Source organism: Antedon mediterranea, chromosome 6 (genome assembly GCF_964355755.1).
Source record: "Antedon mediterranea chromosome 6, ecAntMedi1.1, whole genome shotgun sequence".
In the NCBI taxonomy this organism is placed as follows: domain Eukaryota; kingdom Metazoa; phylum Echinodermata; class Crinoidea; order Comatulida; family Antedonidae; genus Antedon; species Antedon mediterranea.
The window spans coordinates 20,685,979-20,797,216 of record NC_092675.1 but is presented as its reverse complement, the minus strand read 5'-3'; the positions used below and the strand labels follow the sequence as shown (position 1 = coordinate 20,797,216).

The window sequence follows — 111,238 nt, the reverse complement described above, 5'->3', positions numbered from 1 at the left end:
ATTTTTCTTTTCAAATAAGATTTGAAACCAAGAAAACTCAAAACAAATTAGTAATTTCACATGGCAAATGGCTTATTTACAAACATAATAATGTTTTTATATTTATTGTAAAATGTTTATGTTATGTTCAAATCTTTGTTTCAAAATTGAATACATAAAAGATTAAAAAAATTGAATTCTTTTAAAAGTTGAATTGAGATTGTGTTTATACATTGTATATTTAACCAGTTAGTATTATTTTTTTCAATTTAAAATGGGACCAGAATCATTTATATTTTCTACATTGTGGTTTCCGGTAGTCAATCAACATAATCTAAATCTCAGTGTACTACTTTTTATTATTTATACATTATGTTTTTTATTTTGCCAGTTGAGTGATTTTGGTATACCGAACAAAGTTATTTCTTTTATATTTATATGTTTTGTTGCCACTCTGGTGATGGCTGAACAACAGATTACTGTTGTTGAAGTATATGCCTGGTCATTGGTAAAAATTTGGGTCATTTGTCTCTCTAGAAAAAAAGGTAAAGCAATTTTTTACAAAACCATCCAAAATATGACCTTTTTCAAAATCATAATGAATATGGTGACACTTTGCGTAAAAAATAAAAATGTCGAAACTTGGTCACTCTTTCGACTTGTTTTTCACAAAATCAACAAAAAAATTACAATTTTTTAATTCAATTAATATGCACTAATAGTGCTATATGGGCATAGAATCATCATATGGTGCTATAGAACCACTTTGTATCCAAAAACAAAAATGTCGAAATTCGGTCATATTCCAACAGAATCCCTGTACTATAATAGTAAAGGGATTTTTCACAAAATCACCCAAAATATGACCTTTTTTAAATTAAATTAATATGCACTAATAGTGCTATATGTGCATGTATATTACCACAGAATCATCAAATGGTGCCGTAGAACCACTTTGTACAAAAAAATAAAATTGTCAAAATTCGGTCATTTTCCGGGAAAATCCCTGTACTATAGTACAGGGATTTTTTTTTAAATAACCCAATATATGACCTTTTTTAAATTACATCAGTATGCACTAATAGTACTATATGTGCATGTATATTGCCATAGAACCATCATTTGGTGCCATAGAACCACTTTCTATCAAAAAATGTCGAAATTCGGTCATCCCTGTACAGGGAGTACAGGGATTTTTCACAAAATCACCCAAAATATGACCTTTTTTAAATTCAATAAGTAGGCACTAATAGTGCTATATGGGCATAGAATCATCATATGGTGCCATACTAGAACCACTTTGTATCCAAAAACAAAAATGTCGAAATTTGGTCATATTCCAACAATGCAATAGTAACCATTTATGTCAAAAAAATAAAAGGGTCGAAAATCGGCAATTTTCGAAAATTTTCTTGTACTATAGTATAGGGATTTTTCAGAAAAATTGCCAATTTTCGACCTTTTTATTTTTCAATAAAACTGGTTACTATAGCACAATTAACATGCGCAGAACCCATTAGTCACCTCTGCGCATGTTTATTATGCAATATAGTAACCATTTATGTCAAATATGGTTACTGTAGCACAATTGACTTGCGCAGAACCCATTATTCATCTCTGCGCATGTTTATTATGCAATAGTAACCATTTATGTCAAAAAATAAAAGGGTCGAAAATCGGCAATTTTTCGAAAATTTCATTCATTATTTTTTCTATAAATATATAGGCCTATCAATAGAAGCTAAATGTAATATAGGTAAGAGGACAAAATATAATTATTGCGCAACGTAATAAAATGACTTAGGCAAAAATATTTTGAATATAGTGTGACTTAGGCAGTTTTACAAATGAAAATTGCCTAAGTCACACTGCTGACTTTACTTGGGCAGAAACACAAAAAACGATCTGAGCATGTGCAAATGTATATAAAAGCACTCAGATAATGTAGAGAGGGCAGTATAATGATATAAGCAGTGAGTTAGGCAGAAAAACAAACAAATACAAATTATGACTTAGGCACTTTTGTTATGAGGCTGTCGACGTTACCCTCATTAACAAAAGTGCCTCAAATATTTATTCATTATTTTTTCTATAAATGCTATAGTACAGGGATTTTCAAAAAATTGCCAAATTTCGACCTTTTTATTTTTCGATAAAACTGGTTACTATAGCACAATTAACATGCGCAGAACCCATTAGTCGACTCTGCTCATGTTTATTATGCAATAGTAACCATTTACGTCAAAAAATAAAAGGGTTGAAAATCGGCAATTTTTCGAAAATTTCCCTGTACTATAATACAGGGATTTGTCAAAAAATGGCCAATTTTCGACGTTTTTATTTTTCGATAAAACTGGTTACTATAGCACAATTAACATGCGCAGAACCCATTAGTCGCCTCTGCGCATGTTTATTATGCAATGGTAACCATTTATGTCAAATATGGTTATGATAGCACAATTGACTTGCGCAGAACCCATTATTCGCATGTTTATTATGCAATATAGTAACCATTTATGTCAAATATGGTTATGATAGCACAATTGACATGCGCAGAACCCATTAATCGCCTCTGCGCATGTTTATTATGCAATAGTAACCATTTATGTCAAAAAATAAAAGGGTCGAAAATCGGCAATTTTCTAAAATTTCTTTGTACTATAGTATAGGGATTTTTCAAAAAAATTGCCAATTTTCAACCTTTTTATTTTTCGATAAAACTGGTTACTATAGCACAATTAACATGCGCAGAACCCATTAGTCGCCTCTGCGCATGTTTATTATGCTATAGTAACCATTTATGTCAAAATTGGTTACTGTAGCACAATTGACTTGCGCAGAACCCATTAGTCGCCTCTGTGCATGTTTATTATGCAATATAGTAACCATTTATGTTAAATATGGTTATGATAGCACAATTGACTTGCGCAGAACCCATTAGTCGCCTCTGCGCATGTTTATTATGCAATAGTAACCATTTATGTAAAAAAATAAAAGGGTCGGAAATCGGCAATTTTTCGAAAATTTTCCTGTACTATAGTACAGGGATTTTTCAAAAAAATTGCCAATTTTCGACCTTTTTATTTTTCGATAAAACTGGTTATGATAGCACAATTGACATGCGCAGAACCCATTATTCGTCTCTGCGCATGTTTATTATGCAATAGTAACTATTTATGTCAAAAAATAAAAGGGTCGAAAATCGGCAATTTTCGAAAATTTCCTTGTACTATAGTACAGGGTTTTTTTTTTTTTAAATTGCCAATTTTCGACCTTTTTATTTTTCGATAAAACTGGTTACTATAGCACAATTAACATGCGCAGAACCCATTAGTCGCCTCTGCGCATGTTTATTATGCTATAGTAACCATTTATGTCAAAATTGGTTACTGTAGCACAATTGACTTGCGCAGAACCCATTAGTCGCCTCTGCGCATGTTTATTATGCAATATAGTAACCATTTATGTTAAATATGGTTATGATAGCTCAATTGACTTGCGCAGAACCCATTAGACGCCTCTGAGCATGTTTATTATGCAATAGTAACCATTTATGTAAAAAAATAAAAGGGTCGGAAATCGGCAATTTTTCGAAAATTTTCCTGTACTATAGGGATTTTTCAAAAAAATTGCCAATTTTCGACCTTTTTATTTTTCGATAAAACTGGTTACTATAGCACAATTAACATGCGCAGAACCCATTATTCGTCTCTGCGCATGTTTATTATGCTATATAGTAACCATTTATGTTAAATATGGTTATGATAGCACAATTGACTTGCGCAGAACCCATTAGTCGCCTCTGCGCATGTTTATTATGCAATAGTAACCATTTATGTCAAAAAATAAAAGGGTCGAAAATCGGCAATTTTCGATAATTTCCTTGTACTATAGTACAGGTTTTTTTTTTTTTAAATTGCCAATTTTCGACCTTTTTATTTTTCGATAAAACTGGTTACTATAGCACAATTAACATGCGCAGAACCCATTAGTCGCCTCTGCGCATGTTTATTATGCTATAGTAACCATTTATGTCAAAATTGGTTACTGTAGCACAATTGACTTGCGCAGAACCCATTAGTAGCCTCTGCGCATGTTTATTATGCAATATAGTAACCATTTATGTTAAATATGGTTATGATAGCACAATTGACTTGCGCAGAACCCATTAGACGCCTCTGCGGAAATCGGCAATTTTTCGAAAATTTTCCTGTACTATAGTACAGGGATTTTTCAAAAAAATTGCCAATTTTCGACCTTTTTATTTTTCGATAAAACTGGTTATGATAGCACAATTGACATGCGCAGAACCCATTATTTGTCTCTGCGCATGTTTATTATGCAATAGTAACTATTTATGTCAAAAAATAAAAGGGTCGAAAATCGGCAATTTTCGAAAATTTCCTTGTACTATAGTACAGGGTTTTTTTTTTTTAAATTGCCAATTTTCGACCTTTTTATTTTTCGATAAAACTGGTTACTATAGCACAATTAACATGCGCAGAACCCATTAGTCGCCTCTGCGCATGTTTATTATGCTATAGTAACCATTTATGTCAAAATTGGTTACTGTAGCACAATTGACTTGCGCAGAACCCATTAGTCGCCTCTGCGCATGTTTATTATGCAATATAGTAACCATTTATGTTAAATATGGTTATGATAGCACAATTGACTTGCGCAGAACCCATTAGACGCCTCTGCGCATGTTTATTATGCAATAGTAACCATTTATGTAAAAAAATAAAAGGGTCGGAAATCGGCAATTTTTCGAAAATTTTCGAACAGGGATTTTTCAAAAAAATTGCCAATTTTCGACCTTTTTATTTTTCGATAAAACTGGTTACTATAGCACAATTAACATGCGCAGAACCCATTATTCGTCTCTGCGCATGTTTATTATGCTATATAGTAACCATTTATGTTAAATATGGTTATGATAGCCCAATTGACTGGCGCAGAACCCATTAGTCGCCTCTGCGCATGTTTATTATGCAATAGTAACCATTTATGTCAAAAATTAAAAGGGTCGAAAATCGGCAATTTTCGAAAATTTTCTTGTACTATAGTATAGGGATTTTTCAGAAAAATTGCCAATTTTCGACCTTTTTATTTTTCGATAAAACTGGTTCCTATAGCACAATTAACATGCGCATAACCCATTAGTCGCCTCTGCGCATGTTTATTATGCTATAGTAACCATTTATGTCAAAATTGGTTACTGTAGCACAATTGACTTGCGCAAAACCCATTATTCATCTCTGCGCATGTTTATTATGCAATATAGTAACCATTTATGTTAAATATGGTTATGATAGCACAATTGACTTGCGCAGAACCCATTAGTCGCCTCTGCGCATGTTTATTATGCAATAGTAACCATTTATGTAAAAAAATAAAAGGGTCGGAAATCGGCAATTTTTCGAAAATTTTCCTGTACTATAGTACAGGGATTTTTCAAAAAAATTGCCAATTTTCGACCTTCTTATTTTTCGATAAAACTGGTTATGATAGCACAATTGACATGCGCAGAACCCATTAGTCGCCTCTGCGCATGTTTATTATGCTATAGTAACCATTTATGTCAAAATTGGTTACTGTAGCACAATTGACTTGCGCAGAACCCATTAGTCGCCTCTGCGCATGTTTATTATGCAATATAGTAACCATTTATGTTAAATATGGTTATGATAGCACAATTGACTTGCGCAGAACCCATTAGACGCCTCTGCGCATGTTTATTATGCAATAGTAACCATTTATGTAAAAAAATAAAAGGGTCGGAAATCGGCAATTTTTCGAAAATTTTCCTGTACTATAGGGATTTTTCAAAAAAATTGCCAATTTCCGACCTTTTTATTTTTCGATAAAACTGGTTACTATAGCACAATTAACATGCGCAGAACCCATTATTCGTCTCTGCGCATGTTTATTATGCTATATAGTAACCATTTATGTTAAATATGGTTATGATAGCACAATTGACTTGCGCAGAACCCATTAGTCGCCTCTGCGCATGTTTATTATGCAATAGTAACCATTTATGTCAAAAAATAAAAGGGTCGAAAATCGGCAATTTTCGATAATTTCCTTGTACTATAGTACAGGTTTTTTTTTTTTTAAATTGCCAATTTTCGACCTTTTTATTTTTCGATAAAACTGGTTACTATAGCACAATTAACATGCGCATAACCCATTAGTCGCCTCTGCGCATGTTTATTATGCTATAGTAACCATTTATGTCAAAATTGGTTACTGTAGCACAATTGACTTGCGCAAAACCCATTATTCATCTCTGCGCATGTTTATTATGCAATATAGTAACCATTTATGTTAAATATGGTTATGATAGCACAATTGACTTGCGCAGAACCCATTAGTCGCCTCTGCGCATGTTTATTATGCTATAGTAATTTTCCGGGAAAATCACCCAAAATATGACAATTTTAAAATTCAATTAACATGCATACCGGTAATAGTGCTATATGTGCAAGTATATTGCCATAGAATCATCATATGGTGCCATAGAACCACTTTGTATGGAAAAATAAAAATGTTGAAATTCGGTCATTTTTTACAAAATCACCCAAAATATGACCTTTTTCAAATTCGATTAATATGCACTAATAGTGCTATATGTGCTTGTATATTTCCATAGATTCATCATATGTTGCCATAGGACCACCACTTTGTATAAAAAAAAATTAATTAAAATTTGGTCATTGTGCTTTTTTTAAACAAAATCATCTAAAATACAACCTTTTTAAAAGTCAATTAATATGCACTAATAGATGTGCCACATTGTCATCTCATGGTGTAATATAATCACTTTGTGTAAAAAAACGCTATAATTCAATATTGCTATAATTGTCCATACAAGCTGACTACACAAAAATAAAACAATTGATACCTTTTCAATTAAATATACATTTAACAATTCTTATTATTATTTTGTTGTATACAGGTAGGATAGCCACTTAAATAAACATAGATGGTACTAACATTCGAAGGAGACATGTTAACAGAAATGTATCAGAAGAACAATATAATGTGTTGTTATTTATTCAATGACTCTTTGAAAGAGTATTTTAATTTATAAAATAATGAATTCTAAAATACCAGACAACATACTTTTTATAGGTAAGAATCATTTTAAAAATAGGTCTACTATGATACACTTAAAGTTTTTTTTAAAAGATTTTATATACATTATAACCTGATTGTACTAGTTATATATTTATTGAAATCACCAAATTATAACTGGACAAAAATGAGGTACAATCTAGTTCAATAGATAGCAAACACAAATATTAAATTATTTCTATTCCCTAACATGACTATTGAATTTAATAACTATTTAAAATATAGTATCAGTACATTTTTTTAAATAGCTAAATAATTGATTGCCAGTAGGAAGAGAATATAAGATTTATTAATAGAATCCCATAATCATGTTGAAATTGAGATCTAAGAACACCATATATATTTTAATATCACTATGCATTTGATGTATATAATATTAAATGAACATGGCAACTGCAAACTGTGTAACCATTTATACTCATGGAAAGCATACAGTTTTTGGCAGATTTAGTCTCCAATAAATAAAATGGGAATCTCCAAAAACTACTCGAGTTGATATAATTAATCCTTTCTATACTTCCTTTATCATTGATAACAACATCAGGTTAAACAAATAAGCATTTTTAATAATAAAAGAATAACTTGAAATCATTGTTTTAAAATTATAATTATATTTTACTAAAGAAGATTTTTACGTCGTGATTTCATATTCTGCTGAAAAGCCTTTACGTTGAATGGTATCATCACTACGGAACACTATATGAAGAGTGTTGTGTGTTGATACTATATCATTTGGTACCTGGAAGAGAATATATATACATATTAATTTACAAAATTTTAGATATTTAGATATCCCAGCTTGTGAATTAATAATATCATAAGATATTAGCATCAAATTGATCTCTGTTGCTTGTGCATACGGTTAAGAACTAGTGCTGTTCATAAACATACCACTTCAAAAGTATTAAAAGTCACTATCCACATTTGAACTATACCATAAAAGCCTCAGTTAAGCACAAGATTCTGGGTTCGAATCTCTGTTGGGGTGGCTTTTTCTCACTTATACTTCTCAATATTTATAAATTAATTCATTTTTAGTATATCAATTGATATGCAAAAAATGTAAAATCATCAAAATTAAGGTGAATAGTTTTTACAAAGGATTGCGGGACATGTGCATACTTTAAGTTTATTAACTTACCCTGTGTCCACAATAGCGACCAATTTTAGTGGCTGCATAATCGTCCCCATCAAATACTTCAACATAATCGTAATCACATTCTGTTTCATGCTCAATATCGAGTGTCAAAAACAAAAGCCGTACACGTAGATCAGCCTCATCTGGTGCTATGATTGTCCATGAACAATCCTCCTAAAATGGATAAACATATGGTGTATTCTGTCATTAGTTGTTGTCTAGATTTAGAATCTGCCAAAATGCTATCAATGGATTAAGCGAGTAATTATGCCCAATGTGCCGGAATGTGCACTATGAATTTGCAAGACATAACAAAGTCAGGTCATCAAATTGTGTTATAATATAAACAATTCATAATAAAAGCAGTATGAACATATTTACAAAATTCTCACCTGTGAGTTGTATATACTATCCCCATGTTTAGCATGTGAGTACAACAACTGAGGTGCGTAGGTTGCCTCTAATACGCCACCACAAACTACAAAGGCAAAATACAAATTTTAACAAAATTATCATCAGTTTAAAAACTATTTCTAAACAAAATTAAAATAAGAGAGTAGTTTTAATATTATAGTCAATTTGTAAATGACCCTTCAACTTCCTTTCATAAACAAAATAAAATCTATAAATAAGATTATAAACAAGTTAAAATATATATAAAGCATACCTGTGTCAATTTCTGCTTTAAATCCTTTTCTTGTGACAGAACCATCTGAGAAAAATCTTATAAAAATATTATTACCACTAGCAAGCACAGGATCAGGGATCTGAGTGCCACAGAGACGACCTAACATCTGACCTGAAGACGAAGTGCCATCATACAGTAGCACATAATCATATGCACACTCTTGGTGAGTTTCCACATCAAACTCCTCAAAAGACTGGAATAAGACAAAATAAATAAAAGTGGACATTAATCTTATAAGACACTACTCTTGGCATATTGTACTGTTGTTAGAAGCAAGAAACAAGTTCCTTATAAGCTGTATTTATTTAGATTCTTTTCTTAAGCTCTGTCTACACTATCAAACTTTATGTGACAAACAAATGTGATGTCATATCATTACCATATTTGTGCATAGCACTACCATATTTGGGAACATCACACTTTTTTGTCAAACTAGTTTGACAGTGTAGACAGAGCTTTAGAGTGTCCAAAATAAAAACAAATCAAATGATGGATCACATGACTTACAAGCCTAGCCTTGTGTCCAGCAGTTACTGTGATATGCCAATTACAATCCTTCCTCTTTGGATAGTTATCTGGCCAGTTTGGTGAAGTTATAACACCCTCATAATTTTGAATTTCATGACGACATCCAGCTATTAAAAAACAATGGAAAACATGTTGATATCAAGTTTGCGGTACACCACGTGTATTAGTGAGGACGTCCTGAGGACGATCAAAGCATATTGATCGAAACGTCGAGAAACTCAACAGTTCTTTTCAGAACTAATACACGTGGTGTACCGCAAACTTTATATCAATGGAAAACATGTAATATAATCAAACAAGAAATTAAAAATATAATTACTTGGAAAATGAATTTAAACAAAACAAAGGTATTGGATTAGCATGTGAGAGGTGTTTGTTCAAGATGTGTAATATATTGCTCATGTTCATGATAAAGAAGATGGAAGATCATTTTCTGGTTTGTGCTGATCATGGTCTTGTACTGGGCCCTATGGGAGAACAGTCTTGTCTTGTTCTCTAGAGGCCACCCATTAAAAGAGTTATTAAATCAAAGTCTTACTAACATTCTTTACAATCTTTGTCATTCTGGTGTAGTGTGAATCCATTTCTACATGAACAGGTATAACTACCAAGTGTGTTACTGCAAACATGTTGACAACCTCCATTGTTCTGTTCACATTCATCAATATCTGCAAATAAAACAAATTTTGTTTTTTACCAATAAAAACAGAAATTCTATATTGAGTACCATACACCATTTAATTGTCTTGAATTTGAGATATTGAACAATTTCTACCCCTCTAATATCAAATAGTTCATCCATTGCCTAAGAGTTGTTTTGTGATAGTGCATATATTAAAAGGTTCACTGACGCAGACTTGAATTATTACAGTAGGGAAACTCTTGACATTCGCAAAAGATTAATAGTTGTTTTCAACATGGCAGATATAGTTCAGGAATATTCGTTCCCTCACCAGAACAATCTCTAACAAATTGAACAAATTTTATTACAAACCACTTGCACAAATGATGAAATAGATCTTCCAAGGTACAATATATTCTTTGTAATAATTTAAAGCTATTTTAAGCAGAATGTGTACACTTTATTCAAAAGAGCAGATGGTTATTGAGATTCAGCATTTTATGTAAAGCCAGAATATATATCTACTGTTTTTATAATTTTGTATCTGACTTTGTTGTAATCCTGGAGGATACTTTGGATAACTACAAAATTCTATTCTCAATTTTGTCCAAGTACTCTAACTCACTCTGATGAAGAGCTAGTGTTGGTCGAAAGCCCTGCAAATTTAATGGCTGTTTTACTGTATCGTTTTGATTGATCTTTTTCCTCCTTTTAATTTGCAGAGCTTTGCTTTTGGTTGTGACATTTTGTGACAAAGCATGAGGTATATTGGAAATAATGAAGATGTCAAGAAACAAGAGACATTAATGCAATTTTGCACCAGCACACAGATGTGTGTCTTGGACATCAGGACGAGTGAATAAAAGGGAAGTAACCAAAGGAAGTCTATTAAAAGTAACATTTGTTGAATAAATGCCAAAATACAATACAAATATGCAAACAATAAATGGATAAGATCAAGTAAGAAAGATCGAAAGAAAATCGTGAAAAAAGAAGTGTAGAGAAGATGGTGAATGTTGCCATAAAGAAAAAGAATCAATGAATAGTTTGGGGCACAATGTTGAAACCATTTATTTGTACCTACCTGTTTGCACCGTCATTCCTGATTCGGAATCGACATGTACAGAATAAAAAATAAACGGAAAGAAAACCACAGGAGAAAGTGAGATTGTTTTAGAAGAATAAGTAGTAAAATGTTTACTTGTACTGATATCTGTTTAAAGACTTCAGCCATACCTGCGAAAAAGGTGGCAAAAAATCCTTGTTTAGAGACAGTGCTATCAGAGTGAAACTCTATACGCATATTGTTATGTCGGGATGTAATTGTGCTTGGTTTTTTCTCGCCACAGAACCTGCCATGTAGTGTACCACCTTGTAAACCGCTCCGAACCTCTGTGAAATCATATTTACATTGCTGAAAAATAGATAGGCAAATATTCAACATATAATTAGTGCATACTCTGTTTGTGTATTGCCAAAGGAATACTGTCATTTTGTTAATTCAAGTCCATCCATATGGAAAGCAAATACGTACAAATACAACATGCAACAGATATTTTTTGCATTTTATTTATTAGTTGTGGCACCAGGGTTTCCTCCATATGTGGGTCCTGAATGTTGCTGTAACAGCCTGATAAACCAGTATATTGATAAATGAATACTACATAAATAAGCACAAGAGACATGGAATCAAGGTTTTAGCTCAGGCTTTCTGGAATTGGTTGACAAAAACACTTATGTAAGTTTTAACAATAACAGAATTCAACATTCGGAAGGCAAATTCAGTGCAGTATTTTAGGAACAAATCGGAAAAGACCATATTGCCAAGTACCCTATTAACCTCAACAATTTTAAAATATTACTCTACCTCGTTTCCTTCCAGGTCAAAGGTGTTAAATTCCAATGAGATACGGTGGTTTGCTGGAGCCACTATCTGCCAGACGCAATTCTTTTCTCTTGGGTAATTATCAGGGTAGGAAGGTGTTGTAATATTACCTTCAAGACTTGTTAAAAATCCACCACAAGCAACTACAAAACAATTTGGTTAAAGTAATCTAGGTTTGTTTCTATTTCTACATTACTTTCACAATGAATATTTTCACTTTCCCTCATCTTAAACCAATTCTTACCAATGTTCTCCACAAGATCTTTTTAAACCTATTTCTTTCATTACAACACATGCTAATTTTCAACCAGAAGTCATTGCAAATCAGCATAGAACCAGCATTATTGATCAAAGCCACTTTATCATAATAGAGTAAATTTCATCATCAATAACTTTCTACCATATAAACATCTTCCTTCATCTTCTTACCTTCACAACCTTTTCCATCACTTTTGAGTTCATAGCCTGGTCTGCATTCACATGAGTAACTACCGACAGAGTTTATACAAAGCTGTTGACATCCTCCTTTGTCTGCCCAACTACACTCATCAACCTCTGAAAAATAATAATAAGAAAAGTTATGGTGGTGATGACCTATATGGAATGCTTACTCTGCCCACCCTGAATACGAACTTCTAGGCAACATGTTATTCTTTATCTCTGTTATAGACTCTTTTTTCTAAGGTTCCAAACTACTTTTATTTTGGACTCACTGCATCAGTTTGCAGACAGCATGGTTGATTTTATATTTATCAAACAAATATTCAAAATTCAACAGCTTTTGTTGTACCAAAACACATTTTCCATCAGAAATACATATATATATAAATATAAAATGCCTGTCAGATATCATAATTTTTTTTGTCATGACAAAACGACTTCACTGTGTGTATGTTTGCCTTGAGAATGGATTGTCATTCCTATATCTGTACAGTGAAACAATCCCTATTTACAGTCCTTAGCAATATGCCTAATATAGAACAAAAATAAACACTCACCAGAAAAATAATTAGCTGAAAATCCTGCCTTATTGACTGACCCATCAGATTTAAATATCACCATCAATTTATTAGTGCTGGATTTAATATCATTTGGAATACTGTAACCACAATAAAGACCTATGCTCTCAGCCGTTTCATCATGGCCATCATATACTTCAACATAATCATAGATACAATTGTCATGGCGTTCAATCTGTGAAAGACAACAAAGATTAGAGTTGATAGGATCTTAAGCTCTGTGTACACTATCAAATTAGTTTGACAAAAAAAGTGCCCAAATATGGTAGTGATATGCTTAAATATGGTAATGATATGACATCATCATGTCCATATATAGGCACATAAATCTTTACAATAACACTCCTGTAGTATGAAGCAGAAATAATGTAATACAGTTTTAAAAAAATGTTTTGACTATTTCACTCACCTCAAAAGATTGGAAACGAAGACCAACTTGTTCATCCTCTGGCATCAGTATTTTCCAAACACATTCCTTATTTGGTCTATAATCATCAGGATAGTTAGGACTCTGCAGATTTCCGCTTGATCTCCCAATGATACTCCCTCCACATATTGCTGCGGGGAACACACACAAATGTTTACTAGATTGAATTCAATTATTTGCAATTCGAAAAACTTTATTTTCTGTCCGTGTAGGATCACATGATACCATCTGCAGTTCCAGTTCAAAATTGGTTTACAATATTTACTCTAGGCCTACATACAAACTCATCTATAGCTACATTCACAATGTTTCATTGGAAGACGGCAATGGAAAATTGTATACAGTATTAAGTGTGAATATAGCTTTAGCCAGATGATTTATAATGTTACATGCATCAAATAATGATCAAGGCTGTTATTTATGCTTAGTAACGAATATGTTCCTTGAAAGATGAAATGTTTCATCTTCCATATCATGAATGCACAAATGAAACCATTTGTATGCACAGCAATACAGTGTAACAGTCCAAGTTGGGAAAAACACATCATACCCAAAAAAACATTAGACTAAAACAAAGTGGGCAGATTTAAAAGAATGTATATTCACCTTCATAACTAGCTGAGAAACCTCGGCTGTAGTAGTGCTCTGTGCGAACCTTTATCCACAAACGACTACTAGTTGATATGAGAGGTGCAGGAAGACGAGAACCACAGAAACGACCTAGCAAGAACGAAAAGTTGAAATATTAAATTCAATAGACAGTATTTTCTGTAATAATTCTGTACATGTGTCTCTGTCAATGTGTCACACACAATTCAATTATACAGTCACATTGATCATTGCAATTATACAAGCTCTAACCTCTGTAAAATAATGAATCATTCTGCCATTATGTATGTATGATCAGGGGTGGAATGTTGGGAAGGGTGGAATGTTGGGAAGAGGGGAGGAGGGAAAAACCTCTTCAAAAAAGCCTCCCTGCATACTAATATGAAAACTTTTCAACAAGTTAAATGATAGAAGTTCACTAATAGTCCTACATTTTGATATTCTGAATATTTAATACCATAATCTTTCACCACCTATCAATTATATTTGCGATACAAAAAGTCATATGTCATTGATTTAAGTCTGCTCACACAAGTCACAGGGTGATGACATTGCATTTAAAAGTAAATCGGAATATTCAGAAAAACTTTGTGGTATTTTTGTGAAAAACACTTTAACTACACAAACATTTCCTATTCCATGGGACACTTCCCCTAAAACAAACAAGGCAAATATATGTGTTGTTGGATCCCATAGGTTTTCCTCTTAAATAGGGATTCTATTGTACAATGCTCAAACCTATCCTAATGATGAATATCTGAAGATTCCCTCTATGTAATGTATTGGTAAAAGTATCACAATAATTTAACTAAAATGTATCACTACTTTGTCAACTACTGTTAGTTAATTACAGTAATAAACATTTTACCTAAGAGGTCTGAATACCGCCAATGGCCATCTCGTACTTCTACATAATCGTGCCAACAGTCGTTTGTTTGGATGATGTCAAAACCTGTAAAGGTTAGTCTGATGAGTTCACCAGGGGTCACAGATATTCTCCATTCACAATACTCGTTTTGATTTGCATTTGGCCAGTTAGGAGATGAAAAGTTTCCTGAAGTTTCTTGCAAAGTTCGACCACATTCTGAAAACAAATTATTAAGATCTTTTTTACCAGACATTGGTTAGCTAATACAAAGTAGGCAAGAAAGCTATTGTGTTGTCATATACAGTTATAGAACACTTGTTAGGGGACACCTTTGGGACCCATCATGTGGAAGAACACTGAATAAGGACGGGTTGTAGATATCATTCTGGCTAGCCATGCTTTAGTATTATACTACCGCTATAAAAGGCTTAACTGAATAAACCTTTCATATTTAGGTATGTCACATATGGCCATTTACCTTCCTAGAAACAATAGGTAGGCCCTATAAATTGTTTAGACTGAACAAAAGACAATACTTTAAATTATCATCTGAAATCGTGGAAATTTCACCTTGTATGGCGCCTCTGTGTAATATACTGAATAAAAAAAAATTAAAAAATCATGGAAATTTAAAACTGCTGCAGTATATATTCCTAGTATACAGGATACAGGAACAGAACATTATTGACCCTATAACCCCCCCCCCCCCCCCCCCCAAATCTCTAGCGAGGAATTTGCTTAATGCTTCTTCCTCTATTTGTTGGAAACTCTACTTAATACCATATATCAATACAGTATGTATAGAAATGAGATGCTCGGCTGAGGAAATTAAATTAGGAACCAATCACACAGGATACCATACACTAAGCTTATATGAACATGTTCAGTACTTTGTGTTTATTTAGAATCATAATTAATTCATCAAATTTAGAACTGGAAGTGCCTCAAGATAATAATATTTTAACACTTTAAATAAAAATAATATTTTGATAATTTAAATTAACTTAAGAACAATATTATTTCTAAACTTAAAGATTTTAATCAGATTTTCAAACTTAAAACAAAACAAGGTACTGTATTGATGTTTATGAATAACAAAAGTAATAGTAAAATAAGGTTTTAATCAGATGTTTGGCATTAAGACTTATATAATTTTTTTAAAACTAGGAACAGGAATATGATTGGTTGCTTTAACTCCCCTTCATATATGGCTTGTATGTAATCTATATTCACTATTATTTATTTAACTATTATTATTATTATATATACATATATATATTTTTTTAACTTACTCTGGCACACTTTCATTCAAGAAGTGTGCCACTGTTTCAAAAATGTAGCTTCCAAATAAATTATTATTATATTTATTTATAATAATCATTACTTTTTTTTCAACATTTTCTGCTTTGTTTTTTTTTTATTGTTTACTGAACTGCACTGCTTTTGTAAATGCCACCAATTTAAATTTAGTCAACAGATTAATAAATACTTCACATACGTGGGCAGTTGTATAGCTTGTTAGCCTGTGTGATATCTCCTGGGCTTAGATGCTTTCGTTGACCAATCTCCGGTCGTTCACCTCCTTCTGGATCCTTGCGAGGTAAGATGGTATCCAGCCAGATTCCTCGTGAGAATGTATTACGAGCGTAATGCATTATGCTGTAGTAATCATAAGGCTCACTCAGACTATCTACCTCTTCTGCCGACAGTTTATGAAAATTGTATTCTTGTCCTATCAACAAAAAAATGGTATAAAACTAAATAAAAAGTGTTGAATAAAATAAATCAATCAATAAAGTGAAAGTTAGTACAATGTAATATTAAGTATAGTAGCACTTTAGGATATGGTCTACTTAAAAAATATTTGGTTGAAAATTCAAAGATTTTATTTACACGTAAGTAGGTTAGTTAGTACCAAGAATATGATGTAGTTGAAGAACTTTACAATTTAAAAAAAACAAGTTTTTACAAAAATAATACACTTTTTCATTTAGGGACAGTACAAATTTAAGATAACATCAATTGACTTAATTTCTACTAAAAACATAATCTTGCTAATCTGAACATTACGCATATTCAGTGTATAATCCTAATAGAAAAAGAATCAACATATAATTCATGTTTTGAGTGAAACATTTATCAGGAAAACATTGACCTGAACAAAATGGTTGCCACTATTTTCCCCCCAAAAAAGGGAGTATATATGACAATTACTCCTACCACTCTTTTGGTATTATCCTCAATGTTACTGCTTCCTCCATTCTTTATTTGATATACAGTGTAAAATATATTATTATAAATAAAATACATTGTAAACATGTTTTATTTATAATAATATTATTGCTATAAATAAAAATGCCTGTTTTATTTATATTAATATATTATTATAAATAAAACATGTTTACAATGTATGCATCCTCTTGTACGTAGTGTAAATTATATCATAAATTATTTATTTTATATATCATAAATGTCAATAACCTATGTTAAAAAGAAAACAATTTATGTACAGGTGAAGAAAAACAATAAATTAAAGTGATTGAATGTTAATGACATTTAACGACAACCAATCTACAGTACAGTAGTTGAACATGAAAATGGGAAGTTTGGAAAAGTTTGGCAGCCAGGGACTAAAGCTTGGTTTCCACTTGGAAACATTTGTCAAATTGCTTGTGGCGTGCATACATCCTTGTGTTGGGTTCACATGGGAACCAAGCTTTATACCCCAGGAACAAAATATAGGATGTACATCCAGTATAGGTAGAAACTGGGAGGAAAACTCACACTAAAGCCAGTATGGATTTTTTCTACCATTGTCATATCTGCCAAGTGTTACAAAGATTACTAAGTCGCTATCAAACTCTGGTCTGAAACGCACTTTCAATGACACTTAAACTTAAAGTTTACATCCTGTGTTCAATAAACTGTGGTTAACTTGTTGTTGATTATACATCATGAGTTGTTATGTTTGATAGATTCTTACATCTGGTTTTATCAAGAAAAAGTGTAATAAATGTCTGGCTATATAAACACTAGTGATGAAGGAAAAGAAGAAGCTGCTCTGACCATTCACCTAAGCAAAGTATATGTTTAGAATAATATTTTTTATATAACTGGTGAAAGCTAACAAAACTTGAATAAATAGATACTGTAATTAAAAAGCTATTAAAGGAGGAGTTCCGCAAACCAAATCATAATATCGGCACAGGTTCAAGTCTCTGGTAGTAGAACTTCTCGGATAACAATGAAGGTCCAGTGTACATGGCTCTTGTTCAATCTAAAAAACACAGGGCATCTTCTTGATGAGTATGGGTTACCAGGTATCCTGGTTCAAATTCAGACCCTGTTTATGTTACAAGAATCCTCATATCAGTACACCATTTGTTAATTTTTGTTTAGTGTATATAGTCTGTAAGGTAACACATCATTTAAAATAAGGAGACAGTTTTAACTCGTAATGTTAGGGGTGACTTGGCAACATTATAATTCAGCTGATGTCTCATGACATGTAAGGCCACTCTTTATCATGGTAAAATGCAAACAAATTAATACTTCAGGAATTGAGGGAAAATATTGGTTTCAAGATTCATTTCAATGTAAATGTTTTTTATATGTTTACAAATGACAATAAATTTACTTGATTTGACTTGATTTAAGAAAATTGTATTGACTGTATAAATAAAATAAATATACAGAAATTCATGATACTCGGTAATAATTACATGGTATTTTAACACCAAAAGTTTTTACGACTGTTTTACGCCAAATACAGACACTTTGGTAATCAATATTACAGGTTGTAAAAATGAAAATATTTTTATTTTAAAATTCCGTTGAAAAATAAAAGGCTTTATAAAGGTCAATTTATATCTAAATCTATTGTTGAAAAAATGTGAATTCTTCAACGACCCAGTTGCACCTCTTATTAAATCTTTTCCTGTGCATGTGGTTCAACTTTCCGGAGAGCTTAAATTCTGCTCATGGAAACGCCAAGGCAATCACCTGGGATTTGTATCATTGGAGGATGATACGTACTAGATGCCGACCACCTTATGTGGTGTACAATAAGTCCTGACTCGAAGGATCGTATCTGAGAAATTAATAGCTACTTGTACAGTACGTGGAAAGGGACGAACACACCTGTTAGTAAGTAAAATATTAATAGGTTGCTGAGGACAAAGACTTTTGCAATCAAAAATGTTCTGGTACTGCCAAGAACTTTGAAATTGAAGCACAAAGGAACTGAGTGTAGAGCTTTAAGTATTCATGCAGTTCACCTGCTTTACATAATTTTAAAACAGGTACTACTAGAATCCAATATCTTGGCCAGAGAAAACAGATTTTGATTTTTAGGGCCTGTTTTTATTGAGCAGGAGAATATCTTTTTTCTTAATATCAGAAATGTTGGTTCCCAATTGTCGGTTTCATTGAATCTTATTTCACTGAACAAGACCAGTTTCCGTAGAGCAATTTTAGATGCAACATAAACACGGTTTCAATTTGATCTTTTGATCAAGATGAGGTCAACTCACACTGAAAACAACGGGAACATTTGACGCATTGTGTTGTGGGTAATAGATGAAATCATTTCAAAGAACGCTATCCGACAGAACTGGTTTATTGTACTAAAAATGAAAAGCTGCTACATTACCAAAATCGGTTTCAAAGAAAATGGTTCTTTTGGGATTTTTCAATACAAACAAGCTATAACACCACAAATGAAGTAGTAGGTGTATTCACTTTTTCTGTGGAAATTTACTTTTGAAGTGCTTTACAAAAACAACTTGAAAATCTAACTCTTGAAACCTAACTGTCAGTCAACTTTTAGTGAGCAGACTAAAGCCTTCAATCTATTTTCAGACCTATTCAAGATTTTTAAAATCATTTCTACTTTGTGCAGTCCGTAAGATCTTACCTAACTAGCAATAATATGATGCAGATTATTTTAGGTCAGGTCATACATTATGCTGGTATAACCGAGGGCCTAAATGTACAATTGTGGGTCATAGACACAAAATTTAGGTGTGGGTCTGCGCCAAAAATATACATCTTACAATAAGTCATTCATTTGTATTCTAAGAATCGCAACTGACACTACACAGTTTAGATCAAAAGCTGATTTTTAAATCATCTGGGAGTATTCCGTAACTTAGTAAAATTATCCATACAGGAAACGCTTGTTTTACCTTGTCTATTATGCCAGTGTTTACTAAAGTATTATTATTCATGACTGTGTGTGCAAAATCACGGCAGATTTTTAGAAAGGACATTCAACATTACATTCAAAAACGTATGACACTTATCAGCACATAATTCTGAGTAATAAATACTACATGATTGAGAAAGATGTAAAGTAGTTGTGTAGATAGTAATCTGGAAAATTGTTGGCTTTGTGTGATTCATAATGTATCACGACTAATAGATTGTGATATCGCCTTTGTTAATGCTAGCTCCAAGGATAACATAGAGGAAACTTGTTGAATCCAATTAGCCTCAATTTAAACTACACAGGTCAGACAAGCCTCAAGAAACCTTTATGTTTTAAAATAACTTTTTCTGTTCACTAACACCCACTATAAAGTTCACTTAGTGTTGTTAACAAGCTTAAAAAAACAATTCTGAGAAATTATAAAGGATAATTTACAGATCACTTTAATTTAGTATTAACTAATGTAACTTTATTTAAGAGTGTTTGCTCTGCTAGTAAAAACATGAAAAAATCAAATTATTTCTTTATCAGTATGTTTTTATATCAACATTTGATTTCACGATGCAAACTTTCAAACAAAATAAATATGAAAAAATAATGAAAACCTTAAAATTAAGAAAAATAAAATAATTTTGTTCTTCTGTTGGTGTCTGTTAATCAATCAAGTTAAATGTAACATATTGGTATGACTGCTGAACTAATCTTTGCGTGTTTGCATGATAAAATGGCCTCAGAGATGTCAAACTATCTTTGTAGTTTAAATGAATTAGTATTAAAATATAAATTTGTACATTGTGTACATTATTAGTTATTACATTATTACTCACCTGGCATGATGTTCTGGTTGATAATAGTAACGTGATCATCGCGGTCCGGCCTGGTGTGTTCATGCCAAAAGCCAACAACATGTCCAAGTTCATGGACCACTACCCCAAATTTGTCACAGTTCTTGCCAATTGAGATTGCTTGGACACCGTTACCTCGACGACCAACAAATGAACAGCATCTAAACAGTACACATATACATCAATTTAGTAACACAACATTAGTGAATTAACAATATAAATAAAAAGTTTTTATGTATCAATGAAGTCAATTAAAGTGTGTGGATGGGGCCAAATAAGTTTGAAAACAAACTTTAAGGATGGTTACAAAGAACACCATGTGACAGATGAAAATGATGGTATACACCTAAGAAAAATGCAGAAATGTAAGGAAGATGACAATACATTTAATAACATAGTGAGTTTCCTACAGAGGACATGGACATGTAAAGTACAGGTAGTGTAATTATAGTCTACAGTACATTAAAGGTAAAGTAAAGTACATTACAGGGGCGGATCCAGGAGGGTAGCAAGGGTGCACGGTTCCCCCTTTTGACAGCTAAATTTTAAATTATGAATTTTTGAATTTTTTTTTTAGTATCTTGTTAGCCCAACCCCTGGATCAGCTCATGAATAATTGAAAAAATTTTATTTTACTTTGAAACGATGTATTGGATGAGTCACATTGGCCTGTATGAATAGATAACATTTCACAAGGTTAGTAGGAGGTCTGAGGCATAGAATAAATAACAATATGTTATATTTTCATATGATTTTTATCAGATATAAATTAGTACCAGCAGAGCAGTGAAGGTTACAATGCTGTAGGTCCAATAGACAACACTGTATGCCAGAAACCGCACTCGACTTGGCTTTTCAATTCATTACACACATTCCCATCAGACACTATAACAAATGTTTTGCAGGGCTGTATTCTATAACTGATACATACAAATTACAAATATATTGACCAGATTTGGGAATATCAGGCTCATAGTTTAATCTATGAAATATATTTTACAGATTTTTGTTTGTGTTTGATATTTTAATACTTAATATATGTACCATATACTTACCCACATGGTTTATAGGTGAAGTAAATATAATGCTGATGTTCCCTAGGATCTCGTTCAACAAATGTTATACACGTAAAATTTTCCCAATGTCGCATAGCTTGTTTAAACATTGCTCGTTGAGAGCCTGTGAAGACAAATTCAACATTTATTTTGTGTTATTTGTACTTTGAGATCACTAGAGTAGAATACCTTTATAACTCGGGGTACCCGAGTCTAGGACTCTCTCATCTTCTCCTCTTCCATCCAACACTATTGAGTAAAAAGTACGATTTATAAAGTACTACTCCTCCCTTATACATGTCCTCAAAGCTATAAAGCCAGATTTTTTTATTTCAAACCGGATGCAGCCATATGACATCTCGAAGATGGTACCGTATAGCCATATAAACTATTTGGTAGCGAGGTTATTGATGTGTATGTGACGTCACATCCCGTCATTACAGCTTCTTTTGCTGTACCCCGAGTATCGCACATTCATGCTTGTTGATAAGGTTTCCTCTTAATATAATAGGGGTTCTACAGTATTTAAGTATTTTCTTATTCCGTAGATCTAAGAATTTGAAATAGGGAGGTCTTAAAATGTTCTGAACTGAAACTAATGTACAGTACTATTGTTTTTCAATTTCTTGATTCCACCTATGCTTCAATTCAACTTCAACTAAAACACATCAAGAAATTAGAAGCCAGTCGATTGCGATTACTAGGATCCTCACATACCATACGTATCTTCCATAGATTCCACTAGTCAGATTCCACTAGCCAAATGCCATTTTGCTAGCCCAAACAAAGATACAAATATCACCTCAGCATAGGCTTATGATGGATATATTCAACACAAAATAATGTAAATTGGCTAGTAAATTGTGGTTTGTACTGAGTGGTATTGAGCTATTTAGGCCTACTAAATTGGGTTTTTTATTGAGTAATGTTAACCTGTTCAGGAACATTAGCCATTAATACATGTATATTCCTTACAAGGTTTTAACCTATTGTACTCGAATATCCAATATCCAGGGGAAATTAAATTAAGAAAAAAGGCAAAATACTGTACCTGTGAAATTTCCATCTATCATGTACGGAATGACTGCATGCGGCCATCTTCTATCTTGCCTGGCCGTTACGGCTCGCCGCTTTCTTGAGGTGGGTGGAGGTGGTCTACTAAGTACTACAAATATCAATAATAATCATAATATACTGCAAATAATAACAAAAAAAAAAGGTAATTGGATTCTATTGACAATTGATGCTACTAAAGAATAATAGCGATTTGACAGACTAACTGAACATATAACACAGATTTTTTACTGAAAAGAAACACAGATCTCAGAATCATCTTGTTGAAGGTAAATAACTATACCTGTTTGAGGTGCTATTGTTCCATTTTGTCTACCTTCCTTTTCTTCATTTTCTATCTTTTCTAGTTCTTCAATATATTTTTTTTCTTCTAAGTAATATTTTAGCTGTTCATTATATTCCTCTTGTGAAAGTGCTATATCTCCAATAAAACCAGCTATATGAAAAAAATTATAAATAATAGTAAAATATATGCTTTTCTAAAGAATTATTTGGCATTGTTTAGAGTTCATCCAGACCTGCCATTGAAAAGGAATGTGTATGGGGTATCTTGGAAAAGGGACTATAATACCCTGGCTAATATCAATTCAAGCTTGTCCTCTGTCCTCAACCGTGACAGTCAGTCAGTCAGGCATACTATCTTTGAGAGCCTCTGTGTAAGAACTCCAGAGGGCCTTTCCAAAAAATGGTTGGTAATTGCCCCGTCGTCATTTTGCCTGTCATCATTTAGTCTGTCATGTTACAGTAAAAAACGATTAAGAATTGTATCTGTGATTTCAAAGGTAAATGGAGAGTATGAACAATTATAACAAAAAACTCTAACATGAGGATTGAAAGCAATGCTTCTTTGCGTTAGGGGATCCGAACGAAAACAGTACGATTCATGTCATAAAATCGAAGACCTTCTAATCTGGATCAATTCCACGGAATCACAACCGTTATCAGAATATTTGATCGTTGACCAAATGAACCATTTATAGGACTACATTTGTGGTAAGAGATAGACCAAAATGAAAACAACAAAATGAATGCCAACCATTTTTCTATTCTTTATGTTCGATCAGATTTAAAAGTTTGGCTGATAAGGACCTTCTTATAGAACTTCACAATTGAGACAGAGGCGACGTGATTCAATGTCTTAATGTTTCAGAAAATGGTAGTAGGTCTATTTATAACATTGCCTGATGATTTATCCAAGAAATCTACTTACGGAGATTATAACAACTTTAACAAAAGTTCAAGAAGCTTCAATAACAACAAAGAAGTAGGCCTAAGATGTTGGAATGTTGCGATGTCAACAACTTAAGAGTTAATCTTTGAAAACACCAGGCTTCTTGCACATGTTTAATTGTAATCCTTCAAGGTGTTACAACTAATTGATATTAATCGGATAGTGTTAATAACACTGGTGTTGATAGCATAATTCATTTAATTGACTCGGTGTGTGGCAATTGTTTTCTAGTTAAGATTTACCTGTTCAACACCTGTTCTGAGTAGCAGAGAATCTCCACCTTAGAAAACAAGGTAGGCCTACTTGTAGCCTAATAAAGGCTCTCATCTTTATTAAAGAACAGAACTAACCATAGAAATATATCAGTTTATTGTATAGGAGGGTTTGCACGGATCAGGGATCGATGTAACTGAGTAGTCGCTGAGGATCAGGCATGGGTTTAATTTAAGTGGAACTTCTACATTTTTGGAAACTTCTGCAGTAGATCTAGTACCAGTTGTATTGGTCTCCTTTTCAATGGTTTCTACAACGATGAGGAGAAGCTATTTCCAATATTGAATTCCATACTTATCTCATGCACTCTTTTCAAAAGGCCACTCCAACTTTGGCTCTAAAATGTATTTTTCATGAGTCCGTTTTTTTACTTTGGATTTATGAATTTGTGTAATAATAAATGGAACTAAATGACTATCGAGGACCCTAGATTTTGCAGACCAATGACTTTCTGTAACCCAGTGCACCTACTACAGTTTTCTGCTTATATCAATATAGATAACCAGCTGATGGACATATCGCTAACCTGCACTTGAATCACTTATACCAGATAATCTGTCATTAGAAAATTGTTATATCGAGTATTGTTTTGATTATTATATGATACTATCAATTTCAATATAAACTATTTATTTTAGGTGAATTGGGTCGTCCATGATGCATTTGAACTTTCTTCTCGGTTCAATCATTCTTATTTTTGTATAAATATATTATTTTGAACTAAACTATCAAAAAAAATAAGTAAAATATAGTTTTGGTCTATATAAAAATTATTTTGTAAATAATAAACAGTGCCAATAAGTTCGTCGACAAAGGCCCGTTTATACTAGGATGATAAAGAACGACGATAAAAAGATAGATACATTTTGTCTACCGAAAACAAACAAAAAAACTACAAAACTCTATTCATACTGTCTTCAATAAATAAAAATAATATTTTCAAAAATCTTATCAAATTACGTCATGATCAGTAATAAGAACAATAAAACTAATGATAAAACGATTTTATTGTGTGTAGGCCCTATATATAGTAGAGAAACATATTTACATCGCCGTTATTTATCGTGTGTAAACGGGCCTTTAGGCTATATTATTTTAATTTCAAAATATTCGGATTCAGATGTACTTTTATTACGAATTAAATTTTTGTTGTGAAATTAGTTTTAAAGTAAAATAATTATTATAGATAGACGAAAGCTTCAGTCCTCATAAACGTCGCTAATTTCAGCTGTTTCACCTCCCTCTGAGAATAACCTCCATCACCATGGAGATATTAAAGCATGTGGGTATTATCGCACCTCTGCACAATTCAAGAAAAGTGTCTGAGACAATATACAACAAATAAATCAACAAAAAATGTACTTATACTTATTATAAACAAGTGCCATGAATAGTATAACAATTTTCAATGAAAATCAATACTTTTGTAAGAATGTTTGCAACAAATCCATCATCCACCGCGTCAACATTTCAACAACTTATATCATGAACCCAACATTATTCGTGAAATCAAATATTTTAACACTATAAATTACATCAATCATTCAATTGAAAATGATACCTTAATTTTCTGTACCCAGCTGCCACAGGTATAACCTAATAAACCAAAACATGACCGGTAAAACATACCTTGTCTTGGAATGTTTTGATATTATTTATCAAAACGTGTCTGGTTTGAATTTGTTAACACTCGGGAATTTTGAAATATTCTTTGCATAAAACGTACACTATTTAGATATAATTTGTGGCTGAACTAAACTCTGGTCTTCCTTTCTGGACCCCACACAATATGTCAACTAGATAATAAGTGTTTCTACTTCGAAGAAGCCAAAACAATTTCATACTTGGGTTGAAGCTAATTCCCTGCCGAGATCAAATTGAGACGAAGCCAAAATACCCTTCTTCGTATAGTGCATTGACGTTTTCTACCTCAAAACATATTAGGCTTAATAATTGTACTTAGTTGGTTTTTGCTGGCAATTCAACAAAAACGTTAACTCAAAAAGATTTGGTATATTCTGTCCACTTAATTTAACGTAATTTATATAGTTACAAGTTTACAGTTAAAATACCTATCTAACCAAGAACAGATATTCATTATTAAATATTTTGGACATGTAGGAAATTCCCCTTTATGGTAGGCCTATACTATTTTCATGATTTGAAAATATACATAGGCCTTATTCGAATTATTCTCCGTAAAGCGTGGTTCCCACTAGCGACGCAACACAAGGACGTAACGCAACGCAAGTGAATTGACCAATCACAAGCGATGGCTTATTCGCTTGTGATTGCTAACTATAGACTATAGTCTATAACTTCGTTTGTCATTGGTTAAAACGCTTGCGTTGCGTTTACGTCCTGGCGTTACGTTCTAGTGGGAACCAAGCTTAAATACAATTCAGTAACAATTTGCTTACGGATCATCTGATAAAACGTCTTCAGTCAACACAAGCAACTGAAATGTCATTACCCACTGTGGGGCCCAAATATTCAAGAATAACTTAGTAACAACCTATGCTGTGCCACACAGTCCCATGTCTCTGACGACAAATGTAATTGAGGGGTGAATCACAGTTATAAACCAGAAAGACGTTGTAGGCCTATACAGTACCGTATTATTTGAATACGGCTTTAAAATACTGATTTATAATGTTACCGTTACGTAATGTAACATTACGTACTGTATGTACTTAAAATGTAATACTGTACTGCTGGTCAAATTTTGCTTTCAATTTTAAAAATGAATGAAATAATCTGTTCCTAATATAATCAATTATAAATAAATGTATTACTTAATTAAATCATGGTTGTATGCCCGCCAATTTTCACTTTAACTATAATATTTACAACTTACAAGCCCCCTGAAAATAGTTTTTCATCATGCTACATAGTTAAGTTATAGGCGATTAAAAGTTTAAGAATAACACATTTGTTGACCATTTATATGAAAACAACATAATTTCCTTTGGATTACGGAAAAAATCAATAAAGAAAGGGAAAAATGATAAAAATGTGATAAAACATGATAAAAATAAAATGTGAACAATAAAATATATTACAAAATTTACAATAAAAATAAAATAACACAAAAATAAAATATGACAATAAAACATAATAACAATAAATATGATAAAAATAAAATATAAATAACATATAACAATGCAATAAGATAACAATTAAATGTGATAAGTAAAATATGATAACAGAACATTTTACCTGCTTTACATGGGTCATGATATTCCTCTTCGTCTTGTGTACTGTCTGTGGCAGCACCGTTACATTGAGAACAAATGCTTAAAACGAATATACCTAGTAACACAAATTCCTTAAAAGACAATGAAAATATCCAATAACGCCGAGTAACAGATCGCATTATCCTAAATGTAAATAAGTCACAATCCAAAAGAAGAAAACAAAGGCAATTGCAAGTGTATTTCCAGTTGTGTTATGGAATGGTGGTAGTGTTGCTGACTTGAGTTGGACTGACACACATACAGTATACGCACAGGGGTTTCTAACGGAATTAACCCGATCGAATTCCAAGTCGAACAAATCTCCTGTGGTGATAGGTGGTTTGCTTGATAACTAAAACGATTTAAAATGTTTCGAAAAGGCAAACATAAACCGGTTACCGACTGCTGGTGATGTGAGTACAATTAATGTGCAGTGAAACTCGGCCGTTCGTGCAAATCGAGTTCTTAAAGACGTGATCTGAGCTTGGCAACAATACCCGCACCAACAATAGGTTAAATAAATCGGAAGTGGCTTGATACTCGTCAAATCCGATTAAACCTCAATGATCGGGAATTATTATTCAGTCACCCACGTCGACAATCGTTCACTCACTCACAACTTCTATCCTGAAAACCTAAAATGCCTGTGAAATATGCCTTCAGTAGGCCTACTTATCGGAGATATCGGCTTCAGTTTATATATTGGCCTTCTTCTATCACGGTGACTTATTTAATTATACGTACGTGTGACGTGTGTATTTAAGGCAACGAAAAACATTAATATCTACCATTATAAGCCTATTTATATACCGTTGTTATTATTGTAATGAAAATAATCATATTGCATTATATAATTTTGTTTTGTTTATTATCAAATTATGATAATACGGATAAATGATAATACTAGGCCTATAATATGTTTAATATTTTTGTTCCGATTTAGGCAACCACATATCAATCAATGATATATTATGATTATATAATTTGGTAAAATTAATAATTGAGACGTGGTTTGCTAGATACGATGTCCACTACAGATGTACATTGTGTCGCTAACTATATCGACGAAGGCAATCATATGATTATAACATAGCTGGACATTGCCCTTGGCCAGAGAAAATTAGCAAAGCATGTATAATTGACCATAAGCTGTCAACTACCATTTTCTAGCCTCAATCCCTCCCAAAATGTAGGACATGGGGATTAAAACATGGGGGTTAAACCAACATGTCGGCCGCTTGTCTGAACATTTTTGTGCGAAGACCATTGTACTGTTGCGCTGCTTTCATAAGAACAGTGATATCTCTATATTATTAATTACAAATTTCCATATCGACATGTGACTCACTTAAAAATTATTATTACAAAAACATTACCTATAATTAACTAATTTTCTTAACAGGTTCAACGAAGCGATGGCTATTACACCACGCTAATACTGAATGACACATTGGTATCTAGTAACACGCACACTTACCCCTGTCAATCACTTGATTGGCAGGGGTGAAGTGACTTTAGGCTAACTCTAATCTAAGGTAGATAGTCCAGTCGGAGATATGGTCCAATCATAAAGCTATTATGGTCCAATCATAAAGAAATCATACGAATAATTGGATATGTTCCATGGTTCAATCAGGTCACAGATTATAATATAGATCAGAAATGTTTTATGATACGTAAACGAAATTCTGTTTTTGTCGATGCTAATTTCCTAATTATTGTTGCGTTGTATCTGTACGTTTGCATTGTCCGTGCAAGGAATGTTATGATAAATTATGATACGTCTTATGCGCTCAGTGCGTACCATGCTCGGCGTTTCATACTTTTTCGATTGAAGATTTAAACGATTAATTTCAATCCGTTTAGACAACCTAATATAATTTGACTACTGTCTGCGAAATAATAAACACAGTGGAAAGTTAACGGTGATAATGCACTTTTCAGAAGTATATTTTTGGCACTATAATTGAATAAAGTGCAGAAAACCCTGATGTCGCGTTTGGTATTATACATTCAATTAATATCTATGAGAACATTTTTTCTCTCATAAAAGTTTGATGATTGAGAAACATACAGTAGGCGAAACATAAACATTGTTCTGTTTGATAAATTGGCTTATTTTGATGGAAAAGGTGAAGTTTTCATGCAACAAAATGCTTTTTTTAAATTCTAATTTTTAACATTTCGAAACCAGGCCAGTCAGTGGATACATTTGAAAAGGATTTAACTTTAGTAGTCAACTGGAGCGGATCCGGCATTTTTCATAATAGGAGAGAAAAAACATATACAAATTTCTGCTGAAAATACGTTGCTAAATTATTCAAATTGGCTTTTAATGATATTCTTGTTGGGGAATATGAAAAACAATTGCAGTACATTAATGAGTATGTCTGTCTGTCTGTCAAAAAGTGGTCTGATTGGAAACTGACCAATTGTAGGCATACTGGTGGCTTCAACTCTGTTTAGACTTGCCCCATGTATTAGTTATTGTCTTTTTATTATGTATTATCAAAATTTCAACTTTTGTCTGTAAAAAACCAGCTCAAGTATTATGATTGTGAAACGCCATGTGTGACAAAACAAATTTCTGCCGAAAATAAATTATTCAAATTGGTTTTTAATGATATCCTTGTTGAATATTAAAAATACTAAATTGTTAAGATTAATTAAGTAATCACTCAATGACTATGTCTGTCAAAAAGTGGCCTGGTTGGAAACTGACCAATTGTACTGGTCTTTTTAATGTTGTTAGTCCATCAGTCAAAATTTTAACCTTTGTCTGTAAACGAGCTCAAATATTATGAGTATGGAACGCCATGTGTGACAAAATAATTATCTTTCGCCATCTAGAACCTGGACTATATAAAGTGATAATTGAAAAAAAATGGGTAGCAAGACAAATATTCCCTTGACGACATATATAACTTACTTTATTGTCAGCTCCTTAAGGTAATGTCTACAGGTATTACTTTAATTAATAATTATTTTCCCTAGTTTGTTTGTTAACATCAGCAGCATAGACGCTTTGAAATTATCTGACATTACCAATATACCTTCTCTTACACACATACAGTTCGTATTTAACTTAATTCACAATAAAACCTAAATAAAATATCTTAAGTAAAAAATTGATTTAACAAAAATAAAAATTTCAGATTTTCAAATTTAAAGTACACTTAATAGATATTTTATTTTGCTTATTTCTATTGTTCAATGTTTACAAATCAGATATTCTGAAATATCAAATAGCATTTGGCATAATTCCACCATTTTGAAGGATGCATTGTGGACTGAAAGCATGTTTACAACATACATTGATGTCTGAATTTATTGAATTTATTCAACAGTCTTCTCAAAACTATGAGTTTGATCAGCCAGTTTAAATCACATGAATTGAATATGAACATTGCTATACAGTACTGTGTTACAGCAATGTTATGGGTTAGTCACTTATTAGTTACTTATGCTTGGTTCCCACTAGAACGTAACGCAAGGACGTAAACGCGACGCAAGCGTTTTAACCAATGACAAGCGAAGTTATAGACAGTTAGCAATCACAAGCGAATAAGCCATCGCTTGTGATTGGTCAATTCACTTGCGTTGCGTTACGTCCTTGTGTTGCGTCGCTAGTGGGAACCACGCTTAAGGAAACCTTTCTGTTTTGGCGAATATTATTGCGTTCACATCACAATGTATTGTTCTGAAGAAATGATGGAATTATGCACAAGGCCAATTCTAAATGACTACAAATTTGTTCATCTACACTTTGTCAATATCTTATCTAGCTTTTAATCATTTATCAAGTTATATACCTACTCCTATGCATTAATCAAGTCGTTTTGGTTATCGTTTTTGATATATACTTTGGAATGAACTACTTTAATAAGAGTTTCACATAATAAATTGCATCTGCACCACAATCTCAACAAATTAGTTATTGCAAACTAAACTAGCCAGCGTTCGATATGAAAGCAGCTTTAGTTGTTATTAGCACAATAAGTTAGATCCTTTAGGAACGCGATACAAATTTAAAGATTTTGATTTGACTTCTTGATCACATAACACAAAAGCTATCATCTCTGCATGCTTATGTACCAATCAGTGCTGTGATAGTTTCTGCACCTACCACAAAATCTTTATTAAGAAGAAATTTGATTTCAATTCCGAATTATTAAATAGTATAATATAGATTAGACATTTGCATACAAGGTTAAAATCCTGATTATCCAAATTGTATTTTATCATTTCCTATAAAGCAATGAATGCATTCTAAATTCTTAACTTTAAACAATCTCTCAAAAAGTTTTAGGCACCTAATATTTGAAAAGTGAAAGATTATTTTTAACACATTCTTACTGTTTGCATAATTACGTAACATTCAAATAAGTCAATTTACATAACAGAATATTTAAAACAACTATTTTGAAAACTGTTTACAGGTGTTACAACATTTCTATGTGGACTAAAAGAGCAACTACCATACTCAATAAATCCCTGTTCCGCAACATAATTAAGCCGCGACACAGATTCAACATTTATCAAAGTTTCATTAAATACAGAAAACTGTGATAAATGATACCCTTGTGTCTGATAAAGCAATCAATTATCTATAGTTTTCTACAGCATATTGGGTGACTAGATCATGAACAAAGTAATATCTCTCCATGATTTAAAACCATAATATTCACCCTAACATTCATAAATCATATGTTGCGGAACAGGGATAAAAATCAATAGAACTTATCGATACTTAACACAATATGATGGGCGTGTTAAGAGTAAACATCTTAAAAGCGAGATATTCATGGTATTATAGAAATTGAAATACAATAAACTCACTTAAAAACTTAGAAATCTAGCTTCCTGGCTCCAAAAATTAATTCTTAATATACCTTATCTAAAAGTCCTCTTAATGAAAGTGTGCAAGAGTTTGTAATACCTTCTACTGTAACTTAATTATGATTTTATAGTCATAATAAATACATCTTATTGCTTAAATAAATCTTTTGATCCAGCAAAATTAATTAAACTTAAGTTTCTAAATACGATGCATTACAATTATCATTGCATTATTCAGTCAGCACTTTTTTTTATGCAAGAACATACAGTTTTGAAACATGCATTGCAGTTTGCCATCTGTGAATAAGTTAATGTTACGCACTATAGTAACATTGATAACCTATAAAAAGTGGTATTATTGCAATTATTGCAACTATTATACTATGTATTACTTTTAATTTGATTATTTGAGTAGGTACCTAGACTGTAATACTGTACATCAATCTATAACTTTATAAAATGCATATTGTCACCCAAGAATGTCACATGTACTACTGTATTAACAGAATGACACTCATCAAAATGTTACATTAACTAACAGAATGTCACTTAACAAACATCAGAATGTTACATAAAGTAACAGAATGTCACTTATAAACATCAGAATGTTACATTAGTAACAGAATGTCACTTAATAAACATCAGAATGTTACATAAAGTAACAGAATGTCACTTATAAACATCAGAATGTTACATTAGTAACAGAATGTAACTTATAAACATCAGAATGTTACATTAGTAACAGAATGTCACTTAATAAACATCAAAATGTTACATTAGTAACAGAGTGTCACTTAATAAACATCAGAATGTTACATTAAGTAACAGAATGTCACTTAATAAACATCAGAATGGTACATAAAGTAACAGAATGTAACTTATAAACATCAGAATGTTACATTAGTAACAGAATGTCACTTAATAAACATCAGAATGTTACATTAAGTAACAGAATGTCACTTAATAAACATCAGAATGTTGTATTAAGCAGAATGTGACATATGTAACAAAATGTCACTTATAAACATCGGAATGTTACATTAAGTATCAGAATGTCACATGTGATGTATAACAGAATGTCATTTATAAGCATCAAAATGTTAATTAATGATCAGAATATTACTTTTTATATACATCATAAGTAAACACAAAACTGGATACAGTAATGTTTTCAGTTCATACATTTTAAGAAAGTTAAGATTAGAGTGAATTCCGGTTTTATTTGCCTGTTAATTTAATGACAGCAAGTACTGTGTATAATGTTATGCATTGTGTAGGTTAGGTGATAATTACAGATAATATAAACACCAACAAAATGTAATCATACAGTATATGTAAAATAAGTTACAATCATTAAGGATCTGTGACTACAGTATAGAAAAACTTTTATAAGGCATAACAATTTAGATTAAATCTTAATTATCTCTACACTCATTGAATGTATAATTTAACAGGTAGTCTTCACATTAAAGAGCCAATTGACAAAGTGTGAAATTGATATGAATTATGATAAATAATTTAGTAAAATATATAAAATCACATTTGCGTTATTTTATTTTGTTAATCCTTAGCACTTAAATTGTAAGTTAACCATGAAGTTGATTTTAAGTCATCTGCTAGGGATATTCCTAACGTACATTCATGACTAAATTTCCTGTGTTTTATAAATGTACAGAATTCTGTGCTTTAAATTCAAGGATCAAATTATCAGTCAATCTGAAAAGTTTGTTTTAAATATTTCTGTCATTGAATTTCATTTAATATGGACTAACCAATTACACGACACAACACACAAAAATAAAAAGACGTAAATTTACAAAACAATCAGCATTGCGAGGGCTCCTCATTGCTTTTGTAACAAACGCAGCCACAAAAGGGTAAACCTTTGCCATTGCGATTGCTTTGTAGACATATGCCCCTTTCATATAACCTAGCAAAACTCAACAGATACCAGGACAGATAGTGTTTGCCCCAGGGTGTTTAAACTCCAGGCAATGCGAAAAGGGGTATTAGCGTAGTTGCGTTGTGCAAGTAAAAAGTCCTAATGACAATCAAAATGTAAGTTTTTTGTTTTACAATTACAATTTATGCTAAATAATAGAAAATTTTGATGACAAAACAAACTCCTTATGACAGCAACTTAATTTCAATGAAATAAATTGTATGACTACATATACAGTACAGTATTTAAGTGTGGATAGTTAAAATGCTGTATGAAAACATTTTCTTTGTGTAATGAATTATTATATAACATAGTGTAATGATTGTAGATTGAGTAATTGATTGATGTAGGTTATCAATAGAGACCTTATAATAAAGCTACACAGCACCTAAGATACGGCACAGCCCAATAGATTGTAACAGTCATCAGCTCATCGTGACAACCTCAATCATAAAGCCTGTCATGAGATGTTTAACATGCACTAATGCTTTTAATCTTTGGTGCCACGCAGTAAAAAGAAAAGACATCATAAAATAAAGGTGACACACATTTGCATACACTGACTTGACAATTACTAAGACATATTCTTGTTCTATCAAAATCTATTTCAACGTTAATGCTTTTCCTACTTAGTTTCTTGAAATTACAATTTATTTAACTTACTATATAGGCAAATATTTTTTTAGAAATGTTCAAGTTAATAAAAATGATGTTATAGCTTAAGATACAATATCAATGTTTTTCGTTTGCTGCAAAAGCAGACATATGCACCATACAAGTTATATGGTGTACCTAAAATACACTTAAACCTCTTACATTTTTGTAGTCGTCTTAAATTCGTTTACATTTTGTGACCCTTAAGTTGCTATAACAACAACGTCCATTGCCTTAAACATTAACCCTAGTTTTTATATCCTATCAACTTCTAGGTAACCTCCCTCTTGCAGCTTAGATACCTAACCTAAAGATGTTTATCAGACTATCATTGTATAACAAGTCTTTGATGACATCCAACCGCCCCTACTTTGCTGATGGTTCTAACACCACCGTCCCACCCCAAGCCCCAGATGGGCTTATCCTAGTTTCACTTAAATGATGTAATGCCCCTTAAGTATCTTAAAACTTACCAGCTATTCATGCACTTAACTAGGCAGGGGTGCAGGTATTGGTATAAGTTTATCCTTGGAAGCAATATGATGGTAAATATGAACTTCCTTATCCCTGCTCAGCCCTGGTGGGGCATCTTCTTCTTTCGTCAGTATTCTCTCTGAAAAAACATTTGTTTTTTATTTATGGCATTTATTGACATAAAACTCTCAATTGTATCTAATCAAACCAGCAATACACATCACCCACACAGTGATCTGTCACCGAAAATCAAACAAACCACATATTCGCTTAGTGGAAAACAAGCCTAAATATCTACACTATCAAACTTTGTGACATAAAATGTGATGTGCCCATATAAGAACATGATGACACATCGCTACTATATTTAAGTATATCACTACCATATTTGGGCACATCAAACTAGTTTGATAGTGTATAGGGAGCTTTAGACCTAGATTTCCATCCAAATCAACATTTTACTTACTCAAATCATACTTTCTTTACTGCTAAACACTATATTGTGATTTTAGACGTTCCCGAAGTGGCGCAGGGAACTGGTCCGAAAAGCGTCTCCAATTTTCCTCACCTACTTCGTTTTTGAAACCCTGCAAGATCTATTACACACCAAACAAATTTAAATTAGCAAGAATGCATTTATCTGGTACATAGGCTACAAAATATCTGTATATATATGTATTATATAGAAACACTATTACAATAATTGGTGATGTGCTTTCTGAAAATTAGCATAATTTTACCACTTTTGATGTACATATTTCTACCTGTAATACAATACTAGTAGTAGATTACACATTGTGATGCTGAATGAAGATTTGCATGAGAAAAGAAACTACTTTGATGTTGAATAATAATTTGTACTACTTATATAAAAAAAGCGAGTTAAGTGTGTAAAGACATCAGTTGATGCCATTGGTATGAACCACACAATTGAAAGCTTTCTTTTTTAACAAGTGAAATTTACAAACCATATACCAAGAGCGACATAAAGGCGTAAAGGATAAGAGGCATGGGTTCAAGACCAGTCTGTATGACATAGCTTATATCCTTAGGCAAAATGCTTTACTCCATTGTATCATCTTTCGGATGGGACGTAAAGCGTGTACACACAATTTACATGTGCACAATTCGATAAAGTACACTATTTAAAAGAGAAGGCATCATCTCCGGACGTGTTCATCATGGTAGGCACTGCACTGCACTGCAGGTCAATAGAGGGCATAATCATTTCTTCAACCGAGGAAGGATAGTAGTAATCACACTATCATATGCACTATACAAACATATGTTTTTTTCTCACCTTGAAAAACATTTCTTTTAGATCTTCTTTTGGATTAACCCATGAGGCAACTGCGTCACAGAAAAATATGAAATCCTAAAAAATAAAAAAACATACAATACCATTAATTATTTAATATATAAATATTAGAAAAGATATATTAGGAATTATTCAGGTCAAAAAAAGATTTATCCAGCAATTTTATCATTGCGAGTTGACCTGATTTCACCTTGAACAACCCAATTCTGTTTTTACTGTACCTGGTACAAATTGCTGTATAAGGAAGTGTTTATTTGTGGCAACAATACAATGCACTGTAGTATAACAAAGTGCAATAAGTAGCCTGTACTATTGTCTTCACACAACATTTCCCACCATAAATTTTTAGTACAGTAAATAAATCGAAAGGCCAAATTTAAATGTTTTATAACCATAACTATATACACACAACAGGCAAAGAACATTAATTCTAAACAGCCCGGTGATATACTGAAAATTTATTAATTAATTATTATAGTAATATATAGAAAGTAGGATATTGTCCATTGCTAAATTGCTAACTGTTTGTTACATATTGTATATTAATTCATATAACACCTAAATAAATTCCTGTGATTTGATTTAACGATTGTGGGTCACATGGCGTGCAATAGTACGCACTATCGTTTAATAGTACTTTTTTCGTGTATGAAAAAAAAAATCTGTTCGCCTAGGATTGTTTGATCGTTTGTTGACATAATTAACACTAACAGTAGGTGCATTTATAAAATCCATATAAATTATAAATAATATTTACTATAATTATTAAAAACCAAATGTTACTGCTTTAATCAATGTAAATCGAATGTAGGTCTTGGCTAGGCCTACCTTTTATTTGATTCAAATGACAGGAATCGATTTAGATGTTATATAAAACAAATAATGAATGTTTTATATTTATAAACTCTGCTGTCGCCTCGTTGATATATAACCTTTCATCATTCACTTCATGTCATTATTTGTACTATTACACTCATAATCATTCATTATTTGTATAATATTGGGTGTTTTTATCATGTTTTCTTAGCTCACTAGGATGCACAGAACAATCATATAACGCCTTGCAATGTTTACAGTACTTGTATTACATAAATAACATCAACTACATAAAAATAAACTACCACAAATGATGATGATTTACAAACAAGTTTTTGATTTTTTTGATTTTTTTTTGAAAATTGCTCAGGTTATAATTGTTAATGGTAATATTACACCTATATAACAAAACACATTTCCTGAATGTGCTAGCGCACTTGTAGCAAGGGTCAAGGCTGGCCTTAAGCCAAGCAATTGCACACAACTGTACCCAACTTCCTGGTCGCTATTTACAAAGAAACAAGGCACACTCAAACATAACAGGTACATATTTATCCAAGCGAGATTAGCCAAGCTTTTCGGGCAGAAAATGGTGTGATCAAAAGCCACATTATTTACAGTGCTTTCGTACAGTGTACATAGTTTTCTATTTTTAGACATATAGTTTAATATTTTAAGGCATTAATACTAAATGGATTATATGTCTTTTGTCTATTAAATTATCTTGACTAAATAAATGTAATCTACTGTACATGGTTCATTATTCTGACACTATGCTTATTATCTGAATCCTTTTGTCTCTGAAAAATTCTTAACTAAATATATGTTTAATAATACAGTTTAAATAAGAAAATCCTAATTGCCCATTAACTTTTGCTTACTATAGTTAAATCTACCAATAGCTGATAGATATTAAAAGTAAGAACACAACTAACCTGAACAACTCCATTTGGATTAATACTAATCATAGCACAGATACCACGGAATGCTGAATCTTTCTCCTCATTGTCTCGAATATTACGTAATGACGTACACCTGAACATAAACAAAAACATTTTACAGGAATATTTGTCCAAATAAAATGCTTGATTGTTCTATTCAATGAGGCAAAATCTAGTTAAATAACTCATGAAAATATTATCCTTATGTAATATCAAAATTACTTATTTGTTTTATCAATTTTGTCCATAGATTAGAGCAGTTATCAACAGAATAAAGTTTGGATTTTAGTCACGCATTATTAAAAAGTCTAATGAATAAAATTCTTTTACAAAAAGCTTAATGGACAATAGTACCTTAACCCTTGAAAATGAGAAAAATTTAAGATTAATAATGCATGTGATATGAAATCAACCAATACAATGGCAAGGATACACTTAGGTATTATAAAAGAAAACTCACTCACCATTGGCGTATAAAGTGTGGTAACATCGGCGCTACATCTTCTGGACAAACAAATCCCAAACGACCAATAGTGATAGCTGTTAGAAAAAAACATGATTATTCTGTGAGAATATATAGACTTTTTTAGAGGGTGATCATGCATATCGTCGGCGACGCCCCAATGTGACACTAATGTGGCTATAGACACTATGCGCGCAAAATGGATTTTGACATTAATGTTGAGCCTTATTACATACTAGTTAATTAATTAACAAGATTACAATAAAATTACACCTTTTAATAGCTGAATTGTCTAGCTTTACAGCCGTCTAAATAAAACATATAAATGACAATTTCTTAAAGCTAAAATTATGTGTTTTGTAAAGCCCTCTACTAAACCGTGTTTTTTTGCAAAACGCATTAATATATCAAATGACTCTTATGACGGTTAGTCTCTCTTCATGTCGCTGACGACATGTGCACATATTATAGTAGACTTTACTAACCTGTATTTTCGAGTAATGTTTTTGGCGTGTTCGGCCTGTTGATAATCTCAATCAACTGATTTAATACCAAGGGGATATATTCAGCCATTGAACTACCTACAAAAGGTTTTAAAAAAATTTAAAACAAAGTATTTGAGCTCCGTGGCTAGATATCTGGTTGATTCTGCCATTAGTCTTAAAATATATTTCAAATTAAATTTTAAAAAAACTTTTAATGTTCTTTTTGACAAATATCAAAATACTGGCACAACTATGAATTATTTAAATAGATTTTTAAGTTTAACACACAATTTAGTTTTAATTTTTTTAATTTTTTTTTATTTAAACAAATTAGTTAAAAATGATTTACCCATTTGAATAGATATCTCTCCTATTGCCCAAGTAGCGTTGTTGCACACAGATATAAACTCCGGGTTTAAGTTCTGCCCAAGAATTGGCAGAAAATCAGCTATAAACAAATAATTATATTCATGAAATATTAAAATTGAATATGCATGTTTGTTTGTGTGTGTATGTCTAAAGCTGTTGATGGCCGTCCGTTCTTATGCATCTAGAGACGATTTGATAGAAACCCATGATAGAAACGCACTTCAAATGATGCTACGTCTCATCTCACCATGTTAACATGTCATAGTTAGCAGTATAACTGAGAAGAATCGTGTAGGTATGTTCTTTTCATGGTTACGAAATTATGGTAATCCTTTTACAAGTGCTATCACATTTGGCGTTACAACTCTGTTGATCCTCGTAACTTTAACGATCGACAATAAAAAATGTCCGGAAATCATGATATTCTATCCCTCAAACAGGATGACGTTATCAAAGCCTGTACTAACTGGATTAAACATTTAAAAATTATTTTTGTTGTTTTTGTATTATTTTTTACTTAGATTATCAGTTATGTATATTTTTAACAAAAATGATATATGCATCTAATACTTTGTAATTGTTATCACTTGGTAAAATAACCCATTGCAAATTTGTAGAAAACACAAATATATGGACTGTCTATAAAAGGTTGAAGACATATTGTGTTTGTTTTGAAATTCATTTCCGAAACCTGTCTTTTCTTTACAATCTTTTATTCTTGTAAACTCTAAAAGTGTGGAACTAATCATGGTTTTCAAACAATAGAACTATTGTTGTGTGTTGTGACCAGTGCCCCAGTCATGAACTTACAATGATTACAAACACTGCTGTTGAGGAAACAACTATAAAAAAAAAAATACATTTTCTTGGCACAATCCATGTAAATTGCTAATTAAATGTGAACTTGAATTGAACTTACGAATACATGGTTTAACATGTTGGAAACAGGCTTTGGTAAGATCACCTAGCAATGCAAATGAACTCTGTCTAACCTCTGGCATTGTATCCTACAAAATAAATTAAAAAGCTCTAATTTTTGTCTTGCAAAATAATATATTGTTGACATTTTAAATTTCTTAGTGTATTGTACATATTGTAATCTTTTTCTACTGCACAATGTTTTGGATTTGATCAACTAGCGCCCATGTTCCCGACTTACTTTTAATAGATAGAATATTTGAAAAGGGCTTATCTTTCACAAATCATTGGTTATAAAATGAACAATTCCTAACTAATAACTTTTATTGGTTACAATAAGTTTTGACATATTCACAATAGCAGATTAAATGTCAATTTAAAAAATATGTAATATGTCAAATACAGTAGAATTCCTCCTTTTCAGGAGAGAGCTCTATTAGGGATGAATGAAAGGCAATGAAAGGCAATGCTTAACACTATGGCCAACATATAATAATGTATTGTGAAGGTGTTCTCTCTCTATTATAGTAATTACTCTAGGTAAAATGACTCACCTGCATGCACTGGTATAGCAAGCTCATTATGTTACTACGTGCCACTAAGCCTTCAATATAACTCTCTAAACCTTCTGCTAAGCCACTAAGCAAGTCCAAGGCAACTATCATGAAGTCCTTATCTGGAGGCTCAACTTGGTCAGGATTTTGGTTTGAAGCCTTAAAACAAGAAATAATATTTACTTTATAATAAATGTCACTGAAGCCACTTTCACTATTACTATACTATTACCATGCTGGTATGGTTTTCACAATGGGTCATGCAGGCATCATGGCCAGATACCCCTTCTCACTGAAAGTCAATATATACTGGATTTTGCAGCGTTTGTGACAAAGGAGGATATGTAATAAAACGCCCTCTACTTCCTACGCTCACGTCAAATTTGTTTTCGGAAAAAAAAAAAAAAATTGCTAAAGTTCGCAGATTTTTTTCCTCAAAATTGTAAATTCTTTAGAAAATTTTAAAAAACATGAAAATGGCTAAATTTGTCGTTAGTTACATCAAATAAATGTGTAGGTTGTTGTCTTGTATTGTTTTTATCTTTTATTCATTTCAAATTTGTGATTAAAATACAAATAAAACATGACCACATACAAAAATGTTAGGCCTAATCAGCATCTATACATATGCAGTTTGTCTGTTTGTTCGTAATTACAATTACTGCACATGATAAATTGCACAAAATAAATTCTCTTTAGTTGGGCATGTGTACATTTACAGATAGCATGATTTCCAACTACTCGCCTGTACAATAAATATGCCTATGAACAGAAATCTTGTTTTAATTGACTCGAGTGACGTGAAAAAAACATTGTTGATAGGCAAGTAACGCAATTGCTATCGCTTAGGATGGCAACGGCGGGGAAGTCGTTGTGATTTACATAAAACTTAATTTGAAGCCTAGGCGGACGGAATTTTGAGTTTTTGTTGAGTGTTGTTTGTTTTTTCCGTAAATTGACAACTCCAATCGCCATTTGTGGAAACGCGAATAGTTAGCGTGAGCATAGACTTCTTGTCCTCCAACCAAATTCCTAATTATGCCACAGCCTACCTGTATTTGTGCGAGTGTTGATTCAGTTAATGATACACATCTCTGATAAACTGGTTCGCTGTATGGCAAGAATCCAGATTGCAGAGCTGTAGCAACAGATGACAAGCACTCTAGCAGGGGAAATAAATCCTTATCCTCATCTCGTAAAGTGTTCCATTTCTCAATAAGAGGTGGCATCAGCATATTAATATATTCCTAACAAATTAAAAAAAGAATTAAATTGTATATACAAAATACAAATCATATATACTCTTTAGTAGGCAAATACAGTAAAACCATTATTAATGGTGTCTTAAATAATGGTTGGCCACATTTTTCCTTAAATTTTTCGTTTTTAAGGGAAATTGTCCCATTAATGTGGGTTTTCTAAAGGACTGAAGAGGAGGTCCTAATGTATGTTTGTCTGTTATAATCACATTATTTAGGCTTGCAAAGGATTGCAGATTCAAGGTCAATTTCATCACTATTTCAGAACAGATAGGATTTGAACCCAGGATCCTAGTAGCCAAGAATCTTAACCATCAAACTACGACACCACTTTATTCGAAACCAAAAAAAGTCAGCTAAAGAAAGTGGACTGTATATGACAAACTAATCTACCTCCTTGTTTAGATGATGTCCGACGGAATCAGCAAGAGTACCAATTGCATCATAAAGTATAAGAAGGTTCTTGTGTTGATATTTACTGAATGCATACACTAGTGTTTGTAGTATAATTTCCAGATACGGTACGAGTTCTGTGCAAGCCTCCTCTTCCAGTGTGGCAAATGCACTACAAGCTGCTTCCTGTACTCTTTTGTTTGAGTCGAGTATTCTTTGTAAAAGCTATAAAATACAAAATATCATTTATTAATGGCATATTTGACTGGGATGCTTTGAGCAGACAATCAGATCTAGATCCTAAACCTCCTCCTAGATCACTGTAGTGTAAGGTGTTTAGACAATTTTGCTAATACAAAAACATACAACTATACCGATACATAGCAAGCAGGTAACATACCTCTATCCTATTGACCCAATACATAGCAAGCAGGTAACATACCTCTACCCTATTGACCCAATACATAGCAAGCAGGTAACATACCTCTACCCTATTGACCCAATACCTAGCAAGCAGGTAACATACCTCTACCCTATTGACCCAATACATAGTAAGCAGGTAACATACCTCTACCCTATTGACCCAATACATAGTAAGCAGGTAACATACCTCTACCCTATTGACCCAATACATAGTAAGCAGGTAACATACCTCTACCCTATTGACCCAATACATAGTAAGCAGGTAACATACCTCTACCCTATTGACCCAATACATAGTAAGCAGGTAACATACCTCTACCCTATTGACCCAATACATAGTAAGCAGGTAACATACCTCTACCCTATTGACCCAATACATAGTAAGCTGGTAACATACCTCTACCCTATTGACCCAATACATAGTAAGCAGGTAACATACCTCTACCCTATTGACCCAATACATAGTAAGCAGGTAACATACCTCTATGAAGGTAGACAACGAAAATACTGTATACCATAGTTTCAGGTTATTACCCCCACCCTTTTAAACCCTGACACTATTGTAGTATCTAAGTACACAGAGTAGAGTAGGAGAGATATGCTTCTATAAGCTTTAGAACTAATCTACACCTTCAAGCAACAACACAAAATGTCCCAACAAAATATAAGATACATAACAATAAATTAGTACTTACCACATTCATTAATGGTTTAAGATAAGTTTCATGTGGTTGACTGACAATCCAGTGTGAATAACGACTCAATGTCCAACATGTTATGGATCGAACCAATGCCTTTTTCTCTGACAGACACTGAATTAGGTACTTAGTCAATTCAGGTAAGTGTGGTACCATAGCATTTCCACATCCTGTTATAATATTAATAGATTACAAAATTACGAATAAAAATAATCGATACACACATTTTCATGTATCACGTGAGTACAATAAAAGCATTGTGGGGTTTACCAAAATCTAGAAACATTTTTTAGATTTGGGTGAAAGTCCTAGGAGGATGATGGGTCATTTTTATCTCACAATTGACCTGAGGCCCCTGGTTTAAGTGGCCCTTCAACATTGGAGGCCTCAGGAGTTTTTAGCCTTTTTAAGCTTGGTTCCCACTAGAACGTAACGCAAGGACGTAAACGCAACGCAAGCGTTTTAACCAATGACAAGCAAAGTTATAGACAGTTAGCAATCACAAGCGAATAAGCCATCGCTTGTGATTGGTCAATTCACTTGCGTTGCGTTACATCCTTGTGTTGCGTCGCTAGTGGGAACCACGCTTTAGACAAATTTTAATGCCTGTTTTTTCCTATGGGCACTGCTCAGGCGCTCCCCATAATCTCCCCATGGGTTTTAGCCAGTGAGTGCCCATAGCTTACGTCACTGTCTGGATGATATTACATAATAGCATAAATATATAAAGTAATTTATATAGACATTGTGCATAAAGCTGGTCCTACCCAGTATTGTAAACAGACACACATGCACGCTGATATTACCTTCAGCTATTGCACCCAATACAAGGATACCAGATTCCTTGACCTCCCAGTCTGCATGGGCTAATGTTTCATTTAATATAGGCAAGAGGATTGGCATTAAATCATCTCGAAATACATTTGCAAGAACATCTAATGCAGCTGCCGAACATTTACCTAAAAAATAAATAACATTATTTAAGTCAGGCTTTAGTTGAGGTATTCGAAAGGTAAAAATTGAATACATTTCATACGTCAGACTTTAGGTGAATTAATTCCCAGGCAATAAATAAAACTCCTATTTTAAGTCTGGCTTTAGTTGGGTATTTGAAAGGTAAATATCACGCAAGTCAGACTTTAGGTAAAGTAATTCCCAGGCAAAAAATGTCATGGTCTACTAAACACGGATATAAAAAACTAGATACTCAAAAGAAAAGAAACTTGTAAACTACAATTTCTATTATCATTATGACTCGCTAAACAGGATTTATTTTTCTATTGAACAATACCTACTTACTACCATTGTAAATAAAACATGTTTACATACTTATTACATACATTTGTATACATATTACTGTATAAATATAAATTCTTTAGTACTCCAAAAAAGAATTGATCATGATATTTAGATAAGGTTCTACCAAAACACAAAGTTTTTACTCACGTAGATTCCAATCAGACAAGGCATCATCATCGTCCATTCCGTAATCAGAATCCGAATCATTCTATTGATTAAAAGAAAATAACAAGTTTAAATTGTATAGAATATAATTAATCATAGTTTGTCCTTTTTATTTAAACAGATTAAGTTACTTCTCTGATTTTATCACAGGGACCCATGTCACTTTAAATTCATAATTTAGCATCAACAAATATTAAAATAGTAAACAATCTACCTACATTATATTTAGGTTTCTTTTGAAAGAAGACAACATTAATTATAAATAAATCGTTTTATATATTTCAATTTAAAGGTAAATGGGCCAGAGGCTTCTATACATATATGCATATAAGGAAACAAATGTAGGTCACATTGAATTGAATAACAATTTGCTTTAAAGAATTTTCATTTCATTTCATTTCATTTATTTCGTCTCACATAATTATAACAAAAAAATAACAAACAGTAGTAGTGTTTTTAAATAAATAATTATAAAAATCATACAAATATTTTAGTAAGTTGCAATAATTTGTATTGACTGAAGTAAAATGAAAACAATAAAACGCAGAATAACTTACATCCTCATCATCATTAGTATGTTGCTGAGAATGGGTTTTTGATTTATGAAAGCGAGGTTTTATGTCTTGTTCACTATCGGGAATTGTTTCATCATCTTCTACATCTCCTTTCAGAAGGATGATATCAATCTCGGAATATTTCATTCCTTTCACAAGTACTGGAACCAGTCTAAGAAAAAACAAATAAATAAATAAATGTATAGAACTTTGCAACAAATGAGATCTTAATAGAACAATATATAACATCTATCTTGGCTAGAGCAATATGCAACATCTATCTTGGCTAGAGCAATATGCAACATCTATCTTGACTAGAGCAATATGCAACATCTATCTTGGCTAGAGCAATATGCAACATCTATCTTGACTAGAGCAATATGCAACATCTATCTTGACTAGAGCAATATGCAACATCTATCTTGGCTAGAGCAATATGCAACATCTATCTTGGCTAGAGCAATATGCAACATCTATCTTGACTAGAGCAATATGCAACATCTATCTTGGCTAGAGCAATATGCAACATCTATCTTGACTAGAGCAATATGCAACATCTATCTTGGCTAGAGCAATATGCAACATCTATCTTGGCTAGAGCAATATGCAACATCTATCTTGGCTAGAGCAATATGCAACATCTATCTTGGCTAGAGCAATATGCAACATCTATCTTGGCTAGAGCAATATGCAACATCTATCTTGGCTAGAGCAGTATGCAACATCTATCTTGGCTAGAGCAGTATGCAACATCTATCTTGGCTAGAGCAGTATGCAACATCTATCTTGGCTAGAGCAATATGCAACATCTATCTTGGCTAGAGCAGTATGCAACATCTATCTTGGCTAGAGCAATATGCAACATCTATCTTGGCTAGAGCAGTATGCAACATCTATCTTGGCTAGAGCAGTATGCAACATCTATCTTGGCTAGAGCAGTATGCAACATCTATCTTGGCTAGAGCAATATGCAACATCTTGGCTAGAGCAATATGCAACATCTATCTTGGCTAGAGCAGTATGCAACATCTATCTTGGCTAGAGCAATATGCAACATCTATCTTGGCTAGAGCAGTATGCAACATCTATCTTGGCTAGAGCAATATGCAACATCTATCTTGGCTAGAGCAATATGCAACATCTATCTTGGCTAGAGCAGTATGCAACATCTATCTTGGCTAGAGCAGTATGCAACATCTATCTTGGCTAGAGCAGTATGCAACATCTATCTTGGCTAGAGCAATATGCAACATCTATCTTGGCTAGAGCAATATGCAACATCTATCTTGGCTAGAGCAATATGCAACATCTATCTTGGCTAGAGCAGTATGCAACATCTATCTTGGCTAGAGCAGTATGCAACATCTATCTTGGCTAGAGCAGTATGCAACATCTATCTTGGCTAGAGCAGTATGCAACATCTATCTTGGCTAGAGCAATATGCAACATCTATCTTGGCTAGAGCAGTATGCAACATCTATCTTGGCTAGAGCAATATGCAACATCTATCTTGGCTAGAGCAGTATGCAACATCTATCTTGGCTAGAGCAGTATGCAACATCTATCTTGGCTAGAGCAATATGCAACATCTATCTTGGCTAGAGCAATATGCAACATCTATCTTGGCTAGAGCAATATGCAACATCTATCTTGGCTAGAGCAGTATGCAACATCTATCTTGGCTAGAGCAATATGCAACATCTATCTTGGCTAGAGCAGTATGCAACATCTATCTTGGCTAGAGCAGTATGCAACATCTATCTTGGCTAGAGCAGTATGCAACATCTATCTTGGCTAGAGCAATATGCAACATCTATCTTGGCTAGAGCAGTATGCAACATCTATCTTGGCTAGAGCAATATGCAACATCTATCTTGGCTAGAGCAGTATGCAACATCTATCTTGGCTAGAGCAGTATGCAACATCTATCTTGGCTAGAGCAGTATGCAACATCTATCTTGGCTAGAGCAATATGCAACATCTTGGCTAGAGCAATATGCAACATCTATCTTGGCTAGAGCAGTATGCAACATCTATCTTGGCTAGAGCAATATGCAACATCTATCTTGGCTAGAGCAGTATGCAACATCTATCTTGGCTAGAGCAATATGCAACATCTATCTTGGCTAGAGCAATATGCAACATCTATCTTGGCTAGAGCAGTATGCAACATCTATCTTGGCTAGAGCAGTATGCAACATCTATCTTGGCTAGAGCAGTATGCAACATCTATCTTGGCTAGAGCAATATGCAACATCTATCTTGGCTAGAGCAATATGCAACATCTATCTTGGCTAGAGCAGTATGCAACATCTATCTTGGCTAGAGCAGTATGCAACATCTATCTTGGCTAGAGCAGTATGCAACATCTATCTTGGCTAGAGCAGTATGCAACATCTATCTTGGCTAGAGCAGTATGCAACATCTATCTTGGCTAGAGCAATATGCAACATCTATCTTGGCTAGAGCAGTATGCAACATCTATCTTGGCTAGAGCAATATGCAACATCTATCTTGGCTAGAGCAGTATGCAACATCTATCTTGGCTAGAGCAGTATGCAACATCTATCTTGGCTAGAGCAATATGCAACATCTATCTTGGCTAGAGCAATATGCAACATCTATCTTGGCTAGAGCAATATGCAACATCTATCTTGGCTAGAGCAGTATGCAACATCTATCTTGGCTAGAGCAATATGCAACATCTATCTTGGCTAGAGCAGTATGCAACATCTATCTTGGCTAGAGCAATATGCAACATCTATCTTGGCTAGAGCAATATGCAACATCTATCTTGGCTAGAGCAGTATGCAACATCTATCTTGGCTAGAGCAGTATGCAACATCTATCTTGGCTAGAGCAGTATGCAACATCTATCTTGGCTAGAGCAATATGCAACATCTATCTTGGCTAGAGCAATATGCAACATCTATCTTGGCTAGAGCAATATGCAACATCTATCTTGGCTAGAGCAGTATGCAACATCTATCTTGGCTAGAGCAGTATGCAACATCTATCTTGGCTAGAGCAATATGCAACATCTATCTTGGCTAGAGCAATATGCAACATCTATCTTGGCTAGAGCAATATGCAACATCTATCTTGGCTAGAGCAGTATGCAACATCTATCTTGGCTAGAGCAGTATGCAACATCTATCTTGGCTAGAGCAATATGCAACATCTATCTTGGCTAGAGCAATATGCAACATCTATCTTGGCTAGAGCAATATGCAACATCTATCTTGGCTAGAGCAATATGCAACATCTATCTTGGCTAGAGCAGTATGCAACATCTATCTTGGCTAGAGCAATATGCAACATCTATCTTGGATAGAGCAGTATGCAACATCAATCTTGGCTAGAGCATTATGCAACATCTATCTTGGCTAGAGCAGTATGCAACATCTATCTTGGCTAGAGCAATATGCAACATCTATCTTGGCTAGAGCAGTATGCAACATCTATCTTGGCTAGAGCAGTATGCAACATCTATCTTGGCTAGAGCAGTATGCAACATCTATCTTGGCTAGAGCAATATGCAACATCTATCTTGGCTAGAGCAGTATGCAACATCTATCTTGGCTAGAGCAATATGCAACATCTATCTTGGCTAGAGCAGTATGCAACATCTATCTTGGCTAGAGCAGTATGCAACATCTATCTTGGCTAGAGCAGTATGCAACATCTATCTTGGCTAGAGCAGTATGCAACATCTATCTTGGCTAGAGCAATATGCAACATCTATCTTGGCTAGAGCAGTATGCAACATCTATCTTGGCTAGGGCAGTATGCAACATCTATCTTGGCTAGAGCAGTATGCAACATCTATCTTGGCTAGAGCAATATGCAACATCTATCTTGGCTAGAGCAGTATGCAACATCTATCTTGGCTAGAGCAGTATGCAACATCTATCTTGGCTAGAGCAGTATGCAACATCTATCTTGGCTAGAGCAATATGCAACATCTATCTTGGCTAGAGCAATATGCAACATCTATCTTGGCTAGAGCAATATGCAACATCTATCTTGGCTAGAGCAATATGCAACATCTATCTTGGCTAGAGCAATATGCAACATCTATCTTGGCTAGAGCAATATGCAACATCTATCTTGGCTAGAGCAATATGCAACATCTATCTTGGCTAGAGCAATATGCAACATCTATCTTACATTGTGAGTTAAGGACAGTTGATATCAAAGAAAAATTGAGCAATATAATTACCTCTGAAGGTGACCAGCCAGAACCTCTTTACAAACAGGTTGCTCTGCTAAAGTTAACCAAAACTCACAAGCTTCTAGTGCAACAGATTCATCGTTGTCTTGAGTTCGCATCAACAAATACTGTGAATTATATTTATTGATAAGTACAGTATATCTCAATACCTCTATTCTGGGGACACCACTATTCTGGGGACACCACTATTCAGGGGACACCACTATTCAGGGGACACCACTATTCAGGGGACACCACTAATCAGGGGACACCACTAATCAGGGGACACCACTAATCAGGGGACACCACTAATCAGGGGACACTTCTAATCAGGGGACACTTCTAATCAGGGGACACTTCTAATCAGGGGACACCACTAATCAGGGGACACTTCTAATCAGGGGACACCACTAATCAGGGGACACATATTACAGGAATATTATGTAAGGTAATATATGTTTTAACACTGCCGTCAACCTTATTAATGGGACACTGTTTGGTGACTAATAGGCTCCACTTGATCATGTTAAGATGATTAAGCTAAGCATGTTATTTGATTGTAAGGTTTACCTAAAATGACTGGCTTAATCATGATCAGTAAGCATGATCAATGGTGAATGTGAACCTACCTAATGAGTGTATTTTGCTTTTAGAGATTTACTAAATAATATCACTTGAAATATTATACCTCAATAATATTCTGCATATGTGGTATGAGCATGTCCAGTCGAACTTCAAGTAGCATGACCAATGCTCTGCATACATTCTTTCTGACTTCATTGTCATCATCATTTGCTAACTCAAACAAGTTCTAGGTAAAAATAAGAATATTAAATGAATTTCTGTTTCAATTTCATTTAAATACAGAAGTATAGCTTAAGATACGAGTGGCTGAGCGGTTAAGACAGTGGAACCGATCCATACCGGCCATAAAATTGGCAAAGGTTTAAGATTCTGGTGGTAAAATGAGTCTTCTCGGAATAAGGATTATAAACCATAGATGCAGTGTACACATCTAGCTCATTGGCACTTTAAAGAACCTATTACATCTTCCGAGAAGAATAGGGGGTTACCACAATGTACTAGTACACACCGCCACTCATCGTCTCGGCCCTCTGGGAGACCAGTCTTTGACTGAAGAGGTCACCCAGTGTAAAGAAATAATGATAAAAAAAATGAAAATACTGTTGTTCATCCGTGGTTTATTTATTATTATACTTCAATTTAAGCAATGGTAGTTGATTAGATGCCAGAAATTAGTAATCATAATAACATGCCATAAAACATTTAATTAAAATTTAACATTTAGAATGGAAAATAATTTAAATGAAAAATTGTTAAATGATGAAAATTAGATCAAATCGGATATCAATGGCTATTCAACAAGGAAATGGAGGGTTGAACAGACATGATTTCCTGGATGGGTAATAATGAACATTCGTGTGGTAAGTAGTACATAGAAGATGGATGATCGCGGGCTGAGGACACACCTATGTTCATCCCTTGCGACTGTAGGTTTATGCAGTATTCTAAAAATATGATGTTTGGATCCTGGCAACATTGACCATTACAAAATGGTGGCAACTTACTTTGATGAAGTCGTCAATATGCAGCATAAGAACTTGTGTCTTACTGATAATGAATTGGTTCACACAGGCTATAGCATGAGATCTGAAATATAATAAAAAATAATATTCAAAAAATGTATTGAAAAATATGACAAATTACCAAAACTTTATTTTATTATTTTATTTAGTTCACAACCAACAGCAAAGAAACCGCCACTAACAGGTCGAATCTAAACATAATAAAGTATAATAAATTCAAAAAAGCAACAATAACATAGATTGGAACATTAACGAGATTTAACAATTTCACCCTTAAATATATTTAAACTATCATAAATAAATCAATATCCAAAGTAACAAACACACTATTAAATGTGTTAAGTAACCGCTGAAAAATCACTTACTTGCTTTGAAAAAAACCTACAAAACGCATTTCATTTTTGTTTTAATTATTTAAAGAAATTTAATTTAAGCAGGATTTAGCCCTTTAACTGTGTCTGTATACCCACCTTATTTTCGGACTTGTATGCTTAAAGAATCTTAGAAATTTTGGAATGAGAATATTGAGTGGTCTGTTGAGGCTGTCGCAGTCTAGCACCTCAGCAGAGTCTTCACATATTTTCTGTAACGCACCAAATGCTCCCTATAAAAAAAAACACTAGTTTAAATTGACTATTTACTATTCATTCTATTGGATGAAAAAAGTTGTATTTAATGGTACTATTACATGGAAGCTGTTTGTAAATATTTTGGGCAAAGTAAGGCTACTAACTCAACAACCAAAATAGGAGTGATGCCTTTTCTAATGGTCCACATTGATTAAAGATATAAGCAGCAGACTTACTTTAGAACAGTAGGTGTATTATAAAACATATGTTTTGTTCGTCGAAAGCCTGACTGACTATTTAACTTGGCTCCCACTCACTAGGCTGACGGTTTCAAGTGCTCTTTCTACCCATTCAACTCATGAACATTGTATACTATCCCCTTAAGCTCTGTCTACACTATCAAACTTTATATCACAAAAAAAATGATATGCCCATATATGGACATGATGTCATATCACTCCCATATTTGGGAATACCACTACCACATTTGGGCTAGTTTGATAACTGTGTAGACAGAGCTTTATGCAGCATATCAAGAACTCACCTCACATGTGTTGTAGTCCTCTGAATCCAGAAGATGACAAAGTGCCGGCAGAAGTTCCTGCCAATTCTGTAGTTCTCCTTTTGTTGCAATAGTTGTGATCAGGATACCGATGGTGGCCCGAATTAACGGTGATGGATCTCCTACATTTTGCAAGCATTCTCTTTTGATAAATTCAGTTGTCTCCGCTGGGAAGTTGTGAAAATGCGCCCTCACATTGTTCTTAAGAATAAGCCCACTTAAAGATCTAGTAGGTTCATCTGTATACAAAACATTAAAATAGATTTACAATCAAAAAATTATTAATCTAACCTGGGATACAGACCTGTCCTCAATTCTAAGTAATGCAAAAATGATCCCTAAAGGTATATGCCATCTTGATTTATAAGTGAAATTGTTTTTATACAAAATCAATCTTATACATACATGCCAACATCTGAGGTTAAAAAACGGGAAGTGGTGGGTTTTGTTCAGGTCAACAGCACCCTCAACTTATTATTGAGACCAGTAGAGGTAAGGAGTGCAGTGCGTGACAAGTAGTATTGGGAAAAAATAAAAACATGACCGAAGATGGTCTTATAATATATTAAATAATAGTAATCCGGGGAAAATGTGGAAAACCGGGAGCACGATGTTAGGCCGGTAGAAGAGCCTAAAACTGTATGCATTATGGAAAAATCAAACTTAGTGCACCTGGTGCAACAACCACTTATGATGTACATGACTAAAGTTTACCTTCACTTTTCAGTTTAGTCAGCACAAATATCAAATAGTTGTTAAAATCAGGAAACTGATTTAGCGATTCCAATTTCTAAAACACATTAAGGAATTATATTTTTTTTAAATGCTTTATTTATCAAATTATAACTTTTCTTATTCAAACACATGTCATTTATATTCTTATGAGAAAATAGATTATAATTGTATGGCTTGATTTAATATTCTTCATCACAATTCAATAAATCATCAGGAGCTAGGCTGTTACAGTGAGTTTACCATTGTTGTGCAATATACAACATTTAATTTTTGTTTAAAAGATAAACCATGCAACTGTACTTTCAATCAAAGAGGGGAAAAATAATGCATAGGACCACCATCAGGTTTATTCAGAGTGGGTTCTGTTTTAGTTATCCAAGGTTTAGGTAAACCTGCGATTCTCACTGCCGTTTACACTTCATGCTTGTTGGTCACGGAGAAAATATTTTAAGCATAGGCTTATAAAATAATATAAAATAAAATTGTGTTTCATAGAATAATCGCTACAGAGTAAACCATAATAAATATTTGTTTGACAAACTAATTAATAATTGAATTTCCATTCTACCACCCACATATACATTTCTATGGTTAGGCCTAGTACTTTAGTAGGCACCGATATAACTAAATTTCCTAGCCTACCTAATAGTACTATAGCCTATAGGCCTAGGCTAGTATATAGTAATAATATTGTCAGTTATTGAAAATTGTCTTGACACTCTAACAGCACTCACTAATTTAATTCTCAAGAAATAATTTTATTATTTCTATCTAGGCTAGGCCTATCATGATCATAACTAAAAGATGTTCATTCGTACAACAATTCATGACGCATCGTTATTGTTGAAAATAACCTTGCTTCATGTTTAGGTCTATCGCCCAAATTCGAAACAATCCACTACGGATTATGCGGAAGAACAACGTGACCCCGTTGTGTTGACTGGCCTAGGCCTAGCTAGCTACTGTTAGCTCTCTCCAGGCTAGAGGGGCTGTGAAACAAGCACAATAAAAACACGTTTAAAATCGAGTACTGAGGTATTTGTTCAGTTTAAAATATAGTCAAAGGATACTTGTTGTACAGCTCGTTGCACCTCTGTTGTAGGACTCTGAGACTCTTTCAATAACTGTACAATTTGTTCAAGTCCGGCAGGTTCAGGTTGCCACGCCGTTACAGTCGCCATTTTGTGCTGATCCCTGGTGGTGGGTGGCGAAACGAAACACGAAATAGGTTTTTTCATTCGCTATCTTCTTTTCGTATGCGCCACACCATGCCACACGACTGTTTCCGATCAAATCCGAAAATATCCGAAAACTACTTTATACTTTTTTCGCGCTAAAATTGAAATATTCAATCCCTGGTAATTAATAATATTATAGGCCTACCAAGGCAACTTAATAATACGATAATGTTGTAAAAGGCTGTTGAGAAAATCATAATCATTATATAGAAGTTATTCTTAAAATACTTATAAAGCCTAATAATACTGTAGAATTTAATTTTATGTGAAAGTATTCACGCTTGTTTCCGATTCGTTTCAATTCACATTAACATGGACATTATTTAACACGTGTTCTTCTATGATCAAAGTCAAAGCCACTGAGACTAAAAGAACGTTTAATAAAATACTATAATATCAAGGTAAAACAGAGAAATGATTCAAATCGTCGGCCGGATAATTATGTTTCTGAGTAGGCCTATAGCAACTTCAATGGCGATACATTGGGGAGGATTTGACAGTAAAAACAGTCCCCAGGGATGTGAACAAATTTGAAAGTTTGTAAATACTGTACTCGAACACAAAAATAAGAACACAAATAAAATAGTTTAACAAGAAAGATTTTAATCGTGGATTTTACCGCCTGCATTTTTTAACTACTTTTAAACAGATATTTTAATTGTCACAAATGTACATATATGTATACAATATATTCATCACTGATAATTTAAATAAACGTGAGGTGAACTCACACAAGACAAAAAAAGTAGGCCTACAATTATAACAACATGAATGGAATATAAAGGGGGCCAAAATACATTTAAAAGTAACCTAAATATTTTTTTCACTCACAGCTACTCGATTTCCTATTTAAGAAGAAATAGATAATATATTATAGTTATACCCCGCGGCCTATAAATGTGTTGAAATACGTACGGAATGACATATGCGACAAAAAAAAACCTTATGGGAGAGGTGTTTTAACGCTGTCGCCGTATGCAACAATGACGTTTCATAGGAAGTAAACTTAGCAACAGTAAACAGTACACTGCTGCACTTAGGAAGGCGGTGACTAATACTGAGTATAGTAGTAAGTTTATAGTAGCTAAACCGGGAGCTAACCGTACGTATCATTAACTGTCATGGCAAATGAACGATTTATGGAGGGAAGTATTGCATCGTTTTCTAAGGATATGAAACGATTAGTAAACCAGCGTGAATTTAGGTTCGTATGTGAATTTTAACTTGTAGTTTTTTTACATGAATCCGACTATAGCCCTAGTAGAAACGTAAGCACTTGAACATCGGACGGTGCGAACAAAAAATAAGGTTGAGATTGGTTATTGACAGGCAACATATTGATTCTCTGCGCTTCTCCGTCAGTGAATTGTAGGCCTAACAGTTGGAGATAAATTAGAACCAGAATTGGATTAAGATGTACTTTGACTACGTAAAAAATGTCTGTGTGTTTAGGCCTACACTGTAAATGAGTACTACTCTCACAAGGAAGTATCCTCAGTAGTCAGTAACATTCCCCAACCCCCGCCACACTCCTTAACCGCCTACACCTCCCCAACCCCCACTCGTCCCCTACTCTCATCCAATATTTATAATGATTATTATGTATCTAACAATTTTTTTATATTAATTAACAGACACAGAAATTAATGAAACAAAATTTATTTATAGCGATGTCAAATTCCTAGTCGGTGAATCAAAGAAACCTATATTCGCCCATCGTTGTCTTTTGGCATATCGTTGTGAGGTGTTCCGTGCAATGTTTGCCGACCATAGTCACTCTGATATTTGTACTCCACTGGTGCTGACGGATGTAGACCCTGACGTTTTTTTAGCTGTTCTGGAATTCCTTTACACAAACTGTGTAACCTTGAATGTTAAAACTGTAAGTATTTATAAATAATTAATGTTTAACAATGTTATTCAATATTGAAAAGGTCTATACAGTTTAACAACCTCCTTGTTTGATACCTCTCATAAGTGGATGTCTCCCATATAACAGACAGCCCATTCTTCCTATGTATCATTGTAACAAAGTGAACAGAAACTAAAAATAAAAGGTTCATAAAATATTCATTACAGTGGCGATCCAGGATTTTGAAAAAGCGGGGAAAGTAGTGAAATCAAGTGCTGAACCTAATTTTATGTACTGTCTTTCGCATTACAATTTGTGAAATTTAGAGGCCCAAGCAGACTGTGCTCCCCCTTGAATCCACCCCTGCATTAATTGAGAACAGTACAGGAAAGATGACACCCACTCAAATAATTCATCAATCCTTTTGTAGAGTATTGTGATCGTTGAGGGTTTCCACTCTAAAATCTTCACCTTTCAATCAACCACTTCAGGTACTGTAAATGATTATTATAAATAGTATCGGTCCAATTACACTGCCCTGTGGAACCACCCCACTCACTTGTTACTGGTCACTATTTAAATTTTTTCAACCATTCCTGATGTTTATTTAAAAGGCCTTAAGCTCTGACTACACTATGAAACTTTATATGACAAAAAATGTGATGTGTTCATATATGGACATGATGTTGTCATATCACTACCATATTTAAGCATATCATTACCATATTTGGGCACATCATACTTTTTTTTGTCAAACTATTTCGATAGTGTAGACATAGCTTTAAGCTACATTCACACTGATCCTGAATAACTCATTCTGTACAAAACGTGACATAGCCCAAAACAAAATCAGGCTCAGTGTGAACCAAGCTTTAATCTAAATGGAAAAGCTAAAATAGTTGTTTGTGTTTTGTCCAGGCTGTTGATCTATTAGCAGCCTCTATCGAATACGGTTTGGATGAGCTTAAACATCTTTGTATAAAGTTTCTTGTTGAGAATATAAACTTGCAGAATGCTTGTGAATCCATGCAGGCAGCCGTTACCTATGGACAATCCGACTTGCAACTTAAAGCAATCAGTTATATTGAAGATAACACTGAGGTAAAGTTCTGTCTACACTATAAAACTAGTTTGTGTGATGTGCCCAAATATGGTAATGATATGATGTCATCATGTCCATATATGGGCACATCACATTTTTTTGTCACATAATGTTTGATAGTGTAGACAACCCTTTAAAGGAATTAGAAATAATAAATGTAGTTATGACTTTTAGCATATTTTTTCATTTACAAATTTTTCGTTTGTATTTAAATTTATTTATCAATTTACAATACTGTGTGTAAAAATGATATAGTACACAGATGTTTTATTTGTTGAAATATACTTTTAATTCACACCACAGGGGCAGTTGCACTTGTGGCATGCTCCCTCTTTTTGACAGCTAAACTGCTTTTGCTATCTACTTTTTACCGTCTATAATAATATATGTTAGTGTTTCTCCTGGACATTTCAAGACTTACATCACATCACATCACCAATATACTATATATTTACCTCCTTTGTTTTTGTTTGAATAGAATGTGTTTAAAACGCAAGGATTTCTAGAAATGTCAGAATCAGCTATTATTGAAATATTAAAAAGCAATCGTTTGTTGATGGATGAGCTGAACATACTACAAGCAGTGAAAGAATGGGCAAAAATTAATTCTGTAAGTTAGAGAGGCAGAGGGATTTTTTAACCCTTGCCTGATGTAAAAATTAACTGTATCAGCTAGTCGCAAATAAAGACGAGATTTTTAACAATATTAAACACTTTTCAACAACATTCTTTCTCCTATATATACTTTTGTGACCTACAAAATGCATGTAACAGGGACAGATCTAGGATAAGGTTAAAGAAGACTGAATAGGAGGTACTGTACTTCCCTAACAAAATATTGCTTATAGTATTAGCCGCTTTTTTTAACCTTTCAACAGTGAGGGAGAGGGGGGGGGGTGTAAATCTAAATCTGTTTAATGCTTTCCCCTATATAGTAAGAACTTCAGAAAATTGGTAATCTGTTTATATTTATGATATCTATATTTATTTATTTTTTTCGGAAGTATTCTCAGTGTACTTAGTATGAAGTACAAATTATGTCAAGAGTAGGGCAAACATCTGACCAATTATTTTTTTAGTTTATTATTATTCCGGTAATGAACTTCTATTCTGCAGGCTGTGCTAAGCAAGTCAGCAGAACTTATAGCTAAAAACGTTGTCCAACACATACGACTTTCACTGTTATCACCTGATGAACTTACAGAACTTGAACAAAACAATGATAAGAATAACTTCATACCAGTAAGTGAAACATTATACAGTATAAATATTGCCTAAAGCGGACCCCAATACAAAGCTTGAACGTCCTAGATGTTGTATACTAGAACACTAGCTAGTTATGGAGGTCTGCGCATGTGGACAGAAAAGGAGATGAAATCATGATTCGTTTTCTAAATTTCAGGTTTCGAAGATGGCCTTTGCTTGGAAATTTCACGCATTGCATCAGTCTGTTACTGGAGATGAGCAGACAAGGTTGAGGAGGGGTACACGTAGTAGAGAGTGCCATCAAGGCTTAAAGAAATGGGACGCTTAAAGAAATGGGACGCTTAATGACGTACACAAGGGTATACGCTAGGGGGAAGAATTCTACCCAAGCTAACACTGCATTGTCATTGTTCTCTCTTCAGATGTGAACCTCCCTATACCAAAACTCGCCCACACCCTTGGTACATTATTTTATCAATGAGTAAAAATTACATTTAAGAGTTTTAATAATACTATAGTAAAAGGTGCTTGCTATTAAATCATATTTAAAAAGTAGTATAATTAATGTGTGTAAATTTAATGTATGTAAAATGGTTGTGAATAATTTAATTCAATGTACATATTAATCTCAATGTTTTTATTAAAAGTTATGTATGCTTGATATCTGATATTTTACTATACTGCAATAAAGCAATTCTTTTTGTGTGACATGAATACAATAGATCCCCTCGTTTGTGACACCCTTATTCAGTGGACACTTTCTGTGAAATAAATAAAGGGAAATATATTTTTTTAATACCTCTATTCTGTTGGTTCCAAAAGTTCTACTGTACAATGAATACATTTGACGCAGATTCTGTTTCAGTGAGGTATTTTTTTCTAGTTCATTTTTTTACAGCATCCACAACAATTTTAATTACATGAATCATGTTCTAATAGTGATCATTAACTGGTGCAAACAATTATGGACATGAACTGAGTGCTTTATTTGAATTCCTTTACCAAAATAATCCCTTAACTGTGTCAGTAAATCAGATTACAGCATGTTTTGTACAATTCTATTTACAGATTCTCCTCATTTAAATAATTGTCTTATCTTAGGTAACTTGATCACAAAATTATCATTATCCACTGCATGCAACATTAAAACAACCTATAGCCAGCTTGATATTGGTGCAGAAATAGAATTTAAAATTTAAATAAATTCTGCCATCACTCTTCATTGGCCAGAATCAAAATCACTGATGCATTACAAAACCCATTCATTATTCCGTGGTTAATCCCGCCTCCACTAAATGCATTATGAACTAAAGATGCAAGACCTATTACTAAAATAAATCCACAGCCTAGAGTTTACATATAAATTGTGTACGCCAAGTACATACACTGCAAGCATACTGTATGATACTGTGACACTACAATTCTCCCATTGTAGCTGTGTTTAAGTGTCTATTTTACTGAACCCAAATTTATTTTTTACACTAACTAAAGCAAACAGACAGTTTTAGAAGTATACAAACCTAATTATTTTACTCAAAATATAATATATTCACTGCCTTTATATAGATACTACTAAAATACTACTAAATGTTAAATTTATGTACAAAAAAATAACATTCTAAAAAAGTTACTGGCCATGAACTGCTAAAGGATCCACTCTTGCCCTCTTTGACCCAGTTTTATTTGTTGATTTGTTGTTTCTTGATGTACTAGACAGTGGTCCTGTTCTGTTACTTGAAACATTTCTCGATGTTGGTACGACCTGAGCATGCCGTGTAACTGTAGACACTCCATCAATAAATTTGGTTTTAAACAGTACATTTGCGTTGTTGAACATTCCGTCTTTAAGTGAGACAACAATGAACTGAAAAATAAAATATCAATACTGCATGTTACCAGTGTATCATTTGAGTTTGGTAAATACACTGTCACATGCTACATTGTTGCTGTGATACAGAAGTAGCATGTGATGTAATATCACAGTAATTTGCCTAAATACAGTACAAGAATCAAGAAACAGTAATAATTGGCTAACTTAGTTTAAGGGTTAATATTGATGTTGCAAGACAGGGGCGTTGTAGAACAAGTCCTTTTGGATAACAAGAACCCAGTGTATCTTCTGGAAGAGTAAGGGGTCACTCTGCTGTACTGGCCCAATTTATCCCTTTTCGATGTGAACAGACCAACAAGCAATGTTTGGTGGAAGCACTCGACACAAAGGGACTCTTAGAGGAGATGAAAGTTGTATGTGTAACATCTAGTCCACAGTATCAGAAATTTCAACAAAGTTGTCAGAACCAGTAACAGGGTAACTAGAGACCATATACCAATAGCACTGGTCTGTAGTTTTTCTTTCTTTCATGCTACTATATTATTGGGTCCACTTCCTATTTTGTTTGCACAATATGTTACTCTAACGTTGAGCATTATATGTGCTTTTATGCAAATCATCATTATCTTGACAGGGAGTCTAGTGACCTGGGATACCCAATGACACAACTTCATAACATACAATTATTTTGGTGTAAAGGTCTTACATTAATTGAGTTGAGTTAAATTGAGACTACTGATCGTGAGATCGAGGTTCAAATCCAATTCTGGCTGCATTGCTTGTATCCTTAGGCAAGATACTTTACTTACGTTTGCCTCTCTCCACCCAGGTGTATAAATGGGTACCCAGTTAGATCAATACACAACTTTGCGCTGATTACTAGCTGCATTATGGAAGTATGTTTCCATACGTGTTTGATAATAATGTTCAGCGTTTAGAGGTTCCACAACATTAGGCGCTATATAAATCCAGGATATTATTATTATTACCTGTGAATGTCTGAAATGAGTCCTCAACATCTGACCAATGTTCTGAGTATGTGACAAGTCTAAGGCTGCATCTACCTCATCAAGGATGTACAGTGGCGCAGGTTTAAACAACAAGAGTGACAAAATCAGCGATAGGGCCACTAATGATCTATACAATAATCACATAAAAAACAAATATATATGAATAATCTATATACAAAGTAGTATAATATGTTGGCGAAACATTATTTCCCCTTGTTCTTTTCACAAGATAGTATTCCTTAATAGCGGTGTCCCAAAGAAGTTGTTCTTTTAGGATATTTTATGGATTATTTTTGTGCGTAAAGCGCTTTAGAAACATTATATTAGGTGCTATATAAAACTACCATTATTATTATTACTGATTGTATTGTAATTTCATGTATCTCCTTTGAAACCACTGGCAGGCTAATATGCAACAGAGACAATAAACTGTATTTTGACATTGGATGTAAGTTTAAACAAGGCCATATATATGGCTGCAGTCGCGTGCACAAATTTGAGTTAGTGTTTACCGACCAACCGACATAGTGAGCTGTAGAGTCACATTTACAAGCGGCTAAAAAAGACTAATATAAAAACACAACTAATTGCAATCAATTTCAACAAAATTAAAGTATATACAATGACAATATTGCTACCTCTGCCCGCCACTCAGTTCAGATAAACTTTCTTTCCAAACATCTCCAAATGCAACTTTTACTTCTAAACCATCCAGAATACTATGACCTTCTTGTGGCATCAACTTTGCTGATGTGCCAGGTAACAGTGTTGAGAAAATTGAACCAAAATCCTAAAAATAGATTATACATTAAGTTAAAAATATAACTGTGTAGATTAGGCAGAGTTCATACTTTAGCAAGAGTTAAATTCAATGACCTCTCCAGCCAAAATGTTATGACCTTTGAACAGTTTTACATGACAGGTTAAAATGTCAAAGCAAAGCGAAATAATTTATAAATAGTGTTCAATAAAAATCAAATTTTCTTCATCTTATTATGTCTTTCTTTTGTGACTTTTTAATGAAAGCTAAGCCAGGCATAGTAAATATTTAGGAAAATTATATGATTAGATTGTGGTCTCAGTAGGTCCTAGGCGGTGAATATTTTTCACAACATGTAAACAAATGTTAGAAAGAACTTATTGCAAATAGTAGTACTTAAAAGAGAAAAGAAATCAAGAAGTCATTTTTTATTTTATTGTCTTTCTTAACAATTCTACTAGAGTGTTGAATGTAAACCATTGACCAATGGCGAAAATCATTTGATGTGCTGTAAATGAAGGACTCTTTATACTACCTTGTTGACCTGCTCCCATGCTTTCTTTAGAGCCTCATTTTTCTTCTCATCCAGTTCCTTTATGGTTGCCATGATCTTAGTTTTGTCATTCTCCACGATACGCTGTTTCTTCATCAAGTCATTATACTAAAGATATAAACATTGTTAGAAAGCTTGATTTAAAATTTAAAAGTATTAAACAGATGACATGGGCTAAACATTTTAAACAGCCAGACTTTATGTAACTTAAATATCATAATATTTGTCCAGTTATAAAACATACAAAAAGCTGATCAAATATTGTATCACAAATATACAATTTTAAAAGCAAGAAATATTCACAAATTACAAACATCATTAACATTAGAAACATCAAAAATTAGAATTGTATTCATTAAATATATTCTCCATTAAATATTGTTATGAAAAATATTAATTAGGCTTACAGTAAAAAGGTATATTTAGAAATAGTTCTTAAATACAGAATTCAAAAATGTATTTATTAATGTGTTATAATTTATTTGTTATGATTTACCAATGATTTTAATAAATACCTTTTCTTCAGCCTTGCTCAGAGTACTCATTGCTCTCAGATTAACATTCTTTGCAAGGTTTTCTTTAACCTCTTTCAGTTTATTTAGCCTGCTTCCAACCTCTTTAGGATCATTCTGGGTGAAATCATAGCCTGTGTTGGGCTGTCCAAAATACTGCTTTTCGTTGGCGATCCATTCATATTTTGCAAGTAAACTTTCAACCTGTAATAGATGTGTTAATTTGAAGTACATTTCTGGCAATAACTACCGTAATCCAAGGAAATCAATATGTCTTTGTGCCTGCTAGGCTAGTACAATAATGCTTAATGGGCTAGCGAACAACAATCACCACCCTAAACCACTATCAAACTTTATGTGACAACAAAAAATGTGATGTGCCCATATATGGAGATGATGATGCCATATCACTACTATATTTGGATATATCACTACCATATTTGAGCATATCACTACCATATTTGGGCATATCACTACCATATTTGGGCAACTAGTTTGATAGTGTAGACAGAGCTTTACTCCACAATCACAATATCTGATCAGTGACAAGATAATATTTCATTTTCTAATAATTAATATTATATTATACGTTTCATTTGGACTAGCAACATACAAAGTCAGCCAGGTGATAATTTCAAAAGCTAACTAATCAAATATGAAAACTAACAACCTTTCATATTCATGATGTGCTACTAGACTATGCACATATTGAGTCGAAAGGTCATTCTATGCATGCTAAAAAAATTCTGAGCATGTTTCCATTGCTCACCGCATTACTACAATCCTTTAAAAAATCCCACAGTGTCAGACCCCTGTGGGCTAGCCCTATATGTCTGCAGGGCCGTAGCCAGCATGAGGCAGTTATTTTTTTTCAGTTTTCACCACTCACCCTAATCCCCAGCACAGCTTGTCGTATTTTATATTAATAATTATATTTAAAGCATCTTTGCTTCGTCTGTTTTTAACCTCTTACTACGGCCTTGGTTTGTTCTCTTTTACATTTTCTGATTACAATAGAAATTAGGAAATTCTTGGAGCTAAATATTTTCCAGTTTTGAGTGACTGTATACATACCCTATTGCCAGCCTCCTTACTCTCCTTATTGATCTTGCCTGCTTTATGTTCATTCTCTTTAACCTGTAACTTGATATTGTTCTCTTCTTTGCTCAGTTGGTTTTGTTCTTCTATCTTAGCATTTATATCTTGGTTACGTTCTGTCAGTATGTCTTTTTGTTGGTTAAGCTCATCTTGACATTGTTTTACAGCTTCCTATAATAACATCAATCAATCAAAATAGCATTTATTCTTTCATTTATAAACAAACTTAAAAATGATCTCTTGCTTGTGCTGCAAGTGCCAATAGAAAATATACGAATATACGAAATTATGAATTAAAATAATAATAAAATGAACAATACATATGTATGTACACATACACCTCACATAATACTGTATGTGCATAAAACATTTGTTATATTATTTATTATCATTTTTATTTATTTATTTCAAAATTGGTATAAATATTTGATAAAACTGTGAAAAGACAAGCACTGTAACACCGTACCTGATTGGTCAGAATTTTGTTCTCTCTTAGCACATTTTGTACTAAAGTAAAAAGTTACCACTGAGAAAAATTCAAAACCAAAATAAGAGGGTGCTGTAGAAAAATTAATCATGCATGTCAGTTGTCTTCCAGCCCATTCACTCGTTCTTCGAACAGGATGTTTAGCTCTTGGTCCTTTTACATATATACATATGTGCACAAAACATTAAAACAATTATGATCTTCAATAAGATTAGGGTATTTTTGGGGAAATTTATATTAAAATAGTTAATAGCTGGACCACAATTACAGAAATATATAAATTGATTGGGTCTTACCGCAGAATTCTTAGTTGCTTCTTTAGCCTGTTCCAATTGCTCCTCTAAACCGTTAATGGTCTCATTTATTGTTTGTATCTGCTTTTCGTATTTGGTCAAATCTTGTCGAAGCGTCTCTGCTTCCATCTTCAACATTTGCATCTCCTATTGCAAGAAAAATACAATTAATAGTAATAATTTGAATCTTTAAGGCCTTGTCTACACTATCAAACTTTATGTGACAACAAAAATGTGATGTACCCATATGGACATAATGATGTCATATCACTACCATAATTGGCCATATCACTACCATATTTGGGCACATTACACTTTATTTGTCAAACTAGTTTGATAGTGTAGACAGACATAGTGGTAATACAAATGAGAAAATGTGTGAGAATGAAACAAGTCACGATTCAAAATCAGGGCTTCTGTTTTTTTATATTCTACAATTAGACCACTGGGTCTTAGAATTACATGATAAGTCCAACATAAAGCTCATGTCTACTAGTTTTACAAAAAAAGTTTGATTTGCCCAAATATGGTAGTGATATGATGTCATCGTGTCCATATATGGGCATATCACATTTGTTGTCACATAAACCGTGATAGTGCAGACAGAACACATTCCTAGAAAACAAGCAAAGGGCAATACAATTATGTTCTAAAACTATGACCCACCCCTACAAAAGGACACTTTGGTTAATTCGAAGTGTCCTTTAATAGTGGTTTTGCCTATAGGATAACTAACTTTTATTGATGTCTTTGGGAAAACGTTGTGCTATAAATAAAACTAATATCATAAAAGCTGTAGATAAACTGCACACACTCACCTCATGCTTAGATTTCATATTTTTGTTTGAATCTTCAGAAAGTTTTTTAGCCTTATTCACTTGATCCTCAGCTGCCTTTATCTCTTGATCTCGTTGTTTTTTGGGGTTTTTCAACTTGGCTTCCAAAGTTTTTAATTTCTCCTTCATCTCAATCTGTGTTTGTTTAGAATCCTCTACAGTTTTTTGTTGTTCCTCTAAATTTAAGAATATTGAAATATAAATAAATGTCTATTTTTCATTTTTATTATAATATATAGCAAATCAAACATGATTGAACAGGTAGGATTGGTAGTGAATAATGACAGGGGTTGAGATGGATTAGTACACTGGGGTAGCCCCTGCTTTTTTAGAAATATACACTGGGTTATTTTAAGTGCACACAAGCCAGAGGTGTACACTGGAACTCCAGGACTCATGGATGTCCTTATCTCACTATAGCAAATGGGTGCATTGAACCTTATGTTGATACTATGACAGTGGTTGATTATCCATGCAAGGAAGGTGATGTTGAAAATAAACTTAAAAAGAAAAATTGAGTAGATAACATCATGGAATAGATTGGAAAATCCTTCTCAGAAACACAGATATTGGCACATAACTAAGACTTGTGAAGGGAACTGGTAAAATGTTCAATTGCGAAGCGACCCTACCGGTTACCAGTACATTAAACAGTACATTAATAATTGCAAGCTAGCCTTACCAACAGATGCCTCCAGTTTCTTGATCGTGTTCAACTGTTGGAAGTGGGTACTCTCCTGCAATAGAGTCTGGACGCTTTCTATTTCATGCAACTTCATATCTAACTGTTCTTTAAGCTGATGATATCTAAAATTATAGATAACAAAAATAAGAGTGCTATTAACCTTTAAAAATACATCATACAGGGTACTATTTAAAAAAAAAGTGGAGTAAGCAATGGGTATGGTAGACCCTTTCAAGACCTGACATAGGCCGATTATTTTTCACCTATAGATAACAAACTAGGGGCCTAGTAAAATATTGTTATTATAATATAACAGAAAATGTCATTAAGAATAGATATAAGGACATCACAACAAAGAGTATTTATCTCTGTTTTGTGGAGGAAATTTTTGTCCCTCCAGTTTGTCAAGGAAAATGGGAAAAATATTTTCATAATTTGAATATTGATTGGAAGTCATGTTGGTTATCTAAAGTTTGTAAAATGAAAGATAAAAAATTAATACACTTTAATTACAAACTGTTAAATAGAATTTTAGCAACAAACAAAAGGTTGTTTATCTGGAAACTAAAAGATACTAATATATGTGGTAGATGTGGAGAGGTACAAGATGAGGAGCATATGTTTTTTACTTGTAAATTTATTCAAGGTTTTTGGACAAAAATAGAGATTGTTTTAAAAGGTACCAATCATATGAACATGTCTTTTCAAAATCTGGTAATTGGAACAAGAAATATTCTTACTGATTTTATATTTGCTGCTTTCACGGTTTATAAACAAAAGATACTGGCTGATGTTACAAATAAAAGTTATTTTAATTTATGGAAATCTTTTAAACAAGGAATTCTATTCAGAATGGAATGTGATAGAGTGTATAAAAGAGAGGAAAGCATAAAAAAATGGGAAAAGGTAAAAAATATTATTTTAGCAATGTAAAAATGTATAATTGTTAAACAATAACAAGCTAAAAACACGAGAAAATATTATTACGACACAATACTTAGTATTCTAGTATGGTTTCTACCTTACTAGTTTTATTTACTGGTGCTATATGAGTTACAGTATATTTTATTTTGTGATGTTGTAATGGCAATTGTGAACCTATATTATGTGATGTATACTTTTATATAACTTTTGTCTATTTTTTAAATGCTTTAACTTTTATATATGTGAAATACTAAAAATAAGAAAAACAAAAAAAAACTTTAAGCTGCAGAGATAGTTTTCTACTGAAACAAAATTGATATAGATTATTGTAACAATTGTAAAGAATGAAATAAAAGTGAGTGAATCTCACAAAAGACACAAAAAAAAAATATCAATATATGTTTTTTAAATTCCAGACTATGGGGAGAAACTCCACAAGTAGAAGACGACGACTCAAAATAGGGGTCTACTGTACTTACTTTTCTGATGACTTCTTAAGCTTAGAAAGCTGACTGTCAACCTCACCAAGTCTTTGTTGTTTCTCTTTCAACCTGTCTTCTGCATCCTGCAGCTCAGATAACATAGCTAAAACAGTTGATGACTTGCTTCTGGAACCTACAAGTTCACACAAAAAAGGGCAGTAAATACAATTTATAAGAATATTTGTTTTGACTGCTCAAATAAAATCTCAGAAGCTGGCATAAATGTTAATTTAGACAAGCAAAATTTAGTTGTTGGTCTTTTTCAAATATAATTTATATATTTTAATTTAATATGTACTGTAAAGATATTATCTGGACAATTATTTTGACAATAAAAATATATTCAATAATATTGATTCCTACCTCCATTAAGAGTTCCAGATGGGTCAAAAGTATCCCCTGCTAGGGTCACTGTTCTTGTTTTTATTCTGGGATCAAATGTGACCTAAAAAGAAAACATGGACATTTTATAATAATCAATGCATCCTATTGAAATTTACAGCCACAATGCAATACAACATAATCAACATTGCTTTACACCGCCGTTCCGTACCCAATGTTTGGGTCGCGAACAAAAATTGAATCGCAAAATTGTTTACGATACTGAAACTAAATTATACAGTGATCTATATATGAAATGTTCTCAGTTTTGTAGAATCTACAACACTGATTACATTTTACATCTACAGTTTTTCCTATTTTGACGAGCTGTAAACTCAAATATGCAATGTTTGGTCGCGAGAATTCCCAAAATAGGAGCATGGTGTCGCGGTCAAAAAAGCTTGCGGAACACTGTTCTACACAATTAGCATAAAAATCACAGAATGTCTAAACTAAGTCTTGACATGAGGCTTAGGTAGTTTTTATTGGATGAGAAAGGTTCTGGTACTATTGATAACGTGGTAATATACAAATAATGAATGTTTATGAGTAGGAAGAATATTTACATGAGTTGAAGGTTTCTCATTCAACATATAACAAACATTAATTATTTATATTTACTCAATATTCAGGCTCATCAATTTCTATTTTTATACAAAAAAGTTCAATCAGCAATAGTATTGCCAATCATTGAAATTGGAAAACATAATGCATGAAATGTGATACGAAATCAACCAATCAAATGGCAAGGATACACAGAGTGTTCATGGTACCAGATCACCACTATCAACAATTCTTTATATTTAGTACTGTCAAACTAGCATGCCCAAATATGGTAGTGATATGCTCAAATATGGTAGTGATATGACATCATCATGTCCATATAAAGGCACATCAAATTTTTTTGTCACATAAAGTTTGATAGTGTAGACAAGGCCTAACTTACTGCCTTGGCATGTTCCATCTTATTACAGATAAAGTTTGAACCAAACACAAACTTCATTGCTGCTTCTACATCTTTTTCATATCCAATGAGTGAAAGGGCGAAGGACACATTGTCTTTTCCAACCTAGGATAAAACAAAAAAGAATTTGAATCAGAGAAAAATACAACAAAATCAGGGATAATATAAGTAAACAATACTAATTGTTTAAATATATAAATAACCAGCAACATAAAATCAGGCCTTGTTTTTTGCGGCGAGCGAGTGCGATCACTCACCTAATGCACTCCTAAACCGCCCTTGAGGAGTGTAATTTACAACACGCTTAAATTTGGTAAACTTCTAAATACCAAAATACAAACAGCAGACCTACAGCATCCCTGAATGTATTGAGGAGTGCAATTTGTAGCACATCTATAATTTTTAAAAGACAAGGCCTGTGAAATATACCTATATACGTAATTTAGATACCTCCTTCAATACTTACAAGCTTTTTAGCGCTGCTGATCACATCTGCACTCAACGTACGTGAAGAGATCTTATTAAGCGGAATGATGGTGTAACGTTTCTTCAACTCTCCTTTCTGCAGTAATTTTTTCCCGGTGAGTTCAGAATCTACTACTACATTGTATAACTGAAAGAATAAAACAAATAGTTGATTGAATTCATAATAAATTTTTTGGTTTTTATTAATGACATAATGAATGTATATTAGTTGAATGGGAAGAATATTTTCATGATGTGAAAAATTGTTCTATTCAAGAACAATGAAATCTTTCAATACATATACTGTCCTGTTCAGGTTGGTTTTGTGTGGCACAAAGATATTGAAATTGATTATCCAGGTGAATATACGATCTGATACGATCAGCCAATAAAATGTCAAGGATATAAATCATATTAATTCATACAAAAAACTAAAAGAAATGGAAGTACTACTGACCTTTCGTCCTGCAGATACCTCCAGAGCGGTGGCAGCATTCACGTCTTTTATTTTCATGAGACGCGCCACAAGACCATGCACCTTACTACGATCAAAATTCTTTTCTGGATCACGATATTCAAACTGCAAGCTTGGAAACCTTGAAAAAGCAAAGTAATAAGTCTGATTAAATTAATTTTCATAGCATTTGAAATATTCAAACATATGTGTGTTTGCTTGATATACTGTAAATACAATTTTACTGTTAGACATGTGGTAAGTCATCTACTAGTTACAGAGTTGAAAAATTTTTTGTGCATAATATATACAAAATAATATAGTTCATAGGTGCAATAGAAAGGACAAAACAAGATAACAGAAATAGGTCTCAATCTCATGCTTTGACACATGGCGGACCCTAATGCCACTTGGACGCAACACGATGAGTTGACCAATCACAAGCAACAGTCCTGATATCATATCCATTGGGTAATTACTTATTTAATTTTAACCATACCACTCTCTTTTATTTACAATAAAAAAAATTCTTAAAATAATTATACCCATTTAAGGAAGTGTTTGCATGCATTGGACATGGTTAATTCTGGTACTGATTCCTCTTAGTGCACATCATAATCTCATGCCTTCTAATAACTAAAGCATAGGTTTAATTCTTATCCTTGTCTAATGAACTGTTAAATTAGAATTTTATCTTGTTTGAAGCTAAACAGAATGTGTACTGACAACATCAACATTTTTCCTAAATACGAAATAAACAAGAATGATACAACATCCTGAGCCTTGCATACCTTTCTGTTAAATTAACAACTTTATCTTGAATTTTGTCAGCTTCTACTGACAATGCCTGCCTTTCGTGTAACAACTTTTCTTCCACTTGACCGTCAAAACCAAGTTTCTTAATCTCAGACTGTAACAAATTACAAGAGGTGATTCTAAATAATTGCTTTACTATTTAAAAACATATAAATCATCATCTATACAGTTTAAAACATTTTCAGATGTAACCACTATTTTGTCTGATAGGAATAACCCAATACCACCCCCCTTCTTCCCGTTACGTTCTTTCCCAACCCAGTTATAACCTTTAATAGAGATTGCGTTGCTCTCTTTTAAGTGTGTTTCAGCAATACCAAGTATATCAATACTCTTACTATATATAAACTTTTCAATTTCATAAATCCTATGTTTGCTTAAGCAGTTAACATTATTAAAACATATATTTAGGCTATTTTTACCTACAGGTATATTTTTCGTTTTCTTTCTACCTCCTCTTCGGTGTTTTACTGAATTTGTTTAAAGTAATTACAAGTGCAACAGGACAAACAACAACCATTATGCAGATTAATATGGGCTATTACTTAATACAGTCAATTCTCCCATTACCAGACATCTTTGAGCTGGGCTAAAATGTCTGGTTTTCTGAAAAGTCTGGTTGTTTGAAAAGTCTGGTGTTAGGAATGTGTTTTTATTGGTAAAAATGAATTTGGAACATTTTGGTCCTCAAGAAAATCTGGTTTTGGGAAAGTTTCCAGGTTTTCAGAGAGTCCGGTATTGGGAAAGTTGACTGTATGAAATTTATTTTTTTTATAGGAAATAATTCTCAAATGCAGAGAGACAACATATCATTCATGCATTGTTAACTGAGTATAACTAAACACTAGTCAACATACCTCAATATCATCTTTAGAATGTGTGACTTTGTCAAGGATTTTCTTCTGTTTTTCATACTCATTTTCTGTTATTTTCACTTCTGCACTTTTTTTCTTCAGTCCATCTTGTGCTTCTTTCCATTTCATCTGTGCCTTCTTCAGTGTATCTCCTGCAGTCGTCAACTCATTTGTACAATCTGTTACGACAAATGACATCAGTAAAGGAAATATTTTCTATTGAAATAATAATTTATGAAATAAAATACTTACTCAGTGGCAACATTTATTTTATCAAAAGACACAATATATAATAATAATACTGACAATCAAGAAAATGTCATATTACTACTCCATGTAACCAAAAAGGGTTCAGTTTAGTGTCTAGCACAATTTAGAATAAAGATGTCGATCATATTAATTTAATGTGTTGCTGCTGTTGCACCATACAATGTTTGGGATGTAGCACAGGAGTCATGGAGTCAACTTAGTAAATATCATGAAGAAAATCCAAGTTTGAGTCTCAATAAGGTCAAATTTGTTTCACTCTTGAATAGTTTTCACCTTTACTATTTACATAATCAATTAAACATCTTACTATTATATTCAGACAAAAGTAAATAAAAATAAAGATTGAAATCAAAAACATTTTTTTCTGCATGAAGTATTGTTTATGGAAGACATGATATACCACACCTGAACTATCTTCCCTCTTTCTATGAATATTGGAGGAACTCTATACATAGTTTTAAGAACAGAATTCATGACAGTTGCAATAGGCTGATTCAAACCATAATTACCGTACTTCCAACGTACATCAGCATTGGTGCAAATTGTTTTTTAAGGATATTATAGGTTGGTTTTGTGGAAATTGTTAATTTTCTGGTGTAATTGTTTCTCTTTTTTTTGTGTATGATTTGTATATGGATGTAATATCCGAAATAAAGAAATGAATGAAATGACATGTTGTCTCTCACTCTCAACAAACCTCGATATTCTGCTTCAAGAGTTTTATCAGTTCCATCATCGTTAGCTAGGCCGGATATGACTGCCTGTAGTTTTTTCTGTGCAGTAGTATAACCCTCCGCATCTGTCGTGGATTGTTCTTGAAGTTTAGCATAGCTAGCACTGTTATCTTCAATCTCTTTCTCCTTGGCCTTCAAAAGATTTTCATCCTAGAAAAAATAAAATTGTAGGTATATGGTATAGAATTATTTATTCAGTCATGCAAGAAGCCACTGGGTGACAATAGGGACTTTACAAAACATGACGGTAAGGGGAGGACGACGAATATGCTGCGTAAAATCATAAACAGTCAACATAGCTGTTTTATTAGTTACGCACCCTTGCGTGAAGACGACGGCAGTATATCTCTCTCCCTTTCCTTTGGCATGGGGCCGTTCTGAATCACATTCAAAAGCCGCTTTAACAGTCCCACAGCCATTTTAACCCAATAAAAATGTTATTTCATTAAACAAAAAATTCAAATATTATTTAAGAGTTTTTCAAATTCCACGTTTAAGTGTAATTTGAACTGTATATTAAAGGTTATATATACATTATTTCTAGTCGTTCTCCGTAAACGGGAAGATGACAACTTCATCGTCCTCTAAAAGTTAAGACGATAAAATTTCACGCTCCGCCAACTTTGTTAAAGCACTTGCATAAATTATTCATGAGCACCGTCCTGTGGCTTCCCGTTGTGTTTCCTAAAGTCCCTAATGTGGAAGGAAGTGTAGCAACCCCTTATCTAAATTCACACTTGGCCTTTGATTTTTTGTAAAATCTTATTTTACAAATCAGTGATTTTATGACTGCCTTATGATATGAATGACATCATCAAAAAACCAATAAAATAAAGCAAACTTGAACTTAAAGTTGGTTAGTATCTTTGGCAGCTGGCCAACATACATCACTCAATGTGTGTAGGCAGGTAAAATATTATACGTTTTACTGTCTATCCTAGCATATATAAAACTATAACATTATGTGTCAGATCATTAGTATATTTATAATTCTTTCAATATATTATACTACAAACTACAAAATCTGTTAAATATCTTACTTCGGTTTTACTCTTCATATGATCTTTCAGACTTTTCTTCTCTTTGTTTAGTGTTTCCTTTTTGTGTTGCAGAGACGTTTGTATCTTTGTGTCCGCAATTTGTTTTTCAACAAGTTTAGCTTCAAGTGTTTTCAGTGAACCGGCTGCCTCCTCTTCGCATTGGCTTTGTAGTTTATGTATGTCTTCTCCGAGAGCATGTAATGTATCATCAATCTAAAAAAAAAATGTTTGTGACTGTATATTTAAAACCTTTTAAATTTCAGTTAGTGAGTGAGTGGCCGAGCGGTTAAGACAGTGGAACCGTAATTACGTAGCCATAACATCGGCAGGGGTTCGAGGCTCACTCGCTCCATGGTTCTGGTGGTAGAACGAGTCTTCTCGGATAAGGACTATAAACCGTAGGTCCAGTGTACACATCTAGCTCGTGTGCACTTTAAAGAACCTAGTACATCTTTCGAGACGAGTAGGGGGTTACCCCAGTGTATTAGTACATCACAGCCACTGATCACCAACTGGGCCCTCTGGGAGACCAGTCTTTGACTGAAGAGGTTACCCAGTATAAATATAAATTTCAATTCAATTCAATTACATTAAAAACCATTCAGTCATAGACCCAACACCCTGTTTCCTGGTTTAGAGCAGACACAGTATCCAGCTCTGCTCTAATTTTAAGTCAACTTTGGGCTGGCTTAAAAAAAATAGATTAAAGCATCTAAACATATCAATTGCTAAATCAGGGTGACCCACATATTAAATAGAGTGCAAGACTAATTTTTACTAGAAAACTAACTGTGGATTGTTGATGTTTAAAAAAATACTGAATGCTAAAAGAAAAATTGTTAAACTCAAGTGTGACACTTTTAATAATTTGATATAAAAAAGATGGTGAGTTGAAAAAAAAAATGTATAGGCTCTCTAGTAGAAAATATTGATTTAAATGATCAATATGAATATAAAACATACAACATTAAGTCTACAATAATATTTACACTGTACTATTTAAGATTTTTTTAATTGCTTGATAGCAAATTGAAGGAACATTTGAAAGGGTTTTATTCAACGAGACCTTGTACAGTACTTACTTCTTTAATTCTGTCCTTGAGTTTCAATATGGCTTCGGTAATTGACTGTAGGCCTTGAGTAGATTCATTGTTAATCTTTTCAGCTGTCATAAACTGGTAGGCTATGTGAAGCTTGGTTAAGTGTTCAAGCTCTCGCATAACCTTTTGATATTCTAAGTATGCGGAGCGTTCTTGACGTAACGTGCTAAGTGTTGGTGTAATCTCCTCTTTCAAAATCTGTCAAATGAATTGTTTACAGAAAAAAATGTTGACGTATGACATCACATTTTTAGTGTAGACAGAGGTTTAGATAAGACGTAAAATGTTACCACTTACTATAATAATAATAATAATTGCTTATATAACATAAAGATCTGATGCTTTAGTTAATTTTATATTTTAAGGTCTTTCATCCAGCATTTCTTTATATCAATACATCAATACAACACCTCTAGATACCTGAAGGTGCTGATTTATTTTTTCCCAGCCACCCACCCTACACATCCAGCTTTTTAGCTACATCCCTGATTGTGGTCTAATGGCATATCTGGGTACCAAGCAGAAGATTTGAGTTCAAATCTTAGTTGGAGTACAATTTGTTTTTTACAATTCATAATCTTTCTTTGATATTAGGATTATTATTTTCTTTTTGCCTTTAAATACTTTATATAAATTAATTTTTTAAAACAGTTACCGATTCAATTTCTTTGAGCTTTGCGTCTTTCTTTTCAATAGTTTTTTGAGCAGCAGCCTTCTTATTCTCATACATCCTGGTTCCAGCAGCCTCTTCAATCATCGACAGTATCTAGGAGCGAAAAACAAACAATAATTAAATACTATTTTTAGAAAATACTGGCAAAATATTAATGTGAGATTAAAAATTGTACTGATGCTCACTCAGACAAATTAATAGTGGGATTACTTTAGGACAAAAAGATTAACTACACAAACTACAATTAATTTTTTAACTTATTTAGTATGAATCAGTCATGAGATGAACCACATAATAAAATTGTGTAAGTGTGGAATAAAGATGTGGCCATCTCACAATCAGTTGAATAAATAGTGTGCAAATAATGTGTTGAATGGGGAAATTTGTTCATGGGTTGAAAGCCTAAACTGTGCTATTGTTCACCTCTCCTCTTGAAAACATTCTTCCCATTCAACACAAAAACATTCATTATATCATTCATTCATCTTTTTATTTCGGAATACCATGACATAATATATCCATAACAAAAGACAAAAAAATCTTATCTAAGAACTCATAGTACAAAAACCCAAAAAATATATATATAGAGTTGTGAGGTGCGGACGTCACGACAGTAGGTGGCGCTGCGTGGATGGTAGGTAGCGCTGCATGGTTGCTAGCCAACCAAAAAATGCGTTCAACCTGGACTCCTAGTTCAACAATGGTTTGGAATAGGCTTATTGAAGTAGTCATTTTAAATAATTTTCAATAAAAACAAACTAAAATTTCAAAAGATCACTAACTATTTGTTTTTAATAATCTATTTATTCTTCAACTACAGTTTAAGTTTTAAAAATCAAGCTAAGATACATAACTTGATAAAAACACAAATATATAGTGTTTATTAACATATAGCGTTGAACGCATTTTTGGTTGCGCTAACAACCACGCAGCGCCATCTACCGTTGTGACATCACACCGCAGAAATCTATATAGAGTCAATGCAACAAGGCATTCCACTGTATGTGCATTCTTGTTTTAACAAATCAATTTTTCTAAATTTAGCTTTTATTGGTAATAATTGAATAATGCATGGTACATGAAATCAACCAATCATTTTGAATGCCTAAAAAAATGATCAGTTAACTTTCTGAATACTGTAAAAGTCTTAAATTTGAGGGCTGAAACTTAAAGAGTGAAATGGCTGTGGGAGTAGCCATTTTGAATATGCCATTTTAATATCATATAATAGTTATCCACTTTGACCAAAAATTGGATCGAAAAAAAAATTATTACCTGAAAAAAATGTAATTTAAAGCAAAACATAGTCAAATTGGCTGCCAGCCAATGGATTTTTGGTTGAATTTAACCATTTATTTTGTCATTTTATAAGTGAAAACATTATTTTTTTATTTGTGATTAACACTACAAAATAACCTATTCAAATCAAAGTCTGATTTAATTAATCTTCATTTTTCATGTTTTTAGGGGACACCTGCTTAAATTATGCCTTCTACAATAACTTTGCATCTGGACTAACAAGAACAAATAATTATTTGTGAGTGATCCAAATTGTTTAGTGAAAAAAGAATGGCATTTTTTCACTTTGCATTTGTACAGTACCTCTGGTGGTTTCATATTCAACACTTTTGTGATTCTTCCTTGCATGATAAGGAAATGAGGATTGTTGACGTTAAGTTGAACAGAGCAGAACAGATCTTGAACACGGCTGTTATTGGCATTGCTACCATTGATCAAGTACTTATTACGACCACCAATTACAACCTAAAAAAATAAGATAAAAAAAGCTATCTCTAAAATCTATCTCAAGGTTAACAATTACTGTTTCATACTGTACAATTACTGCAATGCACTTTTTTATTAGGTAAAAGAACAATTTTTTATTTATACACACATAGAATATAGGTGAGTGACGAACATAAAGGTAGTACAATTGATTTGAATTTTATTTAAAAAAAAAAGAAAATACTATGAAAACGTGCAGTAAAACTCTAAAATAGTTATGTGGGCCCCTGAATATCAACTGGCATTAATTTGTCCAGCTGGAAGAGTTACCCTCTATAAATACAGTAAAGTTGAAAAAAATTAAATATTGTATTTGTACAGATGCAAGTTGGCGATTGCAAGAAAGTTAGGTAAACTTTCTATACAGCAGTAACAGTGTGTTTATTGCCATAGTTTTACTTTAGTCTTAAAAAAACATTGTTTCAAAGGACAGTGGACTACGCAGGTACTCAGCAGTAAATGTCACATACAACAACTTTTATAAAAGGGTCACTTTGTGTCAGACAGATATGGACCTGCCAGTGCACTGGAATAACCCTACACTCTTCTGAAAGATGCGTTTGGGGTCTTTAAGGCCAGATGTGGGGAGTTCTAGTTATCTGAGAAGACTTGTTATACCACCAGATCTACATATTAGTATGTGCATATTTTATGGATACTATCACTATGATAGTAGCAATTACTGACGATACTTACTTGTCTAGAAACAGTTATTTCATCAAAGTGCTCGTATCCAACAGGACTTTGTTTCTTATCTCCATTATCAAAAAGAATTGTAACAGTTGCCTTAGTAATTCCAGCTTGACCGCTCTTGTATACCAGTTGCTGTAAATTGCTGGCACGCACCTAAAAAAAGCTAAAACTATTTGACAAGATTTCCAAATATAAGTCAACTGGTTAGACCTACAGTAGGATGTACATCAAAGCAATATTTAGTAATACATTAGTCATTTGGTCAGCATGGTCGATCATCATGCATCAAATTAATTAGGTTTTCTTTCGGCATGTTCAACGCATAAAATTACTAAAATGCCTTGTTTTAAAGTTGTTTTTCCAGTCAGACGCAAGATTGACTATCATAAAACAACAATAAATAAGCAAGATTGACTATCATAAAACAACAATAAATAATGCACTTGTCAACTGTATGTATGACCCACTATACAACCCCCGGGAGAGGTGTGTCATAAACAAAAAATTGCTGATGCAGGGGTGCGTCAAAAAACCTAGAAGGTATGTCACATCAATGAACGATGGTGTGTCAATAATGTCCGTCACTTTACCAATCAAAAATCATAAACAACATGGTCTCTCACAGTCTATCAAATTGGGTGCGTCATGGTCACCTAACTAAGGATAGGGCTTAGGCTAGGCCTATTATTAAGTAACATTTTTATGCCCAGGTGCATCATGGATGGTATGGTAGGCCAGCTCGCGTGTTTTTTTTTTCCAGGACGAACGTGGGCAGAAGTCATGAATAATTCATTACCTTAATTATTTTCTATTATAAAGAATTGAAAGATAGCTGATCTATTTCCTAAATATACTAAACCTAACCCTCTAAATAATCTCTCTCAACTATTAAAAAAAACATGTTCATGAAAGAGCTCGAACCGAGGGCTTCAGCGTAATAGGTTAAATCCTTTACCACTAGACCAAACATTTCGGTTGACAAACGTTGTTTACACTAATTATTTAATCTTTCTGCATTCTTATATAGCGCCCTCTATAATGTTCCCTATTATGTCATAATTAATCATGAATTATTCATGTTTTCTCCTAGACTTGCCCCAAGTCTGTATTGTTTTATTTGTTTTTATTTCGACCGCGATTTTTGTCTGAAAATACAGACTTGTGAAACACATATAGAAATCGATTTGCAGACCGCAAACATCCGATAAGAATGACGTAGGTTATCATACCGTATTTGGCTATATGGGGCGGGAGGTATGTAAATATGGATTTCAAATCAACCAATGATCATTTTGTTTCAAAATGAAAAAGATCGAGTAGGCCTTCGTACAGTGCTGAATGTACGATCGAGACTGTTGAAATATGAAATCCTGTTGCCAAGTTGTTTTGTTTATTAATTGTTTAGTCCTTAGCCTAGGCCTCCTTCATAGGTCCTACTCAACTCGCACGTATGACCTGCCAAATAAAACGCCAATAAGGTAGGCCTACATAATACCACCACCGGCACACAACAGGATTCACACACAACAGACAGGGCTACACCACCACTACACAGAACAGGACAGGGTCTGGGTGGGAATTAAATCAAATTATCTCTGCGTAATATTAAATCAGGGAGATGTAAATTACATCTCCCTGATTAAATGATCCATATAAAATCCTTTCTAGCCTTCAGAAACTTTCATCAATGTACCCAAGAAGTACACATTGTCTAAACGTAACATAGTGCATGCGTACCATCTTATTTGTTGAGTCTTTGAAATTCTAAAATATGAATATTAAAACGGTGTACGAGTGAGTAGCCAATCGCATGCAGCTGAAACTAGTCAACCGGATAATCTATGCACCAAGAATTCTTGGTGTCAAACCACGTGACTTTTGCGTGTTCCCCAGACGGAGTATCCAAACTCAAGTAATACACGTATGAAACGCCATATGTGCAAAAATATTTATATTTTTACTAATATTAAGAAAAAACTCCGTCTGGAGCCCAGACTAGTTTTCTGCCCACGTTCGTCCTGGAAAAAAAAATTACGCGGCCAGCTCTAGACTGGCCAAGCTAGAGGGCTAGCCTTGCGTACCTACTATAAAAAATACAAAATACAAACATAGGCCTACATACAAAAATACATGTTTGTTATTTGAGCAATCAAACATCATTTTTATTCATTATCACAATCTGTGTGTAGGCATCTAGGCCTAGCTAGGCCCTATACTGTAGCCTATATAGGGCCAGGCCTAGTCTAGCCTAACTATAGTTAGTAATTAGTAAGCCCACTACTCTAGCTAGGCCTAGCTAGGCTATGCGGCTAGCCACCTAGATTTACCTTTCGTTTAGCTAGATATAAGTACCTTATTCCAAGAGGCATAATTATCCTAATATCTAGGCCTAGATCCTAGGCCCCTAAGGCAAGCCGTTTCCGTCTGCAGCAAGCACAGGCTCTCTTGCTGTGACTGCTCTAAAAACTTACCTGTGTCAAGTTTGAAATACCAAGAAGAAAACAGATAGAATCCAGGATATTTGATTTCCCAGATCCATTTAACCCAGTAATGGCATTAAAAAGTGGATCAAATCCTTTTACTTCTGTTCTTTGTGCATATGACTTAAAGCCATCTAAAATTATCTCTTTTATATACATAGCTAGGCCTGGCTTCGGAACCTTTTGAAAACACAATATAAAATCTGCCGCTTAAAATCATTTCGAGAGAAGTGCGCAAACTCCGAAATATAATTCTAATGCTGCCCTCTATAATTATCAAAACCAACAACTTCGAAATAGAAGTACGTCACACATTGTAAAAATCGATTCTATTCAGTATGGTAAAGTTGTTGTTTTTCCTTCGAATATTTAGTTTTTAATTCAAGTCATTATTATCCTACAATTGAAATTCATTGAAATCACACGTCATTATATTCTTTAATAGATTTTTAATGGTGTGCATTATGAAAAAAACGTATATATCTAACACATTTGCAATCCATTTTAATAACATAAAGTCAATAGTGCATTGACATTGTGTTAATGTTATATTTGTAAATATACTTCAGTACTATGAGATTGAACTCATTAATTAACAAACCATATTCGTGTATCTGATCGCAGCAGATATGTATATTTGTCTTATCTTCATTCGTGCTTAGAATCGGTTAGTTTTAAAAAGAAATAACAATATTACCGAACTAGTTACTAAAAAACAACTAGATTTTCTAATACCATTCAATATCAAATTATCAAATTCATAATAATCTTCTCTGCAGACTGACTTTCTTGTTTTACTTTTGATGTTTTTAATTTGTATACCTTATATTTTATGTGATATACCGGTTTTTAAATTAATTTTTATAATTAGTCCCTGTATAACGAACGCTGTTTGTGTCAACACCTTGTTACTAGAATCTAGATTTGGGCCAGTCTTACTATTGGCCTAGCCTACGTGTAAACTTAAATTACGATCGTGTAATAGGTAGTATGGTCGGCCATTCATTCACAGATAACCTGCTGAGACAGTGTTTATGAATAAAGAACATTAAGCAAATAATTAAATAATTAGCATGCATGTACGTCATAATTACAAATCAGAGTCGCTGCAAAGTAGGATTATAGCCGTGATCCGTCTCATTTTATTTAAATCACCAGGCACTAAAAGCTATATATTCCGCGTATAAAATAACACTAATCTATTAATATTATATCGGCCTATAGAATGAAGAACACTGGGCAATCTGAAGTGAATATGAATTATGTAAAATCACTTTCAAATTCCACTATATTATGGTAGACTGAAACAGGAAACCTTTCGGTCCCAACAAAGTCCTTTAATACTAGGATGTACCGCTTTTTGGCCACTTAAATCTCTGTCTAGACCTACACTATCAAACTTTATGTGACAAAAAAATGTGATGTGCCCATATATGGACATGGTGATGTTATATTACTACCATATTTGGGCATATCGCCACCATATTCGGGCACATCACACTTTTTGTCACATTAAGTTTGATAATGGAGACAGAGCTTAATTTTATTATTTTCCCTCGTTCATTACGTTTCATTTACGCTCATGAAAGTGTTTCTTTGATAAGGGGTCCCAATAATTGGTGTACGTGTCCCAAAGGAGGGTTTAAAGATTATGGGAGGGGTGTGCAGAGAATATTACCACTAATGGTCTAGACTATAATATAAATATTTTAATGGAGCTATTCGAAAACCGGATGTACATCATGTCAATATTTAAAATTGATTTTAAAAATGTTATTATAAATTTTAGTAATTTAAAAAGTGTAAAAATGTAAATATTGTATATCTATCGTATTTACACACATCCATATTTGTTATTCATATACCTAATACAATTAAATATAATATGTCACAATAAAAAGTGAACTTAATTATATTATTTTTATTACGATTCTAACTACTTATGCGATACTATACGCCCATAACGCGATTGTATCTCATTATAAATTTTAAAAACGCGGTCATTATGTTGTGAGTCAGCCGCTTATACTGTATTCGAAATTTCATAAGCAACAGAGCTTCGATTCGCTACATATCCCTCAGCGCTGTTCGAATGAAATTATCATATTCTGACTAAGTGCATCCTTCACTATCTAACCGTTGGTGAGGAGAAAAGACGCGACTTGAGTTTATTAGCGTTCATTGTGTTTTAACATCAGTTTGCCGAATTTGACTTACTTAATGATGTTTTATTTTGCCACTAGGATAGTATAACTCAGGCATTTTGTGTACGTGTGTTACAGCAGATTTTTTTTAATACGTGATACTTATAAAAGTTGGATGTGGACTCCCATGCAATGTCATGATTGCTTGCAATTATTTACTATATGCCATATTCATTAGATATAATATGTAATTTTTAGGAATATAGCCTGTAGTGCGTAAAGCATATAGATACCTATTCATAACCATCAAAAAACGTTCGAGAATTATTCAATTACTTTATATTATTAATGTATCTCTGTACATGTCCCAACGTATTTTTCCAATAACGGTATAATGTAAACCGCATTCTATTCCGTTTAAATTTGTTACATTTATCTATTATTTTTATAGTTAACGTCTGTTAAATTGGTCACGTAACGAGAATAATGTTGATTATTTTTCTTATTTAGAGACGATTCAGCCGCTTGCTGCTAAATATTAAAACATTCTGCTCAATAGTGAATATGGCTTCGCCTTCACGTAGAAGGAATACAGCGGTCAATCAGGAACACACCATAGAGGAATGGAAACACCACGGTCAGCATAGAGATAAGGTAGGAAAGATACATTTTCAGTATTAAAATTACCAAATAATGTCTACAATACACAAATTTGGCCCCTTCCTGTCGGTGGATATTGTAGTGTAGAATATGTAAATGCTGTCACACACGCACGTTAAGTACACATTTTTAGATATAGTCATTACATAACATAAAAAAGTACCCGGATCTGAATTTGTTTTATACGTATCCATTAGTGGTACATTTAGAAATGTAAAAAAACTGTTAATGCAATATCACAAACACATTAAGCTAAATACACATTCATGGCGTAAGATAATTACATGTTGTTTTAGCTGGCAATATAAGAAATAAATGCTTATAATAATTTCCTAGGCCTTATTAATGTATGGTATATTAGTGACGTGAATACCAGTAGTGTTAAAATTAATATCTGAAATTGCGTTTAATATATGCCTATAAATTATTATAGTAGTATAAGTAAGTATATTTTAGTAGAACAGTTACATGTCTACCTTCTCTAGGCCTCTGCTAAATTCATGGTATTTAGTGGAACCAGTTGTCGATACTCTCTATAGTCATATCTGTTAATGGTATATTAGTGGAACGAACCAGTTGTCAACACTCTCTAGTCCTCTGTAAAATTCATAGTATATTGTAGTGGAACCAATAATGTTAAAATGAACATCATAAGAAATTTGAATAATTTAAGCTGGCACGCAAGAAGAAATTAATTTAAAATGTACCTATCATATTATATTCCACTATGCTGATTTTGAATTAAATATTAGAAGGAAGTCATTTGTGATACGTTTAGTAAACCATAGACACATTAAAGCGTCGAATACACATTAAATATTAACTTTGAATAAGCAATGTAAATTGAACGAGGATATTAGAAAAATAGTATAAGCAGGGGCAGATTCAGGAGTTTTTAAATATGCGGGACCACTAATAAATAATTTGTGGTTGAAATTGAAATATATATTTATACTGGGTAACCTCTTCAGTCAATGACTGGTCTCCCAGAGGTGTTATTGGTGATCAGTGGCTGTGATGTACTAATACACCGGGGTAACCCCCTACTCGTCTCGAAAGATGTACTAGGTTCTTTAAAGTGCACACGAGCCAGATGTGTACACTGGACCTACGGTTTATAGTCCTTATCCGAGAAGACTCGTTCTACCACCAGAACCATGGAGTGAGTGAGCCTCGAACCCCTGCCGTTGTTATGGCTAGGTAATTACGGTTCCACTGTTTTAACCGCTCGGCCACTCATAGTTGGATGGCTGCGGGAAGGGGTATTCTATAAATCCCCAGAGTTGCATGCCCGTCGATTTTACCATTTTTAATTTAAGGTACTTTTGTACTATATGGATAAAATTGGAGTTGAGTTGTAGCTTGGTTGTTAAAATGCTATAGGTTCTTTTCGATCCTAAGGTCTTCGGTTCAAATCCTGTTAGAAGTAAGGATTTTCTTCTCATGACAAATACTTTACCGTTATGAGCATGAAAGTGAAATCGTCTTATCGTTACCCAAATTCGGCCTAGTTTTCTCCCCCTTCAATGTATATTCAGGAAGAGTGCTCCCACACGCAAACTAGAAATGTGAAATACTAATTTAGGTTTTAAAAATGGGAAACGTTCGAATAGAAGGATGAAGTATTGATTAAAACACTGTGAAACGTCTATGAATAAATAATACGTTATTCTAACTAGAGGTCAAGCTATAACATAAACCCATCAATACATTATTATTGCAAATAATATGAATGCAGTAATTGAAAATACTGATGAAGACAACTAAGACTTGTTTCTGTAAACTCCATTTTGAACGATTAATCGCACAGATCATACAGATTAGTATACAGATTAACAGGATACAGATTAATAGTATACATATTAATAGAATACAGATTAATAGGATATACATGAATAGTATACCGGTACAGATTAATAGGATACAGATTAATAGTATACAGATTAATAGAATACAGATTAATAGTATACAGAATAATAGTATTCAGATTAATAGTATACAGATTAATAGAATACAGATTAATAGGATATACATTAATAGTATACAGATTAATAGGATACAGATTAATAGTATACAGATTAATAGTATACAGATTGATAGAATACAGATTAATAGTATACAGATTAATAGTATACAGATTAATAGTATACAGAATAATAGTATTCAGATTAATAGTATACAGATTAATAGAATACAGATTAATAGGATATACATTAATAGTATACAGATTAATAGGATACAGATTAATAGTATACAGATTAATAGTATACAGATTGATAGAATACAGATTAATAGTATACAGATTAATAGTATACAGACTGATAGTATACAGATTGATAGTATACAGATTGATAGAATACAGATTAATAGGATACAGATTAATAGGATACAGATTAATAGAATACAGATTAATAGTATACAGATTAATAGGAGATAGATTAACAGTATACAGATTAATAGTATACAGATTAATAGGATACAGATTAATAGTATACAGATTAATAGTATACCGATTAATAGTATACAGATTAATAGGATACAGATTAACAGTATACAGATTAATAGTATACCGCATTATAATAAAATACAGATTAATTGTATACAGATTAATAGTATACAGATTAATAGGATACAGATTAATAGTACCGTATACAGATTAATAGTATACAGATTTAAAAAAATATATTTCTTTTTCATGTCTGAGGATATGTTTGCTTCCGGGGCGCTGCGATGCTGAATAATGAATAGGAAACAATAGAACAGGATACCAACTATTAACATTTAAAACAAGACTATATTATAATCAATATTATAGCTATTTTGTAGGCGTACTTATTACTTGATACTTGGCATCTTTTGTTATTGTTGTACAAACAACAAACTAACTTAAAAATTGAAAAAATCATCGTATCAGAATTAATAGAACTATCCGAAAGAACAAGTCGAGAACATTTCAAAACCCTTCATATTTTCTGGTATGATTTTCCGATATCATGTCTATTTAATGATCAGGTATTTATAGAAATATATACGGTTCATCAATCACAGTAAGCATACTATTAATATTATATGGAAAATGAAGTAAAATAGCAGATATTAGTTTGACAGCGAGCATATGGAGTAAAATTAGGTGAAAGTGTGTGTATTATATTTTCATCATCAAAAAAAGATTATAGGTAAAACCACGCCCACTTAAAATAAAGTTTAATATTCAGCAACTCACGTAATACTATAGATATTATAGCTTTTGATCCGTGTTTAATTACCGCACTCATCATCATCGACAAGTTCACGTTGGAAACCAGGTTACACCGGTAGTCTCTGGTCTCCTCACAAATAACGTTGTACACTTTACTATTCGGGCCAAAATTCATGAAACATAGAAAAGGAGTTAGTAGACTTTCTACACTGACATGTTTTAACTTAAATCAGAAGGATTTTAATGATTAAATTCTGAAATGATCAAAAAGCAAATTAAATTACGATGCCTGTCAGTTTATTGACAGTTGTCATAAGCAGTTTGCAGTGTTGTCTCATTCGAATACCATACATACGCCCTCAACATTTCAACAGTTACGGTGACGGTATCCCTCTGCCCTTTGTCATCTTAATGAAAAAAATCGAAAGCAAATATTACAATAGCTAAATATTAAAATAAACCATGCCTATTATAGTTTAATTTAAAGTATTTAACACACGAAGGCTTATTAAAAAAATATCTATAATTCTATTTGTATCTTCAATATAGACCAAAATATTAAATAGCACGCCCTCTGTAATTTACCAAGTATTTCGCTCAGTTTGTTAGATTTTTTTTTTGTGGTCAAAAAGATAGAAATTAACATACTGTACTTATAATTTGATTATTCGTTTAGACTGATTGTCATAAAAGTAATATAAGAAGTTTTCTCACTGTTCCAATATCTGGGTGTTAATTCACCGCAAGACAAACAATTAGCCTACACAAAAGATGTTTTACATAAATATAATAATCTTCTTGAGGTTTTCCGTAGAAATAATCCTTACACAAGCCAGAATACAAAGCATCTTAACCATCTTATTACAATTTTACTATCCACTCAAATCGTCTTATTAAATCAAATTCATAAACGTGTTAAATTGCAACGTACACATAGAATTACATACAAATTGTGTTTGTTAAACATACTTTAATCAATCGTAGATCATAACACACAAAGAGTATGTCATAAATTAGACAGCCTTTCAATTTCTGCTTCTGTGTAACAAAATCATTGTTCCATTTGACATTGAGATTAATTTGTGCAATATTGTATATACAACGGCAACATTTAGCTTTAATAGCTTTTATAAGCATTTTGAAGCATGACACGTGGGATTGTATGGAAAGAACACGAGTAAACAAAGGATAACTTGTTTACACAACAGATATAATAAATCATTAACATCAGTAGTCTGGAGGACACGATCCGTAGACTACAAAGTGAAAGGTTAGTTTAGGCAGGGAGTTGTTACAACTCCCTGGTTTAGGCTATTAACATAAACGTATCAAGCAACTGATCCACTATTTGGATACATAGTCGGTTCCTTTTAATTATAATTGTGGTATTCCATGAAACACGTGTTTATACACATTAAAAATAACTATTTTAACACCATCCTTCATAGGAAACATTTAGGCACAAGTGGCGTGTCATGCCTATACTTGACCTAGAATGACAAGGTGTTCATTGGTCCAAAGTTTTAGGTCAACGTTGCGTTTCAACCAATAGTTAGTTATCATCCCATTGGGACATATTATGGCCACTGTATTGGGTCCTGAAGTTGTCCCCGTAATAGATTTTAGGCTACTGGAGCCAATCTAATCTTGGTTTCCATTGAAGCGATATAATTGAAGACATTTCTTAATGGTTTAGTGAACTAGATAACTTGCTGAAAGGGTACTAATTTTGTTGATATGAAACTCTAATTAGTATAAACAACTCTTTGATAACGTAGAAACAAACTATGATATCGATTATGTCGAGCCATAACGTTGAAGCATCAATATAAACTAATACAGTGTGATAGGATTAATTGGACATGAAATAAACAGAAACACAGATTCGGACACAGTGACCCCTGGACCACTAACCTTGAATTACTCCCCTCAGTTTGTTATGGTAAGTGTATAAGATTCACATGCATTCCGAATTGAGTTAGGCATGGTACGATACGAACCAAAAAATGACGCAAATATAAATATAGGGCTATGTTGTCAAAAATTCGTTTAAGATTTGGTGTGAGTGCAGCTGTTTGTTTTAATGTTAGGCTTAATTCAGGGGAAGTTGTCCTAGGGGAAATTGTCCAAGGCGGTAGCAGTCCTAGGACTGATTTCAACGGCAGCAGTTGTCCTAGGACTGATTGTCCTAGACGTTAGGTGTTGGTGGGAAATAAAAAACAGACTAGTAAATTATTTAGCTTAGAAATGTAGCATCTAGAATGAAAGATGTTTTCATATAGGAAGGACGCACCATTTTTTGTTTCGTGAATTGTTAACCAATTAATCAACAAATATCATTAAAATATAATTTAATATAATTCGTTTAATTAATTAGCTTATTGTGTTTTATAAATCATTTTAATCTTGAGCAAATTGACACATTTATGACATTTTTGTAATGTACAGTTGGGTATGTTAATAATTCAAGTTTAATTAATGTGATAACTGACACTGTGACAATTTATATCACATCTGTATAAAACCTTTAGGACACATTTGGAAACAGCGCTTTAAATTATGAATATTATTGATTATTTGTTTGTTTTATTTTTACACACATATGTTAATAAAAAGTAAGACAAATAATTGAAAGATATAAGTACATGAGTAATAATACAGTGTGGTAGGTCACCAAAATAAGATTGCAAAGAATCTTTAGGTCATGGAATAGTCGCGATATCCCTACACATATCCTGATATCACTGATAGAGAAATTTGTTAGTTGTGTTGGCCCATGAAATGTTACAATAAATAATATATGGTAAAACTAAAGTGAAAGATAATATTTTAATTTGCTTATGACGCCGATATTTCTGGAAATAATATATATTGAAGGTTTGTATGGCAAAATCAAATGTTAATTATTAGTTTGCGGTAGGCCTACACCACGTATGTTAGTTCTGAAAAGAACTGTTGAGTTTCTCGATGTTTCGATGGGTCTAGGACAACTACCCCTGGACAATTACCACTCGGACAATAACCCCCTGGACAATCACCCTCCTAAGACAACTACCCCCCGGACAACTACCCTCTTAGGACAACTACCCCCTTAGGACAACTCCCCCCTTAGGACAACTACCCCCTGGACAATCACCCTCCTAAGACAACTACCCCCCCGGACAACTACCCTCTTAGGACAACTACCCCCTTAGGACAACTACCCCCTTAGGACAACTACCCCCTAGGACAATTACCCCCTAGGACAACTACCCCCTAGGACAACTAGCCCCTAGGACAACTACCCTCTAGGACAACTACCCCCTCTAGGACAACTACCCTCTAGGACAATTATCCCTAGGACAATTACCCCCGAGGAAAACTACCCTCAAGCTACAACTTATACAGCTTTGGACAACTACGATTGGTAACCAAATAAACAAGCTGCTTCTTTTGGTGCCAATTGCATTGTGTGTGTGAAGAGGGGACTACGAGGGCGTTGTACCACACTATACATTTAACAATATTTGACGTGAAATTATTAAAATATCGACGTATGTACCTAAGATTTAAGTTTTTTAAAACTTCTATGACAAACTTTAAAATCGATTTCCTCAATTGGCGCAGTTAGCTATGTTTTCATAATAGAAAGACTAAGAAATATATAAACCTGTCAAACGGGGGAGAGAGAGAGATTGATTTTCAAATCGTGTAATGTAATCAATTGATTAATAGTCTAGGTTATTTTTTAAATCTAAAGTAAAATTAGGAGGTTCTTTGCTGTAGAATACGAATTGGAATAAAATGAAATAAGTAGAAATGTTTAAGTCATAAACATATCATGGATATAATTATTCTTTAGGTTCTAAAAACGTGTATTGTCCTATTTTCTCAGGAGTGGGGTGAACATTTAAAAAAAAAATCAATTAAAGTTCTTCTATGAAGTAATAACAGCCAAACCAATATTCCATATTACTGGACTTGTAGTAGTAGTAAACGTATAATGTCATTAAACAGCATAACATAAGCTCTTACGGTAAAACATTTGTTTTGAAAAAGAAAAGAGAGAACAAAAATCGGGTCAATTTTATCGATATTAAGGGGCTGCTCCAGCCAGTCCCACTATCTTACTAGTCCAACTGCTATGCCCCTAGGACAACTACCCCTCTAGAACAACAACACTCTCTGAACAACCACACCTACACCTTAGGTTATAATTACGATATTGTAATACTTAACTTTAAAACATAGGGAGAGAGATTGATCTTAAATGAAGACTGTTTGATTGACTGGTGCAGCTAGGTAAACTGTATGTTCCTAGATTTATATACGGCATCTTCATGTCACACAAGAATAAAATAAGCCCACCCTTTATTTTTCAAGATTGGAATACGTTTTAATAATTTGATCGATTCTCGTTTAATGTAAAAATAACTGCTGACGACGATACGCATATTAAAAAATGCAAAAGCTTTCATTTAAGAGCAATTCAACGACGATCGTTTGAAAACGATCAAGTTGAAACGATGACAATAGCGAGTACCTTTTTCTGTAAATCGTTAACATTTCAATGTTTACGTAGGTGATCGCCGGTTTTATAACCTAATAACGTCGACAGGAAAACAGGCTTAAGTTTTACAAGATCGTAATTATAACCTAAGGTGTAGGTGTCATGATATAGGTGTGGTTGTTCAGAGGGTGTTGTTGTCCTAGGAGCATAGCAGTTGGACTAGAGGGTAGTTGTCCTAGGGGGTAGTTATCCTAGGGGGTAGTTGTCCGGGTGGGAGTTGTCCTAAGGCGGTAGTTGTCCTAGAGGGTATAGTTGTCCTATAGGGGGTAGTTTTCCGGGTGGGAGTTGTCCTAAGGGGGTAGTTGTCCTAGAGGATAGTTGTCCTAGGGGGTAATTGTCCGGGTTAGGGCGTTACAACTTTTAGGCTTATTATAAGAAGATAAAATTTAAGTTCAGTATTGATTATTTTAAAACGTTCAGTTTTATGAGAATAAAAAATATCTGCAAACAAAACAAAAATTAAAAGTTACGAGGAATTAGGAAGATCATTGATATAAATTAATTGTAAATATAAACACTGATAGTCAAGGCAGTTAGATTTCCTAGGTATATGGATCATGCCAACTTGGGGTTAAAAATTTAAATAATAACAACATGTTTGTTTAAGTGATGTACTTCAATTATTATGATAGTAATATACTTAAGTTGTATGAAATATGATCAACAACTATAACAAGTTTATTACATAAATTTAAGTGCCAGTCTTGATAAGTTATGCTGCAAAGGTGGCATTGTTTACATAAGATCTACAAGGTGTTATTAGTGCATAGAGCATGATAAAGGTTATACCATAAAGAGTAAAACTACAAAATGCCCTATTCAAAGTTTGTTTTTGTTTTCATCCAGGCTTCAAATGTTTTGGCAATTTTTTTTCTGCGACGATCACATCGTTGTAACGATCTATTTGTATGATGTGTTATTCTTGGATATCTAACACATTATTACCTTTTACATAACATTTTAGATAAATTTATTGTCGTACACAATGTTCATTAAGCGATGCTATAAACCACATTTATTACCAGTGATGCGTATCATATTTAGACTACGAGTTCGATACACTTCACTAACACCACTGATGTAAAATGGGCTAAATTGGTTTATAATCGGAATACATATTGATCAAAAAAATATGGATGCAAAGTGGTTAGATTAGAAACGAAGATTGGAAATTAGCCAATTCTGGTTTCAACCGTGGAACAAGAAAATTGCTCCATGATTCAACCAACCAAGCAGAATGATAACAACTGAAGCAAATGCAATCGTTCGTTGGCTTCGACATGCCAACTATATTTGTTTTCGACAATCACATCCATTGAGACATTGGCAGAAGATATTGTCAAAAGTAGTTATTTCAAATAGTATACGTATGAAACGCCATATGTGCCAAAAAAAATTTTTTTTTACTAATATTAAGTCAAAACTAGCAATATGGCTAAACGTTGTCTTTGGGATCTAGAAACTATCAAACCTGTGTCGAGGTGGGGAGCGAGGACAAACTTAATATTCCCACATGCGCACATAATACAGTAGTTCAGTCGGTCGTGAAAAAGAAAAATAACTCACGTTAAAGATATTTTTAAAATGAAAGAAATGAAATATAGAGATGGGCATGACAAATAATAACGGACAAAGAGACTAAAAAGTCACATGGAGTGGCAACCATGGATGGAAGACGAAGAAGACACAAAAAGAAGATGGAGAGATGACCTCAAGAGATATCTAAGGAGGATACGATAACTGGTCGATGTTCAAAGAAGAAGAAATGGAAAATGCTCTAGGTTTACATCCAGCAGTGGATGACATAACCGACGATGATGGTGATGATGACGATGATGATGATGATGATGATGATGATGATGATGACTAGCCTGTACGACGGCAATGGTGAAGCAAAGGGTCAAAACCAATTATGACGTTTCATATTCTTGGTGGCTTCTTATGATATCGTAACTAGCTATTATAATTAAAATAATATAGGTACTTTAAAAGGCATTTGTTACATTAATAGTAATGGGTAATACAATAATGGAACAGATAGCGTCTTGTCCAGCAGGGACATAATGCACTAGTAACTCTTTCAATATGTTTCCTTCTCCTCTGAGAGTTCGTGTTACCGGTAAATAAACTGAACTTTAATTAAATCATAAATTGTAAGCATATTGAATTATATTTAAATGAACGTGACTTCATATATTCAAGGCATTTTGGTGCTAATTTTTACACTTCACTGAAAAAGAGCATATCAGGTAATTAGAGAACCTTGGAATTAGCCGGTACGTGGTGGACGATGCGAAGTTGATAGTAAAATGCAATTTGCACAGAAATGTATTTGAAAATAATTATTTTTTAGTGTATCCATCCAAAACGGTAAAATAATAAAGAGTTCAATAGTTATTTCATTACTGTAAATCAGCATAGATCGACGCCCTCTATGCTGTAAGTACTATTATTTGCGAGCACATTATGTTCGCGTTAAGAGTGAAATTATTGTTTATAACTCTGTCTACACTATAAAACCAGTTTGACAAAAAAAGTGTCATGTGCCCAAATATGGTACTGATATGTATACCATCGTGTCCATATATTATGGAAACATAACATGTTTTTGTCACATAAAGTTTTGATAGTAGAGCTTTAGAAAATGACAATCCTGTACTTATTTTAGAAATGATTGTAGGTATGTGAATGTTAGTAATTTAATATCAAGGAGTCCACGTCACAGTGAGTAATTTTTGTTATGTCTCGGAATAAAAATCGAACAAAATTTTCTTTTGAAAAATAATTAATTCTATACGTTAAAATCCAGTGACTGTTTAAAACCATCGAAGATATAGGCCTACCTCCAACTTCGATGCCGATTCTCATTCTTATTCGACAAGTGAAGAGAAAGATTACGAATAGGTATAAAATAAAACATTCTGTGGAAGATTGTATTATTGGTGAGGGGTACAAAATTGTGTTACCAGCTTTACGAAAAAAACGGTTACGGAAGTATATTTAAAAGACCCGAGTCAAATCGATCACGATTAAAAAAAAAAGAATTTTAGGACAGATTTGTTGACAGGGTTATGTTCGATGACCACACATTATGACTGGGTGGAATCAGAAACTTTAAAGCTGTGTCTATACTATCAAACTAGATTGACAAAAAAGTGTGATGTGCCCAAATATGGTAGTGATATGCTTATATATGGTAGTTAAATACGACATAATCATTTCCATACATAAAGTTTGATAGTGTAGAACAGAGCTTAACAATGTTACGTATGTGAATAAGATATGTTCACGTCATAAGACATTTTTTAGTTACTAGTTTTAAAATTGAAATAATAAATAATAATGTGTAAGTTATACAGTATTTGTAAATAAAATTGTTTATTTTAATGAAAAAATGGTCTCTGCGTCACTGTTGTTTTATGTACTACATTTTATGTGATGTTTATTTGTATATGATTTGCACAACCATGTCGATAATGAAGACATAGAAATGTTAGATTAAAAAATGATTTCTCCTTAAAATAAACAATTACCACCCAGACAATTATTCCCCAGACAATTATCCCCCGGACAATTATCCCCCGGACAACTACCCTCTAGGACAACTACCTCCTTAGGACAACCACCCACTAGGATAACTAAAGTTGTCCTAGAGGGTGGGGGGATTGTCCGGGTGGTAGTTTCCCGGGTGGTAGTTGTCTAGCGTCCAGGGGGTAGTTGCCTTAGACCTAACTAAAAAATCACCCATTAATTAACCCTTCTTTTCTACTCACATTAATTAACCAGTTCATTTCTAAAAAAAAAGTATTTTTTGAACAAAACATGATAAATATATTAAAGTATAAGTTATTAATTGTTCACACGATCCGTAAAAGGTATATATTTATTCTAATTATTTAATAACGAGAGCAAATAACAAAATAATATTCGTCTTCTCATTGCAATATACATATTATATTAACACTCTATTTAATTCCGTTATATTTTATTCCATCTGCTTCTTTAACATACCTTAAATTTCAGCTAGGCCTACTTGTTTGATCTGCCTTATGCTATATAAACCAAAAAGTAAGTCTAGGCCTACATGAAAATATTTTCCGCATAGTCCGTTTTTTAGGATTCGATTATAGCTTTATTTCTCATTATATTTGTTCTGGTTCTTTTAATTATAAATGAAAGTACGAAGGTATGTGACTAAAAAACAATCAAATATTAATTCCTTAATAAATATCTCATGTAAAATAGTCGCTATTTTTTATGTGTTATATTTAAATTCTTTGTAACGCGTTATGTGTTATTTAAATTGACAAATAGGTTTATTTTTCAATAGGGATTCCAAGAAAGACCATTTTAGTATGAACATTTAATATCAATAGAGCTATAAAATAATTACTACTCTTTTAGAACACCACATCTGCAGTAGTTAATTATTATACAATATTTTGCATATTGTAGAAGAAAAGTAGGTGTAATAAACCTTTTGTGGCTTTTGTTTTTTACCCATCATTCAAGAGTGTCTTTGTTATTGTAATTATAGTACACACAGTTGAATGTTGACGCATTGTACAATTTGCCATTGATTACAATTCAACACCATAACTAAACAACGACTTATTTCAACTGACGTCAGAGAACCCAATATAGAGAGAGACGCATATTCACGCCTGTTTTCATTGCTCATCTATCGATCAGAATAATATGATATTTGCATATGAAGACAGAATAGCTAGCTGGCTATGCCAAAAACATTCAGTGTAAAGTAGAAGTTTGATTGCTGCAGTCGTTTGTTACAAAAGATCGTTTGAGGCCGACGCGTATAAACGAACGAGAAGTGGAGTAATTGTAGCGGGAGCTACGGACATATTGCTTTGAGAAATGATGCGGAAGGTTGATACTAATTTTGGCCTAGTACTCGTTTTAACAATAAGATAATTTTTTACAGGAGAATATATACCGTCCAGGCAAAAATAAGGTCAGTGATGAACTGTATCATTTAATATTTGGAATAACATTACATAAAATATGAGGTGACGGATTATTATGTCATCATTCATATTGATTCATGGGTAGCTAGCTAGCTTATTCATCTGAAAGTAGACACTTAACGATTCTTGGCGTAGTAAGCATTGAAGGCGAACAACAAAGCAATCATGGCTAGGCTTGCGATCAACATTCATTTTTGTCTTTTCCGAGTCCAAATTAATATTTGTATTTCTAACGTGTATGCGATACTAAACCATAGCGTTACTTTAAAACGTTTCTTAGCATATGTAAATGTGTATGAATATGCATAAGGGGCAGTGTAGGGTTACCAAAACTTTACAGCCAATAGGAAAAGGGAGGGCCGTTTTATGTTGTTATGAACAGCAGAATTGGACTTTGTGATTGACGATTACTTAAATATAAAACATAATTGGCGTTGAGTGGCTTCCATATCTATTGAAATAATACCACATGATCAAATTGCTAAATATCTGATAATTTCTTGTAGATTGTTATAATTGTAGATCGTACCGTAAATTTGTTTAATTTGCCTGTTTTGGGTTGACCAACTAGCATGGGTGTTGAGCACTTTCCTTGCCTTATACTATATTTGTTTTGTATTTTGCAAAAAATTGATTAAATAGAAAATAAATAAATATGGACACTCTGAATGTTAAAGTTACATTTATTTTTGTTTACCAGAAGGTTTCTTAAAATTACAGTTTACCAGGTAATTTTTTTTCAATCAATTTTTTGGTGATTACTATTTATGACATTAAAATGACACATTCAATAAAAATGTGTTATACAAAGTGGTATAAATAATGCAAGCATAAATTTTAAAAAAGAGAGTTACTAAAGACAATACAACTAAAGTTCAAAAGCTGAGTTGTTTTGTTTCCATTAAAAAAATGTTACTAATGAATTATATAATTTACATTTATTGATCAACATCTGTAAGACAATTGGGAAACGTAACATATAACAAAGTAATATAAAATGAATATATGTATATTATATAATTGATTTTCAGAATATAACTCGGGCGTTTCAAATTAATGTTTGGCGCCTGTGGTGTTATATATACTGTAAATGCAAAAACAAAATAAGAGAAACAAGAACTGATTGATTACAAAGAAATGTATTTATTAAAAATAAGTATGTAACAAAAATATGAATCTCACAAAAGAGAAAAGAAATGGAGAGAGGGAATATCTTTTATCTCTTTATTTTTAAATTTAAAGAATGATTTGGCTGTAAATAACAAATTTACTTTATATATTGGAAATTGAAACATAACATTTAGGTGTGAAAATTTACTGCAGCAGATTTGGATAAAATTAGAGCATTCATAATGAATGGTTCATGAAACAATCTGGTGTAAACCAAGATTATACTAGCTTTCATAAGGCTAAACTCACTCATGCATTAAAATCTCTTGAAGGAAAACCGAGCTATTTATTTATTTATTCATTGCTTTGATAATAGGCCTAACCTTTGATTAATATGATTCAAAACCACAATGTGTACAATTTACTCTTTACAAGAATAAAATTTAGTGTTTTGAAAAACTACATTTTGTAAGAAATATTTTATTTGTTTTAATCTGACAATTGAGTAAGTGTATCTTTTTATGTATTTTTGACGTTCTCACTTCTTTTTGTGTATTTCATCTAGTTTTCTGTGGTTATGGTGCTATTATTATTATGGTGCTGTTATTTTTTATGGTCTGGTTTGAATTGTTAGTATCCAATCTCATATATTCAAGATTCTTTATTGGTCCATAAACTGGAAATTTGACTTTTCAATTATACATAAAAAATTATGTGAATATTATACTGAATATGCAATAAAGATTATTTCATTTAAAACAAGTATTTAAAACAAGAATCTATATTATAATAGCACTAACACAAAATTGTATTCCTCTATCTCATCATAAACGACACAACCAACTAAGTCATCTTTTAATTCTCCTCTATCCATAAAAGTTTTGTTAGAATGGCAAATTTGTGCGAAAATTGTGTTTTTGAATAGCAAATTTCACACCCGGTAAATGTTCTGCCTTTTTTTCTACGTCAAAATCCTAAGATCACAGAGAGGTTATTGCTCGTCAGTACAAATCCAGTGAAGAGGCACCATCTAGTGATATGTATTGTATTGTACTATTTGCCAGCCATAATCTTATTATTGGCACATATTCCTGTTAATTTACAATTACAATAAGATCATTTATTGAGCCAAATTATACCGCTTTTACAGCATTTTTAAAGGAAAATATAGTTTTAGGAGAAAATAAAGTTGTGTTTATGGGATTAATTTCTTTGCCAGAAAAAAATGTGATATTGAATTAATGCAAATTATGGTACGGTATCTAATTTTAGATCAATTGTAATATTCAGAAACAGATTTTTTTGTGGCTTTCTGGGGACAATTTCTATTATTGATTTTACAGTTATTATAAAATTAGTATTAATATAGTATTAATATTTCTGCCTTCATGAATTGAATAACTGTAAAAGGTCAAAGGTTACAATGGTAAAACATTAGTGAAGTGTATTGAATTTCTCAATTTGGGTTGCTCGTTCATTAATTACATCTTAGGGTTGAGAGTTAGATCATGTGCAAACGTTTGAGATAATATTGCCACAAGTACTGCAGGTCAGATTAAATCTGTGGCAATTGCAGATTATAGATTTGCGGTGTCCCTTTGGTACGGTCAAGCACTCGACCGAGAGTAATACGAGTAAAGTGTCTTACCAGACACGCAAGAACATCATTGACGGAGCTTTATCGAACGCGAGTCTACATTGAAAGTCAGATCTCTAAACCGCTGAACTACAGGACAATATCTCGTAATCCGAAACAATATGGTTTCCTGTAAGGGCTATTTACGTCCCTTCATCAACTGATTGCAAGACTCAACATTGTCAAAAGTTAATCGTCCGAACAATGATGTCACTTAAATAGACTGCCTACTTAACATGATGAAAATCACAGAACCGTGGTGCACTGAATATGTTTTATCATAAACATGCATCAATCTGACGTATTTGCTGACTTAACTGCGGTAGTATTTCTCCTTTTTTTGAGGGTCATCCCACATAAAGCATAAATATCAATCACATGTACTGTATATACAAATACAGCAGGCCCACCTATACATTATAATTTTATTTTAGCAACTTACTACAGTAGTTCCACCTACCAACACCCATAATTCACATTTAGGAATAAGAAAATCCTCATCTCCCAAGTTGCAAAACGTTTATAATGCAAAAAAAAGTAAAATATGATACCCACATGCCAAATAAATCAAAGTATCATCATCAAATTTACAATTTTTCATGATTCAATTATTTTGTGACCAATAAAAATGTTTTATTATAGCATAAAGAGTAAATGTTTTATGCCAAATCATATTGACCACTGATTTCAACTTGTATATCCTTCATGAAATATTGGGTCACCAAAGCAAACTTAATTTCAGCCATTCAATTCTCATTGCAATTTTATACATACAGTACATTGCAACAATTATGATATCAATTTTTTAAAACTATTAATATTGTTTTGCTTGTACAAACAAAATTGTTTTTTTTATGCATCGCTATTTCTTGGAATGTGCCACCGTAATAATGTAGAATCCAAATTAAACTTACTTGATACAGGCTTTCTCCCCTTACATTCATGCCTGTGTAGTGTGATTGGTAAAGCCATCTTAATGGTCTTTTATACAAGATTACATTTCTTTACATCAGATCAAAATATCTAGGGTCAGATTTATCAAAGATGCTTAGCAAAAAAAAATAATATTGACTTAAGTCAATTTTGCTGTGTCAATATTAAAAAATAAACATTTGTAGTATTTCATTTCTTGCAAATCTTAGTTGATCAAAGTCCATTCTATAAGATAACAAGCAGTGGTTTGATAAATAAAGCTTAAATAAAGTCACTTAAGTGCTTTTAAACTATCTTAACTTAAGCAAAAATGTTGATACAAATGATAGCCCATACTAATACATGTTTGTGTCACGATAAACATGATTTAGTGTACTGCATTTTGGTAACTGTCAAGATGTTGATTTGAAAAATCTCTTTGGTTTAATCCTAGCTTTCCTCCTTTTAGATAATTTTTCCTGTTTCTAAATCTTTTGACCTTCAAGGTGGTCACTTTTACGAGAAATAAAATATCAATGTGGCAAATGCACGTCATTACCTAAGCTTTCATTATTAATTTAATTTTAAAATACCAATTTTAGAACGCTAACATTCAGAATAGCCTACATATTAATTAAACTCCAAAACAATTCTTTCACAATGAATTACAGAACTATTATTTCACACCTTCAATTTAATAACAATATACAGTAGAATGCCTTACCCAACAAAGTGTACATTACCTTAGGGATGTCACCTGAATAGGTAGGAGTTTATGCTATATCTTGCCTCATGTTCATTTTATGATAGTAACCTCTTAATAGAGGTATCCACTAAAGAGGGGTTCTAATGAAGACAGGGCCATGCTACTACAGTAATTGTACAAACTTGTATCTCAAAATAGTGGATGCCGCTACAGTAATTCGCTTAAAAAAAAAATAATTATTTGATATTTGTTCGCAACCTTAGCAGATGGTGGGTCTCCTGTATTCTGAATGTTATCAAAAAGCTCATTCACTATACGTCATACAGTATAACAACACCCCCTTGATATATTTTATAGTTTTAAAGGACATTATCATTGTTTGTTATTGTAGTTATATTGAAACAAAAACTTCCTAATCTGTTTATTACAGTACACATCTCTGTGGTGCACTGTACAAACGTTTCCAATTGACAGTCTTTTCCTAAGGCAATATCACACCACCGCTTTTTGTCATAATCACACCGGATTTTAAAAGAGAGATTATACCAAGAAGATAATTCTCCACCTACAATACTAGGAAATTTACTATTGAGCAATCGTTAGAAAGTTACAATAGATCATTGCAGATAAGGACGAAAAAAATTATGGCCAAATTACATCCTTAAAAAGGAAAATACTATTTTTATTACAACGATTCATCCGGTTAATGATGTAAAAATATTAGAGATGTCTAAAAATTGTATTTTATATACAAGTGGTAAGTACTGTGCTTTTAATTCAGTATCTTCTATCTGCTTCAATTCTGAAAGGTAATTTTCCTTTTGCAATTGTGCTATCTTGTAATATAGGTTGGCAATCTAAGACTGTTATTCATGAAATGCTGGACACTTAGTAATTATAATTAGTCAATAACACTTAAATAACATATTGGTGTCGGATTCGTTATACGTGAAACATAGTAATGATATGTTAATCATTTGCCACAGAGTAATTTGAATATTCAATAATCTAAGCGCACATTAAAAAATTAATCAATATTTTTATTAAATATACAAAAGCGAAATAGCTGGTAAGTGTATGGTATCAACATTGATATTTTATGTTTGAACAAACTCTTTTGTGCTGTAGTTTGAATAAATACAATGAGATTATTGTACTGATGTTGGCATCCATTTAAACTGAATGTAAACTGGGTCAAGTTTAGCGGTAGGTAGACTTAGAATATAGGTCTACTGAAAAACTAAAATAATTTTAAATGAACAGTATAGTAAATTTCATATTATACGCTTTCTGTTGGGCTTATAGAAATATATGGTATACAATAAACATTCTAATTTACAATTGGGCTGTTACAGTCAGCATTATTGTGTGTGCATGTTCTCATTCAGATACTCATGCAAAAAATAATCAAATTGACTGGAAGTCAATGGGTTTGGTTGTTGAAATTAACTGTGATTTTTTAAAGTTTTATTTCTGTGAAAGTGATTAAATTTAATATTAAAACTGTGAAATGGCCTATTTAAAGTCTTAAAAAAAATGTATTATTCATGTTTTTGGGAGACATTCCATCTTTAATTTCTACGGAATTTCCTCCAATTTTTTCTATACCAATTTCTCCCGCTTTATTCTCCTTTTTCCTATTTTTTCTTTTCTTATTCTTCCAATTAAGTATTCCTATACCTATTTCTCCCACGTTATTCTCCTTTTTCCTAATTTTTCTATTCCTATTCTTTCAACTACTGTAAGTATATTCCTATACCTATTTCTCCTACTATATTCTCTCCTTTTTCCTAATTTTTCTATTCCTATTCTTCCAACTACTGTAAGTATTCCTATACCTATTTCTCCCATTTTATTCTCCTTTTTCCTATTTTTTCTATTCCTATAGAATACGTACGTAATCCTATTCTTATTTCTCCTACTATATTCTTATTCATATCACACATACTTCTTACTATTTTTCATATTACTATTTGTTCTATTATTCTTATTCCTATTTTTTCAGTTTCCTATTTCACGTACTATAGTTGTATTTCTATATCTTCTGGTACATTCCTATTCTATTTTAATATTTCTATTTCTCCTACTATGTCAAATTTCCTATTACTGATTTTCCTATTTCTATGATTCCTCTTCCTATCAATTGTTACAGCGTTTTAACCAACAAATACCTTCTCTTTTATTCTTCTGAATTTCTTTTCATCCTATAATGTACTATTGTGTTATTTTAGTATATCAATAATTTAATTCATTTAATTAAAAGCTAAAATGAATTTAGTAAAATCTCAGCATAGCTTAGTTGCAATGCATAATTAAATTAGTTTCTATAATCAACTCAAATTACTAGGATTTACAGAAAGCAAATGCTATGTCGTCATAACATTACAGTAAATTAAACTCCATTAATGAAGACGTGACGCAGTTTGTTGCTGTAGGGTGCAATGGTTGCCTCTAAATGCCCCACAGGTAACAGACCCACTATAATCTAGTTTTCCAACGATCAATAATGAACTGATATTGTACAGTATGGGACAGGCCTGCTTCTTTTCATTAAAATTCAACATATTATGGAACAGGACCTAAAAAAGTGGCTGAATGATGTTTGCCAAATGTTTTTCAAATCAAGAAACAAGAATAAGTGGGTTTTTGCACAGTAACAATTAGAAAGCCACTCCGAGAGTGCATATCTCCGCCTACTGTAAAATTCTCCTACATAAGATTTCTCCGGGAAAAAATATATATATTTGTGTGTGTCTTAATGCTGTTTGTGATTTAGGTAAATTTCACTACAAGCATGTGTATGCGAGTTTGGTGTAATGGTTATGTAACAAGCCTTTCAATTAACAATAGCTTCAGTTGACTAACAATAGAACAGCAACGCGAAAATCAAACGAGTGAATTTGAAAAGAAATAGGTTTTGTAAACTACTCGCATCAAAAAAGGTGCACTTAAATCAAATTATGTTTTAAAATTACAAATCACCAATTATAACTCTTGCCTCTTGTACAAAAATGAAGTTTTTTGGACAAGTAGTTCGAGAAAATGCAATTTCAGTTTACTTAATACTTTAAGACTGCTCGCCGGCTTTTGAAAAATTCTGTCCTATCTTTTAACACTAGCAGGTCTGAAAAGTATACTAAAAAGTGGTTCAGAATTGGGACCATGGTCCCAAATGGTCCCAAAATTTAATGGAATGGTCCTTGACCACATATCTATCTCTATATTCATTTTGGTAAAGATCTTGTAATTATTTTTTGAGTAATCCTGCTAACAAACAGACAAACAGACAAACAAACACACGCGATCGATTACATATACCTCCTTGGCGGAGGTAAATTACAACCCAAAATATTAATAACAATACTGTAAATACAGTTTGAAAAATGTTATGCTAAAGGAAAACTACATTCTTTTCGTATATACAGTAGGTGAATGCAAAAGGCATGAATTATTCATTATTTATATTCCTCTGCGTTATTGAATATGCATGACACGTGATGTAAGAATTGACCTAACTACAGTACAATTGAAATGAAAACAGTTCAAGCCATCTGTGTACCCGGATGACATACAGTACTTTGTGTCCTGTATGTTGTTTACAGGGTTTAAACCTACAAATTTGAGTTTGTTTTGTCTTCACAGTTAAAGAGAAGTTATGTTTTTTTTTTATTTTTAACCATATTTAATGAGGGTGATCCATCCAGCGATTGCTGATCATTAGGGACCCTCAGAGGTTCACAAGACAAACATATACATAAGATGCTCTACATAAACAAAGTCTTACCCTTGGAGTGGTAGCCAAGCATCATAACCACCAAGCCACAACTCCACTCAAAAAATACAGTGCCCCCTGTGAGGGGGATGTTTAGGTTCAGTACAGAACTTAGAAATTACTATGTTCATGCTAAAAACAGATATAAATGTTCTTGAGTTCTATGAGAGCCTCCCGAATTTTCATTCAATCTCCTGAATGTTTCTCTCGAAATTCTGGTTTTACTTAAATAAAAACATTTTTCAAATCCACATTTATTGTTTGAATTCTGGTTTTCAGAAGGTTATTTTTGTATTTAATACATAAACGCATCCGATAGTTGCTAGTTGCACGATGAACCTCTGGTAATCATTAAAACATGCAAAAGAAAGTACAGATTTTGTTCCATAACATTTTTACCATAACAAACATTATCAGTAATACATATCAGATGCCGTATGTCCTGTACTACTCTTCATTATATTGGTATATTGGCAACATCATATTTATCACTTTATAAGTATGACTTTAATTCCCTATGTGACAAATTACATTATCATCTTTCCGATTAACACTAATAATGTGTGGACTATTTATATACAACAATTATATACATCTCTACCTGGGGAAATATCATTTGACACTAAGTAGAATAGTACAGAGACTACAGAATGTGAAACATTGGGTAAAGCATAAAGCAGAATGTGCAGTTTGATTTTCCCAAACTTTATTTTTCTTTAACTATATTCCTTTCCAAAAACATCCCTAAAGATTATTTAATCAAATTTGTACATCACAACATCTAATTTACACCCTCTAATTCAACATTATATAGCGGAAAAGTGTAGGGCATTATGCTTGGTTCAACAATACTCTTTTTTCAAATCGTCCCCAATGGTGGTCTTATCAATTTTCCAGTCACTGTAATTTAGAATTAGTCTCCCTTTTTTTGGTGTTCATTTATGTGGAGAACTATGGAGGCATTTGCTTGTGAGGTCAAATTCACTGATCAGATAGGAACAAAATAGATTTTTGATTTGAGTGCTCGTTGAGATACTGTTCGCTTTAAGAGAGTTATCCACATAAATAAGTTCAAATGTAAATCAAGGTAGGTAAAACATACACTGCATTTAGATATTTTTCAATGGTGAATGTAAACCTACAGTGTACCTGTGGATCATCATCATCATTGGATGGACCCTTAGGATTACTAAACCAGGGGCCTTTGTCCATTGTGTTGTACCACTGCCTATTGCATGTGATATTAAATCTTTCACACAAGGTGTCACCATTTGATTTCACCCTATGTTTCTCGTAAAAATAACTGCCCAGAAATAGCGGCACTATAGTTGTTTACTATAAAGTTGTATACGGTAGCTCGTTTAAAGTGTCTTCACAAACAGTACTAAAATAAATTTATGATTTACGATACAACATTCAACATCACTTAAAGATCCGAAGTGTGCAAACAGAAGAAGAGTATTTCAACAAACAGGTTTTTTCTAAATCGCAAAAATCTTTTACTAAACTGATAGCCATCTCCTATCATTGATGTCATGTTCAAATTCAGGTGAGGACACTTCCAATAATGTCAGAATAGCACAAGCTAAGGTAATTCTGAAGTACACCTCCTTCCCACTTTCCACCTATAAATGAAAGCTATAACAATTCTTTTCATTTTAGTCCTATAGTAGTAAAGTTACATTATGTTTTTCAGTGGGTTTCCAAAATGTCATACAACCCCACAACAACAACAACATATGATTAATAAATTCTACTTTTAGGCAAATACAACTACAGTAGTTTTTTAAAATATAATTTGACTGGAAGTCACTTTAATACATTCTCAAAAAATCATCGCAAGATCATTCTCGGCCATGATTTTGATAAACTTTTGCAGTGTTATGATGTCATATGTCCACCGGTACTCATGTTACGAGAGAAAATGGCAAAATGCTACTGAACAAGTGCCTCAAATTTGCCGGTCGACGTGCCAGTCACTTAGCATGCGCATATTATAAAAACGACGTAAAAGGGTAACAGTAAACATAAAAATCTAAAAGTCCCTATTTACTGTACATTAACAACATCACATTCTAAATTACAGTATCACTTCATATTTGTAATCTCATATGTAACAAATTACTTGTACTATCTTTAAGTGTGAAACAGATAACAATGTGTGGGCTCATTGTATACAACAATTATATACATCTGTACCTGGGGAAGTACAAATTGCAAAACCGCTGATTTCGCTAACACATATCAGTAGATTATCTTTCCTATTCAAAACTCTTGATTTTTGTCACAGTTAATAAACCTCACACAATACAGTAGTATTGTATACTAAAACGGTGTTTGGAGAATTTCTGATCTTTAGGTATATACCGGTTTGCTGTTGTTCAATTATATGCATGAAATACAAAGCAAGAACAGAAAACAGCGAGTATCAATTCCAATTGATAAATAAAGCGTATCATAATAATAAATCAGTGAGTCAGTGACGAAATGAGACAGACTTGAAATTTAAGTACTGTATGAAACCTGTCAGTTGTCTTTATCTCATGTACAATGTTTCGTTATTGCACCCTTCTGATGGGATATTAAGCTGTTGTATACATGTATACAAATGTATAAACTGGAAAGAACTAGAAAGAATAATTAGGTTGAAGCATTAATAATAATTAGCATATGCAAATCATTTTTATCTATATTAGTTTATGAAATAAAATGTACAGAAGAAGAAAATTTACTTTTCAATGTATTGTTTTTTCTTTGAAAATTTGTTGCTGATTTTCAATAGTTTACTTAAAAAGTTGAAAAACACTTAACATATGTACGTTCTATTTAAAGCTCAAACCTTTTTTTAACATAATTATCATTTTTTTTTCAGTTGGTTCGTGATCGAAGTATACGTCTTAGGATAATGCCCGAACAAAGTAATGATTATCGAGTGGCAGTGTTTGGAGCAGGAGGTGTTGGCAAGAGTTCTCTTGTCCTGAGGTTTGTCAAAGGTACATTCCGAGAAAGTTACATTCCAACGATTGAAGATACTTATCGTCAAGTTATCAGTTGTAATAAGAATGTGTGCACGTTACAAATAACCGACACAACCGGGTCGCATCAGTTCCCTGCCATGCAAAGATTATCGATTTCTAAAGGACATGCTTTTATTCTTGTTTACTCTATCACAAATAGGCAATCGCTAGAAGAGCTAAAACCAATATATAGCACAATTACTGAAATCAAAGGAAACGATCTTGACGGTATTCCCATAATGCTCGTGGGCAATAAATGTGACGACCCAAAGAGAATGGTTACGGTTAACGAGGGCTCGATGCTAGCTCGATCTTGGAATTGCTCGTTTTTAGAGACTTCAGCTAAGACAAATTACAATGTTAAGGAACTCTTCCAGAATTTGCTCCAGTTGGAAAAGAAACGAACTATGAGCCTTCACTTAGAAACCAAAAAAACCAAGTCACAGAAAAGACGGGAAAAGTTGAAAGGAAATTGTAGTGTCATGTAATATACACAAATACCCCTTAAAATGCGTATACAAGCACATATACTGTAGATCTATACTGGTTTATGCCTATAACAGTCAACTCTCCCAAATCTAAACTCTCTGAAAATAATCCTGAATTTGTTTAAGCTGCAAACACACTTATTTTAGACCTCAGGAAGTGAAATCTGATCATTTTTAGAATGTGGGCTTTTTTGGCTGAGTTTTACCAAGCGCAAAGTAAAACATACGACCCATGTGTTTGTGACCATATTATAGTCTCTGTACGAGGTGACTTAAGCTCCGCCTACACAATCAAACTAGTTTGACAAAAAATGTTGTGCCCAAATATGGTAGTGATATGCTTAAATATGGTAGTGATATGACATCATGATGTTCATATATGGGCACTTCACATTTTTTTGTCACACAAACACAGTTTGATTGTGGTTTAGAGTGATAAATGAAACTGTCTCAATGGTAAAGTTTTACTGGGCCAACAGGTGAATCTTAACATTTGGCTTGGTAAAGTCTTCCAGTCTTAGGCTGTTAACAGGCATTGTTATGGTAAAACTTACTATTTGTTCAGTTGGTAAGTCTAAAAAAGTCCAGTGCTTTTGGTCCGTTTTTACTACCATAGTACATTCTAAAAGATTTTGCATAAAACCAGCCCCAGCAGTGTATGGTATTGAGAGAGTTGACTTTCACTTTAGGAGAGTGAATGATACCAAAAACAATCACTAACAAGTGGAAAGATAAATTGGGGTAAATCTTTAAAAAAAATAGGGTTTTTTTGCATTATAATTGTGACACAATTCCAGGTTTATTGCATTTATAATAGATACTATAAAAAACATATATAAAATTGTATTTTAATTTGTGAAAAATGGTTTTACAGTAGTTATTTTTTGTTAGAATTCCACACACTACAGTTTGCACCACTAGCCATATTTATAAAGCAATTTTAATTCAAACATTAAATACTTTTTGTACTTAATGTTTTGTTTATTTAGAACTTATAAATGTTCATTTATAACAATTGTGCAATATGCAAGATATGGATTACACTATAAAACATATTCTGCAACAAAAAACTATTAACTTAGATTCATCTTTAAAAGTCATAACAATGTTTAGTATTTTGCTTGTTATTTGCCTTGATAAATTCATTTATTTGAAAGTATTTCTAATTAATATATAATGAATTTAAAGATTGAAGCCAGCATACTGTAGGCTTGTTTCTGTTATGAATTATGCATTTGTTTTCACGCATTTAATTATTAATTATAAATATGATCATTAATTATTGATGCTATGAATTTTGTATTTATATATGAATAGTGACATTAATAATTACATTTTGTAAAAACTGTTCACTAATTCTTTAATAGGTTATTAATATTACTAATTAATAATAATAATCAAACACTATTATTAATTATTAATCTTATAAATTGTGTAAAATATATGTTTGACATAAATTATGTTTACTTTTTTTTAATGTATTTACATTTTACGGTACCCTAAATTAATTTTAATGTAAATATTTTGAATCATTTTTAAATATTTATTTATTTATTTTTGAATAAACTTATCCAACACATATGTCATATGTAATGCTCTATAGCATGACCTTTAATTATATCATTAGCAATAACTGTTTACATGATTCTCATTCAAAGTTACCGGCTCACAACATACAGCCTACACCACGATTATTATCATCGTTACGCCGATATTGGACATATAAATTACAATTTAATACAACTGTTGTACATTTCTATACACAAATGTCATGACGGGCGTTAAATTCAATTCAATGAATGTTCTCAAAAAGTGGAATAATTGATTTTATAAACCAAAAAACATTCATAAATCCACAAAGAAACAAATAAAATTGCATTTTAAAATCCTCTATTATTATCATTTTTTATATAAAAATTTGTTTCCATATATTTGTAATATTTTAATAAACCAGAGTGTAAGCTTATGCAAACCTGAATTGGCTAACTAAGCTCTCTCAAAAATTGTCAAAAATGCTTTAAATTCAGAATTCTTAAAATATACCGTATTTTAGTTCTCTTTGGCATAAGTAACACTTAAATTGGGCTAAAATTTCAATGGTATGGGTTTTATCTTGGGAGTCAGTAGAAAATTTAAGGCACTGATAAGTTTTTTTTAATGTAAACAGCGTGATGAACTATAAAATTACATTTAATGTTTCATATCACATTTCAATTGAATCATTTTGCCTAAATCTCATACAAACAAATATTTTGTTGATTATGTTGAAAATTTAGAATTTTTTAACATAACTCATAAAAAACCATACCATTTTATCATCTTTGACCATAAAGTACCTGAACATTGAGAGGAGAGGAAGGACACATTACCATTCCTTCCACTGTACCCCATTCACCACCCACC

The 111,238-nt window shown here is 32.8% G+C and overlaps 5 protein-coding genes across 6 annotated transcripts; 2 read left to right on the top strand and 3 right to left on the bottom strand.

The window, feature by feature from the left end:
* Positions 1 to 6,470: 6,470 nt before the first annotated feature.
* Positions 6,471 to 28,255, bottom strand: LOC140051051 (tolloid-like protein 2). The gene is made up of 19 exons (XM_072096127.1): positions 27,813 to 28,255; positions 23,373 to 23,525; positions 23,067 to 23,180; positions 22,016 to 22,139; positions 20,943 to 21,121; positions 16,405 to 16,638; positions 14,907 to 15,122; positions 14,036 to 14,149; positions 13,412 to 13,560; positions 12,982 to 13,177; positions 12,413 to 12,538; positions 11,966 to 12,126; positions 11,335 to 11,512; positions 10,019 to 10,144; positions 9,456 to 9,583; positions 8,928 to 9,141; positions 8,653 to 8,738; positions 8,264 to 8,434; positions 6,471 to 7,861 (listed from the first exon to the last, which is right to left on the bottom strand). The coding sequence occupies exons 1-19, from the start codon at positions 27,967 to 27,969 to the stop codon at positions 7,754 to 7,756; spliced, it is 2,934 nt and encodes a 977-aa protein (XP_071952228.1). The 5' UTR covers positions 27,970 to 28,255; the 3' UTR covers positions 6,471 to 7,753.
* Positions 28,256 to 31,411: 3,156 nt separating this feature from the next.
* On the bottom strand, positions 31,412 to 55,260 carry LOC140052685 (transportin-1-like). Its single transcript, XM_072098368.1, has 22 exons — positions 55,150 to 55,260; positions 54,059 to 54,134; positions 53,327 to 53,583; positions 52,684 to 52,817; positions 52,196 to 52,277; positions 51,295 to 51,417; positions 50,616 to 50,734; positions 46,397 to 46,565; positions 45,822 to 45,882; positions 45,182 to 45,334; positions 44,373 to 44,545; positions 43,255 to 43,479; positions 42,655 to 42,849; positions 41,603 to 41,761; positions 41,050 to 41,137; positions 40,111 to 40,209; positions 39,762 to 39,857; positions 39,278 to 39,353; positions 38,808 to 38,907; positions 37,039 to 37,113; positions 36,205 to 36,334; positions 31,412 to 35,877 (listed from the first exon to the last, which is right to left on the bottom strand). The coding sequence occupies exons 1-21, from the start codon at positions 55,258 to 55,260 to the stop codon at positions 36,227 to 36,229; spliced, it is 2,679 nt and encodes an 892-aa protein (XP_071954469.1). The 3' UTR covers positions 31,412 to 35,877; positions 36,205 to 36,226.
* A 1,068-nt stretch (positions 55,261 to 56,328) lies between these two features.
* On the top strand, positions 56,329 to 59,882 carry LOC140051254 (BTB/POZ domain-containing protein 19-like). The gene is made up of 6 exons (XM_072096401.1): positions 56,329 to 56,521; positions 56,986 to 57,199; positions 58,088 to 58,270; positions 58,750 to 58,881; positions 59,388 to 59,513; positions 59,674 to 59,882. The coding sequence occupies exons 1-6, from the start codon at positions 56,439 to 56,441 to the stop codon at positions 59,803 to 59,805; spliced, it is 870 nt and encodes a 289-aa protein (XP_071952502.1). The 5' UTR covers positions 56,329 to 56,438; the 3' UTR covers positions 59,806 to 59,882.
* On the bottom strand, positions 59,876 to 81,926 carry LOC140051253 (structural maintenance of chromosomes protein 2-like). The gene is made up of 23 exons (XM_072096400.1): positions 81,649 to 81,926; positions 79,181 to 79,330; positions 78,302 to 78,463; positions 76,682 to 76,792; positions 76,009 to 76,224; positions 74,927 to 75,139; positions 73,850 to 74,036; positions 72,886 to 73,061; positions 72,004 to 72,122; positions 71,216 to 71,354; positions 70,760 to 70,906; positions 70,276 to 70,398; positions 69,312 to 69,393; positions 68,946 to 69,081; positions 67,540 to 67,664; positions 66,840 to 67,033; positions 66,025 to 66,168; positions 65,218 to 65,412; positions 64,147 to 64,347; positions 63,614 to 63,739; positions 62,957 to 63,108; positions 62,298 to 62,445; positions 59,876 to 61,341 (listed from the first exon to the last, which is right to left on the bottom strand). Exons 1-23 carry the CDS (start codon positions 81,814 to 81,816, stop codon positions 61,105 to 61,107), a joined length of 3,651 nt encoding a protein of 1,216 aa, XP_071952501.1. The 5' UTR covers positions 81,817 to 81,926; the 3' UTR covers positions 59,876 to 61,104.
* A 1,795-nt stretch (positions 81,927 to 83,721) lies between these two features.
* LOC140051429 (GTP-binding protein Di-Ras2-like) lies at positions 83,722 to 109,668 on the top strand. 2 transcript variants are annotated; one of them, XM_072096640.1, is made up of 3 exons: positions 83,722 to 83,924; positions 84,312 to 84,455; positions 108,203 to 109,668. In XM_072096640.1, the coding sequence occupies exons 2-3, from the start codon at positions 84,366 to 84,368 to the stop codon at positions 108,833 to 108,835; spliced, it is 723 nt and encodes a 240-aa protein (XP_071952741.1). In that variant the 5' UTR covers positions 83,722 to 83,924; positions 84,312 to 84,365; the 3' UTR covers positions 108,836 to 109,668. The 2 variants fall into 2 exon arrangements, with proteins under 2 accessions (XP_071952741.1, XP_071952742.1); XM_072096641.1 differs by lacking the exons at positions 83,722 to 83,924; positions 84,312 to 84,455 and adding an exon at positions 96,632 to 97,181.
* The last annotated feature ends 1,570 nt before the right edge of the window (positions 109,669 to 111,238 follow it).

What these genes read in the sequence shown, in the direction of transcription:
- LOC140051253 (XM_072096400.1), bottom strand. Translation starts at nt 81,816, where the DNA reads ATGTATATAAAAGAGATAATTTTAGATGGCTTTAAGTCATATGCACAA. An exon ending in ATATGAAGAGTAAAACCGAA is followed by an intron (nt 74,037 to 74,926) that starts GTAAGATATTTA and finishes TATTTTTTCTAG; the next exon opens with GATGAAAATCTTTTGAAGGC. An exon ending in ATATGAAATCTAAGCATGAG is followed by an intron (nt 66,169 to 66,839) that starts GTGAGTGTGTGC and finishes TTCTTGCAATAG; the next exon opens with GAGATGCAAATGTTGAAGAT.
- LOC140052685 (XM_072098368.1), bottom strand. Translation starts at nt 55,260, where the DNA reads ATGGCGACTGTAACGGCGTGGCAACCTGAACCTGCCGGACTTGAACAA. An exon ending in ATTGGGTGCAATAGCTGAAG is followed by an intron (nt 44,546 to 45,181) that starts GTAATATCAGCG and finishes ATATTATAACAG; the next exon opens with GATGTGGAAATGCTATGGTA. An exon ending in ACATGTTAAACCATGTATTC is followed by an intron (nt 40,210 to 41,049) that starts GTAAGTTCAATT and finishes ATTTGTTTATAG; the next exon opens with CTGATTTTCTGCCAATTCTT.
- LOC140051429 (XM_072096640.1), top strand. Translation starts at nt 84,366, where the DNA reads ATGGCTTCGCCTTCACGTAGAAGGAATACAGCGGTCAATCAGGAACAC. An exon ending in ACGGTCAGCATAGAGATAAG is followed by an intron (nt 84,456 to 108,202) that starts GTAGGAAAGATA and finishes TTTTTTTTTCAG; the next exon opens with TTGGTTCGTGATCGAAGTAT.
- LOC140051051 (XM_072096127.1), bottom strand. Translation starts at nt 27,969, where the DNA reads ATGCGATCTGTTACTCGGCGTTATTGGATATTTTCATTGTCTTTTAAG. An exon ending in GATAGATGGAAATTTCACAG is followed by an intron (nt 22,140 to 23,066) that starts GTACAGTATTTT and finishes TTGTCTTCACAG; the next exon opens with GCTCTCAACGAGCAATGTTT. An exon ending in TGATGGAAAAGGTTGTGAAG is followed by an intron (nt 12,127 to 12,412) that starts GTAAGAAGATGA and finishes ATTGTTTTGTAG; the next exon opens with TTGCTTGTGGTGGATTTTTA.
- LOC140051254 (XM_072096401.1), top strand. Translation starts at nt 56,439, where the DNA reads ATGGCAAATGAACGATTTATGGAGGGAAGTATTGCATCGTTTTCTAAG. An exon ending in ATATTGAAGATAACACTGAG is followed by an intron (nt 58,271 to 58,749) that starts GTAAAGTTCTGT and finishes TTGTTTGAATAG; the next exon opens with AATGTGTTTAAAACGCAAGG. An exon ending in ATAAGAATAACTTCATACCA is followed by an intron (nt 59,514 to 59,673) that starts GTAAGTGAAACA and finishes TCTAAATTTCAG; the next exon opens with GTTTCGAAGATGGCCTTTGC.